Below are 144,179 nucleotides of genomic sequence, written 5' to 3'. Positions count from 1 at the left end.
ATAGTAAGGGTTATATAATAATTCTTCTCCGGACTTGTAAAACTCTTTATTATATCATCTGGCTTATGCCAAACATCCTTATAGAAATAAGGATTGTTTCTATAAGAAATTCTTCAAATTTTCCATATTCTTTTTGAAGTTGAAGTCTTTTTCTACGGTTCTTCTAGCTCATTCTTCATAACAACTATTTCAGTAAACTAGAAATATGCTATTAGCCTATGCTTATTTTATTTTTATTTATTTATTGAGATGGAGTCTTGCTCTGTCACCCAGGCTGGAGTGCAATGGTGCAATCTTGGCTCACTGCAACCTCTGCCTCTTGGGTTCAAGAGATTCTCCTGCCTCAGCCTCTCAAGTATCTGGGATTACAGGTACGTGCCACTATGCCCAGATAATTTTTCTATTTTTAGTAGAGACAGGGTTTCACCCTGTAGGTCAGGCTGGTCTCGAACAACTGACCACAAGTGATCCACCTGCCTCAGCCTCCCAAAGTGCTGGGATTACAGGCATGAGCCACCACATCCAGCCAGCCTATGCTCATTTTATTAGTGAGAACACTGAGGCCTACGAAGGTGACTAGAATGGCTCAGGGTCACATAGCCGGTGCATGGCCCAGCTGGGATACTGTAGATGTGCTGACTCATAGAGCAATGCTCTTTCTCTGATTCCACATTGACTGTCTTCTCTAGATTACAGGACACGATAATACAGAAAACTTCCAAAGCAATTTTATACTTAGCCATGTGTATGCCTTATACTTCCTTTATGTACTACTTAATTTTTCAAAACAAAAAATCTGGCTTAGAGTATAAGAAATATCATTTAATCCAACCAAGTAGCAATGTTGTGCTTCGAATTTATATCTATTTAAAGTAACCAAATGGTAAAAAAAAAAATATATATATATATATATACACATATTTGGAGACCGTTATATATGTAATTTAATTTACATGTTCATTTAGGAAAAGAAAAGATCACTAGAAATAAAGCACTGAGTGGACTACATTTACAAGGAAATGAGAATAGATATATTAATAATGTTAACATAATTCAGAGGCATTCCCCAGTGGAACATTGTTTTCAACTTGATTTTTTATTTTGTTTAATGTCCATTTTTCATTATACCAATAACTATGAGTGAAGAAAGTGATTTTCTCAAGAGCAATGAGATAGAGATCATGTACACCAGTAGATCACCCACCTTTGTAGAGCTTAGGATAAGAGCAAACAAACAGATTTAGTAATGACATCAGGAAAGCGAATATTGAGGGTCTGAAAGGCTATCATCATCTCTTAACTGAAATCAGGTAATCCAGACTCCCTAAGAAGGCACAGTAGTAAGAAGAAGAAAAACCTGGCTTACGTCAATTGGAGAGGGCAGGTTAAAACCCTCTTTTTTCAATCTGTTTATTGCTTGAGCACAGTAGCAACTCCAGAGGGACAATCTCCCTACCCATCTTAAATTGTTAAAGCAAGCATACTGAAAGGAAGGAAGCAACTTTGGATTCTTTCTTTTATCAACAGGAAATATACTCCTCGATCATAAAACTATGGACCACAAACACTTGCGTTCAGAGCAAAACTATGGGGGAAAAATCTGCTTCCATGCAAAAAAAGTCTATTTAACAGTTTAGGAATAAAAAACCCATAACAAATTTTAAAATGTGGGTAACAGATTGTTAAGGGTTAAAGGCTAATTCTAATATAGTGGACATTTGCTTTCTTGAGGGTAAGAAAGGAGATGGAATATAATGGACAACCTTGGGACATTCTAACCAATGGAGTGAAGGCTGGGTTACCAAGATAACATTACAATACATGTTCTAGCAAGCTGGATCAAACCAGTAGGGAAGAGGTAATTTAAAATGAAATATTGGAAAAATACCACTCAACATTGTCATAATTGTATATATGGAGCCCTTTCCCCTTTAAAATAAAATACTCCAAGAAGAAAATGTATAAAATCTAACAAAGAGCAAGAACATATGTACATCCCAGAATCATACATTAGGCTACGAGATAACAAATTCTTAAAAGTATACACTATCTCTATCTTAAAGATGGGGAAATGAAGTCTACTTGGAGTTAACTTTCTCAAGTTTATGCAATTAAAAAGCAGTAGAAATCATTTGACCCAGCTCTCTGATCCAGTGTCTGTACTCTTCCCACTGAGATGATTGCACCTAGACCTGGGGCTGGAAAATGGTTGAGGCCAAGTGGGCACCTGTGTGAATGGAAACCCCCCTATTTGTTTCAATGGCTGCTGCTCAGTCCCAACAATTGTGTTTTTAGCCATCTTTGCTGATGCTGCCATGGTTGGGTGTATAGACCGAGTAGCTCAAGAGGAGGATCTGAGCTCCAATAACAGACTTGGAAGTCATCTGCCTATAAATGGTGGGTTATGCTATGGGTTTGCAGTATGCTAGAGACCATTAGATCTCTAAAGATCGAATATGATCTCGGGAAATATGGATACTTAAGAGGTTTAAAAATAGAGAAATGCCAAGGGAAAAATGTCTTAGTTTCCAAGAAGAAAATATCTGAATGGCTGGAGGAAAACCAGGAGAAGTTAGTTTTATAGGAGTCCAGGGAAAAGACAACTTCAAGAAAAAGGGAGCTGTCAACTCTGTAAAATATTACAGAAAGGTCAAATATAGCTGTATAATATTTATAGGATAAAGCCCAAGCTTAGAAACAGTTCTAAACCTTATATAAAGGACTCTAGATTATATGACTTTAATAAATCCAGAAGTGGAAAGAAGCTCAAGAAAGGACTTTCTCATCCTAATTCTTATAAACTACCATATCCCTGGATCAGGCCCCAATTTCTGCAAACAGGAAATGAGACCACACAGGTCTATTGAGTTTCCATATATTATATAGTCGAACAATTCCAGTCCTCCTCAAACCTTTCCTCAATTGGTTTATGAAGCCCCTACAGGTTGTCTCACCTGAGCTGTCCAAAACTATCCTTCACCTGTGATGGCATGTCATTTTCCCCCTCCCTTCACCCACATTTCTATGGGAATATCTGATATTGAGCACTCACTGTGTGCCAACTACTTCACATGCCTTTTTTTTTTTTTTTGAGATGGAGTCTCGCTCTGTCCCCCAGGCTGGAGTGCTGTGGCGCGATCTCGGCTCACTGCAAGCTCCGCCTCCCGGGTTCACACCATTCTCCTGCCTCAGCCTCCCGAGTAGCTGGGACTACAGGCGCCCACCACCACACCCGGCTAATTTTGTTTTTTTGTATTTTTAGTAGATACGGGGTTTCACCGTGTTAGCCAGCATAGTCGCAATCTCCTGACCTGGTGATCCGCCTGCCTCGGCCTCCCAAAGTGCTGGGATTACAGGCGTGACACATGCCTTATTTTTAATCCTCAGAACAACTGAGGTTCGGAGAGGCAAAGGAAGTTGCCACATGGCCACTACATGAGAAAGCAGATCCAGAATTCCAGTCCAGCCTGAGCTCTTCACCACTGCACTGTACTTGGAAGCCTCCGTCACAACGCACCACTGCCACCTCTATTCCCAGTGAAGGGATGGCACAAATACTAGAAACATTGTGTGTGGCCTCCCTGCTGTAGTGAGGGAAATACTACTATATTCTTCTTCTCAGTGTAGATGTAGGCTAACAAGCATCCATTGTAAAGATATTGCTTCATTCATGAATCATAACTGTAAGAGGCACTCTCACGACCCATTAATGGGATTAATGCAGGTACAATTTTCAAAGACTCCCCTATCATATGATGAAATATGGCCCTGGCAAGCGAGTCAGCCCCACTGGGCCCATGGGCTTGTCTAGACATATCTGAATTCAAAAGAGAACACAATTTAGACCCAAACTAAAAATCTCTAAATATGTAAATCTGCTTGAAACTAGTTTGATGGTTTGAAAATGCGAGTTGCAAAGAAACCTGAACTTTAAGAAAGAGCAACAACAACTGTAAGTCAAACAGGAGGACTACGAACTACTACAGAGAATACAGGTCCTCCGCTTCAGACAGTCAGGCTGGGAAAAATGGAAAAAGATCTTTCTTTCAGAGAGAGGTTTGACAGCATTAAATACTCAAAGGACATTTTCCACAGGGAATTGGCTAAAGGGCTAATTTCAGGTGACCTTTAAGTAAAAGGAAAAGATAAGAAAAGCTTTCTCAGCATAAAGCTTCAGCTAATCAGAGTTTTCAACTTAGGTTACGAAGATTCCCTTGTTTTCTCTAAGAAGAAGAGTTAAGTAACTGACCTAGTCTTACTTTTACTTTAGCTGCTCAAAAGTTTGGTGCCAAATTTAAGGTTTAATTATGGCAACAAAAACTAACAATTTGGGTCTTAATTATTTACATATTTCTTTTTCCCCTTATAGAAAATGTATATTTACCCTATTCTGAAATTTTTATTTGTGTTAACATTTAACCATCTTTCTATATGTAAACTTTTAGGAAATTTTCTTTGTAGACAAATAATGGTGGAACACAGATGGATAGATGATAGATGATAGATAGATAACAGAGAGAGAGATGATAGCTAGATGATAGGTAGAAGACTGACAGGTCATTGACAGATATGAAAGAAGAAGAAATTTGTTGGGATTTAATAAATATGTGATTTTAAAAAGTTAAAGGAACCAAAGATGAGGTTCTCTAGCTTTGGTGGCTGGATTGAGATTTAAAATATAGTACATCTTTAAAAGCAGGGAAGAATGATGAGTTCAGTTTGCATATGTTGAGTCTGGGAGGCCTGGAGCTATTCAGGAGGTAGTTCAATATTGAGTCTAAAGCTTGGAGAAAAGTTTTGAGCTGGAGATACACATATTTTTTTTGCAGCAGCCATATAAAGAAAGTGTTTTAACATGACAATAAAGGCAGTCACTCAGGGAGAATATCCTCTCTTCCTGGATTTGGCCGTAATAAGAATAGAAACAATTCAAGGACGGAGTTTCCATAAACACCAGCACTGAAAGGAAAACAATATAGGAAACAGGCAAAAGGTTCTGAGTGGAACGAGGAAAGTGCAGCATTTAAAAAATAAAGGGACCAGGATGTCGAATGAAGCAGAGAGGCATAGTAAGAAAATACGGAAAAGCCTGAGCATTTAGAAGAATTCCTTGTGGCTTTATGAGGAGCAGTTTCAGTACCATGTTGGGAGCAGCAGCCTCTGTTTTGAGAAATACAGATGAGAAGAAAGGAAGATGCAGAAGGCAGAAAGCTGCACAGAAATCTTAGGGGATTTGAAGGGAAAGTTAAAAACAGAAAAGGCTTGTGTTTTACTTTCTGGTTGGAGGTGTGAGTGGAGATCTTGTGGACAAGGGATTAGAAGGGTCTGAGGAAGGTAACTAGCTGTTCGAGTCAAGGATAGTTCACACAGAGCACCACATACTCCATTACAGCACAGAGTAACCCAGAGCACCGCATACTCCAGCATGGCATAAAGTAATTGGCTGAGGGTTCCCTGTCTCTGAACCCCCAATGGGTACATAGAGGTGCTAAGAGAACCAGTGAACCAGAAATGGGTTTTAGGTAGGGATGAGAAGGCCACAGCATGCAAGGAATTTGTGGTGGCTGCCTCTAACTTATGTGAGTACCAGGACACACTCCCCAAAGCATCAAGCAGGATTAGCTACACCCCAGCCAATGCCAATGCCCAGGGTAAGATCAGCTTAGTCCACTGCATTCAAAACCAGCAATGGTCCAGGTAGATTCAGACCAGGAACCTCTGCCTCAGTGCTAAGAGGTCTATTAGCATCTCTTGTACTTTGATTCTCTTGAGAAAGAGGATAAAAGAGAACTCCTTTTAAGAAAGGGGAGAAATTACCCTGATAAAGAATACAACATTGACTTAAATGATCATTTATCCAAATGACGAACCTGAAACAACCTCAAAGATATGTTTTAAAGTTCAAAAAGACTGTATACTTCCAAAGGATAAGCTTAAGCTTTGGGTTTAGTTTTGGGTTTGTTTTTTTTTTTTTTTTGGTGTTATCATTATCTTTCCCACCATGAGGAAAATGGAGACTAAAGTGCAAGATGAGATGAATTATTTTTTAAACAGCATCCTACTTTATGCACAGATGAAGTATAATATACAAATTTCCACCCTTCTCTACTCACAAACAAAATATAGCTAATATAGCAAGAATAATGCTAGAATTTGTGTTGGACATGATGATGGTAAAACAGTTGCCCACATTTATAATTCACATAAGGAACTAACCAAGGGAAGTAGATGCTGGGGATGAGAGAGAAAGGACATCATCCTAGATGGCAGAATCTTCAGAATGGCAGAATGTTTTCTCATGAAGATGGAAGAATAATGAAATTACATTTTGTAGAGAAGGCAGAAGGTTGAGACCATCTTTTGACTTTATGGTCCCTGAATTTGAGGAGATCCAGTGGAAGTGACATACATTCATAAGGAAGTCATATTTTAGTTCTGGTAAAGAAATAACAAGAGCATTCTGTAAACAAAGTGAGAATATAGAGAAGCTGGTTTATCGTGGAATGAAATTTCATTCGGGGACCAGTGAATTTTGGGTCTTCTTTTAGATGGCAGGCACAACTCATGATGTCAAGCAAGAGATACCCATAGAAATGAATATGCCTGGCCCATAAAGGATAAGAAAACCCTGATGTTTCAAAAAGAATGCTGATGTGACTTCAGTACAAATATTAGCGGAGGTCCGAGCTGTAGTTGGAGACCTTGTGAAGCCAGCAATATTTGACCTAATTCAAAACCACTAATGTCAGAGCAAGCCAATTCCTTTCAGGGATGGAGCCTGGTTTGTGGTTTGCAGGCTGATTCTGGTAAAGACCCCAGTTAGGCATTGCTGTGTACCCTGAACAGAAATTGCAGGCCAGGGAGCTGTCTCTGCTACCCTGAACAGTGAGCACAAGATACCTTCAACTTTCACCACGTGGTGATTAAAATCTCCATCATTGACCCAAGCACAGACATTTTCTAAATCACCCACTCTTTCACCAAAGTCTCTTTTATTCTCTTTCACCATAAGACCCAGTTTTATAAGATATGATCTACTATTGACAGGCAAATATTGACCAGAGAGGGGAAATCAAGTATTTAAAAGATGGGAGGGACATCAAAGCATTAAATATCAAATTCTGGAGAAATTTCGCAGATCAGCCAGAACTACTTCGAGAGAGAGAGAGAGAGAGAGAGAGAGCCAAACCATGTGGAGAGAGAAGAATAAAACAAAAGCAAACTGGCAGAAATGTGAAGTGGCTTGCATTCTTTTAACCTCAAGAGTGGGAGCAGCCAAGAACACAGAGTTTTACCAAGTAGAGGCAAAAGTCTTAGTCAAACTCAGTTGTACCTATTCTACTCCTGGCTGCCCCTACCTGATCATAATGACATTATGCTAGGAAAAAATGCAAATTAACAATGAGATGATAACAAGAGGCAGAGTTACTCTTGATCTTGTTAGCTGGAACCTGGGAGAAAGCCTATTGCAGGGGTGGATATCTTTAGAGGGACATTGGAATTACCTGGGAGCTTTAAAAAAAAATGCTGAGTTTTGGCAGGGCATGCTGGCTCATGCCTGTAATCCCAGCACTTTGGGAGGCTGAGATGGGTGGATCACTTGAGGCCAGAGTTCAAGACCAGTCTGGCCAACATGGTGAAACCATGTCTCTACTGAAAATACAAAAATTAGCCAAGCGTGGTGGCATACACCTGTAATCCCAGCTACTCCGGAGGCTGAGGCAGGAGAATCACTTGAACCCAGGAGGCGGAGGTTGCAATGAGCCGAGATCATGCCACTGCACTCCAGCCTGGGTGACAGAGAGAGACTCTGTCTCAAAAATAAATAAATAAATAAAAATAAAACAAACAAAAAAATTTTTAAAACTGAGTTTTATAAACCCTTCAGGTGATTCTAATAGATATCTAATATTTTTAATTACTGGTTTGGGGGTCTTCTGAGAGAATTTTCTACCAGAGACAAACAGCATTGTCCTGAAGGGTAAGAAGATGACATAAGTAAAAGAGTTAAGCTTGTGCACCTCAAGAGTTTCTTTTTCTGCTACTGGTCCTAGTCAAGTAATAAATCGTGCTCTTGCCTATGACACTGATCCATCTGATGTACACAGCAGCGTCCCTGACAGGAAGGGATCGGGAGAACCCTGGAATGGGACACAGTAGAGGCTCAGTCTCCTAACATCTGGGGATGGGAAAGCTTGGCTGCTCTCTTGCCCATCCTGCCTGTCCAGAGGAACAGATCAACTCTAAGTGGAAAATGTGACAGGGAGTCCATACCATCTAGTGGGTAACCAATTTATTCATGTGTGTTGGTCTGAAGATATATTAATAGAATCTGTTCATGATAAAGTAACCAGCATCCCATTGGAAAGGGGATGAAGAACTGAGACTAGATGAACACATTGAAGTTTCTGGGTCTGACAAGGTTGTCAGAAATGATATGATGGTACAGTTGGAAAATGAAGGTAAGGGCAAAGATACAAAGTTTTACTGAGCTGGTGTAGCTTTGTCCCAGATGAGAAAGTGTAAAATGTTCTTTAAGTTCTTAAAATTTTGAAAATGATTCTCTAATCCCATTAATTCACTTGAGGGTCTTAAGAACCCAGAAAATCCAGGAAAAAAAAAAATCTGGGCTCAGAAAAGACAATGACCTGGATAACATAGCCAAAGGTCCACTTGGGCCTAATTTAATGCCGGATTCAGGCTTCTCCACAATAACAGTATTTGGTCACATTTTTAAAGCACTTTCATTTTATGACTCAGTTTCTTATTTGTTGGTTTATAGCTTGCTATTTATTCTTACTCTGGCAATGTGACTTGTTATATTATGTCAGATGTGTCCTTCTCTGCATGGGAGAAGAAAATTAACTGTGAAGACTTCCCCTGACACCATGTTTAAATCATACAGGACTAAATTTTCAAATATTCCAGATGAGACAAACTATTAAGTGAATATGGCACACAAGAGGATTTAGGAAATTTACACATGGTTTCTAAACTATGGCAGTGTAAGCTATTAAAATGAACTTCTGCCTTTTCTGAGATGACAATTTAATCCCTAAAAATAAGCCAGTGTTTGTGCAGTTGACCAGCCTGGAGCCTGGTGGATAGCTGACAGTCATGTTGATTAAATCTGAGTGATACTCTTAGAAGGAAGCACTGGGCATGATTCTAATCATTAGAATTGAAAATGAGGAGAACATTCGGGAGAAATTGACTGTGCATTTCAAAATTAGAAATGCCAAAAAAAAAAAAGTGGGGGGAGGGAGGGTAGCTTTTGTCTGATGTGGTTTGGCTGTTTCAGGCACAGCTTAAAAGGAATATGCCAGAAAGTGTTTAGGAGATTGGTTCTTGAACTGGCTTCAAACTACCGGCCTCATCTCAAACAGCCTTATTCTGACCTACTAGTTTTACCTTTGTTTATCTTACTTCCTCCCAATTTTACCTTCACTTTTCTGAGATCCCCAGTTCTAGACACTCCTATCTTATTCCCCAATTGCATTTTACATTTTCCCCATAACAGGTACTGACACCTTTGTAGTTCTGATATTTGATAATGTACCTTATTTGACTCAGCCTTGGAAAGCCCCATTATCTAAGAGTTGGCCTTGCAACTAATACTCCTAATACTAATATGATCACCTTCACAGTCCTGAGCCAAACAACTTCCATCAGACATTCTAGACTAAAAACAGCAATTTTTTTAAAGTTCTCAAAAGAGATAACTATGCATTATGTGAACTCTAAAACAAATAACAGGTCAACAGGGATGAGTGACTCTTTAAAATAAAATTGCATTACACATTTAAATGTTATTTTACCTCTTTCTCTACCTGAACTTGAAATGTTAGAATGCCTTGAGTTTTGTCTTTGGTCATTTCTTTTCTTTACTTGCACTCACTCTTTAAGCGATTTTATTGAATCTTCTGGCTATAAACATATTAATTCACTGTTGATTTTCAAATGTCTAACTATAGCTTAACCCCCTCTGGGGTCCTATCTCATATACTCTGTACCCTGACATCCTCACTTGGACATTTGCTAACATTTCAAATATAACATGTTTATGTCTGCACTTGAACTCTTGATTCCCCTTCTTTCTCTCAGTCTTGCCAATCTTAGTAAATAGCTCCACCACCCCCCATGGGTGGATGAATGGATGGATGGATGGATAGAAGGAAGGAAGGAAGGGGGCTTTCCAAGGCTGAGTCAAGTAAGGTACATGATCAAATATCAGGGATGGAGGGAGGGAGGGAAGGAGGGAAGGAAGGAAGGAGGGAAGGAAGGAAGGAAGGAGGGAAGGAAGGAAGGAAAGAAGGAAGGAAGGAAGGAAGGAAAGGTGGGTCAAGTAAGGTACATTGTCAAATATCAGGGAGGGAGGGAAAGAAAGGAAAGGAAAGGAAAGGAAAGGAAAGGGTCAAGTAAGGTACATTATCAAATATCAGGGAGGGAGGGAAGAAAAGAAAGAAGGAAAGGAAGGAATGAAAGAAGGAAGGAAGGAGAGGAAAGAGGAAGGAAGGAATGAAAGAAGGAAGGAAGGAAAGGAAAGAGGAAGGAAGGAAAGAAAGAGGGAGGGAGGGAAGGAGGGAGGGAGGGGGAAGGAAGGAAGGAAGGAAAACAGAAGGAAGATAAGGCTGTAGAAAATTAGGGAAGACAACTGGTTAATAGGATAATATGATACTGGAGAATATATAAACAGACATGAACATTTTAAAATAGAATTTTGGTGGACAAAATACTTTTAAAAACTGCCTCAGGGGTTGTTTAGGCTTTATTTGTTGATCCAAATTTTAAACTATTAATACATTTTAAGAATTGGAGACAGGCATCACAGAGGGTCAAAATTTATAAAACAAATTGGATGATATGGTCAGCAAATGCCATGTAAAATGTCTCTATGACTTCATGTGCAATCAAGCTCACCAATGTTCTCCTGAGGTCAAAAAATTCTACAGAAAACCATACCAGCTATTTTTGAAACACGATTGTTGAGATTTGAGAATGAGGTCCGGAACAATGGCATATGTTAAGGAAAGTAGGTTTAGGTTGCAACCGTTTGTAAAATATTGTCTAAATGCATGTTGAGTGATGTTTGTTTATTCTAAGGCAGGATTTGAAAGCAAATCTGATGAGTCAGAGCTCCAACTTTGGATAAAAAGATGTGCTAAGAAAGAAGAGCCAACTAGGAAGAAGCTCCAACACCTTTTATCTCTCCCTTCAAGTGTGTGTAATCATCTCTGAGTGCCTATTCCCACCCACAAACTTAGCCTCTTGGATGATCCCCAACATCTGGCTGTGGTTAGCACTTCTACTCCTGCTATGTCAAGACTACAACAGAACAGCCTCTAAATCCACTCATGAAGCATCAGTCAAGTCCACAAATGTTTACTGGGTACCCTCTGGTGTAACAGTTTATGCTATACCCTGCTAAACACTTCTTTCACTTCATCCTTTCCTGGAAGTTGAAACTCCATATTGCTTTTTATTAGTATTTGTTATTAACTTTTAACTAAAAATCTACACAGCATGAGCATTACCAAAACATACATTTTTGAAGGAGAGAATAAACGATTTTAGAGCATAATTAAGACACTAAAGTGGTGCTTCACTCACTTCCTCTGATTCTGGGGATTTTTTTTTTCTTCCTTCTTTTTTGCTCTGTCATGAAGTCAGAGGGCAAGCCAACTCCAGCAATTTCACCAGATACCACACACTAATGGCTGTGGGACTGCTGCCAGTTGCCCTGTAGACATGTGCTTCCCTTTGGCTTATCTCTACTCATTATTCTGTTCTTAATATAATTGTGCAAAGAATCTGAAGATTACGAAATAACAAGGTTTTCCAATATGTTGCTGTGTTTAAACGTGATAAATTAACAAGGGGATAGTGCAATGAAAGCATTTGCATTTAATTTCCATTCAAGGCACAGAGCTAACACAGTACCAGAGAGAGAAAGTGATTTAGTTTATTCTCAAGAGTTTGAGTGAGCACAAAACCAAATAAAGCTGAACCACAACATGGCAGGATTTATTAAATCTGTACAACTGAACAAAGTAGCACCCTAAACAGTGAACCAAGCTGCATTTTTCCTCCTTTCAAACTGTCAGAGGATAGATGCAAGACTTCCATAAACCTAGTGAAATATCACAGTGAAGAAGAATTTTCTACCTCAGTATCAAATTTTCAGATACAGCCAGGCACAGTGGCTCACACCTATAATCCTAGCACTTCGGGAGCCTGAGGTGGGCAGAGTGCCTGAGTTCAGGAGTTTGAGACCACCCTGGGCAACATGGTGAAACCCCATCTCTACTAAAATACAGAAAATTAACCGGGCATGGTGGTATGTGCCTGTAATCCCAGCTACTCGGAAGGCTGAGGTAGGAGAATCGCTTGAACTGGGGAGGCGGAGGTTGCGGTGAGCCACGATCACCCCAATAAACTGCAGCCTGGGTGATATGGGCAAGACTCCATCTCAAAATAAAAATAAAAATAATTCAGATACAAATACAGATACAAATTTTATTTAATAAAAATCTTCATTTCAAAAAAAGTTAATGCAAGTTACACAAGGAAAGAAGATGAGAAATGTTGGTCTGACACCAGTTTTTTCAGTCAGTTATCTTTCCAACTCATGTATACAGGGCTTTATTTGTCATTTGTAAAAGTCATAAAACCATCTTCCTATTTACTTCATGGTGAAAATAAGTTTTCTGAAGTGACAATTATTAGGCACATTTAGCTTTTTAAAGAACTTTTCAAAATATAAAGAAAATAAAGTAGTTTTTCAATAGTTCATTTGGAAAATCAGCATTTCTGTAGATATTCACTGCAGAAAGTTTGTATGGGATTTGTTGGATGGATATCACTGTTTTCATAGAACTAGGCACAGGTCCAAGAACAGAGATTTAAATCTTAAATATGAAACAGTCCTTTGTTTTGCTTTTCTCATTCTTTGCAAAGCTCATTTTGGGCTTTAAAAATATTTACTCAAGGGATATTACCGTCAGGAACTATAACCAAGAAGTTGCCAACTTGATATTATTTGAGGGGATGCCAAAAAGACCTTTGCAGAAACCATCTCCCCATTGCCTCGCTGATGCCTGAAATTTCAACAGCTGTAATTCACTCAGTTATGCTGATGCTTGACATTTCCCTATAGTAACCTTTTGACGTGGGGAGGAGAAGGAGGAGATAGCACCGCTCAAACAACCACAACATCACTGCACCATACTGTCATTCAGCCTTTCTCCGTATTATTCACAAAGATATTCTAATGTTTTTTCAAGTGGTTTGTGAAAGCTAGCTATAACATTGTTGTAGCATGTGCTCCCAAACTTACTGAGACGAGGAAAGGGAAAGGCAGCAATGCCACCCTCTGTACTCCCAGACACACTAGATATCCTGGGAACCCAGAGTGGAAAATCAGAGTGCCTTTTAGTGACCACTCCATTTGCTTCTAAATGCTGTGAATTATCTTTTGCAAAGTCACTTTGGAATTTAACCAGCCATTTCCTGTTTTGTTTTGTTTTGTTTTAAATAGGACATTTACCTTTCTTACACATTTTCTCATTGTCCAGGTGACAGCTTGGAATTTCAGAGTTCTAAAATGAACCTAAAAAGTTACCTCAGCGTCCTTAGAAATAAGTTGTTAAGGCATGAACATTTGAGTTCATCCAAAGTAGGTTGTTTTCTCTTTACACCTTAACCCATGTTAAACTGTAGTTTATCCTGTATGTTGCTTCATAAATGCTTTCCTGTTTTAAGAGTATCGTTTATGTTAGAGAAGAAGAAAACAAAACAGGAGTTAATTAGCTCCGCTTCTTTTGTCATTTGTTAAAATCTATTAACATAACCAGCATCCCCCAAATTGAGGAAGAAAACTGGGGTCTTCATACATCTTACAGGATTAATTGACCAATTCAACTATGTGTCCATGTAAATTTGGTTTTAAAATGCTATCCGATAAGGAAATAAAAAAAGATTTTAATGGCCCAATTTTATATCATTCTCAAGGCATAGATCCTATTCTTTAAAAATAAACACTTTATTTGAAATCTATAATTTTTTTTGAGTTTGTATTAATTTTGCTCTTGCACTGTTCACTAGCTTCTTGGTATCTGCAAATAATAGGGAGATGTCTAAAACTATCTTGATGTCTGTCCATTCCTAGGTGTTATCAAAAGGTCTCCTCAAATTATTTTATGTAAAAGAGCACCCAAATGTTATTTCTTGCTGTTCCTCTTCTTTTTCTTGAAAGAAAGAAGGATGAAAACTTAAAATGATGAAGTTGAAGAATGAAGTCAATGAGTGTTAAAAAGAGATTCATTTATCCTTGAAATAAGTGCAAATCCAATCGCATGTTTTCCTTATGACACAATAGTTACCCAAAGATTGCTAAACCATTTCTTTTTTGTTCAGCAGAAATGAAAAAGTAGAGTGCTGGTGGTGATCACGGCTTCCCTTCACCCATGGGGACCTTTCATTTATCACTGCCACTTCAGCATGCTCACTATTCTCTGTAGCATGAAAATCTGATAAAGCTCACGAGGGTAGAGAAAACTTAACTTCAATATTTTCCTGCTGAGCCTCAGAGTGCTTTGTAGACCCTAGCAAGATGAAAATTTTAGCTGCAGCATCAGGAAGAGGACACCTCACTTTATCCTACATTCCTATCTCAGTCAGGAAAGTAGCTCTAGAGAAGGAACTAAGAAGTCAAGGTAGGTGATTCCTTCATGCTTAAAGAGATTATCTCTGGAGATAAGTTCATTTGCTTCCTACCTCAGCTTTTTATAAATAATATGCCTTCCTTAGAGCTGGTTTTTCTTTAATCCTCTTAAGGTGGAGATCTTGAGGAATTTGATTCATTGACAACTTACCAATAAATGGACCATCGTGGAATATTATTAATTATTGCATGTGGAATAAATCCATTTCTGAACAATTGCCATATAGCTGGAGTTTCAGAGGAAGGCTTATCTTGTACATCTACTCCTCGGTCTGGGAGACAGGGAAGTAGAGAGGCAATAGAGCACTCTTTTTTTGTTGTTTGTTTGTTTGTTTATTTGTGAGATGGAGTCCACTCTGTCACCCAGGCTGGAGTGCAGTGGCACGATCTGGGCTCACTGCAACCTCCACCTCCTGGGTTCAAGTGATTCTTCTGCCTCAGCCTCCTGAGTAGCTGGAATTACAGGTGCCAGCCACCATGCCTGGCTAATTTTTGTATTTTTAGTGAAGACAGGGTTTCGCCAAGTTGGCCAGGCTGGTCTCGAACTCCTGACCTCAGGTGATCCACCCGCCTCGGCCTCCCAAAGTGCTGGGATTACAGGTGTGAGCCACTGTGCCCGGCCAACAGAGCACTCTTAAATATCTCTCAGATGACTGTTCCCTTCCCAGTTGTGCTACTGTCTTAGCTGTTTATCTGTAAGTGAATCCACCTCTCTGAGACTCAGTTTTTCATCTGCAAAGTGGGTTATACTGTAAATCTCATAGGTTGTTGTGAGAAATCAAATAGCATATGAACCTGCCACATAATAAGCATTCGATCGTTAGAACAAAACGTTTATAAAACCTTTAACATTCTTCTGCCAGAAACATTCACCACTTGGTTGCAGCTACCCTGCCTCCAGCTCCATATCTATGCCACTTTTTTGTTGTTGTTGTTGTTGTTGTTGTTGTTGAGACAAGGTCTCCTCTTCCTCTGTCACCCGGGCTGGAGTGCAGAGGCAGGATCATGACTCACTGCAGGCTTGACTTCTGGGGCTCAAGTGCGTCTCTTGCCTCAGTCTCCCAAGTAAGTAGGACCACACACACACCCCACCATGCCTGGCTAATTTCATGTATCTATTTTTTTTATTTTTTTGTAGAGATGGGATTTTGCCATGTTACCCAGGCTGTATGCCAACTTAATGGTCCACTGTGACACAGAATTCGTTAGGACTGACAAGGTCTCAAAATGAGAAGAAATCAAAGCCCCCGGAACACTCTGTAGTCAAATAAGTCACCCCGAACAGGAACGGGCTTGGGATTCTGAGAAGTGGTAGCAACTGAAAGAGAACTCCTGACCATAATAAATAAGGCTACTGACTCAGGAGGCTGAGACACAAGAATCACTTGAACCCAGGAGGCGGAGGTTGCAGTGAACTGAGATGGTGCCACTGCACTCCAGTCTATCCTCCAAGATGCTTATCACTGGATGTCAAAAAGCCTCTGGAGGTGCTTATCTTAAATCCTCTGGCAAAGGACTGTAAGAAAACTGTCAGAACAGGGCCACCATTCTTGAGAACCTGGGAAAAGAATTACAATGAAAAGGGAGACTTGGATGAAGACAGTAGGTAGCAGTGTGAGGCCAGAACCAGGCAGGAGTATAGCAATGGATGCAAGACTGCAGGATTATAGTGAGCTCACAAGGGCCATCTCAGGGAAGGGCATGGTAAGTGTGAAGGTTAATTTTATGTCAACTTGGTGGGGCCATGGTGCTTAGAAATTTGGTCAAACATTATTCTGAATGTTTCTGTGGTGTTTCGGATGATATTAACATTTGGATCAGTGGACTCTGAGTAAGATAGAGTTCTCTGCATCATGTGGCTGGGCCTCACCTAATCAGTTGAAGGCATGAATAGAATAATAGCAATAACACACTCTTGGACAGCTCACAGATGTCTGTTTGTTTGCCAGCTGTCCTGCTATATTAGTTGTTTACCCCACCTCCCTGAAGCAAGAGGAAATTTTGCCAGCAGACTGCCTTTTGTCTTGAACTGCAAAATCAGCTCTTCCCTAGGCCTGTTCCCAGGCTCTTCCTGACTGCTAGCAGACTGGAACTACAGATTTTGGACTTGTCAACCTCCATAATTGAATGAGCCACTTTTGCAAAATAAATCTCTATTTTTGTATGTACACGTCCCATTGATTCTGTTTTTTTTGTTTTTGTTTTTGTTTTTGTTTTCTGGAGAACACTGACCAAACAGGAGAGAAAAGGCCCTGCCGAGTAGAGGACTAGTTTTGTTGCTACCATCACCATTCTTAGTATCCATGCCTCTCGTTAGACTGGTTAAGCATCAATGATAGCTGTGAAGCAAACATCTGTATATTTCACTTTTTCCTATTTATTTCCATTAATCAATTCCTTTACTATTCTTTGACAATGACTCAGAAGCAGTTTACCTAAAGAAAAAAAGTATACAAACAATAAGGACATGAAAATAAGAAAGAATACCTAATATTGGAAGGAAGAAGGAAAAATGTCTGAAGGACATTTAGGAAAACTCTATACTACAATTAGTAGCTCTGAGCTTCTGTCATCAAAGGCAAAAAAAGAGAACTATAATAGCTTTCATAGCATTCAGATAATGGATTGAAGATGACTCTATAGAGGACATGGCTAGCGCTCACCACTTGTGATCTCCCCTCCTTCCTGAGTGTGTGGAAAACTACATTTCTCAGCCCCCTGACAATTCCACAGGGGCACGAGACTAGTTTGGGCCAATGAATTGTGAGGAGAAGCAATACAGTGTTCCTTCCAGACTGAGGCCACACAAGCCCCGCACCACCTCTGTGAGGCAGACATATTGATTCAGTGGCACCACCCCAACCAGGTAGCTTGGATCACAAAGGAAATAGTGGCTGTGGAGAGTTACCTGACCCATAGAGGACTTTGTGTAAGTGAGAGATTAACTTTGGGTGTTTAGTCAATGGGATTTCAGAGTTGCCTATGACCAAGCAAGAGCTTAGCTTGCTCTAAATAAAATACCAAGTGTGATGCCTGACATAGGAGCCACTCTATTACTTGTTTCCTTAATCAGAAAAACAAGGTGTATGTTTTTCTGGTTAAGGAAAAGTATAGACTTTTTTTCTGGAGCTAAATTCTGGAGAAAAATTTATTTTGTATATCTTTAAGGAAAGAATGACAATCTAGTAAAAAAAAAAAAAAAAAGTCTTCAAAAGTGCATTGCACAAATGGTAGGGATGTTTTCTTCCGCATCAACTTCTAATTTAATACAACCGAGGCATATTGTTATATTGTAATTCCTCCAGAGAGTCTAGGGTCATGTGGTCCAGGTGGTTCCTGGCCATCCAGGAGGATGCAATGACTGAGCTGAGAAGAGGTCACAAATTTGTGGCCTGTGACCCAAATCTAGATTGCAGCACTATTTTTCTTAGCCTACTGTGTTTTCATAGTTTTTGACTAGTTGATAATATTGAATAATCATGGCATCCACATAAAAATAGTGATGATTTCTGGCTTCTATTTTTTAAAAAAATCAGTCTTAGCACACTGGGTTCACATTTCCAAGTGGCAAAAAGTCAGCTTGAGCTCGGTAGCTGCAGCCCCTTCAACTGGGGCTTCTTCCACAAGTCCCCAAAGTCCCGTACCACTGCCCCCACTCCACTTGTTTTTGCTACCTGACTGGTCCTTGGGGGCATTTAAATTTATGCTTCTAGGCTTCAAGGATCCAGAAAACTAGAACCGCTATAGAGCCTCAAAGGCATTTGTTTTAAAAGTTTACGAAACTGGGCCCCAGACCATACCTCTTACCTTAAACCAATCATCAGCATTTTCATATGTTTTTACATACTGAGTTTGATAGCCCAAGCTTCCCAGCAGGAAACAGAAGGCTCACTGAAGGTGAGATGATTTGAGGAAGGTTTAATGTGTGGCGGCAGGGTGGGGGGAACCACAGGGATTAGGGCAGCATGCTGGGCCTGTAGGGGCAATGGAGGTAGTGGCCACAGAGAGTCATGTTGTATGGAGAGGACACCTGTGAGACCTAACAGGAACTGTGACCTTCAGCCAGAGAAAGAGAAGGAACCAGGGCAAAGAACACCTCAACCTCACTTTTCCATCTGTCTCTGCATCACTTGCTGCTTCCTCCCACTGGATGAACCCAAGTGAAATCCAGAGGGTGAGGGAGTCCATTGATTTTGTTCATAGAGACGCCTCCTAGAGCATAGAGCGGCAGGAAATGAGAGGACCAGGAGGAGCAAACAGAAGATAGCACAGCTGTCAGGAAGAAATTTGGGGAAGAAATCATTCTACTGTTGCTCAATAGTATTTAAATGAGAGAGAGTGCACGTGCAATAATGCAGAGAACTAGCCGACTCGCTGCATTGGTTTGCTAGGGCTGCCATAACAAAGTACTACACACTGAGTGTTACAAGCAACAGAAATTCATTGACTCACAGCTCTGGAGGATAGAAATCCAAGATCAAGGTGTTGGCAGGATTGATTCCTTCCGAGGACTGTGAGGGAGAATCTGTTCCCTGTCTCTCTCCTAGCTTCTGGTAGTTTGTGGCCACCTTTAGTGTTCTTTGGCTTGTAGTTGCATCATCCCAAACTTCAGATGGCATTCTCCCTCTGAATGTACCTGTCTCTGTGTCCAAATTTCCCCTTTTTGTAAGAACACCAGTCATGTTAGATTAGAGCCCACCTCAATGACCTCACTTTAATTTGATCATCTACAAAGACCCTATTTCCAAATAGGTCACATTCACAGGTACTGGGGGTCAGGACTTTGACATCTTTTAGGGAAACACAAGTTAACCCACAACAGTAACTTAATAATTCTTAGACTAGTGGTTCTCAGCTGATGGTACATTATCAATTGTGGAATGTGAAGTTTACTAATTAAATGAAAAATTTTCATAAAATTTATTTTCATTTGTGTTTTCTCCTATTTCCACCTTAACAATAAAATATATCCCCAATAATAGCACTGAAACTTACGTTTTTGTGTTTTCCAAGTTATCATAACATTTAAATGTATACTCCAAAGTATTATTTCAATTTTAAAAAACAGTAATAGAGTTATTATTTTGGTTTGTTTGTGCATTAAAGTTTAGCAGAAACTCCCAACAAGATAACTGCAATGGTATAAATTATATTCTTATAATTTATATCCTTACAATTATAACCTTACAATTTTTAACTTATAATTTTAAATTCTTTAAAAGGCATAAATTATATCTCCAATAGTAGAATGCCTATAAACATACAAATATCCTTCTAGAAAAAAAAGAGATTTGCTATCTGTCATGGTGGGATCCAGGTTCTCTGATAGAATCAATGGTGAGTTCCAATATTTGAAAAGTAATTTGTAAGGGCTTTACCTTAAGCATTGCCCACTTGATCCATAACTAGAACTGATGTTTCAGGACATGAGAAGCTGCTCTACATTACTTCCTTACTTCTGTTTTTCCTTTCTTTAAAGAAGCTAGAAATATCTGGGGACTATGCAAATACTGAACACCACGGGGATTTTGTTGTAATTGTTTTTTAATTACTTTTGAGAGATTTCACACGATTATGCATAAATAGCTCTGGGTGTTTTCTAAAGGCTTAGTTTCAATATTATGGCTGTTCATCCATCATCATATGGATAGCTCTGGTACTATCGGGCCCCAACTGGGATCAGTTTTACAGGAGATCTATGGCAATGTTCCATATAGTAAGACATTGGGTATAGAGGTCGAGTGAAGCAGACACGAGAATATAGGAGAGTCCTGGACTGTGAAGGAAGGAATTGCTGAGCAGTTCTTGAGGCAGAAGGAAACAGGCAGAAACTCGATGACCAAACCAAGGCATAAGAGATGACCTTGGGTTCAGAAATGAGACAGAAATTCAAGTGTAAGGGTATAAGATCAGGGTGGGCTGGTGTTAAGGAAACATCAAGTTGAGTCACCTGCTGATAAAATTCAGGCCCTTGAATCACTCTTATCTTAACTCAGGATTGGCTGTAGCTAACTAAGCCTATAGGAAAGACCAGAGTACAGGTGACACAACAGGCCCTGACTGCACTAAACTTTCATTCATCGATTATTGATCCCACAATTTCACAGGCACATCCACCTAAAGATTTAGTTTGAGTTCTGATTATCAGCGAGGCAAAAGAGAACTTCTTTTTAGGCTCAGAAAAATATATGTATAATATTTGCTCATAAATTTGACAGATGTATTGAGTGCCTACTCGTGAGCTTGGCACTCTGCTGTGGATAGACTGATGAACAAGTCAGAAAGCACTTGGGCTATTGCGAGAACAGGAGGAGACAGGGCCAGAGGGGAAAAGCAAATGACAGACCACACAGGCTGGGTTAAGAGTGTTGAGTTTTCTTCTAACTACAAAGGTTTTTAAATGGAGCAGTGTTTTGTTCTGAGTTTGTTTGTTTCAATAAGAAAAAATCGATGGTAGAAGGGAGAAAGTAATACCAATGGGCCATTGTGGAGGTTATGGCAGTGATCCCAGTGAGAAGTACTGGTGCCTCAGATGAGTTTGGGTGCAGCAGAATAGTGAAAAGTAATTTGGAGGTCAAACCAACAGGACTTGCCACAGGATGGATGGATGAAAGAAGTAGAATAAAAAATGAACCCAAGTTTGGGGGTTAATCAGTTGCATGACTGATGATACCACTGTCCTAAATGGAGAAGATAATGAAGAAACAGGTCTGGTAGAAATAAAGATGGGTTCTACTTGGGGCTTAAAGACATCTAAATGGAGTATAGAGCTGGAGAGAGGTTAGAGCTAAAGAGAACCTGAAAGTATTCCCCAATTTTCTTCCTAACTCTATTTTTGACCTTGAAATATCATTTAAATTTCTCTGATTTAATTTATTTTAAAATATATTTCTAAAAAACGTTTTTCATAAAGACCAGTTCTTGCTATATCGCTCAGGTTGGACTTGAACCACTGGGTTTAAGCCTTCCTCCACCTCAGCCTCCTGAATAGCTGGGACTACAGGCACACACCACCACACCCAGCCAAATATTTTTAAAATATGTAAAATATAACTTGTTACATATTTACCAGTGCTTTAAAATACTTTTTGAAATTTCTTCCCCCAAGACATCTAAAAACATGGCATGGGAAATCTTTGTTTTTGTAAAAATAAACAATTAAACAGATGGTACAATGAAAATGATAGCATAAACGTTTCATCTTTATCAAATTCTAGTTTAAAAAACAAGAAAGTTCTGAAAAATAAGTATACTACCTAATGAAAATACATATTTCTTATTATAAAATAATTGAAACGTATTACACATAATTTTTGCTTGACTTGAAGGCATATTTTCACTTTAAGACAAAAATAGTGACTGCCCAAATTAGACAATTATGGGTAGATAGCAGAAAATAAACATTTGGAAACAAGTTAGCATACGCCTATGTCCCAAATTTATACAAGCTCTGAATATTTCATACCTCCTTAAGAAAAATGCAGAGTCCATGTTGAATTATTCTTTCTGCACAAAGGTACCTCTATGTTTAAGCCCAGATCTGATAAAATATAAATGTCCCATGTGTAGCAATGAATATTCATAGAAATCCTGCCAGGAAGGGTATAGGGGAAATTACATCATTCTTTTTTCTTCTTCTTCGTTTCTCATGAGATATTCCTCTAATTGATCACATAGAGATAGGAGTAGCATGGCTGAGACAAGTTACCCGGTGGGACAAGGTTGATTTAACTGCTCTGGCTGAGAGGCAGCTGCTCTGTTTTTCCATCCTGCCTATTCATTGACACCTTGTAGAAAATGAGCACTCCCTGAAAAAAAGAAAATGAGTCCAGTGCCCTGGACAACTGAGACCAGCCTTCAAAACCCACATGTAGAAACTGGTACCATTTCTACAGGTTAGTATTTAATGAAATACAGCACTCCAGAAAACTAAAAAGCCCCATTATGCTAGTTTTTAAAAAGTTCTTCTTCAGTGTTTGAATAAATAAAAAGTATCAGCTCTAGGAAATGCCCACACTGAATAACATAGCAGCCATCATAGATAGCTTGAATGATTTAACTTAACACACGTTTGACATCAAAGGAATTCTCTATCACCTTCATCTATCACAAGATGAAGTCACTTAGTCCACGCATTATGATTAGACATTTATTATTCTCTTTTCCTGTGACTAAGAAGACTTTTTTTTCTTCTTGGTAAAGAAAACAGAGAATCTTTGGGGTAATGTGTCCATACTTACTTTTCTCTTGCGTAAAATGTATTATGTATTTGTTTATATGTTAATTTGGAAAAACAAATAATTTCTAGTGGAAATGTACTTCTATGCCTAGGAACAACATTTAGAGAATTCCTACCTTCAGAGAATTTAGACACTACTTCAATAATGTCCAAATTACTTAGGGAATCAACTTGTAATAATCAGAAATTTCCCAAAGCTCAAAGCCCTATTTTAATATTACTATATTTTATATTTTCTAAATATTGAATGATAATTGTACTGGTATTGTATGCAATAATATATAATAAAATTAGAGAGATTTCCCCATTGCGGTAGTCAGGATAAATCATCTGGCCGTTGATAAGATTGGCCACCTCATTGAGCCTTGGAGTAGCCCAGGCCTGAATAATACACATAACTTTTCTGTTTGCAGGCCTTTTGTCAACTTGCCCTGTTATCTCTGTGGCCCCAAAGACCAAAATGATGGAGAAAATGAAACCAGGATGATTTCTGACATCTACTTCCACTCCACCTTCTTTAACCACTTCATCCACATCTCTCTTCCCTTCTCCCATAAGTCTCACCTGGAATCATCTTATTTACACCAATAAATTTACCTACCACCTGCCTGTTGATTGCCAAATGTATACCTTCAGATATTTTTTCTATGCTCCAAGCTCATATATCTGACAATCTATTGCTCAATTCAGCCTGGATCCCCACAGACAAACCAAACTTAACCTTACCAAAGCAAAAATCATTGTTTCTCCCTCTCCAAACTCTTCTGTTCCTGTGTTCTCTCTGACAGTGCAGCATGTCCATCCAGGTAGAAGCCTGGGAGTCTTTTCAGACACCTCCAAATCCTTCCCTCACCGATATCCATTCCCTGACAGAATCCTGTCAGTTTGACTTTCTTAACATCTCTCATATCTGTCCCCACACAGAGTTACAGTAATAGGGGTGAAAACCTGCCTACTGGGTACTATGCTCACTACCTGGGTGGAAGGTTCAATCGTACTCCAAACCTCAGTATCACACAATATACCTTTGTAACAAACCTGTGTGTGTACTGTCTGATTCTAAAATAAAAGCTGAAAAAGAAAAAAACAAAAACAAAAAATAAAACTGGCCAAAATGTGAAGAAAAAAAAAGATCTGTACTCATGGATACAGTTGAAACAAAGAAAAATATGGTCAGATCCACTTGGGGGGCAAAGGAAGTCAGGAAAGACCTTCTGGAGAAGGTGACCGAGCAGAGGCTTAAACGGAGGTCGGTGTGGAGGCCTTGCCAGGCAGTGACAGCAACGAAACCAAGGGCTCAGCAAGACAAATTTCAAGCTCTTCAGGATAGGTAGAACATAAAGCTGTGTGCAAGTGTGATACAAGTGATGCAAGAATGGAAAGAAAAGCAGTAGGTAGGGTCTAGGAATTTTAGGTTTGTCCTCATAGGCAGTTTGGAGCCACTGCAGGGATTAAAATAGAGGAACAACAAAATCAAAACTACCTTTTAGAAAGCTCTCTAGTACAGTGTGGAGGGTAGATGAAATGGGACAAGACTGGAAGTAGGAAGCTGTTGCTATAATCCAGGCGACAGGAAATGCCAGTCTGAGCTACCAGGGTAGCTGCAGGGACGGCAACAGACAGAGGTGGTGAGGAGGAAGCGAGACTCTAACCCCCACTCTGGCCCTAACTAGAGCAGCTTTGCCCTTATCGGTCACGTATGTTAAGCTTTCACATAAGCTTTTCATTTGAGAAAGGGTCTTGTGGTCTACATGGTAAAACATGGCCCACAAGGCCCTCGGGGATAGGAACTCTGACAAGCTACTCCACCTCTTCTCTCTCCCTCCATGCGTGACCTTCCCCCTCCAGCTACAGTCCCTGCCTGTGGTTTACCCCACACACTATTTGCACTCTTTCCTGCTGCTGCACGTGTCGGCTTGCTTTGCCTGCTCCCTTATCCTAGTCTGTTGTCCTTCACTGCTTAGCCAAGGGCCCCTTCCAAGAAGCCCTCTCTGATCCCCTCAAATCCTCAACTTTCATCACTACCCAGCTTATTCTACATCCTACACCCTCTAAGATCACCATCTTCCCTGACCGTCTCACCCCGCCATGACACTCTGAACACTATACTTCCTGTCTAATCTGATTACTCAATGCTTAACACAAACTGCGCTTCCCTTTTTAATGTACAATTTGTTTGTATAGTTTTTAATCTCCCCCAGATAAATTCAGAACCCCTGAGGGCAGAGTGAATACCTTTTTGGTTTTTGTTTGTTGTAGAGGAAAAAAGATGTATCTTTCATTACATCTGGCTGTTCACTTTACTTACTTAAATTAGTTTAAAATCACGTGTTGATTTCATTCTGTGTGTCATATATCATCTGCACATATTTAACTGTCTCAATTATATTGGAAATTTGATGTCTTCATATATAGCCCATGTCACAAGAACATATTATAGGTGATATTATGTTACAAGGGTATATATAACATATATAGGTGACATCATGTTATAATGAAATTCTTTCCCATTCTTTCATTGACAGGTGTCCAAAACTTTTCTGAAAAAGGTCTGGAACAGACATATGTATTAGTCCATTTTCACACTGCTGATAAAGACATACCTGAGACTGGGAAGAAAAAGAGGTTTAATTGGACTTACAGTTCCACGTGGCTGGGGAGGCCTCAGAATCATGGCGGGAGGCGAAAGGCACTTCTTACATGGAGGAGGCAAGAGAAAATGAGGAAGAAGCAAAAGCAGAAACCCCTGATAAAACTATCAGACCTCATACGATTTATTCACTACCATGAGAACAATATGGGGGAAACCACCCCCATGATTCAGTTATCTTCCACAAGGTCCCTCCCACAAACGTGGGAATTATGGGAATACAATTTAAGATGAGATTTGGGTCGGGACACAGCCAAATCATATCATGCCATCCCTGGCCCCTCCAAATCTCATGTTCTCACATTTCAAACAGTCACACCTTCCCAACAGTCCCCCAAAGTCTTAACTCATTTCAGCATTAACCCAAAAGTCCATAGTCCAAAGTATCATCTGAGACAAGGCAAGTCCCTTCCACCTATGAGCCTATAAAATCAAAAACAAGCTAGTTTCTTCATAGATACAATGGGGGTACAGGTATTGGGTAAATACAGCGATTCCAAATGGGAGAAATTGGCCAAAACAACAGGTTTACAGGGCCCATGCAAGTCTGAAATCCAGCAGGGCAGTCAAGTTTTAAAGCCCCAAAATGATCTCCTTTGACTCTAGGTCTCACATCCAGGTCATGCTGATGCAAGAGGTGGGTTCCCATGGTCTTAGGCAGCTCTGACCCTGTGGTGTTGCAGGGTATAGCCTCCCTCCCAGCTGCTTTCATGAGCTGACATTGAGCATCTGTGGCTTTTCCAGGTAAACAGTGCAATCTATTGGTGGATCTACCATTCTGGGGTCTGGAGGACAGTAGCTGTCTTCTCACAGCTTCACTAGGCAGTGTCCCAGTAGGGACTCTGTGTGAGGGCTCTGAGCCCACATTTCCCTGTGCACTGCCCTAGCAGAGGTTCTCCATGAGCATCCTGCCCCTGCAACAAACTTCTGCCTAGGCATCCAGGCATTTCCATACATCTTCTGAAATCTAAGCGGAGCTTCCCAAACCCAATTCCTGACTTCTGTGCACTCACAGGCTCATCACTATGTGGAAGCTGCCAAGGCTTGAGGTTTGCACCCTCTGAAGCCATGGCCTGAGCTCTACATTGGCCCCTTTCAGCCACAGCTGGAGTGGCTGGGATGCAGGGCACCAAGTCTCTAGGCTGCACACAGCTTGGGAACCCTGGGCCCAGCCCACCAAACCATTTTCTCCTAGGCCTTGGGGCCTGAGATGGGAGGGGTTGCCACAATGGTCTCTGACATGCCCTTGAGACGTTTTCCCCATTGTCTTGGGGATTAACATTTGGCTCCTCTTTACTTATGCAAATTTCTGCAGCTGACTTGGATTTCTCCTTAGAAAATTGGTTTTTCTTTTCTATCACATTGTCAGGCTGCAAATTTTTTGAGCTTTTATGCTCCGCTTCCCTTATAAAACTGAATGCCTTTAACAGCACCCAAGTCACCTCTTGAATGCTTTGCTGCTTAGAAATTTCTGCTGCCAGATACCCTAAATCATCTCTCTCAAGTTCAAAGTTCCAGAAATCTCAAGTCAGGGGCAAAATGCCACCAGTCTCATTGCTAAAACATAACAAGAGTCACCTTTGCTACAGTTTCCAACAAGTTCCTCATCTCCATCTGAGACCACCTCAGCCTGGACCTTGTTGTCCATATCACTATCAGGCTTTTGGTCAAAGCCATTCAACAAGTCTCTAGGAAATTCCAAACTTTCCCACATTTTCCTGTCTTCTTCTGAGCCCTCCAACTGTTCCAACCTCTGCCTGTTACCCAGTTCCAAATGTGCTTCCACATTTTCAGGTATATTTTCAGCAACACCCCACCCTATTGGTACCAATTTACTGTATTAGTCCATTTTCACATTGCTGATAAAGACATACCTGAGACTGGGAAGACAAAGAGGTTTAATTGGACTTACAGTCCCACATGGCTAGGGAGGCCTCAGAATCACAGTGGGAGGCAAAAGGCACTTCTTACATAGCAGTGGCAAGAGAAAATGAGGAATAAGCAAAAGCGGAAACCCCTGATAAAACCATCAGATCTCATGAGACTTATTCACTACCATGAGAACAGTATGGGGCAAACCATCCCCATGATTCAAATTATCTCCCACCAGGTCCCTCCCACAATGCATGGGAATTATGGGAGTATAGTTCACCATGAGAATTGGGTGGGGACACAGCCAAACCATATCAACATATGTGATATTGCTAGGGACTGAATTGTGTCCTCCCCAAAATTCATACGTTGAAGTTCTAATCTCCAATGTGATTGTATTTAAAAATAGGGCTTTTAGGAGATAATTAAGGTTAAGTGAGATACTAGAGATGGGTTCCTAATCTGATAGGATTGCTCTTCTTATAAAAAGAAAGAGAGAGAGAAAGAGAGAGATTTCTCTAGGAATAGGACATGTGAGCACATAGCAGAAAGACAGGAAGCTAACCAGGAAGACAGCCCTCGTTAAAACTGCACCAAGCTGGCACCCCATAGGGAACTTCCAGCCTCCAGAATCATGAGAAAACAAATTCTGTTGTTTAAGCCACTCAGTCTATGGAATTCTGTTATGGCAGCCTGAGCTGAGTAATACATATACCAAATTTAGGGCTATAGGAAAGCTTCAGGATAATGGATTTCAGATTGTGCAAAGGCTTTGTTATGAGGAATCCATTTGGAAAATAGCCATAGATGCTAAATGCCATCACATTTACTTGACCTGGCAATTCACAACCCATACATTCAACATAAATAACAACAGACTAGATGAGAAAAGAATACTTTTATATATACACTCTCAAATTTTAGTTAATCAAAATACTTGGGACAAAAATTGAAGTACTTGATAAAAAGAGTTCATTCAGATGTACTCTTTCCCTGAAGGTAACACAATAGTTTCTCTCTTCCCAAATCAATTCCCAGTGAATAATAGGACACTTTGTCACTTTCTAGACTTTGGGGAAATGGTTGTAGTTTTCACGTAATAGCATCATAGATATCCAAGACCATACAGAAAGTAAATGATACTGGAAAGTTGGAACTCCATCTCAGCACTAATTAAAACCATTGCCTTGGTCATATGCATAGGAAAAAAGAAAACAAAAAGAAATACATCTCAAAGGTTTTCCTCCTATAGACCAACTAAATTCTCTTTAAACTTGTAGGATTTCTGATGCAAAGGCCTGATAGAAGTTATCTGGCCACAGAACAGAAAGGTCTTCTTTGATATACCTGACACATAATGTAAGTATGCTTTTACTGAATATTCCCAATGACAGCAAACTCACTATCTTATGAGTCAACAAATTCCATTGTGGAATAGCTAAATCTTACAATCTTAAATTAAACCAGAAGATGTGTTTTTTTGTTTAAAGACTTTTTCACAAATTCTCTTCTGAAGCAATGTGAAATATTTAGAGTATAAAAGCAGTCATCACCAAACTTTATGTAGCCTATTTTTTATTTTTGCCTTCCTGGTCTAACTCTTTTGTATATTCATTTATAATGTTAATTTTTTCAGTTGTATTACAGCACAGGAAAACTAAGCCTATGTATTATTATCACTTTCATAAATGAGACTATGAAAGTGATTAACAGCTTTTAAAATAGTTCACAGCAAAGCTCAGCCTTTAAAAAAAATTAATTTGCAATACAAGAAATGAGAAATGCATTGGATCCTCACCTTCTCTTCTTTATAGTTTTTCCCTTGATAATTAATTACTTAGACCTGCTACAGTTTGACATGGGAGAGAGGATGAGAGAAAGAACTGTCGATCCCCTTAAAAAAGAATACATGAGTTTATTGTCCCACCAAATTCTCAAAAGAGTCTGAGAATCAGAAAAGTTTAAGAATCACTGAAGGGAAGAGCCTTCAATAAAAATGAGACTTTAGAAACAAAGGGTTAAATGTAATCACAGCCACCAAATTGCTTTAGAGATAGAAATAAGGAAATTTCATTGGACTTTCAACCTCTGTAGACAATGGAAGGTGTTTTTTCAGTTAACTTTTCCGAAAAACGACTTCCTGCCAAGCAGTAGGCTGCAACACTTGCACACAATAGTCTGCACTTCCCACACAAGCCACTGAGAAAATCTTGATTTCCGTGGACTGTTTCTGAGGAGTGCCATTATATTAGAGTTGAGAAAAAAAGTGGGAGGGAGGAGGGAAACACTGCATTCAATTCTCTTGCAATCTATTTTTAACACGCCTGAGAAGGTTTTGAGCTATTAATGTAATGAGGCTAGACTCAAAAACAAAAAAAGACCAGCAGGGCAGCAAAGGCCCACCATGGAGAGAGGGGGGTTAATTCCTTAAGGATGTTGACAACTGTTTCAATATCACACGAGACGTTTACATTGCCCATCAATGTATGTTTAACTTGAGGAAATCCTGATTAAAAAGCAAATGTGTAACGTGAATGAATTAGCTTTTCCCCGGTACTGTTTTTCAGTCAAGGGGAGTGTTTCATAACTCTCTGCTGTCCATCCACTGAATTTTATGTCTTACATATTTATAAGGAGAAATTGCTGCAATCCTCCATCCTGGTGGTACTCTAGACTCTTTTAAAAAAAAATGAGGAAAATATATACATATAAAATTTACCTTCCTTACCATTTGTAAGTGTACAGTTCAGTGGTAATAAATATATTTATATTCTCTTTTTTCCTTCATTCTCTCCTCCCTTCCCAGCCTCTCATAACCACCACTCTACTATCTTCACAAGATTCACTTTTTTACCTTCCACATATGTATGAGAACATACAATATTTGATCTAAGTTTATTTTTCCCCATAAAAAATATGGTCCCAGCTACTTGGAAGGTTGAGACAGGAGGATCACTTGAGCCTATGAGTTCACAGGCTACATAATGAGACCCTGTCTCTAAAAAGAGATAGATAGATAGATAGATAGATAGATAGATAGATAGATAGATAGATTTGATCAACACAGCTGTGATTCAGGATAGGTATTGATTGCTAGAACACTCAAGAAACAACAGCTTGTGCCAGTGTAGCATCACTTAAGGTCAACATGTACCAAATTTTATGACACTGTGGAAGCTATATAGTAATGCCCTGCTGTTAAATTTCAAAAAAGATAATATAATCAACAGCCACCACTTAGTGCAAAGCTGAAAATCTTAGGAGTATTTTTTAAATGTATTTCTCTAGGATACAAAATTAACATACAAAAATCAGTAGCATTTTTATATGCCAACAGCAAACAATTTAAAAAAGAAATCAAGAACATAATCTCATTTACAATAGCTACAAATAAAATAAAATAGCTTTGAAATAAACTTAATCAAATAAGTGAAATAACTTTACAATGAAAACTATAAAACATTGATGCAAGAAATTGTTAAAGGACACAATAAAATGGAAACAGATTCCATGTTCATGAATTGGAACAATTAGTATTGTTAAAATCTCCATACTATCCAAAGCAATCTACAGATTCATTGCAACCCCTATCAAAATACCAGTGACATTCTTCATAAATAGAAAAAAGAATTATAAAATTTATATGGAACCACAAAAGACCCCAAATAGCCAAAGCCATTGTGAACAAAAGAACAAAACTGAAGGAATCACATTACTGGCTTCAAATTATACTACAGAGCTATAGTAATCAAAACAGCATGGCACTGGCATAAACACAGACACACAGATCAATGTAACAGAAAAGGAAACCCAGAAATAAATTCATACATCTATGGTGAACTCATTTTTGACAAAGGTGCAAAGAATATACACCAAGGAAAGGAGAGTCTCTTCAATAAATGGTGCTGGGAAAACTGGATATCCATATGCAGAAGAATGAACTGAGCCCACTCTCTCCTACCATATATAAAAATCAAATCAAAATGAATTAAAGACTTAAATCTAAGATCTCAACCTAAGAAACTACTAAAAGAAAACATCAGAGAAACTCTCCAGGACCTTGATCTTGGCAAAGATTTGAGTAATGCCCCACAAGCACAGGCAACCAAACCAAAAATGGACAAATGGGATCACATCAAGTTAAAGAGCTTCTGCACAGCAAAGGAAACAACAAAGTAAAGTAGCAACCCACAGAATGGGAGAAAATATTTGCAAATTATACATCTGACAAAGGATTAATAACCAGAATATATAAGGAGCTCAAATAATTCTATAGGCAAACTAAAAAACTGATTTTTAAATGGGCAAATGATCTGAATGGACATTTCTGAAAAGAAGAAATACAATTGGCAAACAAGTATGTGAAAAGGTGCCCAAGATCATTAATCATCAGAGAAATGCAAATCAAAACTACAATGAGATATCATATCACCCCAATTAAAATGGCTTTTATCAAAAAGACAAGCAATAACAAATGCTGGCATGGATGTGTAGAAAGGGGAACCCCTGTACATGGTTGGTAGAAATGTCAATTAGTACAACCACTATAGAGAACAGTATGGAGGTTTCTCAAAAAAACTAAAAACAGAACTACCACATGATCCAGCAATCCCACTGCTTGGTATATACCCCAAAGAAAGGACATCATATAATAAAGAGATATCTGCACTCCCATGTTTACTGCTACAATATTCACAATAGCCAAGATTTGGAAACAGCCTAAGTGTTCACAACAAATGAATGGATAAAGAAAATGTGGTACATATACACAATGGAGTACTATTCAGCCATGAAAAAGAAGGAGATCCTGTCATTTTCAACAACATGGATGGAACTAGAAGACATTATGTTAAGTGAAATAAGCCAGACATGAAAAGACAAACTTTGCATGTTCTCACTCATTTGACGGAGATAAAAATTAAAGCAAAAATTGAACTCATGGAAAGAGAGAATAGAATGATGGTTACCAGAGACTGAGAAGGCTAGTGGGGAAGAGGGGTGAAGTGAGGATGGTTAATGGGTACAAAAATATAGTTAGAATGAATAAGATCTAGTTTTGATAGCATAACAAGGCAACTACAGTTAACAATAATTTATTGTAAATTTTAAAATAGTGGAAAGAGTATAATTGAAATGTTTGTAACACAAAATGACAAATATTGAGGTGATGTATCTTTCACTTACCCTGATGTGATTATCACACACCATAGGCCTGTATCAATATATCTCATGTACCTTATCAATGTATATACCTACTATGTACCCATAAAAATTTTAAGCTTAAAAATTTTTTTAAACGTTTCTCACAAGTTCTTCCTCTCTTCATTTTGTGAAAGGCCAGCTTGCCAGCCTGCCTTCTAGCAAGTTAAGCAGGTATTAACTAAGAAAATTATAGTCATAGGAGTAGCAATAGTAGTAATAGCAACTAGAATTTATTAAGTGCTTGCTAGCGATTAAATACTGAGCACTTTACAAATTGCATCTTCTTTTCAACTGTATTTTTCCCAATTGCATGTGATAAAAGTGAGGTTCAGAAAAGTTAGTTACTTGCTGAGATAATACTGCTAGTAAGTGATGGAACTGAAGTTTAAACCAAATTCCATCATACTCCAAATTCCCATGCCCTTAACCCCGTGCTATACAGCCACACCTTGTTTTATTGTGCTTTGCTTAATTGCACTTCTCAGATATTGCATATTTTTACAAATTGAAGGTTTGTAGCAACTCTGTATCGAGCAAATCTAATCTATTGGTGCCATTCTTCCAACAGCATGTGCTCACATGGTGTCTCTGTGTCACATTTTGGTAATTCTTGTAATGTTTCAAAAATGTCAGTTATTATATCTGTTATGGTGATGTGTGATCAATGATCTTTAATATTGCTCTCATAATTGTTTTGAGGCTCCACAGACTGCACTCATATCAAATGGCAAACTTAATTGAGAAATGTGTGCGTTTTGACTGCTCCACCAGCCAGCCATTCCCCAGTCTCTCTTCCTCTCCATGTCTTTTTCTCTGCTTGGGCCTTCCTATTTCCTGGGACACAACAATATTGAAATGAGGCCATTTAATATCTCTACGGTGGCCTGTAAGCATTCCAGTAAAAGGAAAAGTCACATGTCTCTCACTTTCAATCGGAAGCTAGGAATGATTAAGCTTAGTAAGGAAGGCATGTAAAAAGCTGAGATATGCTGAAATCCAGGCCTCTTATACCAGACAGTTAGCCAAGTGATGAATGCAAAGGAAAAAGTTCTGCAATGACATTAAAAGTGATACTCCGGTGAATATCCAAATGACAAGCAAATGAAACAGCCTTACTGCTGATATAGAGAAACTTTCAGTGGTCTAGATAGATCAAACCAGCCATAATATTCCCTTAAGGCCTAATCCAGAGCAAGGCCTTAACTCTCTTCAATTCTATGAAACCTAAGAGAGGTGAGGAAGCTGCAGACAAAAACTTTGAAGCTAGCAGAGGTTGGTTCATGAGGTTTAAGAAAAGAAGCTGTCTCCGTAACATAAAAGTGCAAGATGAGGCAGCAAGTGCTGATGGAGAAGCTGCAGCAAGTTATCCCAAGACCTACTGAGGTTAATTGATAAAGGTGGCTATGCTAAACAACAAGTTTTCACTGTAGACAAAATAGCTTTATATTGGAAGAAGATGTCATGTAGGACTTTCATAGTTAGAGAGAGGAAGTCAAAGTCCAGCTTTAAAGCTTCAAAGGACACGCTGACTTTCTCGTTAAGGGCTAAATACAGCTGGTGACTTTAAGTTGAAGCCAATGTTCATTGATCATTCTGAAAATCCCGGGGCCTTTAAGAATTATGCTAAATCTATTCTGCCTATGCTGTGTAAATGGAATAACAAAGTCTGGATGATAGCGTATCTGTTTACAGCATGGTTTACTGAATAGATTAAGGCCATCGTTGAGACTAGTGCTCAGGAATAAAACATTTATTTCAAAATATTACTGCTCACTGACAATGCACCTGGTCCCCCAAGAGCTCTGATAGAGATGTACAAGGAGATGAACATTGTTCCCATGCCTACTAATACAACATCCATCTTCAGCCCATGGGTCAAGGAGTAATTTGGACTTTCAAGTCTTATTATTTAAGAAATATGTTTCATAAGGCTATAGCTATCATAGACAATGATTCAACTGATGCAGCTAAGAAAAGTAAATTGAAAACCTTCTGGAAAGAATTTATCAGAAGTCTAGATGTCATTAAAAAAATTTGTGATTCATAGGAGGGGGACAAAATATCAACATTTACCAGATTCTGAAAGAAGTTGATTCCAACCCTCATTGATGACTTTGAGGGCTTCAAGACTCCAATGGAAGAAGACATTGCAGATGTGGTATAAATAGCAAGAGAACTTGAATTAGAAATGGAGCCTGAAGATGTGACTGAATTGCTGCAATCTCATGATAAAACTTGAACAGATGAGGAGTGAACAAAAGTGAATGAGCAAAGAAAGTGGTTTCTTGAGACGGAATCTACCCCTGGTGAGGATGTGGTGAACGTTGTTCAACTGACAACAAAAGATTTAAAATATTATGTAAACATAGTTGATAAAGCTAGCAGTAGGCTTTGAGATAATTCATTCCAATTTTGAAAGTTCTACTGTGGGTAAAATGCTGTCAAACAGCAGTTCATACTGGAGAGAAATATTTCATGAAAGAGAGAGTCAATCAATGCAGCAAACTTCACTGTCTTATTTTAAGAAATTGCAACAGCCACCCCACCCCCCCACCCTTCAGCAACCATCAACCTGATCAGTCAGCAGCCATCAAAATTGAGACAAGACTTTCCACCAGCAAAAACATTGTGCCTTGCTGAAGGCCCAGATGATCATTAGCATTTATAGCAATAAAGTATTTTTACATTAATATACGTATTTTGTTTTTTAATACATAATGCTACTGAATACTTAATAAAATACAGTATAGTAAACATAAGTTTTATATACACTGAGAAACAAAAAATTTCATGTGACTTACTTTATTGAAATATTCTCTTTATTGCAGTGGTCTGGAACCAAACCCACAATCTATCTGAGATATGCCTGTGCTACTTTCATCCATAGTCCTGTTACAACTTGTGATGGTCATCTCAGACTTAAAGCTATCATTCAGTCTAGGAGAAGCAGCTTCTGAAATGACTCCAGCTCCTCTAACTGGAGTTTATTAATTTGGCAAATACTGGATGTCCTACTAGTATTATTCTGGCTACAATTGTCACTGCTGCTGTTTCAGTATCCTGACCAGTACCCTATGAAATAGGACAGCAACATTTTTTTAACTAGGAGCTTATTAATTAGATTCCTTAATGTGGTTTTATCATAAATCTATAGGTGCAGTAAAATAATTCATTAAAATGTCTAAAGAAGTAGTAGAAGTTGAACTCATCTTAAAACTCAAGAATAGCGAGAAATGGGAGTCCTTGGCAACACTTTAGCTTGAGAGAGGATGAAAAATAAAATTTGCCCAGATTCGTGCAGAGACGTATGGAACTGATTTCTAGGATGTGATTCCCATACCCAGTCTCCATTCTCAACTCTCAGCTTCTCAAATTCCTCTCCTTGGCCCACTTGTCTTCTGTTTTGACTCTCCCCTGCCCACATATCCTTATGCCACAAGATATACTAGGACACAAATTCTGCCTACTAAGAAATGGACAATCCCAATAATATTAAAATAAACAGAAAAAACCCTCTGACATTTCTATGCCTACTTGAAATAATTTTTTAAAGTTGTTTTGTGTTCATTAAACAAGTCATACATGTTGTAAATTATTTAGCAACTATAGAAAATATAAAGAAAGTGGAAATCACCCACATTCATAGAAAATGGAGATATCCATCATTGATATTTTCTATACTTCTTTCCGGTATTTTTTTCCTTATTTACGCTGATTAGTCTATTCATTTAGCAAAAATTTAGCACTTCCTATGTGCCAGGCAATGTGCTAGGTGTTGCAGATACAACAATAAAGAAAATAGACATAAATTTCTAACCAAATGGAACTTATATTTTAGATGGTGAGAACAGACCATAAACCCCCAAAATGAATAAGCTGTATAGTATATTAGAAGGTGGTAAGTGCTATGGAGAAAAATATAGCAGAGAAGATGGATGCAATGTGTTGGCCTGAGTGAAGGTTGTCATTTTAAATAGGATGAGTCAGTCACTGAGAAGGTAACATTTTAGCAGAAACATGAAATGGGTGAGGGACAAAGCCACATAGGTATGTCACGGAACAACTTCAAACTCATGTGAAGACAAAAGATTTATTTCTTGCTCATAATTTTGTGGGTGATCTGTGTAGCTTTGTTTCAGGTGGCAGTCACTGGGGTGGTTTTTCTCTATGTGTCCCTTATCTTTCACCTGAGACCAGTGGATTGCCAGGGGTTTGTACATCTCATGACAAAGACAGAAGCACAAAAAGGTAAGACTTACAACACAAGCATATTTCAAGCATTTGCTTGAACCAAGCCTGGCAATGTACCATTTGCCAAAGCAAGTCATATGGCCAGGGCCAAGTCATGTGGCCAAGGTAAAATGAAGAGAAGGGTCAGGGTGAAGGAAGGAAGTAAATATTTCTAAGCAACTGTCTAATATATCACAGTTCTCTATACTGTTTATAAATATTTATATTCTTTTCCTGTGCAAAATATACTCACCCCCATCTCAAGTATCCAAAAGTGTCTTGTCCATTGATAACATTTGGTTCAGAGTTCAAGACCTCATGGCCTACATAAAATCCTGTCGTGCTCCCTGTGTGATCCAGAGACCCATGATCTAAACAGATAAGTTACCGTCCCTCATTGCATTCAATATACAACAGTGGAACTGGGACAAGATACCCACAATAAACACTCACACTTGAAAAAAGAAAGAATAAGAGGCACATGGCAATTGCTCACTGGTCCTTAGCAATTCTGAAAGCCCATTGTCAATGTGTTGCCATTTTATTCTGAGGGAAGAATATGTTCTTTGATTTGACCCAAGATCTGATCCCTGGGAGTCTCTTGCCTAGTGCATTGTTTTCCAAAGGTGTTGACAAAGCCCTTCGTGGGTACAGGTGAAGAGCCTTCCTTTTACATTCTCTTCCTTGGTCACTTCTGAAAAGAGCAGTAGAGAACTGACCACTCTTGAATCCTCAATAGCTTTCTTAGCCTGTTTTCTACCTACAGAATCTTAAGGGGTTATTTTATTATCTCATAAAGTATCAATTTGTTTTAGTCTAGGCTGGGGTTGTTTTGCCAATACCATTTTCTCATAAACTCTGGAGGCTTTCCATGTATTTGATTATAATAAAGGCTCTTTGTCAAAAAAAAAACACATGCAGAATTTTTATTGTATATATTTAAGGTGTACATACACAGTAAAGTGATCACTACAGTCAAGGAAATTAGCATATCCGTCATCTCATATAGTTACTTTTTTCTTTTCTGGTGCTAAGAGTACCTAAAATCTACCCTCTGACAAATTTCCAATGTATAGTACAATATTATTAACTACAGTCCTCATGCTACATATTAGATTTCTAGATTTATTCAATCTTTATAATTGCAGCTTTGCACCTACAATTTCCCATTTCCTCCACCCCCTACCCCTGGTAACTACCATTCTACCCTCTGTTTCTATGTATTTAGTTTCTTTCTCTTTAGATTCCACATGTAAGTGAGATCATGGAGTACTTTTCTTTCTGTTCTGGATCAATACCCACACCACTCAAAAAAATAAATGAGATCATTTTGTAAAGATATCTGCCCTTCTTTGTTGATTATAGTATTATTAACAATAGCCAAGACATAAAAACAATTGAAATGTTCATCAATGTGTGAATGATAAAGAAAATGGAATATCATTCAGCCTTTAAGAAGAAGGAATTCCTGCCATTTTTGACAATATGGACATCCCTAGAGGACAAAATGCTAAGAGAAATAAAGCAGGCACAATTCTTTCTGAGACACATCTCTCTTTCCATACTCAATTACGTGTACTTTGCATATATCAGTTTGCACACTTAATGCAATACAACAATAATCATTTATATCTTAATCACAAGTTTGCAGGCCAATTGGGGTAGCTCTGCTTCAGTGTGCAGCTTCACATCATGGGGAGGCTGGGGTGGCTCTGCTCCATGTGTCTTTTATTCTCCTCCTGGGACCAGCAGGTTATCCAGATGTCATGTTTTCTCATGGCAATGGAAAAGTACAAGAGTGGCCTCTGAGTTAAATTGGAAATGAATGAAATGAATGAAAGTATGGGGGAAGCACATAGTTAAGCACATACTTAATCTCCTTGGCCCAGAAGTGGCACGTCACTTCAGTTCCTATTACACTTTACCAAAAGTGGTAACATCCCCCCCACATAGCTGCATAGGGGCTGGAAGATGCAGTTCTTGGCTGGGCAACTGCTTCCCAGCAACAGCTCCACACTGTGGAAGGGGAGCTCATATCTTTGTAACTCAACCAGCCATTTCTGCCACAATGGAGAATGTTTCAATTTCTAGCCTAGGTAGAAGAAAACACACAATAAAATATCTCCACTGTGATGTCACTTTTGTGATCTATAGAGAGAGCGAGGTGGGAAAGGGTATGTAGACATTAATGTAGATCTACATCTCAATCTAGATGAATAAAGAAAACCTGAAATAATATATTCACAGTGGTTATTGTTGCATAGTGAGGTTACAGGTAGTTTCATTTTTTTCACTTATATACAAATATGAACAATTTATACTTTTAAACAGTGAAGTATAATTTTTATAATGAGAAAATAATAAGGCACTGTTAAAAGTGCCAAAGAATTTCTCTTTTGTGGCACAGTGACATTTGCTGCTTTCTCTAAGAATCTATAGCAAGATACCATCATTCTTTTCTAACTTTTTCTTTAAAAGAGTTTAACGCTGGGTAAAAAAGTGTCATTTTTTTATTTCTGTTATATCTTGAGGAAAATGATCATGCTTTGATTTTTGGTCTGTCACTGTTTTGAGACTGCTTATAAAATACTACACTGCTCTGGATATATTGATAGTTAAAGAATTACCTCTCAGTACACAAAAAATGCAAGGATAATAGGCTTTCTTTCCCTATAATTTTAGCAGGGACTATTTCAGGTGGCATTGGTGTCAAGCTCCACATCAACAGATATGTTCCCAAGAGACAGAAGAACTCAGGTAACATGAAAATGAATGTTCTTTCTCCTCTTGACCTATATTTTGAATAGATTTGTATTGACAAATAGTCACTGTCATCTTACGTTGGGTCACTTCTACCCACAAAAGGAGGTTGAATGTGTGCCACTCACACCATTCACTTAACGTGCTTCTCAGGAGGGTAACTTGTAAACCATGGTTTCAGAATTTCCTTTATAAATGATTTCCTAGCAATAGTGAAACTGAAGGCTTCAATCACCGGAAACCTAAATACATCATGAGTTCTTAGGTATTATTTCACGTTCAATTTGTCTAAATCTAATTTTTAGGCCTAGTCTTATCTTTCTGTCACAGAAACCTTGCCAATTATCTCCTATAAGGAGAATGCTCTTCAGAGTATTATAAAGAAAATATGGTGTACAAAACAAATTAGCAACAGTCTATTTCCTCAAGGAGGTTAACATCTAATTGGAAAATCGTATGTAGAAAATTACCTAGAGACTACAATAATAATATTATTAATATGGTCACATTTGATGCAAAAGCAAGAAATATTTCTCATGGGGCTCTCATTCTCCCTCTGAATCATCCGAATTCCTGCAGATACATGCAGTGCAATAGGAGATTTTTCTGCCTTCTCCTGCCTATTGGAAAGATCATTTATGTCCACAGCATATGTAGTGGCTAGTCATAGAGTCTCCAGAGAGACTGCCTGGGTTTGAATTCTGGTTCTGTCACTTTTTCAGTTGGGTAATTTACTACCTCTTTTGGCTTCAGTTACCTCATCTATAAAATATGTAATGAGAATTAAATGAGTCTATTCACGAAAACAGAATAGAATGGTGCAGTATGTAGTAAATGCACAATAGATGTCAGCTATTAACATGTTGCTTCTATCTGCCACATGGTGTTATTGTTGAAAACTTCTCCTCCCAAGTCTGACAGATGAAGCTGCCCACTCTACAATGAAATGCCACCGGCTATTAACATGCAGGACACCTCAGTTCTTTAGTGTAGAACCACCCTACTTCTTCAGAGCTAAGGTTGGCAAAGAATGTCCTATACTTGGGCCCCCAGGGTTGCAGTTTTGCCTTATCAGCTCTTTAGGGGTCACTCTCTACCCTCTCACAGAGTAATGGCCAGCATTCACAGTGCTTGATTAGGTGTGGATCAGATGGTTACCCCTTCAAAGACCCTAAATACTGCCCCTTTTGCTTCCTACAGGAGATCCATGTAGCAGTCTAGACAATTTTTTTAAATCACAAGTTCATGACACATGAAAGATGTGATTGCATCTCTTTTCTTTGGAAAATGTGGATTCTCAATAATTCTGACAGATCACTCCCTTGTTCCAACGAGGGAGACTTCATAAAGGGGCTGCCTTCTGTGACTCAAAGGTGATTACTCTCTAATGAAGTCTTCCCTAAATATGCTCCCCTAAACATACCATGCCCACCCTTATGGGTTGAGGGGTGGGCAGATGAACTGTCTTTGGTTTTTCCACTATTCTATCCCCTCTCATGAGGAAAAACTCAAATGTAATCTCTGGTGAGGCATGCCACTACCATAAGAACAAAAATACATTTATTATGTACCTATAACTTTTTGAGCAATGTGTTAAGTACTCCATATGTGTCATCCGATTTAATCCACCAATGACCTTGTGAGGCAAGTATTATTATGATTATTCTCAGTTTAGAAAAGAAGAAACTGAGAAGATAAGTAACTTACATCTTATAGCTAGTCAATGGCTGAGCTGGTATTCAAACACAACAGTCTGTCTACTCATCTACCTGAGGCATTTACACAGTCAAGAAGTGAGCCGGAGCCTGGTCCATTGAGATTAATCAAAAATGGCTTTCTTTTTATTATTATAGGATGTACTTGGGGCATAAAAATGTAATGGTTTAGGGGAAGGTGGCCATATTTATGTCAAATGTAGGTATGATGTACATAGAAAACGATCCATGTTAATTTGTGAAGTTCAGGCTGAATTATAAAATTAATTTAATAATTTTCATAGACGTTAAATAATCTGCTGTTTCATCCTAAGCAAAGATTATTTGAAAAGGAAGAGTAAAAAAAATTAGTCTTGAACTGGAGACAGTAGTCATTGTCCAGCTGTTCATAGCTTTTTCCAAATAAGCTGCTTCTGCCCAAAGTCTCCAGAACCTTGTTTGAACCACATCACCTGCCTCCTTCCCCTTAGCCACAACTATGAGCACAGAGATAATCAACAATCCAAAAGAAACCAGTGCTAGGTTAAGCTGAATGAAGCAGATGTCCACTCTTAAAATGTAAAGAAATATGGTGACTAAGCCAATTGGTGGTTAAATCACATTAATGGCAGAGCACAAAAGTAAAAGTCCATGTATTACAATTGAAATACCTCTTCTCTCCACCCTTCTAGAAGAGGCCTAATCGTTTAGTTGTTGCAATAAACCGCCTTTATTCAATGCTGAAAAAGAAGTTTTTATTTTTGTAGCCAAGTAATCTTTGACCAAGAAAACATTAATAGGCACCTGTTACATGTTCTATACTACCCTAAAGAGAACTGTATTGCATAGGTACTTCTCTTTCCATTTTATAGATGAGAGAACTGGAGATTCAGACAAAAAAATGTATTTCCAAAGTCACATAGCAAGAATATGGCAGGCCTAAGATTCAAACCCAAGTCTATCTGATTCCAAAACTTATAATATTTATAATGCATGTTCAAGTATCGCTAATTATATGTATTGTATACTTATTGTATATTGTATCAGTTATTGTATATGATATTGTATCATATTGTATATGATATAAAAATAAACATATTGTATATGATATGATTAAATCAGTGATAACAAGAGATTTGTCTTATATGATAATAATTCAAAATAAACTGAATTTAGATTTCTCTTTTGAATTTAGAAATCTGGAAAGAGTGCTGCTCTCACTCTTTCTAAAAAAAAAGTAAAATAATCTACAAATTCATAACTTTTGCCAGACATTTACAATCTCAGGGCAACAAACAAACACAAAATCTAAAGAAAGACAGGAGATAAAGAGTGTAAGTCCTTACTTAGCTAGAGAATACACTGGACAGTATATAAGATGAGAAGAAAACAACCAAAATTTTAAACAAATTGCCAAAAGCCAAGTGTTACCTAATTTGAGAGAATAGAAACCTTGGGGATCACAAACACAAAGAGAATTTGCACCCACTCACAGGAACTCCTCTATGGACCTTACTTACTAACAAGAGAGATGTGGGGCAACTAAAGAGTTAGGAGGAAGCCTTTTTTTTTTTTTTTTTTTTTTTTTTTTTGAGGCATGGTCACTGCAGTCTTGACCTCCTGGGCTCAGGTATTCCTTCCACCTCAGCCTCTCAAGTAGCTGGGACTACAGGTAAGAAAGCCTTTCTTATAAAGTCAGCTGAGGGAGGAAAATATTATTCACTTGAGCAAAATTACAAAACTCCACCTGGATTCTTCTCTCCATCTTTCTTAGGCAACAAAAGCCTTACACCGCTGAGGGAAGATTCAGCAAACCCACTTATTATTGGGCAAAAAGCCAAGATCTATTGCAGCTAGAGAAAGAGAATAGATAAAATTCTTATGCTTTTCCAGGAAAGGCAAGAAGTCATCCTAAACTCAGATGATTAGTGCTCTCCTACACCTGGGAGAGTGAAACAATCATTGAAAATGTCTCATCCTCAGGAACATAAGTACTTTCCTATAATTGAGGCTGAACTAGTATAACAAAGCCTAAATGTCCTGCACCTCACACAGTACAACCAAGATAGCAAGCACTGCACAATAAGTAATAGCAGTCTATTGCTAGGAGAGGCCCAAAAGCTTGGAAAGGAACCAAGTCTGAGGCACAGGCATGCAGGGAAAGCCTAAAGCTGAAGGTGAAACAGATACTGATAAAATTCTCCATCAAACCAGCCACTAACCTAAGGACAAGGAATTTCAAGGCTGTGGCATGCTGAGGTTCACAGCTGCAACAAAACCACACCCAGCTCCACTCCTGATTAGATTGACTCAATTTCCCTCACATCTTGATTCTAAAACCTAGCAAAAGAAAAGGTGGACATTTACAAACATAAATAATATTATTCTCAGTCTCTCTTGTTCTACATAAAATGTCCAACCTTCAGATAAAATACACAGCATACAATAAGACAAGAAAACATAACACCTTTTCAAAACAGAAAGCAATTAACAGAACTAGACTCAGATATAACCTCAATCTCGCAATTATTAAAGAATTTAAAATATGATTAACGTGGTAAAGACTTTAGTGAAAAAAAGTGGACAGTGTTCATAAACAATTAGGAAATTTCAGCAGAAAGCTGAAAACTATGAAAATGAATCAAATATAAATGTTAAAAATAAAAAATATGGTAACAAAATGAATATGCCCTTGCAGAGTTGATCGGTATAATTGAGGCAGCTGAGAAAAGAATCAGTGAGAGACCAGCTGGCCAACATGGTGAAACCCCCTCTCTACTAAAAAACACAAAAATTAGCCAGGCATGGTGGTGCATGCCTGTAGTCTCAACCACTTGGGAGGCTGAGGCACAAGAATCACTTGAGCCTGGGAGGCAGAGGTTGCTTGAGTCGAGATCATGCCACTGCACTCCACCCTGAGTGATAGAGCAAGACTCTATCAAAAAAAAAAAAAAAAAAAAATCAATGAATTTGAAGATAGGTCAATAAAAACTACTCAAACTGGAGCACAAAGATTAAAAAAAAAAAGGAAAAACAAACAAAAAACAAAATAGAGAACCCAAGAGTTGTGGTACAATATTAAAAAGTCTAAAATTTATGTAATTGGTGTCTCAGAAGGAGAAGAGATAGAGTGATACAGAAAAAAAAAAATGCTGGAAGAAATAGTAAGCAAGATAACAAGCATTGAGTAGTAAGTAATAATAATGTAAGAAGTTATGATCCAGAATTTCCCAATTAAAGATATCAAGCATGGATATAAGAAGCTGAGAGGACATCAAGCAAAAGAAATATTTTTAAATGCCTAGATACATTATATTCAAACCACTGAAAACCAAAGATAAAGAGAAATTCCTGAGGACAGTCAGAGAAAACAAAAGTAAGAATTATAGCAGACTTCTTATCAGAAGCTATGCAAGTCAAAAAACCATAGAATAACAATTTTAAGGTGCTAATTACAAATTAACTGCCAATCCAAAATCTATATCCAGTGAAAATAACTTTCAAAAGTGAAGGAGAAAAATTTTCTGAGACAAACAAAAACTGAGAGGATTTATTTCCTACAGAAAAAAAAATGAAGAAAAATTTTTAAGCAGAAGAAAGAATGATACCAGGCAGAATCACGGATCTATATAAAGAAGTACAGTGCTATGGGAAACAAATACAGGAAAATATATAGCTCTTTTTCCCCAGTTTTTACTTACTCTAAAAGATAACTGACCATCTAAAGCAATAGTGGAATCAGTGTTGTATGTGTTTATTGCAGACATAAAAGTAGAATGCATGACAACAACAGCTCTAAGTGCTGAGAGCAGCAGGAATTGGGAGTACATTGCTATAAGATTCTTACACTTCACATGAAGTAATATAATATTATTTGAAGGCAAGCTGTGATTAAAGATACATATTTTTATAAAACCTAAAGAAATCAATACAAATTTTTAAGTGGTATAAAACACGAGCCAATAATGGAGATAAAACATAATTATAAAAATAATTTTTAAAGGGGCAGAAAATAGAAATGATACAAAAAATACAGAACAGAAAGAAAATATCTAGCAATATGATAGATATTTTTATCCAACCATATCAATAATTATAAAATTAAATATAAATTATCTAGACACAGCTATTCAAAGAAATAGATTGGATAAGAAAGCAAGATCCTATTATTAGATCCATTTTAAGTAAGAATACATACATAGGTTAAAAGTAAAAGGTGGCTAAAGATACACCATGAAAACACTCAAAATAAAGCTGGATATGGCTATATTAATATTAGACAACATATATGTTAAAAATAATATATATATATATATATATATATACTGATTTTTTATATTTTTAGTAGAGATGAGGTTTCACCACATTGGCCAGGTTGGTCTTGAACTACTAACCTCAAGTGATCCACCCACCGTGGCCTCCCAAAGTGCTGGGATTACAGGTGTGAAACACCATGCCTGGCCAGACAAAGTAGATTTTTAGAATGATAATATTATCAGGGATGAAGATAAGGGTTTTATAATAAAGGGATCAATTCACAAAACATCATAACGATCCTAAATGGAAATACACCTAACAACAATGCTTCAAAACACATCAAGAAAAAGCTGTTAAAAATGCAAGAAAAAAATAGATAATCCGTAATTATAGTTAAAGATTTCAACAATCCTTTCTCAGTGATCAATAGAACACGTAAACATAAAATGAGTAGAGATATATCTGACATCATACTTAGTGGAAAAAGACTGAACACTTTTCCTCTACAATTACAAAAAAGACAAGCACATCCACTTCTGCTGCTTCTATTCAACATCATACTGGAAGTGCTAGGCAGTGCAATAAGGCAAGAAAAACAGCTAAAAGTCATACAGATTGGAAAACAAGAAATAAAACTGTCTCAGTTCTCTATTTGCAGAAAACATGATTGTCTTTGTATAAAATCCCAAAGGATTCAAGATCCAAAAAAAAAAAAAAAAAAAAAGCTACTAGAACTCATGAGCTTAGCAATGACACAGGATACAATTTCAATATGTAAAAATCAACTAACTTTCAAAATACCACAATGAACAATTAGAGATTACAATAAACAAATTATTTGGAAAAATGAAGAATATCTTCTCCCAAGCGATCACTCGACTAAAGAGGCTGAAATAATACTTAATTCTTAGCATTTTAAATTTACAGGCAAAATAAAATCTTAATATTAGTAAATTTTGGAAAAAATTACTTTCTTCCTGCCTAATTCAATTTATTTTAGAAGTGTCCAACAAGTTATTCCCCAGAAAAAATGTTTCAAAACTAAGTTCCCTGTATCAACTGAAGAAATAGTGATTTGAACTTCATTGTGTCATGTTAAACAATATTTCTACTGACAAATATTGTTCATATCTTCGTTTTCTACAGTTGAAATACAAAATGTTTGCTGAAGGTTTTATATTTCAAGGTGACTTGGCTATTTAAAAAATCCACTGCTGTGTTTTCTACTGCATCCTAGACAATTATGTAGCAATTATGCCAAACCTGTCCCTCCTTCCCCTTGACAGATATTACTAATCTCAGGGTCCAGGTCCTTTAGCCTTTGACCAGGCTTAGAATCTTAGCACAGCCATCATGTAACAACCACTACCACTCAAACAGAGTTGACATGCAAATTGATACCTAGCTAACATCCTAGAGTTACAATATCAAATCCAAATTCCTTTGGGAATTATATCCTCCAAAATCAAACACACCCTTCCCTGCCCATCTGTCCGATAAGATTTTCTTTGCTCTTCTTTCTGCCTTTTCCAAATCTGCTTTTTCTTCCAGGCCCAGTTCAGTCTCTACCTCAACCATAAAGCCTTCCCTCAAATACCTGGGTTCACAATGAATATTCATTTTGGTGAGCTCCTATTTCACATGTAATTAATTCCACATTTTAATGTAGAATCAGTCTTCCTTATGGGTCATGAGTTATGGCTTTAACACCTGAAACCAAGAAGTATCCATCCTATGACTGTAATATAGTCCTCCCATCACAAAGCTGAAAGCAATGCAGGAACTCAAAAGCTGCTGTAGGCAATTTGCTTTGATTATCACTAACATTCACACTCAAAAGGAAACCTAAGCTGACATGCCATTCCAGGACACGCTGACCAGACAGCAGCATTCATCCTGAGTTACTCTTTTGAACTCATCAAAGTATTTCCCACAATGAAGTTCACATCTTTGTGTTGTGATGAAACCTCTCTGCAGAAAATCCACCATTCTATAACAATTATATCCTCAAGTCATGATGATTTTTCACCTAGAGATCTGAAAAACCATAAATACATGTTTTACAGAGCCCCAGACTGGGCCTATAATATTTTCAGTTCAGACTGGAGAATCACCATGAAAGGACCAGTCTTGATATAAATGGAGAAACACCAGGGCTAATTTTATTAAGATAAATATCAGGATTAAATTAGAACTCTGAAAGAAAAGATCAGCTCTATATGATACCTAAATCCTAAGGCCAAATAAATGAGGAATTGTAACTAGCCATTGTAGATGTTACCCAGAGGCACCCATGAGCAAACAAGGATGACTAGAACTGTGATAAATTTTGTATTAACATCTCCATCATTTGCGAAGTTAGAACTTGTTTTGGAACATCTCCTGTCATCAATTAAAAGTTCATAAGGCAACCTGTGGTGAAATGCTATTGCTTGAAACAGGCGATGTAAATTCAAAACTCACTTTTCAACACCTGCCATTTCTACTCTGGACACGTTTTGAACCTCTCTATGTAAATCCCAGGCCTTCTAAAGCAAAGAAATACCCATGCTATCAGTTAATTTCCTTTATTTATATAATAATTTTGAGATGATATTTTTTCCCTAACCACATAGCATATTCTACCCCCAATTTAAACTGTTTTAAAAACCAAATCCAGGCATTGGGACCCATAAAGAATCATCTAGTCTAGATGTGCAAACAAATAAAGAAGAAGGGAGTGCCTAGTAAAAATGACCCCGCTGATTGTGTGTAAATAAAGAGCTGCTGCTGTTTAATGTTCACTGAGTATTAAAGATACTCTGGAACTTGTTCACGTAGTTCTGTATCATGTAATATTTTTTTATTTTCTGAGCAATTTCCCATGGCTTCCAAGATTTTTCATGGACATCATCTTAATGGCTCTGCATCATTTTATGTATACTGGGCAGTGGGGAGATTGCAATGAAGTGAACCAAATGTTAATCATGATTAACTCTGAGTGGCAAATGTGCTATAACATTTATTTATTTATTTGATTCTACAAATTTTTCCATAATTAGAAAGTACTAGTTTTATACTTAAAAAATAAAGTTAATTAGAAAAATATTCTTACTCTTCATTGTTTGAGGCTAAGCTCTTTATAGGTAACACCATCCTGTCATGGATCATTTTAAGAATATTTAGGATTTGGAAAATTTCTATTACTCCTTGTAGTGAGAATAAAGAGAGAGATGATGCTGGTCAGTTCACTTAAAGAAAAAGAGCACCTAGTACTTTAACAATATACACGCACACACACACACATACCCTACACTATAGCTTCTTCTGTAAATCTAAAATTAGGATTTCTTTTTCGATGGAACAGTCAAGTATTTTGTAAACCCTCCTTTAACACATTATATATGTGGCCTCTTTCATTTTGCCTCTTGTCTTTCATTTTACAAATTTTTCATCACTTTTCGTCTTTGATAGGAGAGAAATATAATAATATCCTAGATTTACCTAGCCAATATATATTATTACAATATTTTTATAATCTCTGAAACTGAACAAAAGCAGATTTATTTTCCACTTTTAATAACATCATACAGTACCTGGAAGGAGAGAAAGATAAATAGATTGGTGGATAGATTTCCTGCATCAATTTGCAAGTTTCATCTGAGTCTAAAGAAAATGAATAAAATCAGTTTTACCTCAGGAATATATAAAACCAATACTCATAGATCTTATAATTGGTTGATAAATCTCAAAAATGATTATTCAAATTGTGGTGTGCAAATTCTAATTTTAAAAAGCTGTCGAGATACTTTAAAATATTTTCATAACTTTAGGTCATTCATAATTTGTGTCTATTTTACTATTATAGACATTTTGAACAGATAGTAATCTTACTTTTAAACAATCACAGAAAGCAAACCAAAAGACCTTAATTTTTACTACATTGACTTTGCTCCTTTATATTCAAGGACATAATATATGTCTAAGTCTAAGATACCTGAGAGTTAAAGTAAAAGGACGTTGATCTCATTTGCTCAAAGAACTCTTTCCAGTTCTGTCTCTGGTTGCTTGCTCCACAACTGAGTTTATAATTTAGTGGATAATTTCTCTGTTAACAGCAGAATGTGCAGCTTTTTGAATGACCACAGTAATCCCCTAGAGCCACTGTTTACAATAATTTTTTTAATTCAATACTGTCACTGCAGGGAGCTTTCTTCTCTAGTACACTAAAATTTTGACAGTCCATATGGTCTCAACGAATTTCCCAGGTGCTGAACAACAGCCAACCTGTATTTTTGGCAACCTGTAGAGGTTTTTAAGTCTTCCTTTGCCATTCTTCCTAATGCTGCTTACAATGTTTTTTAGAGGTAAAAGTTTAAAGTAGTTGGTGGAAAAAAGTTTCAAATGTCTTGTATTATCAGGGCAAACGAACTGCCAAGGAGAATTCCCTTCTGAAAGAAGGAAACAAAAGCCATTCGTTGGGGAACATCACACACCGGGGTCAGTTGTGGGGTGGGGGGAGGGGGGAGGGATAGCATTAGGAGATATACCTAATGTTAAATGACGAGTTAATGGGTGCAGCACACCAACATGGCACATGTATACATATGTAACAAACCTGCACCTTGTGCACATGTACCCTAAAACTTAAAGTATAATAAAAAAAAAGATATCATAAAAAAAAATTTAAAAAAAGAATATCTTTGGAGAACTATTATGGGAATACGAGTTTGAGATGTTATTGTTGGAACTTCTCAGTTTTAGGGACAATTTTGCTGTCTTTAATCAATTGTGAAATACAGTATACAGATTGGACACAGAAGCTCATACCTGTAATCCCAGCACTTTCGGAGGCTGAGACAGGAGAATCACTTGAGGCCAGGAGTTCAAGACCAGACTGGGCAACATAGTGAGACCCTGTTTCTAAAAAAAAAAAAAAAAAAATTAATTAGCTGAGAGTAGTGGCATGTACCTGTAGTGCTAGCTACTCAGGAGGCTGAGGTGGGAGGATCACTTTGACTCCAAGAGTTTGAGGTTACAGTGAGCTATGATTGTATCACTGCACTCCAGCCTGAGTGACAAAGAAAGAACCTATCTCAAAAATAAATAAATAAATAAAATGGTAGTATACGATGTTTTCTTCACCTAGCTTATAAATCTGGCTAACTTTAGGATGAGTACCAAATCACCCCAATTGTTAATCTGGTTTATTACAGATCTCAAGTTAATTTTAGAATATCAGCATATATTTGTTAACTGAGTTGAAATATGGCTACTAAGTTAATGATATGGATGAAACTATAATATTAGGACTGTCTAGATAGGAAGAAAGCATTTTGCAAATCTGAAGATATTTTTAAAGATTAAGATATTTTCCTCTTTCCCGAATTTATTAAGCATGTACTTTATATTATCCACAAAACTCTAGGAATTAGGCATTATTAATACCCCCATTTTATAGAGCAATGATTACAACCCAGATTTTTTCTAATTCCAAAACCATGCACTTAAGGACTTACACTACTTTTGCCCTATTTGAAAAATATTTTGGTCACTATAATGTACATTTTGGCATTTTAAAAAAATGGCTTCTCAGAAAATGAACCCCTTTCCATGCTTTAGGTTCACCACTGAACAGGTCAGTCTTTGTGCAAGACAGAATTTCACCTGTCACTGCCAATACTTTTGTTCCTAGCCCCTGGCAGCTAGGATACAGACTCATGTGCTAAACTCAACAAATCTGGTGTCTTATCTAGGATTTTGAGTCTGGCATGAATATTCAAAGGAGAAACAGTTTATAATTTGGTTCCAGCTTTGGCAATGGCCAGTAGCTAGTTTCCAGTGATGGTGTTGGCAACAAAATCAAGCCAAGAATCTAGAGGTGGTGTCATCAGTACTACTGGTTATAAGCAGACCATTCCATGCTGTGATTTGGATGTCTGTCTTGAGCCTAGTTCTATGCCTAGTTAGTTCTCCAACGTTTTCATCAATTCTATGATTTACCTGATGTCCATCTAGTACATAGGTTTTCAACTTTAAATAACTGTAATTGGTATCTGTATCTTATACACCTACAGGTTGCCAGAACTAAAGGATAATCATCTGCTTACCCTTGCACCACATTATTTCTCTGTGATTTCTTTTTACTGGCAGTGATTGTAGCATTATCAATTATTTTCCAAAATCCATTCTTCCCTTTTTCCTTGAATTGCAAAACCTCTGATTTTAATTAGGCCACTCAATCAAAGATTATATTTCCCAACTTTCCTGGCAGCTAGGTTAGCTCATACAACTAATGGGATGTAAGTGAAATGATGGGTGCAATTTCCTTGCCATGATACTGATGGAAAAAAGCATTGTCTCCACTTCACCAACTCCCCTTACTGTTGGCTAGAAGGCAGACGTGATGGTGGGAGCTGAAGCAGCTATTTTAGACCATTAAGATGCAAGCCACAGGTTGAGAATAGCAGAGCAACAATGCGGGAATTTGGGTCCTGGATGAAGGGTAGCCTTCAGCCCTGTCTGCTTACCCTTGGACTATTTCTTGTAAAATAAATGAACTTCTTTTTTTTTTTTTTTTTTTAGATATTTATTTTTTTTCTTTTTTTTTTGAATTTTCTTTTTTTAATTATTATTATTATTATTATTATTATTATTATTATACTTTAGGTTTTATGGTACATGTGCACAATGTGCAGGTAAATTACATATGTATACATGTGCCATGCTAGTGCGCTGCACCCACCAACTCGTCATCCAGCACTAGGTATATCTCTCAATGCTATCCCTCCCCCCTCCCCCCACCCCACAACAGTCCCCGAAGTGTGATGTTCCCCTTCCTGTGTCCATGTGTTCTCATTGTTCAATTCCCACCTATGAGTGAGAATATGCGGTGTTTGGTTTTTTGTTCTTGTGATAGTTTACTGAGAATGATGATTTCCAATTTCATCCATGTCCCTACAAAGGACATGAACTCATCATTTTTTATGGCTGCATAGTATTCCATGGTGTATATGTGTCACATTTTCTTAATCCAGTCTATCATTGTTGGACATTTGGGTTGGTTCCAAGTCTTTGCTATTGTGAATAATGCGGCAATAAACATACGTGTGCATGTGTCTTTATAGCAACATGATTTATAGTCCTTTGGGTATATACCCAGTAATGAGATGGCTGGGTCGAATGGAATTTCTAGTTCTAGATCCCTGAGGAATCGCCACACTGACTTCCACAAGGGTTGAACTAGTTTACAATCCCACCAACAGTGTAAAAGTGTTCCTATTTCTCAAATGAACTTCTGTCTTTTGAAAGCCATTGTTATGTTGGAATTCACTGCAGAGCAATCCTGCATTCTAACATGGCTATCAGCGTTTTGGACTACGTCACACAACTGCTTACCAGGCGTCCTTACTGTTGAATTCTCTTGAAGCTTTCTTATGAGAAAAGAAGCATTGCTTCATGTGACTCCCACCTTGAGCTTTTTGAAATTCATTTTTTCAGCCAAATATGATAGCTGTACAGTGGTAACAGAAGTGAGGAAAAACTACAGGGGGATTGCTTGGCCATTTGGGCCACAATGGCAGAAATGGAAGCCCCAGTGTTGCATGAAGAGACACAGCAAATTCAAATGAGCATGAAAAGGTCAGGCCTTAGTTTTATATGCTACTTGAAAAGTGATATGAGGCCTTTTAGCAGTACTTAAATAATATGATCATGCTGGTTTTCATTCTGAAATTCATGCCACCCTAACTAAATAGAAGAATAAATGAAAGAACACAACTGTGTTGTGACTTATGACACACTTTTATAATCGACAAAAGTGCAGTTGAGGTTTTTTTATTAATCTCACTGAACAAATGTTCCAAAACTGATCTCTTTTTCCAATTAAACATAATCTCTATTTCATAAATTAAAGTTAACAAAGTCAAATGCAATTTAGTTATGAAAATCTTTCTTTTCTCAGCTCACAGTTGACCAATCCCATGTGCATAAGATAAAAGGACAGGGAAACAAGTGGCTTTGCTAAACATTTTGGTATGCAGAGAAACCATTACGCCATTGATGCTATGGGACTGCAATCACATTCACATAGAATGAAACATGCTGCCTGCAATAAATTACTGGGTATGTTGGAGCCTTCGTTTAACCCAAAGTGCTTCATAATGGGTGTTTTCTGTGCTAAAATCTCTGCTTTCTTTGGAGTAAAAAGAAAATCCTGAAATCTTTCCCCATCTGTGGCTCATGATCTATAGCTAAGGAAAAAAAAATCCTATTTCTGCATTGTTGCAAGAATGTAAAACTTTACTGTTCCCAGGAAGTGGGAATGAGTCAGGAATTATAAGCACTAAAATTACTATCACTGTTAATTTTCTTTACCTACCCAAAATACTAGAGAACGTTAAGTACAGTGGAAATTGTTTTTTAAAAAAATACATACATATGACATATCGTAGAGTCATCTTCTTGAACCATATCAATTTCCTCTCATATGTATTAGAAAGCCAAGAGATCTGATAACTTCTTCCCTCTGTTCTGATACTCATCAAGCCAAGTACTTCTTAATAGTATGATGATTACCAGCTAAGAGCTCATCTGCCAAAGATGATTGCTTTAAAGCCCTTGTAACATCAGCCTAAGGCGGCCTAAGAGATGAGCAAGGAGACTAATCACAGACCTTTGAACACGACTAAGCAAACCACAGCCAAATGGATAATGTTTCACAAAGAACTTGTGATTTTCGGATGCTGGGTTTTTTTCTACCACATGCATTCCATAATGGTTATAAATTCCATTAGCACTAAATACCCACTGAGCTCTAAGCCAAAAAGAGAAATGAAATTCTGTCTATACAATATCAAGACAGCCAATTGATTCAATTTGTTTAAACAACTATTTACAGAGTACTTTCTATATGCCAGACATTCATGTAGGTGATAAGGATATAGCAGTAAATAAAACAGTTCCTTAAGTCTGCAAGCTTACAGTCTAGTGGTGACTACAACCCCTAAGATTGTGTAAAAAGCACAGTGGTTAGCAGACAGGTAGGTAGTAAAAGTCTGAAAGTCTGAGTTGAAATTCTAACTCCATCATGTAATTTTATGTTACTTAAATTCCAACTTCCTCAGTTTCTTCATCTGTAAAATAGAAATGATAATTGTACTTGACTAACAGGTCTGTTGTGAAGATTAAGTGAGAAGATATATTTAAATCACCTAGAATGACCCCTGGTGTAGAGTTAATAATCAATAACTATGAGTTATGATGATTTTTTTAATTGCATAGAGTTTTTGAACAGACAAAAGTGAGAAATTTTGCCATACATGAATGTTATAGGAACAATCCCAGGGAGAAAATGCCAGGCAAAGGAGGGAGGTTCCTGGCAGTGGAAATAGTAATAAAAGACATGGGAATATGAAACCACATGGTGAGCACACCCTTAGTATTGCCAAAATGTAAATTCAGAGGATGTTCCTCAAAACCTCAATCTATTTACTGGTTATGTATATTAAAATCTGAATGAAAGATATTTTCATGATATTTCAAGATAGTTACCTAGATTTTCTGACACCACAGAGAGGGCAGGACCAGGAACAAATCCAGATCATGCAGGACCCATACCCAGTGAGAATCCAGAGAAGCAATTTGTGCAAGTAAGTTGCAGGATCTGATTTGTCTTCTTAAAAGATCATACTTCGTTTATGAGGACAATATAGGAAGGGGGAAAAAGAACTTAAATTCAAGGTAGAGAATACAGAACTAGAAAACACAAGATGGATTCAAAATATATTTTAGATGCAAAGTCCTTAAGACTTGATGTTTGTGTGGAGTAACAGAGGAGATGTTGAAAATTAATCCAAAGTTTTATATTTGAGAAATTGATTTCAGCAAAAAACCTGAAGGAAGAATAGATTTCAAGGGGAAGATCATGCATTCAGTTTTGAACGATTTCATCTGAGATGCCTATATGACATTCAAATAGAGATGCAAAGTGAGTACTTCAACATTTATGAGAAGTTCTCAGGAGAGAAGTCTGGGATAGAGTCTTAAAAACATACATGATATGTATGGTCCTTGGGGCGGAATGGAATTTCCCAGGGATGCAAGAGAAGAGGGTCCTAGGATGTGGCCATAAGAAGCATCAGCACCTAAAGATTAGGAAGGAGAAATCACTTTTGGAAAATGAAGAAAAGTAGCCAAAGCGATAGAAAAATCAGAAAATGTTAATTTCATGGAAGGCAAGGAAGAAGCATGTTTATCAAGAAGGAAGAGCTGATAAAACATACGAAGAGAGTTCAAGTAAGGTGGGAACTGAATATTGTCCTTTGAAGTCTTTAGGTTCTTGGTGGTCTTGACAAGAACCAATCAGGGAAGTGGTATGGGTGGAAGCAAATTGTGCTGAAATGAAGAGTCAGTGGAAGCAGAGGAAGCCTGGCTTTGAAGTGAAGGAGCCTGCTGGGGCAACAGCTGTAAAGTCTTAGAGGACCCTGGGAGGACTTGGGTGGTTTCTCTTAAGATAGAAAAGACTAGAGTATGTTCAAATGCTTGAGGTTCGTGAGTGGGTGGCAAATGATGGAATCCTGAACATAGCCTTCTCAACTTTCAAGACAGAGCTCAAATACCCCTGCTTCTGTGGAATCTTTCCAAATAATCAAAACTAAGATAAGGCAATATGCCCATAAAAAACTATACAGACCTCTATTAAACTACTAATCACACTGCAATTGTTCATTTACTTGTTGTTTCACTCATTAAAACAGAATCCACTGAAGTGTAGGGATTACTTGTCTAGTACAACTGAATAAAATCAGTTCTATTTATTAAATGCAAAATCCAATTCTATTTTTTTCAAACACTGTTGGCTTTTTTTTCCTTTTAGAGATGGGGGTCTTGCTCTGTCCCTGAGGCTGGAGTGCAGTGGTGCCATCATGGCTCACTGCCACCTCTATTTCCTGGGCTCAAACAAGCCTCTCACCTCAGCCTCCCAAGTAGCTGGGACTGTAGAGTGGCTGGGACTATAGGCATGTGCCACCACACCCACCTATTTCTTTTATTTATTTATTTATTTATTTACTTATTTATTCATTATTTATTTATTTATTTTGCAGAGATGGGGTCTCACTATGTTGCTCAGGCTGGTGTTCAACCTCTGGGCTCAAGCAGCAATCCTCCCTGCTTTGGGCTCCCAAAGTGCTGGGATTATAGGCATGAGCCATCATGCCCAACCCTAACTATGGGTTTTTTAAAAGGCCAACATAAAAGGAATTCCAACAAACACTTGAACTTAACTTATTAAGATGTGTTAGAACATATAAGGCTACATAGATTTCTTCTATGAATGATTTTGTCTCAAACTTTCCTATAAGGAACTATTTTATGTATATTTTTATCCTCTGCTGAGTCTAGCAAGGCACTGAACATAACCTAGGAGGTTCAATAAATATTTGTTAATTGATCTTTATCTGCATGAAACTTTGTGTATACAAAGAACAAAGATTGCCTCTGAATATTATGTTAAAATAGTAATATCTGTTGTGTTAGCTGAGCATTTTGTGTCACCCATCACTTTGACAAAGACTGTTCACACGAAACAGCAGGTAAGTGAATCATGGCGAGTGAGACCATCCACTTGCCACATAAAATAGATCTATTGCTCTCTCTGCAATATGCAATCTTCTTTAGCTGTCAAGTAATTAAATTGCCAAGCTTAAGTTCTAATTGTTTAAATTTGTTGGTGCTAGAAACTGATAATAAAGTGCATTTCATGGACACTACTCATGAGCAGAGCAGTGGTGTAGCAGCCCAGAACCAGAACCCTTTCTAGCTAAAAGCATTTACAAGGCAACCCATCTATTGTGCTCTATGATGAAGCTGTGCAGGGCATTTTCCTTCTTTGCAAAGCACAGTCATTTTATTTTGTTGCTGCTACTCCTACTGCATTAAGCACAGATGTACTAAGAGAGCCAAAAAGTCAAAAAAAAAAAAAACCAGCAAGAACTCCAACATACTGACATTCAATCTTTCTTGACTGAAGAAACCTAGCAAAGGATGATGCTATTTCTTTTCTCAGTATATCAGACAAATGTCACTAAATGTACGTGTCTGTGGCATAGGTCACTGATTTATCTATATCTGTGTTTTCAGATTTAAAATAATAGTTTGTGGAAGAAGAAAAACATTTGGTAGGGGACATTTCAAACTATGAGCTCAGACAATACTTGGTTGAAAACATAGGCCCTATCATTTGGAGAGTAATACTTTTAGGTCTGGAACAGAGGAAACCTCTCAATTATTCTGGAACAGCTGGGGACACAAAGGAAGTTGAAACTGGACATTCATTTCAAGCTATTAAATGATATGTTGTACTACAGTAGGGCATTTAGAGTCTGAGTGACTTCTGCAAAAGGTAGCTACCATGAGCATATTTGTCTAGCTTTCTTCCCAAATTCCTACTGAAGTGACCAATGGAACATTCAAATGGAAAACACTGCCTTAGCATCAGACACTAGAAGGGTGCTCCAGCTCTCCACACCAGAAATTGGTAAGGATGGAAAGGTCCTGTGGGGATCAAAACATTAGGCAATAAGTAAAAGGATACTTCAACCAATCCTTATTCACTACAGGGACATCCAGAACCAGAGGCAGGAAACATGATCATGGGTAGATTCCTGCTTTCCTGTCTTTCCAGACTGATAGCACAGGACCTGGCAGCCAACATTGGAAGGCTTCATGGTTTTCTTCTAGCACAGACAGAACCAATGCAGGCAAGAAGTGGGAATATGGGATAAAATTAATCCACAATGTAGTGCAGTGACATATCTCCCGGCCACAATGATCTGCACCTGCTCCCTCCCTGATCCTCTTATATTGGTGACATACTGTGAGATTTTTGTCGATTTGGTTGTTTGCTCTTCTGTACTTCCCTCTGTCTAGACTTGAAGGACCTCTGTGGAACATTCAGGGAGAACAAGAAGCATACCAGTTTCTAACAGAACCCACTCAACTCCTACAAAGGTTGGCAAGCATAGGCAACCTTCTGGAAGAAAAAGAACACTGAAAAATCATGATACACTTAAAAATTGGGGGAGTATAAATAAAGGGAGGCACTTAGAAAAATTGCACTTATCCTGTGACTCAACAGGAACTTTTTGAGTAACTACCATGTGTCAGGCACTGTGTTAGGTTAAAAAGAGAAAATAAAGCAACCCTGACTTCTTCCTTCTTTTGATTTGCTACCAGAATCAAATAATCTTTAAAAATAACTAATCCGTGTGTCAGAAAGATTCCAGGGAACACTGAGTTGATTTATATTTGAAAAATATAAATAAATAAGTAAGAGGGGAAAATCTAAGATTAAGAATTAGTTGAAAATAAAAAATAAATTAAAGCCACAATAGAAGCAATTAAAAATACAGAAAATGAAATCAGTAAACTAAAAAATAAATTTGAGAAAGACACCCAGAACTCTCATGAAAGCCCTAAATAATTTAAACTATGAACAGAAAAGGAGAGAGACAGAGATAGATCCTGGTACTTCAACCCCTGATTAACAGGAAATTCCAGAAAGAAAAAATATCAATATTCAAAGCGATAAAGGAAAAATTTGCTGATTAAGAAAGGTCTGACTGTTTTGTGGCAATTGACAAGCTATTTCTAATATTTATATGACTAGTCCAAGGACTTAAAAGGCTCGAACAATGAGAAAAATAACAAATTTGGAGTATTAATACTATCTAAGTACAAGATTTTCTATAAAGCCACAATATCAAGACAGCATGCTATTGGTGTAAGAACAGAAAAATAATGCATTAGGACAGAATGAAAGTCCAGAATGGACTCGCCCTTATATGTTCAAAAGACTTCTGACAAAGGCAAAAATCAATTCAATGGAAGAAATAAAAGCATTTTCAACAAATAGAGCTGAAATAACTGCATATTCATAGGAAAAAAAACAATGAATCTTGGTCATTATGTTCAAGATTATCATTTGTATTATTATATAAAAATAATAATTTAAAATAGATAATAGGCCTGAACTTTTCAGCTAAAATTATAAAGCTTCCACAAGAAAACATAGAATATTTCCACAACATCAAGGCAAACAAATATTTTTTTACAAAGCATTAATCATGAAATTAAAAATTAGAAAATTGGTCTTTACCAAAACTTAAAACTACTGTTCATCAAAAGATCTCATTTAAGTAAATGAATAAATAAGCCACAGACTAGGAAAAAATATGCACAATACTTACATATAATGAAGTATATATATCCAGAACATATTAGAGACTCCTACAATTCAAGAAGACCCAAATAATACAATAAAAATGATCAAAAGACTTAGACACCTCACAAATAGGATATAAAAATGACAATTAGAAAGAGAATTTTGTTCAATACCATTAGATGTTAGGGAAATGCAAAATAAGTCAAATAGGTACATGCTACACATGAGAATGTCTAAAATAGAAAATACTGACAACACCAAAGGTTACTGATGATGTGGAGCAACTATAACACTCGTATATTGCTGGTAAGGTTATAAAATGGTATAACTCTTTTGGAAAGTAGTTTGGCAGTTTCTTACAATGTTAAAAATATGTCTACTCCATTGCCCAAGTATTTTTCCAGGAGAAATAAAAATGTATATCCAATGTCCACAAAAAGACTTGTATAAGAATGTTCATATCAGTTTGTTTCATAGTAGCCCTGATATGGTTTGACTGTGTCACCACTCAAATCTCATCTTGAATTTCCCATGTGTTGTGGGAGGGACCCAGTGGGAGGTAACTGAATCATGGGGGCGGGTCTTTCCTGTGCTGTTCTCATGATAGTGAATAAGTCTCATGAGATCTGATGATTATATAACAAGGAGTTTCCCTGCACAACCTCTCTTCTCCTGTCTGCTGCCATGTGAGGCATGACTTTCACTCTCCACCATGATTGTGAGGCCTCCCCAGCCAAATGGAATTGTAAGTCCATTAAACCTCTTTCTTTTGTAAATTGCCCAGTATCAGATATGTCTTTATCAGCAGTGTGAAAGCAGACTAATACACATATCACCCCAGTTAAAATGGCTTTTATCAAAAACACAAGCAATAACAAATGCTGGCAAGGATGTGGAGAAAGGGGAACCCTTGTATATGGTTGGTAGGAATGTCAATTAGTACAGCCAGTATGGAGAACAGTTTGGAGGTTTCTCAAAAAACTAAAAACAGAACTACGATATGATCCAGTAATCCCACTGCTTAGTATACACCCCAAAGAAAGAAAATCGGTATATTGACGAGGTATCTGCACTCCCACGTTTATTGCAGCACTGTTCACAACAGCCAAGATTTAGAAGCAACCTAAGTGTTCATCAACAAATGAATAGATAAAGAAAATGTCAATTGTGTTTCTAACTGTAACTACCCTGGACATTTTGTTATTCACAGAAAATTGTTGTCTTGTTTTAATTCTTTTCAAAAGATGGTTTATAATAAGCTATGGAAGTTTAACAGGTACTCTCAAATACAGGCTTCTGATAACTTTGGAGATTGTAATATTAGAATAAAGGAAAATATACAAGATTCATGAAGAGCTGAAATGTTTACAAACATCAAGCAAAACCAGAGTTAACCAAATGGACTGAACTCAGAAAGCTGAAGCAACCTTTTGACTTTGGCTTAGAATATTGCTTATCCTTGTTTTCAGAGTCAATGAAACTTATTTTGAATTATTTACGTCCTTTAATAATTAAGTAGGGTATACTCCTGGGATCAAAATTTGGAGTATGTTTGTTTCTTTCTTCCTAGTTCCTCTAGAATTTGGAAACTATCTGTGAGTATTCTTTTTTTTTTTTTTTTTGAGACAGAGTCTGGCTCTGTCGGCCAGGCTGGAGTGCAGTGGCGCAATCTCAGTGGCTCACTACAAGCTCCGCCTCCTGGGTTCATGCCATTCTCCTGCCTCAGCCTCCTGAGTAGCTGGGACTACAGGCGCCCGCCACCACGCCTGGCTAATTTTTTGTATTTTTAGTAGAGACAGAGTTTCACCACGTTAGCCAGGATGGTCTCCATCTCCTGACCTTGTGATCCATCCGCCTCAGTCTCCCAAAGTGCTGGGATTACAGGCGTAAGCCACCGCGCCTGGCCGAGTATTCTTAACTTATGGTAATATAGTTGTTTGCATCAGTTCAATAAGAATCCATTTTTTCTTTTGCAACAGGATGCAACTGGAAAAACTGGGTATTTTACCAAGGCTTTGACTGGAAGGGTATGCTTCCCTTTAAGGAGTCAAGCTCAACTTGCAGAGCCAATACAAGCCCAGTGAGGAAACTGGACTCATTCCCTTGTCTATGCAGTCCCTGTACAAGGTTTCTGACCTGTGGTCAGTAAAGAATGTCACTTTCTAACAGGTGCAGGAGCTCCAAGTTTATATTGGGACCTTAAGAGGAAAGAACCACCCAACTCACAGGCATTTGAGGATGCAAACCCATGGCTGGGCTGGGCCTTAAAAGGTCTTATCTGTGATTCCTTGTGGAACACACGCCCATCAAAGCCAATCCAAAAGGCCTATGTAGAAATAATTATTTCTGCTGCATTTTATGCAAATAATCAGGCCACATATAAGACTAAAGTCTATTTTGCAAACCACTCAGTCCTATGATAATTTGTTTTTTAACATACATGAAGACTGGAGAGAGATAAGTCATATTCCAAAGCTTATCATATATTTGTCATTAAGTTCCAAACTCACTAGTTTTTTTTTTAGTTTTTGCCTACATTTTAGACTAACTCTGCTTGTTCCTGTAAACCAACCAGCAATCCCTGGCTGCAGCTCAGAAAGAACGAGAGGGATGGGTAATATAAAATTCTGGATCAATATTCTAGTTCTGAGCAATTATCCTGCAAATCCTGCCAGGTGATGAGAATAAATAAAATGCCCACGACTTGGAAGTTTTCTTTTGAGAAAGTAAGACTAAGGGGGTTAACCAAAGCCAAGCACCATGCACCCAAATCCTAGCAAGCATAACTACCAGTTATCCTGGTGTGTCACAAGACATCCTTTTCTCTCCCTTGTTGGAGGAGGGATTAATTCCACAGCTTCACCTTAGCCTTTGGCTTATTATAAGGAGTCCATGCTTACCTGTGATGTGCCTTTTAACCTCTGTTGCCATCTGCCTCTGAATTCCTCAGATTGGGTTTTCTTTCCTAGGGCTTTGACCCAAAGCTTGGAATTGAGTTTGGGACAAAAATGTGTCTCAAGGGGGTTCCAAGTCCAATTTCTTCTTTCATAAAACTAAGGCAATACACCTTTCAGGAAGGCATTGTGAAAATTAAATGTGATATCTGAATATCATGCTTCAAATATGGTAGTTAATGAGAAAATTTAAATTAAAAATGTTTTGAGAAATTAACTTTCCCTGAGTCATTTGCTTTATAACTAAAAAGTTTTTACGTGAATCAGGAAGTATATTAAGGAATTTCACATAAATTAAATGATTTAATTACTCAAAAAAGAATAAATTTCTACAGGTAACACTTCAGTTTGTGTGTCCAGAAACTTGGGCCACTTTATGACATTCCTGTGTCCCTTGATAACTAAATATCAAGAACCCACAAATAAGAATTTAGGTTTCAGTTCCTTGAAAACTTGTATTTTTTGTAAAACCATATCACATGGAATTTGGTCATTGATGGTTGTCCAGAGAGTGTCATTTCTAAGTAGAAAGTGAGTGGAAAAGAATAAGTAGGTAGAATTTAGCTGCTTCTAAGAAAAAAAAGACCTGGAGGTTTTCTTTACTTTTGACCTCTGCCTCCATTATAACTTCCATACCAATCTTTAGCAGAATGATACAGCCTAGGTATAATCTAGTGAGCGGTTTTATTTCAAGTGTTTTATTCACACAGCTCAAGAGAGGCGACTGTAAAGAAAAATATTACAGTTAGAAATAAAGTGGATTGGCCAAAGGACCTTGAAATCCCACAATATCCTCCACACTAACTAGACTTCAAGAAGCTCCTTTATTTGGACTTACACTCTCACTTTAGTATTGAAAGACAGTATTTAGAAAAAAAAAAAAAAAAAACATTAAATTGCCTATTGCCTCAATTCCCAAAAGTTATTTAAATAAGGCTCAATGAGTTTGCATGGGGCAAAGCATTAAAAAACATTAATTTACCTCCCTTTGATGATACTAACATCTCTCTTCACTTGCATGCTTTTCAAAACAGATTTGAGCTCATGCCACTTACAGAATGTGTGACCCATTGAAAATCTCTATCGCTGGTCTCAGTTTGCGCCTATGTAAAAGGGGAATGATAATACCTGTACTACTTATTTCACTGTGTTATTTGGGAGGATCATAAAGGATACTGTGTATGAGAGCACTTGACAGTGTGTAACATGCTATGGTAAATTGCAAAAATAACCACAGTTTTCTCCTTCCCTGTATCCATGCTTCTTTCCAATTTGAATTTTCAGCTTCTCTTGTCAAGACAAATATTTCTTCACTCCTAGAATCTGGGCTGATCTTGTGGCTTCCTCTGACCAACAAAACGTGTCAGACATAATGCTGTGACAGTTCTGACCTAGGCCTCAAGAGACCCTTGCATGAGTCTACCCCTCTTGGAAACCATGAGAAAGTTCATGGAGCAGGAAGGAGCTGTCCCCAGCTGAAGCCATCCTGGGCCAGCTGGCCCACAGTCAATGGGGCAACAGCTCACAGTCCCACCACCCAGCCCTGCTGGGAAGAGCTGAGCCTAGCCCATCTGCAGAGCCTCCCAGGCAACTCTCAGATCCATGGGCTGAATAAATGGTTATTGTCTTAGGTGAACACATTTTGGGATGATATTTTCAAAGAGCAAAAGATAACTGATATACATGTCACAGATATTAAAATGTCAGGACAGTATTTTCATTTCATTAACTTTCAGAAGAAAGAGGACTACTTGAAAAATCATGGAGAAAAGCTAACCTAAAATTCTTTTCAAAATTAGACAAGTCACTTTTTTTTTCCTTTTTTGAGACCGACTCTCGCTCTGTCACTCAGGCTGGAGTGCAGTGGCATGATCTCGGCTCACTGCAAGCTTCGCCTCCCATGTTCACACCATTCTCCTGCCTCAGCCTCCTGAGTAGCTGGGACTACAGGCGTCTGCCACCATGCCTGGCTAATTTTTTGTATTTTTAGTAGAGATGGGGTTTCACCATGTTAGCCAGGATGGTCTTGATCTCCTGACCTCATGATCCTCCCACCTCGGCCTCCCAAAGTGCTGGGATTACAGGCGTGAGCCACCATGCCCAGCCGACAAGTCACTTTTATGGAGAATTCAGTTTTTGTCTTCCATGGAAAACCTAAATAGTATGATTTTGTTGTCTAATTACTTGTAGAGCACACACCTATGTTTCTGGGGGTAAATTCATATTCACAATGGTCCTTTCATACAGCAAATTTTTTCAGTTTATAGACATTCTCATAAGAAATATACCTATTGTGTTGAAAAGTAGCACTTCCTCCATCCACATGACTAAATGTCACCCAGAAAACCTGAAATTAAAAAAGAAATCTCTTAGAGATCACCTTTAGAGTCCCATTTAATTCAAGAACCCACTCTCTGAGAGTACTCAGCTATCTTCTATTTGAACCATTCCTGTGATTTTAAAAAAAAAAAAAAAAACTTTTGTCGGGCTTCCATTTCTGGGATCTGGAGTAACTACAAGCTCAGATCTTGTTTATGTTTAATTAATTAGTTAATTAATTATGGCTGTTCACTAGAATGCTAGTGTGGGTATCATGAACAATAGGTTATGATTAATCCAATTCTCTTCACCTCTTCACTAATCCAAAATAAAATGCAAGAATAAAAGAAACACGATTTTTAAGGCAGCCTTTTTTCATACCAGGATAGACCTAGTCATCAGAACAACTTTCTCATCCAAACTAGTGACACTAACTCTCTTGTTAGGCTAAACAGAGTAAGTCTGCAGTTCATACATCCTAAGCCACACTAGCCTGTCTCCAAACCAGTTTTTCTTTGACTCTAGCTGCATCCCACAGCAAATCTAAAATCCTCAGATTCCTCCTGGATTCCCCAGACAGACATCAAACAGACTCCATGGACCAGTCCTCTTTGCCACTTTGTGGCACATGGCATTTTCTTCCTTTCATGCTTCAATTGACTATAATTACATCCCTTAATACTGCCCAAAAGCAGCAGCCCTGTTTAGGGTCCACAATAACAGTGACATCACTGCTTAGATGCAACAGAGCCAAGGTTACCTCAGCAATTGCCGACTGGTGTCAGTGCCAGGTCGTTCATATGTGACAGCCAACACTGTGGTGTCTGTTCTGAGGGTCTTACACTCGCCTCTATCAAAGCTCTCAGCACCTCCTCGCCTCATGTAGAAGCCTCTTACACCAAAGATGTTGACAGTATAACTCGAGTAGTTTTCTAGTCTTTCTCTAGTAGTTCATGCTTATGGTTTCCATCCCTAAGAGATTGAGTATGAAGATTATAAACCTGCAGAGGTTGAGTCACAGAACAATCCATACAGAATCTCAGCTAATTCATTAAATTATGGGCCTTACAAGTCGTCTTGTTAAGCCTCCCGTATAATTCTTTCCAGCCATATCCTGTTACCCTTAAGAAAATGTCACTAACTCAATTATCTTCTCTGGGGATGAATTTTTCCCCAAAGCACCCGAACTCCTCATGTGGGAGGCAGAGTTACAGATAAAGACTTAGCTTCTATTTTGTTTTCCCTGCTTAGTAGTAAATCATCAGAAATTTCTTGCAACCATGAGAAACCTATAAGATGTTCCCCCAACAAGGGAAGAGTAAGTAAGGCTTTGTGTGGTTTCTGATCTCTGTACTTTTTCTGATAAACAGCACAATTGTTAGAGAAGAGGAATGGGATGAGTTAGTGTCACTCAGCAGTGGCAAGGTTCTACCCAGGGAAGAAGATGGGAAGAAGCAGAAGGAGTGGTGCTCTTGATCTGAGAGGCAGCAGACAATGTGAGACCAGTTCTGGGATTCACCCAGGGCATGGGAAGTGTGCAGACATGAACAATGGGAAGGACTGCAACTGCCACAAATAAGATGATTCTGTAGTGACCCCCTGCTGAGGACAGCCCAGAGGACCCTCCCTGTACCCTGGTTTAGAAAAAGGGACTCAGCCTTCTGCTCTGCCACTCACATGAATTCTCTAGTCACCTCCTGCAGCACACCCCATCAATATCTCTCCTGGAGAATATGCTGCTTCCCATCAACACCTAACAGGGAGGGAGGGAGGTGTACATCAGAGCTGTAGCTCTACCTGTCAAAGGATGAGGAAGAAAGTCCAGGACTTTGGGGCCAAACTCAGGACATTTGTGTACCCCAAACCAAGGGCAGAGAGGAGTGAAAACCATGATTATACACTTACAAATGAACATTGAACAGTATCCTCCACTTCCCCCTCCATAAAGTCCTCCAGGCATCCTGAAAAATGCTGAATCCTATGATGCACACAACTTACTCTCAGTCTGGTATCCCTACCTCATATTCAATCCTTCTTCCATATGACAAGTTTTCAAATACTTGATAGCAGCTATCATGCCCCCTCTGTCTTCTGTCCTCTAGGCTAAGTTTCCCTTGATCCTTCAATTAGAAAATAAGTATGCCTGAATGAAGCCATTTGAACAAAATTCCCAGCAGCCTCATTGAAGCAGAGAACCCCATCTGCAATCATCAGTGTAAACATTAAATAAGGAAATCCCTTTGATACCGTTTACAAGACAGCCATCAACACAGTGGGCCCTGTTAAACAAAGTCACCAGCATTGGTATAATGAGAATTATGCAATGTAAAAAGCTATACCCAAATGAAAAAACTATGGTTTTATTTTGCAAGTAAACTGTTTTGCATTGTACCTTGGTATAGGGCTTATCATTCATGAGATTTGTAAGCTCTTTAAGGGCAAAGGTAGCATTTCATATCACTTCCCATTGAACATCCTGCCCAGACATGGGCACACAGTTTACACTTAGTAAGTACATCTTTAATAGTATGCTTGTTGATTGAATGTATGATTGGTCTTCCTTCCATCATCTTTTTTTTTTTTTTTTTTGAGACAGGGTCTCACTCTGTCACCCAAGCTACAGTACACTGGCACTAACATGGCTCACTGCAGCCTCAACCTTCTGGGCTCAAGCAATCCTCCTGCCTCAGCCTCCTGAGTAGCTAGGACTACAGGCATGTGCCACCACACCCAGTTAATTTTTTTTTTTTGTAGAGATGGAGTCTTGCCATGTTGTTCAGGCTGGTCTCAAACTCCTGGGCTCAAGTGAAACTACCAATTTGGCCTCCCAAAGTGCTGGGATTATGAGTAGGAGCCACTGCATCTGGCATTCTATCATCTTTAAGCCAGAATATAGAGGTATCTACCAAAGTCAGGACTGGGGTATACAGTTTGTGGTAGGAAACAAGCATACTGAGTGGCAGAACTTCAAGATGAGGAGTTTTATGTGGAACAACTCAATTCACATGCTTCTCTGCACAGCCCCTAATGAAGCTACACCCCTTATATAATTGACCCTGGAATTGCAGACCTGAAAATGTGAACTTTCATTCAAGAAAGTCTTAGAATTCCCATTTTCCAAAGGATCAATATGATCCACAGGGTAACATTTTTAGAGAAATCTGACATGGCCTCATTCAAGAGCAAATCGGAAGAAACAGTTCAAATAAGTTCAAATGTAGTCACCTATCATAAAATTGGTTTTACCAAGTGTATTTTTATTTACTCAAAAAATATTTATTTAATACCTTGTATGCCAATGTACTATCCTGAAACTCTGAATAAGATTATTCAACTGTTGCTAATTATTATTACTAATGATAATTATTTAACTATTACTGCAATAATTCTGCATAAGAAAAAACTTCGAAATCTCAGTGACTTAAAACAGCAGATACTTCTTTTTCCTGCTCACAGGTCTGCAGATTTCCAAGACTTCAGCTGGAGTGCAATTGGGCCTGAGTCCAGGTTGTGTTGGGTTCTGGTGTGCACCAAATGTTTTCATTCAAAGACCAGAAGCTACCTATCACACAATCTTCACACAGAGGACCACAAGACCGGCAAGTGGAAATACACCATGTCTCTCACGGCACATTATGGAAACACTCACCTCCACCCACTTCACATTGGCCAGAGGAAGGCATATGGCCAAGCTCAACATCAGTACAACAAGGAAATATGATGTTCCTACTCCAGTGGGAGGAGCTGAAAAGTCACATGGCAGAAGACATGGATGTATAATTCTTACACAGGAGGAAGAGAAGTGTTTGGGAAAATAATATAATCTACTACAAAGACATGACTGTGCTCATGAGGCTTAAGTGAGGGGGCACAGAAAGTAAACAGATAATTATTAAGCTCGATGGAAATTCACTCAATAATTTTTAATGAAGTTAGATATACTGAATATATTTTAAAATCATATTCACTGGGTGGGCGTGGTGGCTCATGCCTGTAATCCCAGCACTTTGGGAGGCTGAGGCAGGCGATGAGTCCAGGAGTTTGAGACCAGCCTGGGCAACATGGCAAAACCTTGACTCTTCAAAAAATACAAAAATTAACAGGATGTTGTGGCACACGCATGTAGTCCCAGCCACTTGGGAGGCTGAGGTAGGAGGATCACATGAGCTAAGGAGGCAGAGGTTGCAGTGTGATCGCGTCACTGCACTCTAGCCTGGGTGACAGAGTGAAACCCTGTCTCAAAATAAAATAAATTAATAAAAATAAAATCATGTTGGTTGCTATTGGGAGAATAAGGGGCAAGAATATAAGCAGGGATACCAGTTAGGAAACTCTTAACAATTGTCTGAGCTAGAGATAATAGTGACCTGGACTATTGTGATGACTAAGGCGATCAAGAGAGATAAAGAGAGTTAAAGTATATTTTAGTAGACTTGGTCACTATCAGATGTTATAAGTGGGAAAGAGGCATATGTGTAGGATGCCACTTGAGGTTCTGACTTGCATAACAAAGACGATGATGCTGAAATGGGAAAACAGACCCATGGGGAAGAGTATCATTGTCTTTGTGATTAATTCCCTCAATTCATTCCTTTGACATGACCAATTGAAGCCAGTTGTCCTCAACAGGGCATGCTCCCTCCCTCTTGGAAGTTATTGCAAAATGCTGGGCAGGGGAGTTTTCAGTTGCTGAGAGGTATTACTGGTATTTTTCACTCAGTATGATACACATCCAGAGATGGATGGGACAGTCTCACATAAACAAAGATCGGAGTCATCCTACCTGAAACATTAATACATCCCTGTTGAGAATTACAGTTTTTAGTGACTGAGAGGTCACTACTGGTCTTCCTTCCATCATCTTTTTTTTTCACCAAAGTTATCAGTTTTTGGTGATCGAGAGGTATTACTGGTATTTTTCACTCACTATGATACACATCCTGAGATGTATGAAACAGTCACACAAAACAAAGATTGGAATCATCCTACCTGATGCACTAGTCCATCCCTGTTGAGAATTACTGGCCTGAGCCTTTTATGATAATCTCGTTCCACTCACTAATGTTTAGCTTAGGAATAGATTTGTGATTCCATCCTGACCACTAAGACTTGTGGCAAAATATTTCAAAGAGCTCCCATGAGAGGTTTCCTCACTCATAAGACAGAGACACAGAAGGAAAAGCCCCTTTCTTCCTCTGAACACAGTTTGGATATGATGTCCAGAAGGGCACACGCCTTTCAGCAGACACCTCATGAAAACGAGGGAGGCCAGTATGAGAGCAAAGCCAATGAGGATGAAAAAACAAAAGAGTAGGAAAAAATAGGACTTTGGCAACATCACTGATCTGCTGAATCAAACAACCTCTGTTCTCCCCCGTATCACCCCCAGTGAGGATGTTATGTAATAAGTGTCCTTATAGTTGAAGCCAGCTCAGGTTGAACTTTTCATTACTTGAGCAAGAAAGCATCCTAAATAATAGAGGAAGAAGACAGGTTTAGGAGACAAAACCTCTGAAGTCTCATTTTGTGAGAGAGCTGAATACGAGTCTAGACCTCTTGATTTATGGGTCTGAAACATAGAAACTAGAAAGGACCAACCCTTGGTATCCAGACTGGGTACTGAGTGTACACACATATTGTAGAGAGTACAGCGAGTTAGACCTTCACAGTTTATGCCTCTAAATACGGCATCCATAAAATCACTGAGCATTTAGCGAATCATTCTCTCCTTTTTCTAAAGTGTAGGCAACATGATTACTCATCTCAAAGTCGTGAAGCATTTTTGTCTTCTGGTTGTTTTGTGAATACTTGGGTTCTTCTGTCTAGCCAAATTATAATCTTTGGGAAGACATAAGTGAAATTATTTCTTCCATATCCACCACAGCATCAAATAAAACTGCAAGTCACCCAGAAACTACTCAACAACTATTCATTGAATGATAACTTTTTTAACTTTTATTTTAGGTTCAGGGGTATATGTGAGGGTTTGTTATATAGGTGAATTATGTGTCATGGGAGTATGGTGTACAGATTACTTCGTTAGCACATAATAAGCATAATGCTCAACAGGTAGTTTTTTAATCCTCTTCTTTCTCCCACCCTTCACCCTCAAGTAGGCCTTGGTGTCTGTTGTTCTCTTCTTTGTGTCCATGTGTTCTCATTGTTTAGGTCCCACTTAAAAGTGAGAACACGCAGTATTTGGCTTTCTGTTCCTGCATGAGTTCACTTAGAATAATAGCCTCCAGCTCCATCCACATTACTGTGAAAGACATAATCTTGTTTTTTTATGGCTGCATTATACCATGGGGTATACATAGCACATTTTCTTTATCCGGTCTACCATTAATGGGCATTTAGGTTGATTCTATATGTTTGCTATTGTGAACAGGACTGTGATGAACATATGTGTGCATGTGTTTTTATGGTAGGATAATTTATATTTCCTTGGGTATATACCCAATAGTGGGATCTCTGAGTCAAATGGTAATTGTTTTAAGTCATTTGAGAAATGGCCAAACTGCTTTCCACAATGGCTGAACTAACTTACATTCCCACCAGCAGTGTATAAGTGTTCCCTTTTCTCTGCAACTTCACCAGCATCTGTTAATTTTGGACTTGTTATTAATAGCTATTCTGACTGGTGTGAGATGGTATCTCATTGTGGTTTTGATTTGCATTTCTCCAATGATTGGTGATGCTGAACCTTTTTTCCTATGCTTTTTGGCCACACATGTGTCTTCTTTCAAAAAGCGTTCACATCTTTTGCCCACTTTTTACTGGGGTTGTTTGCTTTTTGCTTGTTAAGTTGTTTAAGTTCCTTGTAAGTGCTAGATATTAGACCTTTGTCAGATGCATAGTTTGCAAATATTTTCTCCCATTCTGTAGGTTTTCTGTTTACTCTGTTGATAGTTTATTTTGCTGTGCAGAAGCTCTTTAGTTTAATTAGTCCCATTTGTCGATTTTTTTTTGTTGCAATTGCATTGGGTGTCATCATGAAATCTTTGCCAGGGCCTATGTCAAGAATGGTATTCCCTACCTTACATTTCAGGGTTTTTATAGTTTTAGGTTTCATTTTTAAGTCTTTAATCCATCTTGAATTGATTTTTGTGTATGGTGTAGGAAAGGGGTCCAGTTTCAATCTTCTGCATATTGCTAACCGTTTATCCCAGTACCATTTATTGAATAGGGAGTCATTTCCCCATTGCTTGTTATTGCTGATTTTGTTGAAGATCAGATGATTGTAGGTGTGTGGCGTTATTCCTTGGGTCTCTATTCTGTTCCATTGATGTATGTGTCTGTTTTTGTAGCCATCCCATGCTATGTTGGTTACTGTAGTTATAATTTTGTAAAACTCTTATTTTATGTTTATAGTTATTAAAGAAGAATTTTATGGACTATGTCACATGTTTTCACCCAAAAGTTACAAGCTTGAGACCCACAGACATATTGTATGACTTAATGTTTCAAAATTTTTGAATTATGTACTTGCCAATATTTTAAAATTGGAAAATTTTACATTAACATCTAGATTTATGCCTTCCCTTGAAGACTGGTAGTACTGGTCCCATTTTGCTTCCTACCAGCAACAAGCTGGACCCCAGAAGAGGGCAGTGCCCTACATCCCCCAGCCTCCAACGGCCAGCCCATTTACATTTGAGTGGGTGCCCCTTCATCTCTCTGGGATCAGGGTTTACTTCTATACAATCAGTGGGTTGAACTAAGTAACCTTGTTCTAACACCATATGATCCTAAAAGCCTGTCTTTCACAATTATACCACCAATTAGTGAATTTTCAGATTGTTCTTCCCATGTTGTCCACTCCTCTTCAGTATTTAGCCATTATACTGGCTGTCCCTACTTTTAGCCTAAATGTACTGCCTGGTAAAAATAAATTAGTCAAAGTTGCCCTATGGTTTGATTAAAGATAAATCTACAGTATACTTTTGGTTTTTAATTAAGTTTACAGTTTACTCTGCTTACCACAAGGGAGCATCTTCCATCAGTAAGAGGAAGACCTAACAAAACAGGTAAAAACCAAAGCAAGGATGTCCTTCAGGTAAAATGACCCACCCAGCAAGAAGAAGAGCAGTGGCTCATCTCTTCTTTTATTATTATTTTTAAATTTTTATTTTAGGTTTGATCTCTTTAATAAAGAAGAAAAAGGAATAGCTTTAAATGTTTCACCTGTTTGGTGATCTATTTACAAATTTTACATTTTAAGATATTAAAGAATAATAATAGATAACTCTAAGTGGATATCATGAACTTTATGATGTCCTATTTTCTTTTTTGATAAAAGAGTAGTACCTATTTTCAACCCCACTGAGATGCTATGAGAACATTTTTTCAGCTTCTGTGCTATCCTGCTGTTCTATTCACTCTGCTGCAGTAACCAACAGACCTCCCTCATTGAAGCCATTTTTCAAACACACAAAGAAGCTAGATGTCAGCTTATTTTACCTTCATATCTAAAGTTTACCAAAATAGAAAATCATGATCAATACCTGTGTTAAGAAACAAATGTAAATTTTTGAACTGCATACATAGGGTTATCCTCTTCTAAACTCTAGAAACCCTGAATCTAAATCCCTCTTCTGCAAAGCCCTATATTTAAAGGCTTTGTATTGACACCTAGTAGATGATATTAATGTATAAAAACAGGATTTGGTGTTTCTAACTGAACAGAAAATAAGAAGCCAGCTCTCCCGAGAACAATGAATTGGACAAATACCCATTATGTCATTCAACCAGGGCAAGAAATGTAGTAAAGGAGAAATGTAAATCAGTTGCTCAGACAGTCATAGTCACACCATGACTGTTATGCTTAGCCTATAATAAGGATGAAAAATGAGATCACCATTCCATTTGTCTTCAAAAATTTTTTCTTCTCCCTTGAACATATAATATTCTGATGACTTTACTGCACAAAAAAAAACAATGCATGCTTTTTTATCCTCACTCAATAATGTGCTCAGAGAGGGTGTGCAATTAGAGACAGACAGGCAGCAATAAGTAGTAATAAGGGGAGTGAGCTTTTATTCATTCAAGATGTTAAAGAAAAGATTGACTAGGTTTTAAGACTATGTTGACTTGGAAATTTTTTTTCAATGATGCAGGAATCTATTTAAAGTAGTGGAGTACATCTGAGAATTTTCTATTGTAACTGTACCAAGAAGTGATTGCACAAAACAAATTCCACTTTTGTATATAAGAAGAGATATCTTTTACTGAGATATCTTGAGAAGATGCTTTATGTTCTGCATGTCTAAGCAGTGCAGGTATTAGGTGGCGTGATTCATGAGTACAACATTATCTTGAATAAAGCTTCACTGTTCTGTATTCCACTTATGCCTTCCCTAGAAGAGACAATAGAATGCCCAATAAAGCTTGAATCAATAGAGTAAAGCAAATTAGCACTGGCAAAATGCCTGCTTGTCATTGTTTCAGAAGTAGATTTAAAGCTTTAGGATACTTACTGTGTCTACATTTTGATAAACTCCATTCACAATCATATATTTTACTAGTTTGGGCCAGCTCCAGTGTTATCTTTAAGCTTCAAGAATAGAATTTGAATTGCACTATTCAACATAAGAAATAAGTATATAAGAACATCAGTATCTAGATCCTTTTGTGGTTCATAAGCTTGATGATTGGGTTTCCACATTTTTGTGAGATGGGCCTCCCTCAAACCTTGTTATGATGTCAGCACATTACCCTTGATGTGTGAAAAGAAAAAAGAATGTAAGTATCTACTCTGAGTATAAATAAAGTATATTTTGTTATACATCACTGGCATAATATAGGATATAAGAATAGAGTCTATAACTTTACTCAGGAACAAAATTTTATATATCATATATAAAAGGTATACAAATTAAAACTATCCTATGAATTCTTTGGTTTAAAAATTTCTAAATGTAAAAGTGAATGATTTAATAATATCAAATATAGATAAGAGATAATAATTTAAAAGTTCTTAGAGAGCGGGTTCAAAACTAAAGTTATATAATTATAAAAAGAAGCTAGAGAATGAGTTCACAGTCTTCAGTTCTTTGATTGGATTTAAAACATATAAGTCAAATACTTAGCTTTCAATCTTATTTTAAACACAAAATATGGGGAAATATTTAAACTTACAAAATTTCCTGTACTGGCTATGTAATACTTTTATCTCTTCACATTTTCAAGTATTCATTGAAAATGAATCCTTATTATATGCTAGAACCTGATAGAAGTTTTAAAAATGCTAATTAAATAACAATTTCCATTATCTCTCTCTATATATTTTTATATATTATACACATATATATATACAAACACACATGCTTATATGCCTGTCTATTCATCAAAATATAAACCATATATTGATCTAATTAGCCAGCTGGGGAAGTAAGCATGATAATAGTGTCTGGCTTTGCACTTTCCCTACCTAGGAGAAAAAGCTTTGGAGCTGCATTCTCCCAGGGGGAGACGCTGTCGCTTATGCCTTTCTGGGAGGGATTAAGAAAGCCAGAGCAGCTGGGACCCATTTTCAAATAAAAAACCAGCATGACAGGCTTTATATGAATGACTAAAACTCTAAGTTCAGATAAGCTGGAAGAGCCTAAGAAGGGGATGCCTTAGTCTTGGTGTTAAACCAAAGAAAATTGATTAGATCACAAAATGGGTAGGTTTGACTTCTGATTCTGTAAGCCTAGGAAAATAAAAAACAAAAATCTGCATCATTATTTATCAGTCCTCTTGCATATCATAGTCAGAAGATGATAAGGGTTAAAGGTTATATAAGAAATGCCACAAGCTGAAATAATCAAGACTGTGGTTTGTATTAAAATTTTTTACTTTCCAAAATTTTAGGCAATTTTGATAAATTCCATTCTTGACATTTAAAAGATCCATAGCTTTTTTTCCTAAGACAAGACAGTATTTGCCACTTTCTGCTCCTTTATCACCTCTTAATAGAAATGCCCTTTCATTACGTAAGCATAAAAGGGCATTTCTTGAGCATCTTTATACACAAGCAGAATTTATTGTCAACTTAGAAGAGGCTCTAACATTTATTCTTAGATATCAAAGTACGTTGGCCCATTGTTTAAATCTGAATTTCAGTCAGATGAGATTGTTAGAGTCCTAGGAGCTTAGAGTGGAGTCAAATTAAAATGAAAATTTTAAAAAATTCTATTCTACTTTCCATATCCCTTTAAAGAATATCAAATTATTGTAGTGACAATTATTAAGTTTCTACACATGTGCAAACATAGCACCTATAAAATAGCACTTTGGTGTTTATGAAGTGTCAATTTCTAAGACAAATATAGAAACCCAGCAATTACCACAAGTACTCTTCACCATTTCATTGCAGAAGTGTACAGAATTAGTGAAAATAAAGGAAAACAGTATACTGCTTAATAATTGACAACCAGAAATGTTTACTTGTTAATGCTTTGCTGATTCTAGCCAAATGCAGAGTATTACTCAGCTGGGCTCCAGATTCACATGGCAGGAATACCACAGAGCCACAGGAATCATTTAACTGCCACAACTTCAGGTTCTGAATAAAAGTCATTTCTAAATCCTACATTTTTACTTTACTTAAAAAACGCATTATTCCCATGTTGTTCTTTGATGATAATAACATGGAATTTTCTCATATTCTCTAAATTTTTCTTCACCTAGAAAACCAAAGAAGCTTTCTCATTTGTAGAAGGAAGTGGGAATTACGGTGTTGGAGGTTCTAGAAAGCCCACTGTCTTATTCTTTTCCCTACGAATTCCAATGAGTTGAAAAATCAACAAAGGAAACCAGATAGGGATCAAAATAAACCATCAAATGTATTTAGCCCTCTCTGGTATTAGCTGTATTTAAGCAGTAGTAAAGCTCCCCAGTACTAGACCTTGGGGCCTATCTTGGGAAAATCTGAATCTGCAAAGATCTCTTACTCAACCAACTGTGTGGAGCATCATGGACTGTATAACAGCCCCTGTGAAATGCCAGAGAGAGACTGCGTGGTACCTCTACCTATTGTTAAATCATGAGCCAGTGAATAATTTCCTGACCCTATCTCACCATTAAATTATGTCATTCTCCCTCATGTAGAGGGAGTTCAGTGAAGGGTACAGAAAAAATCAAAATGTTTTCCCCCAAATACTGCCCTCCTTTCAGAGTTTAAGACACAATCCCACTCAAGAAAAAAATCAAAGAAAAGTCGACTAACATTTCCCTGAGAAACAAATTTTGTCAAAATTTATTTTGTGTTTATATTACTCTTATGTTCTGTTCTTAAAAAAATTAAAATTCTATTGTTTTGTCACAGTACTTTCCAAATTAATAGGTTATACAAAATCACTTGGCCAGTTTCTCTCATTCCCAATGAAAGCCACTAATAGTTACGATGATAGAATTAGCCATCTATTCTATTGACTTGATGAAAAGTCAACATAGGATGCGCAAATTTTATCAAGTGTATCACCACACATGGGCAACTGAATATTTGTCTAATGAGAATTTTTGTTTGTTTAAGGAACTGAAATGATCCTGAGAAATACTGGCCCATGTAATAATACTAAGGAAGCTGTCTTATAAGGTTACTTTACGCATGTATTCACCCAACCCATACCAGGGAGTGTTAAAAGTACTAGGGCAACAGGCAAGGCCCTGTTCTCATAGACTTTTATTCTGGAAGACAGTTACAGTCAATGAGTAAAAGAAATACAAAAGCAAGATCATTTTATATAGTGACAAATAGACACTAAAACTACTCCATGTGATAGTTACTTCAAATCACCAATTGAAGACTGCAGAAGGGAGGACTTTGGGTTAAGTGGTCAAGAAAATCCTTAAGAGAAACCGTTGAAGCTGAGACCTTAGTAAGTGAATTCCGTATCATTTCAGGATACAAAATTAACCTACAAAAATCAGTACCATTCCTACACACCAGTAATGATCAAGTTGAGAACCAAATCAAGATATAGTTAACCAAGAAGGCAAAAGAGCTCTACATGGAAAACTACAAAACACTGATGAAAGAAATTGTAGATGACACGAACAAATGAAAAACATCACAGGCACATGCTCATGGATCAGAAGGATCAATATCATTAAAATGACCCTAATACCCAAAGCAATCTATAGATTCAATGCAATCCTTATGAAAACACCAATATCATTTTTCACAGAATTAGAAAAAAAAATTCTTAAATTCATATGGAACAAAAAAAGAGCCCCAATAGCCAAAGCAATCCTACATGAAAAGAACAAAGCTGCAGATGTCACATTACTTGACCTCAAATTATACTATAAGGCTATAACAAGCTTGTTCAACCCATGGCCCACAGGCTGCATGCAGCCCAGGATGGCTTTGAATGCAGCCCAAAACAAATTCGTAAACTTTCTTAAAACATTATGAGATTTTTTTGTGTGATTTTTTGTTAGCTCATCAATTATCATTAGTGTATTTTATGTGTGGCCCAAGACAATTCTTATTCTTCCAATGTGGTCCAGGGAAGACAAAAGATTGGACATCTCTGGATAGTAACCAAAACAGCATGGTACTGGAATAAAATAGACACATAGAATAAAGAACCCAGAAACAAAGTCACACATTTAAAGTCCACGGATATTTGAGAAAGTCAACAAAAACATACACTGGGGAAAGGATACCCTTTTCAATAAATGGTGCTGGGAAAATTGGATTGCCATATGCAGAAGAATGAAATGGGACCCCTGTCTCCCACCATATACAAAAATCAACTCAAAATGGGTTGAAGACTTAAAAGTAAGACCTAAAGCTATAAAAAATACTATGAAATCCTAGGGGAAATTCTTGTGGACACTGGTCTAGACAAAGAATTCATGACTAAAACCTCAAAAGCAAAAGCAACAAAAACAAAAATAGACAAATGGGACTTTATTAAACTAAAATGCTCTGCATAGCAAAAGAAATAACCAACAGTGAACAGACAACCTGCAGAATGGGAAAGTACACATCCAACAGGGGACTGATATCCAGAATTTACAAGGAGTTCAACAACTCAACAACAACAAAAAACAAATAGCCCCATTAAAAAGTGAGGAAAGGACATGAATAGATATTTTTCAAAAGAAGATATACAAATGGCCAAGAAGCATATTTTTAAAATGCTCAATATTATTAATCATCAGAGAAATACAAATTAAAACTACAATGAGATATCATCTTACCCTAGCCAGAATGGCTATTATTTAAATTCAAAACACAACAGATCTTGGTGAATGGGCACGGAAAAAAGGATGCTTATGCACTTTTAGTGTGAATGTAAATTAGTATAGCCCCCATGAAAAACGGTATATAGCGTTCTCAAATAACCAAAAATAGAACTATCATTCGATCCAGCAATCCCACTACTGATATCTACTCAAAGGAAAAGAAAAAAAAATGCTATCATAAAGATACCTGCATTCATATGTTTGTCACAGCACTATTCACAATAGCAAAGATACGTAATCAATCTAAGTGTCTATCAATGAATGATTGGATTTTTTAAATTATATATTTTATATATGTGGGTGTGTGCATATATATAATATATAATGGATATATATATTATATATATAATGAAATACTATTCAGCCATTTAAAAATGAAATCATGTCTTTTGCAACAACATGAAAGGAACTAGAGACCATTATTTTAAGTGAAACAACTCAGGAACAGAAAATGAAATACCACATGTAGTCACTTATAAGTGAGAGCTAAGTCATGTGTATACATGGACAAAAAGTGTGGAATAAACAGACATTGCAGATTTGGAAGAATAAAAGGGTGGGAGGGAGGTGAGACCTGAGAAATTACTTAATAGGTACAATTTATACTTTTTGAGTGATAGACCCTATCTCACCATTAAATTATGCTATTGATGTTACACTAAAAGCCCAGACTTTATCACTATGCAATATATCCATGGAACAAAATTGCATTTGTACCCCTTAGATTTATAGGAATAAAAAAAGAACAGAACAAAAGAATTTAAAAAAGAATAAGGAGCCAGCCAAGCCTGAAAGGGAAAGCATTAAGTCATAAGACTATGCAAAAGCCTTGAGATCAGAAACTACAGTTTCAGTTTTCATGGAATCTAGCTTGTCTTAGTCCAAGAAAATCACTCTATAGGATGTTACCATACAACTAAACAGCTTACTTCTTTGTAAATAACACATGGTAAACCAGTGGGAAATGGCATACAACTAATGATGGATCCTGCGGTATTGATCCATGATGAGGGATGAATGAATGAACATATACCCAGTGCCTACTAAATGCCTTGCACTGATAGAGGTTCTTTATATTCTACTCACTTTGAACAAATGCATCCATTATTTATTTAACAAATTTGTATTGAGCTCCTCTACGTACCTGGTATGGTACTTGGCATTAAATTCAATTATGACTCCATTCAGTACTTCTTGCAGGGTGCGTATGCTCAATTAAGGGTGCACATGCTCAATTAAGACAAACATGCTATTGTGATATAGCTTGATCAGTGTCATCAAATGAGTGAAACTCAGGTGCCGTAGGTGCACGTAGAGTTGCTACTTGGGAAAAGGGGTCAAGAAAAGCTTCCTAGATGAAGTGACACTTAAATGAGGCTTTATAGGTGTGTAGGAAATAGTCAGGCCACATTACCTAGAGAGGAAAGAGTTTCAGGGAATTACAAGTTCTTCTCCATGACTGAAACTACAGAAGTTGAGGAAACTCTCAAGAGATTAAGTCTGCAGGATCATCAGTGGCAGATCAGACACAGCCTTTATGGTGAGTTAAAGAATTTGGACTTTATATGGAGGTAAGGGGAAAACCACTTTAAGCATGGAATGACATAACAGTTTTGTGGGTTTAAAAAAAAATCTCTGTAACTTCAATGTAGAGATTCCAAAGTGGGGAGGAGAAAAGCAGGTTGAAAACAAAGTGAACGTAATCTATTCAAATAGTCTTCTGTGAAAACTTGAAAGCCACCATTGAGCTAGATTTCTGCCCAAATCACACAGTGCATTGCTTTAAGTGAGCTTAAACCTTACTCATAAACTTCACTCACATTTTTAATACTCACATGAATTTAATCACATAAAGTTATATTGTATAACTTACTTCATGTATTTTGAAATACAAGTTTTTCACTGAGCCAGCATTGCGTATATTGCTTAGCTCAGGAAAATACGTCAATCCTTATGCCCCTCAAAACTGCCATTAACACGCATGGCATCAGATTTTTTCTAGGTGATGTAAAATTAAATCATGATTCTTTGCAATGTATTCTAATCAGCTATTCCATTAACTGTTTTCAAATGGTAATCAACTCGGCTCCAAATGAACAGTTACATATTCAGCTTGCTCCATGAATTCTATGAATGCATTTACCGTTACAAGTTATAATTATATTACTTTCAGAAGTCATTTACAGCAATTGAACAAACTACGAAAAATTCTAAGATTCTTATGTGACAGAGCAATTAAACAATATGAACTGCAAGGCTCTACTTTATATTATAAAATTTAGTTATGATGTTATATTTTCAGAGAAATGATTTTTTGGAGCAAATAAGTATTGTTCAGTTAAGGCTTTATAACTTTAAATCACAGACCACCAAGTAAAATTATTAGACAATATACTATGTTGTGTTACATATGAAATTAAATATATACCTAACAGAGAGGAATCCTCTCCTTTTTACTGGAGTAGTAGGAGGTAATCTCTGCATCAAAAAGATTGTCTGGGAAAAAGTAACTAATATCTCAGAGGACTTGCTATATGCCACTCCCTGTGCTAAGGACTTTACATATTTTGACCTCTGTCATCAATTTAATCCTGAATATGTGATAGAAGAACCTATATTACTCTAAGCAGAATTCTTTAATTTCTAGTAGTTAGCTCACTTACAAAACAGGCTACAGTGTTAAGTATTCATTGTATAACACACTACTCCCAAAATTTAGGAGCTTAAAATAACAACAAACATGTATTATCTCTCATGGTTCTGTGTGTTAACTAGACATTTTGGCTTCTGTGCTGATGACTGGGGCAACGAGCTAGCGGGAAGGTCTACAGTGCTGTCACTTACATAGTAGGCACTAGTGTTGGCTGCTGGTAGGGAGCTCAGTTGGGTGTGTTGGCCAGAGGACTTGGTTCTGCTCTATAGAGGGCACTGTATATTGTTAATTAAATTCTCACAGAACAGCAATTTGGTTCCAAGAAAGAGCACTGTAATAGTGAGTATTTCAACAGTATTAACCCAACACGCAAACACTTACTGTGGTAAGCAGAATAAAATAAAATAAAGGCCCCCCCGAAGACATCTATGCTCTAAAACTTCCAAACATGTGAATATGTTACCTTAAATAGCAAAAGGCACTTTGCAGTGTGATTAAGTTAAGGCGAGATGGGGAGAGTGTCTGGGATTATCCAGGTGGACCCAATAATGCAATCAAAAAAATATTTTATAAGAGGAGGTAGGAGTAAGACATTTGTCCACATTATGCTGCTGATTTTGAAAATGAAAGTGGAAGGGCCACAAGCCAAGGAATACAGGCATTCTCTAGAGGCTGAACAAGACAATGAAATTCTCCCCTACAGCCTCCAGAAAGAATGCAGCCCTGCTGACACCTTGATTTTAGCCCAATGACACTTCTGATCTACAGAACTATAAAATAATGCTTTTGTTTTGTTTTGGGCCAGTAAGTTTGTGTAATTTGTTAAAACAGAAATAGGAAACTAACACATTTGTCAAGTCTTGGTTTTTATCCCATTTGTTAATATTGTTAATATCCCATTTGTTAATATTGCATGGCTAAAGCCTAGAGTCATTGAACTGAATTCACGAAGCCATGGTTTATCATAATAGTCTAGAGCAAAGTAGTAATGCAATATAAGCATCATTTCCCTCAAAATATTTCCCATGTTTTAGTTTTCTACTGCTACTGTAACAAAATACCCAAATTTAGTGACTTAAAACAACACAAATTTATTATCACAGTTTCTGTAGGGTATCCATCTAAAATGAGTACTAGCAGGCTAAAATCAAGATGTTGGCAGGGCTACATTCTTTACTGGGGGCACTGAGGGAAAATTTAATCCAAGCTAATTCATGTTGTTGGCTGAATTCAGTTCTGTGGGGATGTAAGACTGAGGTCCTTGTTTCCTTGTGGGCCGTCAATCAGTGGCCATCATTAGCTCTGGAAGCTTCTCTCCATCCTCGCATGTGACTCCTTAGATCTCAAAATCAGAAAGAGGGCATCAAATACTTGTCACTCTCTGAATTCTCTGACCCTTCTTTCCACTACATCTTCCTCCATCTGGAGAACATTCTCTGCTTTTAAAAATTATGTGATTAAATTGAGTCCCCCCCGGATAATCTCTCCATTTTAATACCACACCTTAATTACCTCTGCAAAACTCCTTTTGCCATGTAATGTAACATATTCATAAGTTGCAGGGATTTGGCACAGACATCCTTGGGGAACATTATTCTGCCTTCCATAGTTTTCCAAAACCAGAATCTTCATGCCAATCAGAGGTTTAAAGTACAGCACCAATCCGTTCTGTACCCTGCCTATGAACAAATCCTCAAAGGCACAATTAGCACAGATAAACTCATCATCATTCTGCTGTTCACTGACTCCATCAGCATCTCCAGAAGACAGTTTATTTGAGATGTTACTCCTCCAAAATTAGTAACAGTTGGCTATTTCATAACCACCTCTGCTCTGTTGTTAAAGGGCAAGGGTTTTCAGAAGAGCAACAATGCTGTTTTTGCAATAAACACACAAATTGCCTTTCTTGACTATGAAGGACAACAACAGGAAGATTAATTGATTGAAAATGATCTCGTGACATATTATGGTGGACAATATGCCTGCAGTGATGAGTGCATCTTCACATCCCTCTTTACTCTCCAAAGATTTGGGAGTTTTTGTTCAACATTCTGAATCTCCTGGTATCCTCTTCATTGGAAAATGCAATGTAATTAGAGCATTTGGAGTGAATTGTGATTATCCTATGTTACAAACACGAGAAGTGTTTCTTATAGATACATAGAGACTAACACAAATAGGCAAGTAGCAGCCACAACTGTATGTTTTTTAAAATCCAACTGCTTTGATTCATTCCAAAAAATTAATTTTTAAAATATTGTATTAGAGATTCAAGCATAAGTTTGAAAAAAACAACACTGTAGCAACAAAGTTAAGGAATAATGTGATATTCAAAGTTAGTGAGGAGAATTTCATTTTTTAATTGATATATAATATTTGCACATATTTATAGGGTACACGTGATATTTTGTTAAATGCACAGAATGCATATTGATCAAGTCAGGGTATTTAGAATGTCCATCACCTCAAGCATTTATCATTTCTATGTGTTGGGAACATTTCAAGTCCTCTCAGCTAGCTGTTTTGAAATATACAATACATTATTCTTCACTGTAGTTACCCTAGTCTATCCAAAATTAGAACTTTATCTAACTGTATGTTTGTGCCAATTAACCAACCTTTCTTCATCCCTTCTCCCTCCCCCATACACTGTTTCCAGTCTCTAGTAAGTATCATTCTACTTCCATAGTTATTCAACCAAGAGAGAAAATTATGTGAAGGAGCTGGTAGAAGGAAGTGTACTTTGCAATTGCTGAAGCCTTCTTACCAGTGATGCATCTCTAAATTCTGTTCCTCCAGGGAAAATTTCAGGGTACCCCCTCCTACCACCACCAATGACAGATACAGCTTGGGAAAAACTAGAGCTGCCTGGGAAGATGTAAGTTTAGAAGCTTTTGTTCTAACTTTACACAGTGAGGTGGAAGGGAGCCTCCTTCTGGTCAATCACATAGAAGCGAATTTTGTTTTTCACTGAAAGTTCTACTTTGCCTATTTTATTGCTGGACTTGCAACCAGCTTCTCTTACTAAAAAAAAAAAAATTCTGCAGTAATCATGTAAGAGCAAAGGGGGAAAAAAATCGCTCTAAACTACGACAGCAGAAATGTGCCCAGACATATACATACTTCAAAGCAAAGGAAGTTCTGTACTGTTTCAATTACTAATCATTTAACACAACAAATTCCAAAGAAAACACAACCTACACATTGAATATATTCTTTAGTTATGGGAAGATTTAGGACAAACTCTGTAAGCTAAATAACTTGAAAGTGAACTATTTATATGACCTTTTCTTTAAAATATTTATTATTTTAATGTAGTCTATATGTAGACTCCTAATATTTATTTATAATAAATGTACTATAGGAGCATAAATCCTGATTTATTTATTTTAATTTACAAATACATCAATCTGATTAATGGAGTCATTTTTCTGTCCTATCACGTTAAATTACATCCATAGTCAAACCCCTAAAGTAAATTATAGGCTTATTCAGGGAACATCCTGTCAAGAAACTATTTGGCACACTGTAAACAGCCAATAAATATTGAAAATAGTAAACATGTATTCTATCAAGGCATATATAGTGTAGATTTTCACATACTTGTAAATTCTTCAGCTGAAACGTTAACAGTCCAGTTCGTCCCTCATCCAATACACTTCAGAGTTTCTTCTCCTTCCATTAATTGAAATGCATTCTGGAGAGAGAAGCTGATTAATATTAGTTAAGCTTACTATGAAAGCAAAGCCGTGCTATTGCCATATAATAATTTTAGAATCAAGAATCAATGCATTCCTTGTTTCCTCAATTCATGCTGACTTTTTTTAATTTATCTATTTTTTTATTTTTTTTTATTTTATTATTATTATACTTTAAGTTTTAGGGTACATGTGCACATTTAATTGCATGTCCTAATGCAGAAATATTCACTTGTCGAGAAGAATCAGGGAGACTGGGGCTGAAGTGCCTCCTTTACATATTCTGGGAAGGCTTCCTAAATGCTACTTCATATTGAATGGGAGGAAGAGGATTCCCCTCTAGTAGGCACTGGGTCTATTCAGCGGAGAAAAGAGGTACAGTTCCTGTCCTCAAGAAGTTTATAATCTATTAGAAAGAAGGCTAAAATCAGAATATACAGCAGAGAAAAGAGGTATAGTTCCTGTCCTCAAGAAGTGTATAATCTATTAGAAAGATTAAGATCAGAAGTGCAAGGATTATAAATGCTGAGATAGAAAAAATGAAAAAAAAGAAAGAACTTGTCATTTCAAAGTTAGTTCTAAGGGTGAACAGCTGGGAAATGTTCTACTCTTGTGCTTGAGCACATCAGCTCCCTGCTGTAAAAGGCACCTGAAAGTCTTATCTTTCTGTGCAAGATGTAGGAAATGTTATGAAAAACTGAATGAAGAAAAAGGCCTCAGGACAACTTGAGGCTGATTCATGATCAAAGCATTGTTTGCCGTAGGCTAGTCCCTAACCATCAGGTATAGACTCAAATGCCAGATAGCAAATGCCAGAATGTAGCTTCCTGCTGGGTGCCATCCATGGGCACACCTACATACACAGGATATGCTGCCTCACACTAGAGATATTTCTTTCACTTTGGTGTTCATTCACCAGCCTTAGAAATACTCAAGGGCTTAGAACCCTGACTCACCAGTACCAGAGTCCCCTTTTCCCCACCCAGTTCTCCAAAGAGATATGTGTGTTCTGCATAAATAGGATTCTTGGAGATATGTCCCAAAATCCCAAATTATCTGAGTTCAAGGAGCTAATGAGCTCCCTTCTCACTATCATCTTCCTGCAGCCTCCCCGCCCCCCAGTCAGCAATGACCATTCCTAGGTGAGGATGGGATCTCTGGTAGGGATTATGTCTCCTATTTCTTTTTGGGGATCCTCCACAGTTCCTGCCATAACACCTTACAGGTTAGCTCATTAAATGATTGATAATGATGACGGTGGTAACAACAAATGCAAAAACTCCTCAAAAGTGACTAGAATGGTAGAATCCCAAGATTTTACCATGAGCCAAAAGTTCTGTGAAAAATCTGGTTGGATAGCACAATTAAATACATTCTGTGCATTTATATTCTCATTCTCTCTTCCCCCAGTATCCTAACAGAGTGTTGACTGACATCTGTGTTCTTTACTAGTGCACCCAGGAAGAAATACAGAGGCTCCTGTTGGTGCTAAATAAGGCATCTTATTTGCTTAACACAGTCACCATATGGAGCGAGTTCTACCTGAGGCCTGCCTGGGTGAAGTCCAAATTATCGTGAGACCTTATGTCCAACTGATTCTGAGCTCTGGCTTACTAAGTAATGTCCTGAGGTGCTGCCACAGATGCTGGGCCTGTGTTAGTAGAACCAGGCATGGGGGCCCTAACCTGTGTCCAGTAAACAGAGGGAGGTCTTTGATCTCACTGGGAGGGTGCAGTTTTGTTGCTTGCACCCCATTCTGGACCCATAAAGCTTATATTTGTTACAAGAGCATTTATTTGGAAAATTAATAGACAAAGTGCTCATTTGCTTTAAGAAAAGCAAAGAACAAGCTCAACAATTTATGGAAAGTTTTATTTGACTACTGGGTCACTGGTTTAATTTTGCATATGTTCTCATAAATGTAACCAGCAGGGTTTTACGCAAGAATCATCTTGTAAACTAAATGTGCTGGCAGAGGAAAATCAGTTTGCAGCACCCAAGACATTAGGGAAATTGGCAACCATGGAAAACACCTGTAATGCTCTCCTCCCCAGTCTCACAGCCAACCACCAGAGGAGGAATACCCTTGCTCAAACACTTCTCTCGGGTGATTAGCTCTTCTGTCAACCAATTAACTTCTGAGTGAATTTCAATATTAAAGAGAAGCTGAAAGTAACAATAGCACTTATCCCAGTGTTATTTTGTAACAAAAAAATATTATCTGGCCAGGCGGGGTGGCTCACTCCTGTAATCCTAGCACTTTGGGAGGCTGAGGCAGGTAGATCACTTGAGGTCAGGAGTTCGAGACCAGCCTGCCCAACATGGTGAAACCCTGTCTCTACTAAAAATACAAAAATTAGCCAGGTGTCGTGGCACATACCTACAATCCCAGCTACTCGGGAGGCTGAGGCAGGAGAATCGCTTGAACCTGGGAGGTGGAGGTTGCAGTGAGCCAAGATTGCACTACTGCACTCCAGCCTGGGAAAGACAGAGGGAGACTCCATCTCAAATACACACACACACACACACACACACACATATATAATCTGACTTAGTAATCAGACTGTCACACCTTGTGTACTCCCAAACAATGGCAAATTAACGTAAAACATATTAAATAGAGAAATTCTCTGGGGTGTGTGTTGAGGGAGGGAGGATTGCATGCTTTGCATTTAAATGGCAAAGACTGACCTGAGAAAATGTGCTTATGGGAACTTTAGAGCCTTGTACATTTACCTCAGCGCTACTAGAGATCTGAAATCCACCAGTGCAGATGAACAATCCCCGTGTGAAGTTGCTGCTGTTAGGATGCAAGTTGATGTTGTAATTAAATTCACTCTAGACAGACATTTTGCTTTCTGAGCAGCCCTACATACTGTTGTCCCTTAAAGTGGTTATTAAAGGGTTATGATAGGACTTAACGATGGTGGCTACCATTTGTGATTAGGACCTACCAGATCAAGACACTATGCTGGGCAAATGAACTCTAACCCCTTCCAGTATTGACACAATCTTGCAGGATATGTATTCTTGTCCCTATTTTACAGATCAGGAAATGGAACCTCAGAGAAGATAAAACGTGGGAAAAAAATGATATGTGAACTTAGTCTAACTCCAAGTCAAGCTCATGATATGTGAACTTAGTCTAACTCCAAAGTCAAGCTCTTTCCACAATCATTTCAAGATCTTTTCACATATATTTTCCCCTAGAGGGAAAAGGATCCCCAAATAGAAAGTTATAATTTGCAGTTCTTTGTCATGGAAGTAGAGTCTCAGGGAGCTAGAACACTGCTGACCTGACCCAACTCAGGAGCCGAAACAGTAAACCTGTAAGGTTTGTCACTCATGTATTCCTCATTTCACCCTAAAGACAGATTGTGGTGTTTTTACCCTTGGTAGTAATGTGATTCTGTAACAATCTTCTGAATACTCATGAGAGGATTGAGGAGACCAAAGAGGAGTCATTCATTCATTCATTGGTCCTTTCACTTGTTCAGTCATTCATTTAATCCAAGCAATACAAGAATAATGGTTTCAAGCAGCGGTTGGCAATCTACTACTTTATTACAATCATAAATAAAGTTTCATAAACTTTATTAATGAAATCAGGTGGTGGGTCACATGTGGGTCCAATATGACTCACAACTGGCTTTCATAAATAAAGTTTTACTGGAACACAGCTTTGTGTTCATTTACATATTGTCTGTGACTGCTTTGCACACTACAAGAGCAAATGTGAGTTATAGCAATAGAGGCAGAATGCACCACACAGCTGAAAATATTTATCAATGGACCCTTTACAAAAAATGTTTGCTAATTTCTGATTATTCCATTCAAACACTGACTCTGCCATTGGACTTGAACCTCTCTGAGCCTCGATTTCCTCTTATGTAAATCAGAGATGAAAATAATGTTACCTAATTGATTTGCTGTGAGGATTAAATATTTTTATATGAAAAGTACCCAGAACAAAGTAAGCACTGAATATTAATTGTTATTATTATTATTCATTCCTTCATCAGTATTGCCAGAGTGGTTGGAAAATAGGGCACAGGCTGCAATTAGTACTGTGTCCAGTCCCCTGCCTTCTGGGCTGTTTGAGATGCCTGTTACATGGGCACATAGGCAGTAGGGCATCCATGTGTGGGCCAGGTGTATACACTTGGGAGTTAATCATGAGTGATATTGTAAAGCTACAAAGCTGGATGAAATCACTTAGAAAGTGATTCCGATGGAATTACTGGAGAAAATGTATGCATAGAGTAGAGAAGGGACAGACACAAATCCTGGAGTACCCCAAAATTTGAGGTGAAGTAGAGCAGGGGAAGTCAGGAAAGGCAGTTGAGAAGGAAAGGATCGATGAAACAGGAAGAAAAGTAGGAGACTGTGGTGGCTGAGAAGTTTAAAAATAAATTGTTCCAAGGAGAGTGTGGTCAGATGTGCTAACTACACATGATCGTTCAAGAACATGTAGACTAAGAGTGGATCATTTTATTGGCAACATGCAGGTCATTGCTGACTTCATAAGAAAGATTTTGCTGGCTGGTATGTTTTCAAGAGTGTGAAGGTAGAAACTGTACATACAGGCAACTATTTGGAGGACTTTTGCTATAAAAGGGAGTGGAGAAATGTGGCAGAATCTAAAAGACGTGGGATCAAGGGAGGAATTTGTAAGACAGGATTACAGCATGTGGGTCTGCTGGTGGAAATGACTCAGGAGAGGGGAAAGTATGGAGATGGCTGCAGCAGTAGCTGAGCAAAGATGGAATTCAGGGCTAAATGGGCAAGCTACACTCCTTATTCAAAATTTCTGCATAAATGAATTACATTTGTCTACCCAACTCCCGGCTCTTGGCAACTTCAATATCCTAGTTCCCCACTTGGTCCCATATTTAGCTCTTATTTTCTGTGTATCCTGTAATAATACTGAGACTCAAGTTCTGGCTTTCCATCTTGTCTTTGCCCTTTGACACATCTAAAGGATACAACTCTACTCCTCTTAATCCTCATGACTCCAAAGAAATTGACCCAGGTAGGCTGCTCCATTTTCTGTTTGCTGTCATTGTACTTTTAAAGGATAATTGGATACAATTGCGCAATGTGCACTGTGTAACCCTAGAGGCCATCATTCACATAGTTGGCTCAGTTATTAATATAATGTTCTAGCAGACGGCAACAAGTGTTTTTGCTCTATCAAGACAATATTCCATCAGATAAAAGTTGCATCTTAATGAAGAAGCCCTATTTTCTTTTTTTTTTTTTGTATTTTAACTTTTTTTTTATATACTTTAAGTTTTAGGGTACATGCACACAACGTGCAGGTTTGTTACATATGTATACATGTGCCATGTTGGTGTGTTGCACCCATTAACTCGTCATTTAACATTAGGTATATCTCCTAATGCTATCCCTTCCTCCTCCCCCCACCCCACAACAGGCCCCAGTGTGTGCTGTTCCCCTTCCTGTGTCCATGTGTTCTCATTGTTCAATTACCACCTATGAGTGAGAACATGCAGTGTTTGGTTTTTTGTCCTTGCGATAGTTTGCCGAGAATGATGGTTTCCAGCTTCATCCATGTCCCTACAAAGGACATGAACTCATCATTTTTTATGGCTGCATAGTATTCCATGGTGTATATGTGCCACATTTTCTTTTTTTTTTATTTATTATTATTATACTTTAAGTTTTAGGGTATATGTGCACAATGTGCAGGTTACTTACATATGTATACATGTGCCATGCTGGTGTGCTGCACCCACTAACTCGTCATCTAGCATTAGCTATATCTCCCAATGCTATCCCTCCCCCCTCCCCCCACCCCACAACAGTCCCCAGAGCATGATGTTCCCCTTCCTGTGTCCATGTGTTCTCATTGTTCAATTCCCATCTATGAGTGAGAACATGCGGTGTTTGGTTTTTTGTTCTTGCAATAGTTTACTGAGAATGATGATTTCCAGTTTCATCCATGTCCCTACAAAGGACATAAACTCATCATTTTTTATGGCTGCATAGTATTCCATGGTGTATATGTGCCACATTTTCTTAATCCAGTCTATCATTGTTGGACATTTGGGTTGGTTCCAAGTCTTTGCTATTGTGAATAATGCCGCAATAAACATACATGTGCATGTGTCTTTATAGCAGCATGATTTATAGTCCTTTGGGTATATACCCAGTAATGGGATGGCTGGGTCAAATGGTATTTCTAGTTCTAGATCCCTGAGGAATCGCCACACTGACTTCCACAAGGGTTGAACTAGTTTACAGTCCCACCAACAGTGTAAAAGTCTTCCTATTTCTCCACATCCTCTCCAGCACCTGTTGTTTCCTGACTTTTTAATGATCGCCATTCTAACTGGTGTGAGATGGTATCTCATTGTGGTTTTGATTTGCATTTCTCTGATGGCCAGTGACGGTGAGCATTTTTTCATGTGTTTTTTGGCTGCATAAATGTCTTCTTTTGAGAAGTGTCTGTTTATGTCCTTTGCCCACTTTTTGATGGGGTTGTTTGTTTTTTTCTTGTAAATTTGTTTGAGTTCATTGTAGATTCTGGATATTAGCCCTTTGTCAGATGAATAGGTTGTGAAAATTTTCACCCATTTTGTAGGTTGCCTGTTCACTGTGATGGTAGTTTCTTTTGCTGTGCAGAGCTCTTTAGTTTAATTAGATCCCATTTGTCAATTTTGGCTTTTGTTGCCATTGCTTTTGGTGTTTTAGACATGAAGTCCTTGCCCATGCCTATGTCCTGAATGGTAATGCCTAGGTTTTCTTCTAGGGTTTTTATGGTTTTAGGTCTAATGTTTAAGTCTTTAATCCATCTTGAATTGATTTTTGTATAAGGTGTAAGGAAGGGATCCAGTTTCAGCTTTCTACATATGGCTAGCCAGTTTTCCCAGCACCATTTATTAAATAGGGAATCCTTTCCTCATTTCTTGTTTTTGTCAGGTTTCTCAAAGATCAGATAGTTGTAGATATGCAGCATTATTTCTGAGGGCTCTGTTCTGTTCCATTGATCTATATCTCTGTTTTGGTACCAGTACCATGCTGTTTTGGTTACTGTAGCCTTGTAGTATAGTCTGAAGTCAGGTAGTGTGATGCCTCCAGCTTTGTTCTTTTGGCTTAGGATTGACTTGGTGATGTGGGCTCTTTTTCGGATCCATATGAACTTTAAAGTAGTTTTTTCCAGTTCTGTGAAGAAAGTCATTGGTAGCTTGATGGGGATGGCATTGAATCTGTAAATTACCTTGGGCAGTATGGCCATTTTCATGATATTGATTCTTCCTACCCATGAGCATGGAATGTTCTTCCATTTGTTTGTATCCTCTTTTATTTTATTGAGCAGTGGTTTGTAGTTCTCCTTGAAGAGGTCCTTCACATCCCTTGTAAGTTGGATTCCTAGGTATTTTATTCTCTTTGGAGCAATTGTGAATGGGAGTTCACTCATGATTTGGCTCTCTGTTTGTCTGTTGTTGGTGTCTAAGAATGCTTGTGATTTTTGCACATTAATTTTGTATCCTGAGACTTTGCTGAAGTTGTTTATCAGCTTAAGGAGATTTTGGGCTGAGACGATGGGGTTTTCTAAATATACAATCATGTCGTCTGCAAACAGGGACAATCTGACTTCCTCTTTTCCTAATTGAATACCCATTATTTCCTTCTCCTGCCTAATTGCCCTGGCCAGAACTTCCAACACTATGTTGAATAGGAGTGGTGAGAGAGGGCATCCCTGTCTTGTGCCAGTTTTCAAAGGGAATGCTTCCAGTTTTTGCCCATTCAGTATGATATTGGCTGTGGGTTTGTCATAGATAGCTCTTATTATTTTGAGATACGTCCCATCAATACCTAATTTATTGAGAGTTTTTAGCATGAAGGGTTGTTGAATTTTGTCAAAGGCCTTTTCTGCATCTATTGAGATAATCATGTGGTTTTTGTCTTTGGTTCTGTTTATATGCTGGATTACATTTATTGATTTGCGCATATTGAACCAGCCTTGCATCCCAGGGATGAAGCCCACTTGATCATGGTGAATAAGCTTTTTGATGTGCTGCTGGATTCGATTTGCCAGTATTTTATTGAGGATTTTTGCATCAATGTTCATCAAGCATATTGGTCTAAATTTCTCTTTTTTGATTGTGTCTCTGCCCGGCTTTGGTATTAGGATGATGCTGGCCTCATAAAATGAGTTAGGGAGGATTCCCTCTTTTTCTATTGATTGGAATAGTTTCAGAAGGAATGGTACCAGTTCCTCCTTGTACCTCTGGTAGAATTCGGCTGTGAATCCATCTGGTCCTGGACTCTTTTTGGTTGGTAAGCTATTGATTATTGCCACAATTTCAGCTCCTGTTATTGGTCTATTCAGAGATTTAACTTCTTCCTGGTTTGGTCTTGGGAGGGTGTATGTGTCGAGGAATTTATCCATTTCTTCTAGATTTTCTAGTTTATTTGTGTAGAGGTGTTTATAGTATTCTCTGATGGTAGTTAGTATTTCTGTGGGATCGGTGGTGATATCCCCTTTATCATTTTTTATTGCATCTATTTGATTCTTCTCTTTTTCTTTATTAGTCGTGCTAGCGGTCTATCAATTTTGTTGATCCTTTCAAAAAACCAGCTCCTGGATTCATTAATTTTTTGAAGGGTTTTTTGTGTCTCTATTTCCTTCAGTGCTGCTCTGATTTTAGTTATTTCTTGCCTTCTGCTAGCTTTTGAATGTGTTTGCTCTTGCTTTTCTAGTTGTGATGTTAGGGTGTCAATTTTGGATCTTTTCTGCTTTCTCTTGTGGGCATTTAGTGCTATAAATTTCCCTCTACACACTGCTTTGAATGCATCCCAGAGATTCTGGTATATTGTGTCTTTGTTCTTGTTGGTTTCAAAGAACATCTTTATTTCTGCCTTCATTTCGTTGTGTACCCAGTAGTCATTCAGAAGCAGGTTGTTCAGTTTCCATGTAGTTGAGTGGTTTTGAGTGAGACTCTTAATCCTGAGTTCTAGCTTGATTGCACTGTGATCTGAGAGACAGTTTGTTATAATTTCTGTTCTTTTACATTTGCTGAGGAGAGCTTTACTTCCAAGTATGTGGTCAATTTTGGAATAGGTGTGGTGTGGTGCTGAAAAAAATGTATATTCTGTTGATTTGGGGTGGAGAGTTCTGTAGATGTCTATTAGGTCTGCTTGGTGCAGAGCTGAGTTCAATTCCTGGGTATCCTTGTTGACTTTCTGTCTCGTTGATCTGTCTAATGTTGACAGTGGGGTGTTAAAGTCTCCCATTATTAATGTGTGGGAGTCTAAGTCTCTTTGTAAGTCACTCAGGACTTGCTTTATGAATCTGGGTGCTCCTGTATTGGGTGCATATATATTTAGGATAGTTAGCTCTTCTTGTTGAATGATCCCTTTACCATTATGTAATGGCCTTCTTTGTCTCTTTTGATCTTCATTGGTTTAAAGTCTGTTTTATCAGAGAGTAGGATTGCAACCCCTGCCTTGTTTTGTTTTCCATTTGCTTGGTAGATCTTCCTCCATCCTTTTATTTTGAGCCTATGTGTGTCTCTGCACGTGAGATGGGTTTCCTGAATACAGCACACTGATGGGTCTTGACTCTTTATCCAATTTGCCAGTCTGTGTCTTTTAATTGGAGCATTTAGTCCATTTAATTGGAGCATTTAAAGTTAATATTGTTATGTGTGAATTTGATCCTGTCATTATGATGTTAGCTGGTTATTTTGCTCATTAGTTGATGCAGTTTCTTCCTAGTCTCGATGGTCTTTACATTTTGGCATGATTTTGCAGCGGCTGGTACCAGTTGTTCCTTTCCATGTTTAGCGCTTCCCTCAGGAGCTCTTTTAGGGCAGGCCTGGTGGTGACAAAATCTCTCAGCATTTGCTTGTCTCTAAAGGATTTTATTTCTCCTTCACTTATGAAGCTTAGTTTGGCTGGATATGAAATTCTGGGTTGAAAATTCTTTTCTTTAAGAATGTTGAATATTGGCCCCCACCCTCTTCTGGCTTGTAGAGTTTCTGCCGAGAGATCCGTTGTTAGTCTGATGGGCTTCCCTTTGAGGGTAATCCGACCTTTCTCTCTGGCTGCCCTTAACATTTTTTCCTTCATTTCAACTTTGGTGAATCTTACAGTTATGTGTCTTGGAGTTGCTCTTCTCAAGGAGTATCTTTGTGGCATTCTCTGTATTTCCTGAATCTGAATGTTGGCCTGCCTTGCTAGATTGGGGAAGTTCTCCTGGATAATATCCTGCAGAGTGTTTTCCAACTTGGTTCCATTCTCCCTGTCACTTTCAGGTACACCAGTCAGACGTAGATTTGGTCTTTTCACATAGTCCCATATTTTTTGGAGGCTTTGCTCGTTTCTTTTTATTCTTTTTTCTCTAAACTTCCCTTCTCACTTCATTTCATTCATTTCATTTTCCATTGCTGATACCCTTTCTTCCAGTTGATCACATCGGCTCCTGAGGCTCCTGCATTCTTCACATAGTTCTTGAGCCTTGGCTTTCAGCTCCATCAGCTCCTTTAAGCACTTCTCTGTATTGGTTATTCTAGTTATACATTCTTCTAAATTTTTTTCAAAGTTTTCAACTTCTTTGCCTTTGGTTTGAATATCCTCCCGTAGCTCAGTGTAATTTGATCCTCTGAAGCCTTCTTCTCTCAACTTGTCAAAGTCATTCTCCGTCCAGCTTTGTTCCTTTGCTGGTGAGGAACTGCGTTCCTTTGGAGGAGGAGAGGCACTCTGCTTTTTAGAGTTTCCAGTTTTTCTGCTCTGTTTTTTCCCCATCTTTGTGGTTTTATCTGCTTTTGGTCTTTGATGATGGTGATGTACAGATGGGTTTTTGGTGTGGATGTCCTTTCTGTTTGTTAGTTTTCCTTCTAACAGACAGGACCCTCAGCTGCAGGTCAGTTGGAGTACCTGGCCTATGAGGTGTCAGTCTGCCCCTGCTGGGGGGTGCCTCCCAGTTAGGCTGCTCGGGGGTCAGGGGTCAGGGACCCACTTGAGGAGGCAGTCTGCCCGTTCTCAGATCTCCAGCTGCGTGCTGGGAGAACGACTGCTCTCTTCAAAGCTGTCAGACAGGGACATTTAAGTCTGCAGAGGTTACTGCTGTCTTTTTGTTTGTCTGTGCCCTGCCCCTAGAGGTGGAGCCTACAGAGGCAGGGAGGTCTCCTTGAGCTGTGGTGGGCTCCATCCAGTTCCAGCTTCCCGGCTGCTTTGTTTACCTAAGCAAGCCTGGGCAATGGCGGGCGCCCCTCCCCCAGCCTCGCTGCCACCTTGCAGTTTGATCTCAGACTGCTGTGCTAGCAATCAGCGAGACTCTGTGGGCGTAGGACCCTCTGAGCCACAGAATCTCCTTGTGTGCCATTTTTTAAGCCTGTCAGAAAAGCGCAGTATTCGGGTGGGAGTGACCCGATTTTCCAGGTGCCATCTGTCACCCCTTTCTTTGACTAGGAAAGGGAACTCCCTGACCCCTTGTGCTTCCCGAGTGAGGCAATGCCTTGCCCTTCTTTGGCTCGCACACAGTGCGTGCACCCACTGACCTGCGCCCACTGTCTGGCACTCCCTAGTGAGATGAACCCGGTACCTCAGATGGAAATGCAGAAATCACCCATCTTCTGTGTCGCTCACGCTGGGAGCTGTAGACTGGAGCTGTTCCTATTCAGCCACCTTGGCTCCCGACACATGCCACACTTTCTTAATCCAGTCTATCATTGTTGGACATTTGGGTTGGTTCCAAGTCTTTGCTATTGTGAATAGTGCCACAATAAACATACGTGTGCATGTGTCTTTATAGCAGCATGATTTATAGTCCTTTGGGTATATACCCAGTAATGGGATGGCTGGGTCAAATGGTATTTCTAGTTCTAGATCCCTGAGGAATTGCCACTCTGACTTCCACAAGGGTTGAACTAGTTTACAGTCCCACCAACAGTGTAAAAGTCTTCCTATTTCTCCACATCCTCTCCAGCACCTGTTGTTTCCTGACTTTTTAATGATCGCCATTCTAACTGGTGTGAGTTGGCATTTCATTGTGGTTTTTATTTGTATTTCTCTGATGGCCACTGATGATGAGTATTTTTTCATGTGTCTTTTGGCTGCATAAATGTCTTCTTTTGAGAAGTGTCTGTTCATGTCCTTCGCCCACTTGTTGATGGGGTTGTTTGTTTTTTCTTGTAAATTTGTTTGAATTCATTGTAGATTCTGGATATTAGCCCTTTGTCAGATGAGTAGGTTGCAAAAATTTTCTCCCATTCTGTAGGTTGCCTGTTCACTCTGATGGTAGTTTCTTTTGCTGTGTAGAAGCTCTTTCATTTAATTAGATCCCATTTGTCAATTTTGGCTTTTGTTGCCATTGCTTTTGGAGTTTTAGACATGAAGTCCTTGCCCATGCCTAGGTCCTGAATGGTATTGCCTAGGTTTTCTTCTAGGCGTTTTATGGTTTTAGTTCTAACATGTAAGTCTTTAATCCATCTTGAATTAATTTTTGTATAAGGTTTAAGGAAGGGATCCAGTTTCAGCTTTCTACATATGGCTAGCCAGTTTTCCCAGCACCGTTTATTAAATAGGGAATCCTTTCCCCATTTCTTGTTTTTGTCCGGTTTCTCAAAGATCAGATAGTTGTAGATATGCGGCATTATTTCTGAGGGCTCTGTTCTGTTCCATTAGTCTATATCTCTGTTTTGGTACCAGTACCATGCTGTTTTGGTTACTGTAGCCTTGTAGTATAGTTTGAAGTCAAGTATCATGATGCTACCAGCTTTGTTCTTTTGGCTTAGGATTGACTTGGCAATGCGGGCTCTTTTCTGGTTCCATATGAACTTTAAAGTAGTTTTTTCCAATTCTGTGGAGAAAGTCATTGGTAGCTTGATGGGGATGGCATTGAATCTATAAATGACCTTGGGCAGTATGGCCATTTTCACAATATTGATTCTTCCTACCCATGAGCATGGAATGTTCTTCCATTTGTTTGTATCCTCTTTGATTTCATTGAGCAGTGGTTTGTAGTTCTCCTTGAAGAGGTCCTTCATGACCCTTGTAAGTTGGATTCCTAGGTATTTTATTTGGCTCTCTGTTTGTCTGTTATTGGTGTATAAGAATGCTTGTGATTTTTGCACATTGATTTTGTATCCTGAGACTTTGCTGAAGTTGCCTATCAGCTTAAGGAGATTTTGGACTGAGATGATGGGGTTTTCTAGAAATACAATCATGTCATCTGCAAACAGGGACAATTTGACTTCCTCTTTTCCTAATTGAATACCCTTTATTTCTTTCTCCTGCCTGATTGCCCTGGCCAGAACTTCCAACGCTATGTTGAATAGGAGTAGTGAGAGAGGGCATCCCTGTCTTGTGCCAGTTTTCAAAGGGAATGAAGAAGCCCTATTTTCTAATTCACACTAAGGCACCATATCAACTTCTGATAGTCCCACATGTGAGGTCTATTTCTGCTGTAACATGAAGGGAAATCACATAAGCGGTTCAGTAGGATTGACCACAAAACTCAAGGAGAAGATATTGTGCCTAAAAGAACCATAACAATGTCAAAGCCTTGTCTCTTGCAAATCATAAATAAAAATATTTACCAATTCCTAATGACGTGGAATTGATGATTAAATGAGCAATGCAACAGTAAAACACCTGATGAAATTTGTTATACATGTACCTGCATTCATTATTACATAAGCCTGTATGTAGATTGCTTATAGTAATGCTTTTTTTCTTTAAAACAATAGAACAAAACCTGCTATTTCAAAGCCAAATCAAAATACTCCATTCTGTAACAGTTAATGTTTAAATATAAGAAACCCAAGTATCCAAGCTTTTTGGCCCTAGGCAGGTACTTTTTTGCCCTCTAGACCATGATTTACACTAATGAGCCTTAGATATAACTAAGTTATATCTATATAACTTAGATATAACTAAGTTATATCTATATAACTTAGATATAAATGATGATTCTCCCAGAATTAAGAACTTCCAGGTAAAGTCAGATACAGGCAGACACAGTGAACAGCAGCCAAAATATGCACAACTTAAGAGAAATTTGCCCTGAGGAAAATGAATAAGAAGCGTTATTCTTGGGCTCCTACCTCTCTCAGCACATGTTAGGGAAACATACCTTTTCATACTGTCTTAATTTACTTACCTTATTTAGCTTCTATTATCTCTGCCTGTTTAGTCCCACCTGACTTTAAAGACCTAGCTCAAAATCTACCTTCCTCTTAAAAAGGCAAATCCTACATATATGAGGTAGCTAAAGTAGTCAAATTCAAAGCAACAGAAAGCAAAATGGTGGTTACCAGGGATGAGAAAGAGTGAAGGCAACCTATAGATTGCGAGAAAATCTTTGCAAACCATATATCTGATAAGGGGTTAAAATATCTAAAATATGTCAGGAACTCCTACAATGCAATAGCAAAAAACTAACAACCTGATTTTAAAATGCTTTCTAACTGTTATTTTTAACTGTTGACTTTTATCACAAAAGAAAATCTCTGACTTTAACACTATTCCTTCCCCCTACATTTTGACTTTTTGATATCTCAATTTACATCTTCTACATTTTGTATATCTTAGCCAACTGTTGTAGTGATACTCTTTAATGGTTTTGTCTTGTAATCTTCATACTCAAGATATAAGTGTATAAAGATATCCATACCACAATTATAGTATTAGAATAGTCTGAATTTGTTGGCGTATTTACTTTCACCAGTGAGTTTTATACCTTCAGATGTGTTCTTGGTACACATTTGTGTTCTTTTCTCTCAGATTGAAAAAAAGATCCATTTAGCTTATCTCTTTTTTTTTTTTTTTTTTTCAAGACAGAGTTTCGCTCTCATTGCTCAGGCTGCAGTGCAATGTCACAATCTCAGCTCACCACAACCTCTGCCTCCTGGGTTTGGGTGATTCTCCTGCCTCAGCCTCCCAAGTAGCTGGGATTACAGACATGCACCACCACGCCCAACTAATTTGGTATTTTTAGTAGAGATGGGGTTTCTCCATGTTGGTCAAGCTGGTCTTGAACTCCTGACCTAAGGTGATCCACCTGCCTCGGCCTCCCAAAATGCTGGGATTACAGGCATGAGCCACTGTGCCCAGCTCATTTAGCTTTTCTTATAAGATAAGTTGGGTGTTGATGAATTCCTTTAGTTTTTGTTTGTCTGGGAAAGTCTATTTCTCTTTCATACTTGAAGGATAGTTTTGCTGGGTACTGTATTGCGAGGAAAAGGAAAGAAGAGAATGAGGAGGGGCTAGTCAATGGGTACAAAGTTTTAGTTAGAAAAGAAGAATAAATTCTGGCATCTTTTTGCATAGTAGGGTAACTATAGCAAATAACAATGTATCATATATTTCAAGATAGCTAAAAAAAGAGGATCCTAAAAGTTATCACCACAAAGAAAAGATAAAGGTTTGAGATGATGAATATGTTAATTACCCTGATTTGATCATTATACAATGTATACATATGCTGAAACATCACAATGTACCCCATAAACATGTGCATTTATTGTGTGTCAATTATAAAAAATTTTTTAATTTTTTTAATTTCTCACTGTTGGTGAGAATGTAAAACCTGCTATTTTAACTCAGCTTTCTAATAGCAGGATCTTCAAGATTTGGAGACCTGAGGCTGAATCTGAGTTAAACATAAAGATAACACAGGAAATAGGTTAAGAGTGAAACTCCTCAGAGAAGTTTCAACTGGCAGTCAAGGAAGACTATGCAGATGGTGGCCTCTTTCATTTGCTCATTCTTTCATTCAACAAAAGATTATTGAGCTTCTAAGTACAAAACACCATCCTTATTGTGTGGGAAACAAGGCTGACACAATCCCTGCCTTTAGAAATGTGTAATCTAGCAGATTCTTACTCTTTCTCCCAAGAAAAGATGAGGAGGAAGTGCCAGCCATGTGGGCCCATGTCAGCCCAGGATCTGTGGGCTAGAGCCAGATATAACAGCAACTTAAGAAGGGCTGAAATGTCTAAAAATGTGCCCAAGGAAAAGAAGAAAAAGTATGAGAAATTAAATTTGTCAATAGGTACAAGAAGCAAATACAAATGCCAAAATATGAGACAAAGACAAAGGTAAGGTAAATGCAGCCACGGAGCAAGAGTTAAGGACCAAGGTGAGACTACGACAAAAATTACAAGGACTTTGGCCATCATCAGAACAGGATATCAGAGTTCTCTCATAATAAATGCATTTCCAATTACTACAAGTGAATTCACCAAGGTAAAAGGCCTGGGATCAGAAAAAGCAGACAAGTAGGGTAAACCTACAAGCAACCAAATGAGAAATATTAAGTTTCATAAGAAAGAAGACTGCAGAAGAGATAGCATAACATAGCATTTAGCAACACAAATACTGATGTCAATGTGTCTCGGTTAGACAACTGTACCAGTTATTTGCTGTGTAGCCTTGGGTGATATGACTTGGTTTTCCCATCTGTAAATTAGAAACAATTATATCTGACTCATAGGAGGCATTGTGAGGGTGAAATGAGTTAATTTATGTAAAGGGTTGAGGATAGTGCCGAGCACATAGTAAGCTGTCTATTAAGTGTTTGCTATTATGGGTTAAAGGCAAGAGTAATCAATTCCAGGTGTGAGAGCCAGAGAAGCAACTAGCATTTGAGTTCATTCTTAAATAATAGGTACAACTTAGACATAAGTGAAGGGACTGTGTGGATAGGTGAGAGTGGCATGAGTGGTCAAGCTGTGTTTTGAGAAGAGAGAAGGAAAACAGAATGGTTGAGAATGGTTGAAATATAGGGCACTGGTCATAATAATCAGAGATGGGACTTGAAAGGCAAGTTGCAGTGGGGTAAGTTGAATGCCAAGCTAAGAAGTCCAAACCTTATTTAGAAAGCAATGGCGAATCCTTGCAGGAGTTTGAAATGGGATGATCAGAGCAGTAAGTGAATCTGGCAGCCCTTTGGCAAAGTACCAAGGTACGAAGCACATGTACCCAGGCAAAGAAGAAGGATTAGGTACAAAAGGCATCATTAAAGCCTTGCAAACTGTGCAGTTATAAGAAAGTATCTTAGACAAGAGACATAAATAAAACCTATGAAACATATAACCTATCAACATACGAAATCAATACTGTATTTCCACTGTAACAACTAAGAATTTGAATCTCTTTTCATTCTATTTTTTATCTAGATATCCATTTCTATGTAAATTTCTTTAAAAAGCATTCACATTTCTTCAAAATATGATCCTAAACTGATCTCCAACCTTATCTATCTCCAGCCTGTATCTATCTCCACTCCATGCTATAGCAAAATTGCATTCATTATTGTTCCCAATCAGTGAAAATACATTGTAAATCATAAAGAACCATATAAACTTCCATGGTTTGTTTATTATTTAAATATTTTGTATTTTCTTTACTTTAGGCCTTGGCTCACACAGTTTTCTCTACTGGAAGAGTCTTTCTATCTGCAACTGCCAAATTCCTATCTAAACTTCAAGGGCCAGCTGAAACACTAACTTTTCCATGAAGCCTTCCTTGCCTCTTCGACAGGAAATGATCTCTCAAAGCACTTGTTATGTAACTCTCATATAGCTATAATTTCATGCAAAATGCAATAAATGTTACTTGTGAATGTCATAGCTATGCCATTACTAATATGTTTTTTAATTTGAATAGTGCTTGAGAGTTTACAAAGGCATATCTCACCTATATACAGAATAAAGTAATCCTTTTAAATACTTTGATACACAAGACAAGAAAATTATTATTACCCTCATTCTTTACTGCTGATGAAAGATTACATGAATTGCTCAATGTCACACAGTTGGAAGGTAGCAGCACCAAGACTTGAGCCCAGATCCAGGGAATTTCCTGTCACATCTTCTCCCACCCAAGAAGATCCCCTGATCCCAAACCTTTCAGACTGTGCCCATCATGAGCTTATGCTGGTCCAAGAAGTAGTATCTCCATGGTGTGCTGTCCTCCAGGGCAGAGGTACTGTGATTTTTACCTTTCAGTTTACAGATCACCATTACCCCATCTGCCTTTGCCAGACATCACCACAATCACAACACTCTGTCTACTTTCAGCCCATTAGTTACAGTGTCCCCGCAAGCAGCCAAGACCAAGTGATCAGAGTTGCAACCAAAATAAAGACTGTTGGCCATCCCGGATACAGGGATCATGGAGGTATCACAGTGTCCATCTCAGAACAGCAAAGGCTGGATCAGGCTGCACTGGACCTGACTACTTCAGGCTTAGTACAATTATCTTAATACACTGCTCAGCAGGACATTGGGCATTCTGTCCCAATTCTGTCCAGTGCAGGAAGGACAAAAGAGGAAAGGAAAGGAGGATGGAGAAAAGTCACTAGAACTTTGCATGATTTTATAATATTCTGTGACTTTACTTAAGTGTCTTGCTTTTACCATCATTTATGTATGATGAATAGTTTGTCATTTTCCGTGTTTCATTTTCTAGCTGCAGAGCTAGACCAAAAGGGACAACCTAGCAAAGGAAAAACAAATGATTGAGTGGTACAAGGCACTAGTTCGTGAAGTGTAACATTACTTTCTGCCAAATCCTTTCCCTTGTCAAATTTTTGCCAGAATCAATTGGTTATTTTTGGAATTATTAAACATAGTACTGAATCAAGCAAATTATGCTACAAATAATACTATGCAGAGAAAGAAAATAATAGATGATTAATGCTTCAATGCAGTCTTCTTAGAATAGTGTTTTCTAATGAATTACATGATCTAGATATTTAGAAAACTGTCTTCCTACCAAGGAATGCTCCTTTATGAACTTAAAAAAATCAGAATGATGCCTTACACAAATAGTATTAATTCTTGGTTTTTAAATAAGCATTTTTCATTTAAGTAACAAATGCACAGGAAGAATATTCAGTCATCTAATTTCATATTTTCAGGACTTTACTTCCTCTGATTTTCTTAAATCATTACAGAAAATTCAATGTTTTTCATCACATCTTTATTTTAATCTTCATTGCTTTTCTGATTATAATACTATACTGATTATAAGAATAATGTTATACTGTACTACTATAAAAATTCATATATTTCAGAAAAGCATTATACAGAAAGCAAAGAATCCTGCAATTAGACAGAATTGCTACTCTTCTAGCAATCTCTGAGCACATCTTCAAATTTTCTCAATCTATTAACCTTCTTTTGACCTCTCTTTCTTCAAAATCAGCCCAGCCCCAGTTCCTTCTGCCACAATACAGCCCTGACTTTCCAGCCTACGTGCAGTGAAACACCCATAATTTTTTAAATGTACTTTGGTCCTTCAGTCTCTTTAAGCCCTGCCATTTTTCTCTTTTCTTTCTTATCTAAACATCTCAAGAATAAGGTGTATTCATTTCTCAGATCACTGAATTCTGGCTTCTTTCCCTTCCACTCAACAGAAACCATGAGGTTCTAATGTCCAAATGTAATGAACACATTTTTCTGTCTAAGAAATCTTTTCTCCAACTTTAACACTGCTGTGTCTCCTTCCTCAAAATACTTATCTCGTTGGTTTGATTACGGTTCTCTGTCCTGCTTTTCTTCCTACGTCTCTGATAATAGTTTGCTGAGTTCCTTTATTATTCCCTCTCCCTTTGTTTGTCCTTTATATGTTGATGCCTTGTCTTTGGCCCACTCTCCTCCCCACTCTACATGCACTATCTCCTCTGAGTTAGCTATTGATTTCATGGTTTCTACAACCACCTATTTCAGACTGATAACTTATAAATCTTATTCATCTCCAGCCCTTAATGGTATCATTAGGCTCCATACTCATGCATGTACCTGTATTTCCCAAAGACATCTCAAAATCAACATTGTCCAGAGTGAATTTGTCATGTCCTCCTCTTTTCCTAACCCAAGAGACCCCCTCCTGCTGTATTGACATCACCCATCTCACTACCCAAGTGAGAAACCAGGCAGTCATGTGTTACTTTTTCTTCTTCTTCATTCTTCTTACAAACGTAACCATCAACGCACATCTTGAATCTGTCCCTTTTTTTTTTTATTTAGGCCCCATTTCTCTTTGCAACTTATAAGAATAATTTTCTTGAGTCCCATCTATCAAAGTCCAGATACTGATTTTCTTTGTAGAGAAAGGAGGAAATAAAATTAATTGGATTCTGGTAATATTCTAATTCTTAATCTGAATAGTGCTTAACTAGGGGCATTCACTTTATGATCATTTGTCCAGCTGTATATTTACAATTTGTACAAACTTTGACATATGTGTTATACGTCAATAAAAATCCCTTTAAAAAAACAGGACATCTATAACTAAATAGAAAATAGTATTATGTACAATTGAAAAAGGGATATAACTATAAAGCAATATTTTAAAGAAACAATTTCGAGAAACTAGGTGTCTCAGCATAGATGCCTTAAAAAGCTATTACAACTAAATTACTGGAGAACTACCAACCACAAATAAGTATCCAATACAAACATATTATTACTATCTCAAAGAATTCATGCAGAAATTTTACTTAGATACAATCGAAAAGCTACCTGTTCCATAAAATATGCTCTAGCTTTCAAAGAAAGCTGAAAACAAAGATGATTCTCAGTTGTTTTTTCCAGCTGACATCACCAGAAAGTTCCTTTTCAATTTCATTTGTTTTAGAGGTAGCTGCAGGCTTTTCCTGGACCATGCATTAGCTAACTGTCCCTTTACAAACTTTTTCACTGTCTATGCGTACCTAGAAGACCTTCAAGTTTTTTTATCCTTATGTTCTGATGCAGAGTAGGACTACACAGACAAATATGTGCCTTTCAAAAAGGCCGGAAAATATTTCAACAGCTTCCAGGTGTCTTTCCAGGTCAGGAAAGAGTTTATATTAAGAGGTTTTTATCTTTAAAAATAGGAAACAGGTTAACTATCAACTTTAGGTCAATGTTAGATGATCTGAGAGGTTAAAATGGTATCTAAATGTCCTTGCGATAGTTTGCTGAGAATGATGGTTTCCAGCTTCATCCATGTCTCTACAAAGGACCCTAAAATTTAAAGTATAATAAAAAAAAAATGGTATCCAAATGGGCCACCTTCAGCTTGTGGTCCAGCAGGAATAGCAGAAGGAATATGAGTTGAGCAGATGAAGTTTGGTATCCACCTCATGGTCATCTATTGCCTCCATCTGTAGTTAAAAAGTGCAGCAGCCAACAGCACCCATACCTCACCACCATGCTTCCTCACATACAGGTACCGCATGGGTTCTTTTCACAGCTATTGTAGGGTGGCCTCAGCCAGTGACAATAAGCAGAGAGCCCATAGGTGCTTTTCCTCCCAGAGAGGGGCAAGTTCTCCACTCTGTCAACTCCTACAATCAACATTTAACATATTAAGTGATATATTCCAAGACACATTATCTCTGGCCTCACAGAATTCTTAGCCTGGATGGAAACTCTGATATTTTTAAACTCCATTATTCTACAATTCTAGCAAATGGGCCTTTGCTTTGTTCCCCTAGTTGTGAGCTTCCACTTCAGTAAACCACTCAGACCCACAGTTCCTGTAGAAATGGGGTTTCTCTGGCTTGCTCTTGTCAGCTACCTTTCAGGAACCACAATCTGCCCCTTAATCCCTGTCAGGCTTTGCTGAAACATTTCAAGCCAATTTCTTGTCTATTAGTCTGACTTTCTGGCTGCCTATTTGTCTACCCACCTGGAATTTCAGATGATTCATTTTTTCCTCAATGATGCATTTAGAATTGTTTATCATCTTGGATTGAACTCCCACCCTCACCTTTATGTCACATGCTTCCTGACACAGAGACTGATCTGAAAGAGGGGACTTCTCCAAAGCTCCAGCAATTTTGTCTAATGTTTCTGTAATGAAAAAATACTGAGAGAGCCCCAAATTGTTCCCACCTTCTGGTAATCATACCTATGTATAATTCCTCCTCTTGAGTATGAGTGAAAACTAGTACTTGCTTCTAATCAATAGAATATGACAAAAGTGATGGGATCCATTTCTGTGATTAGGTTACATAGGATCTTAACTTCCATCTTGCTAGCAGACTCTTATCATTGACTCTGTCTCTTGCTAGCTTTGATGTAGTGAAATTGCATATGGAGAGATCCATATGGCAAGAAACTAAAAGTGACCTCTGGCAAATAACCTGATAGAAACCAAAACTCACAGTCCAACATCCCACAAAGAACCAATCTTGCCAATAATCACGTGAGCTCAGAAGAGGATGCTTCCTCAGTTAAGCCCCAAATGAGACCCCAGGCCTGGTTGACACTTTGACTGTAGTCCTACAAGAAACCCGATGATAGAAGACCCAGCCAAACCATGCCTAGACTCCTGAGTCACAGAAACTGTGAGCTAATAAATGTGTGTTATTTTAAGCCACTAAGTCTATGGTAATATGTTATACAGCAGATCATTAATATAGTTTCCAATGTCTGCCCCACTCCCAAACGGTAACTGAAGTTAAGTGGGTTAGTTCCAGACCAGTCCCAAATTGTCACATTTTTAATAACAAGCCTCTAACTTGATAGGTATTTGAAGGCAAAGAAAGAGCAATATATTTACAGAGATCAATTTCTAGTGCTATTAATTTCAGCCATTTTTGAGTGTCTGAGGAGAGTTGGTAAAGTTAGTAAATGTCTAACAATATCTTTTATTTTATTTGGCAGAAGCATTGTTCATTTTCCTATCCTGTGACAGACTGTATTTTCAGAAGATGGCTACACCAATATCCTTTGTCCTACATACTCTCATGCAATGTGACCTTGCCACTATTCCATCAAAAGTCGGGTTTAATTCCCCTTCTCTTGGATTTGGGCCAGGTTTGATGACATGTTTATAACCAATAAAATGTGTAGAAGTGATGCTGCATTTTTGAGGCTAGATCAGAAAAGGCTGCCCAGCTCCCACTTACTCCTTCTCAGAATCCAGTTATCACACTGTGAGAAGCTGAAGCCAGATGGAGAAGCCAGTTGCAGGAGCTCCAGATGACAGGTGTAGCTGAGCCCAGCCTTTAGGTCAGGTACCAAATTCATGCATGAAGAAGCCCCCCAGTGGTTCCCCAGCAGTTTGGATCACCCCAACAATTTGAGCTTTCCCAAGTGAAACTGCAAGCATCATGGAGCAGAGACAAGGGGTGTGTGTGTGTGTGTGTGTGTGTGTGTGTGTGTGTGTGCATCAAACTGGGCTAGAATCTGGTACCCAGTTCAATTAAACGCTAATTTAGATGTTGCTGTGAAGGTAACTTTATAGATCGGATTAACACCACATCTACAATCAGGTGACTATATGTAAAGATTGTCTGGATAACCTAGGCTAGCCTTATTCAATTGGTTAAAAGGCTTTACAAACAGAGCTGAGGCTTTCCTACGAAAGAAGAAATTCTACCTGCAGATGGAAGTGTCAGCTGCTAACCTCATTTCCAGTCTACTCTTTCTGTTGGCCTGCCATAAAATATCATAAACAATAAACAAATGGTTATTTTTTATACCACTAAGTTTGAATTGTTTGTTATACAGCAATAGATAACAAGAACATTTCCTGTTACTTGGCCATTTTCTAAGGAATTCTCTAAATCACTGGAAAATACTGCTTGTATGTATTTTGCATCCCTCTCATACTTAAGGCAAAATAAAGGAAGATGTAGCGTACTGTTTCTGAATCCAAATACACTTTCATTCATTATACCATTGGGCCCTAAATCAAAGACTCCTCTGTGTCTTTAGTCAAGACTATATTAAAAATATACACAACAAAAGGCTTCCTAACCTATTCTTAGAGAAGGGAACTACATTTGTAACCTGGATTTTCCCTTGCTGCATCAACGTACCAGACTCACACAAATAATAACAATGATATCAAATTAATGATAATAAACAGTACCTCTCCAGATGCAGCCCCACCATTTTTTAGAGCCTCCATTCTCTAAAAGCTCTCCTTCTCTATCTTCAAATTTTTCTGTGTGCCCTTTTGAGGTTTCTCTTAAATGAGTAGGCAAAAAACCATCTTCTCTACTTCTGCTTGGTGCCCCCTCATTCTTTCTCAACGCTTCTTCAGCCCCCATTTGGAGTGTCCAGTGTTGAACCTGCCACTGACTTGTGAAGTCTTGTAAGGGAGGTACCCTAGTACACTATCAGCATCTGCTGTCCGTGGTGCTGATATCTGTGCCAAGGGCACTATAACCTAATGACAAAAAGCACTGCCTCATACTACTGATAAAAACCACTGGCCCCAGACATCAGAGCCAGAGCTTCATTCTGGATTTTGCCAGATGCTCCCATAAAAGATATTGACTATTCTCATGGTTCTGGGGACAGGGTTTTGTTGAAGCTGCAAGTGTTATTAATATGTTGGTACCCTAAATATACCAAAGTTCCATATTCTCTGTACTCACCTTTTTAATCCCTTCATTTTTTTTTGTACCATGCTTCTTTAACCAGAACGAATACAGTTTGCTTACTGCTCTTGCTGTGTTACTAAGTTTTTGGTGAAAATGGGTTCTTCCCATTTTCATCTTTAGCCCTCAGTTTCCTAGAGATAAATTCATGAGCATTATGCTGAAAATCAAATCTCAATAGCAGACAATATGTTGTATTTAAAATTGGCTCCCACTTCTAATTATCCAGCTTGCCTGTTAATTGTCTGTTCTCTTGAAATAAGCTCATTCTGGAGAGTTTTCTCAGGCCTTCTTCCTAACAGACCATGAGTGAACCTGCCCTGATGTCTCTCATTCTAAGATAAGCAAGACTCAGGCTGTATTTGGAAATCCCCACTATACTACATTTCTTTAAAAACCTAGTTTAGTTGAGAGAATGAGTTCTTGTTTCATCCTGACAAGCAAAGAATCCAGGTCCTCAATTTTAATTAAAACATCTTATTGTGGCCAAGCATGGTGGCTCACACCTGTAATCCCAGCACTTTGGGAGGCTGAGGCAGGTGGATTGCTTGAGCTTAGGAGTTTGAGACCAGCCTGGGCAACCTGGTGAAACCCCGTCTCTACAAAAAAATACAATAAAAATTAGCCGGGTGTGGTGGCACATTCCTGTAGTCCCAGCTACTCAGGAGGCTGAGGTGGGAAGATCGCTTGAGCCCAGGAGGTGGAGGCTGTGGTGAGCCCAGATTGTGCCACTGCACTCCATCCTAGGCAACAGAGGGAGACCCCTGTCTCAAAAAAAATCTTATTTTGGTTTGTTTGCTTATTTGGATTTGCTAATTCTAATCTTGTAAAGAGTATAGTAGTTAAATGATAGTCTTTGGAACAAGTCTATCTGGGTTCATCCTAGTTCCACCAATTATTAGCTGTGAGACTTTGGAAAAGATACTTATCACTCTGTGCTTCCCTGTTTCTAGCTATAAGATGAATTTAGTGATAGTATATATAGCCTAGGATTTGAGTAAAGATTAGTTCACATTAATAAGCAGCATAGGCATATAAACTCATCAACACAGTGATTGGTATAAAGTAAGCATTGCATATGGATTTGCTAATATTATTAAACAACTGTTTAGTTGCTGTAACCTTATCAGTTATCACCCATGCAAAGAGCTTCTCATTTAGTGGCACTAGATGAGTAATAATTGATGTGGTCTGGGCATGTGCCAAGTATTATATTTACTTAACACTTCTGTGAAATCTGAATTGGAGAAATAGGATATATAAAGGAAACTGTGCAAATATTTGTACTTATTTGTAATATGGCATTAAATTCCAGCACATGCTACAATCGTAAGAGTATGTTGCTTGGGAGCTAGTTTGCAAGCAAATGTGTTTTATTGGCATATAGACATCTTTCCTCTGTAAATGCAGCCATGCATTTTAACCAGCAGCTGGCACAGATACATGATATTTATAAATTAGATATATATGTAGCTCATATACAAGGTCCTGTGTGTCAAGCAATATAATTTAATTATATTCTATCAACAAAATGGCAAATTTATACCTATTTCAACCAAAAAAATTCTACAAACAAATATAGAATATTCACTGCTAATTTGTGTATTTTCCTTATTCATTAGCTAAAAATACTGGGCACCACTAAATAATGAATTAACCAAAAAAAAATAAGGTACAAGTAAAAATTTAGATTCATACACACACAAAAATCTATGCATGGATATTCACAGCAGTTTTACTCCCAATAGCCAGAAATTAACTCCTAGTAGCCAAATGCTCTTCAACAAGTGAAGAGATAAACAAACTATGGTACTTAGTACTATATTTGGTCTTTCCAAATCATGAAATACTACTCAGCAATAAAAAGAAATGAACTGTTGATAAATGCAACAACTTGGATGAATCTCAAGGGAATTGTTCTGAATGAAAAACAGTCCATCTCAAATTATATACCATATGATTCCATTTATATAACATTTTTCAAATGACAAAATTATAGAAAGGAAATTGATTGGTGGTTGCTAGAGGCTGAGGGAAGGAGAGAAATGGATATGACTATAAAAGAGTAGCATAAGGAACCCTTGTGGTGGTACTGCTCTGTATCTTGGCTCTCGAGCTTTATAATCCACACATATAAAAAATTCATAGAACTAGATAATAAATGAGTGCATGTAAACTTGATAAAATCTGAATAAGGTTGATGGATTTTATCAATAGCAATTTCCCAGCTGTGATACTATGCTATAGTTATATAAGATGTTGCCATTAAAAGAAACTAGGTAAAAGGTATATGGAAACTCTCTGTATTATTTCTTAAGACTGCATATGAATCAACAATTATTTCAAGACAAAAATTTTGTGAAAAAGTGTACCTAAGAACTTTCATTAAGGTATTATATAAAATATCAACTTAAAAATTAGAAATCTAAAAGTGGTTTTATTTCATTACCTTTCAACTCACAATATCTGCTATTTTAAAAGCAGCAATTCCATCATTCTGATTCTATAAATGTTCACTCACTGCCTACTGAGCTCTAGGCACAACAGAAGACATTTCAGCAAAGAAAATATTATATGACCTATAAAGATATTCTTTTGGTAGGTACTATGATCCCTACTTTACAAATGAAAAAGCAGATTTAGTGACATTAAGGAACTTGCCCAAAACCTCATATCCATTACATAGCAGGTCTGGCATTTGCTTCCAGCCCAGTGTTTTTTCCAGTCCTTTATCAGTGTAGCCTCTGTACTTCATAAACCAAAATACCAGCTATTTAGAATAAATTTGGGAACTTAAATGATGGGTTTTGTGTTTACTTTTTCAACACAATAAGGGGTTCACCAATTCCTTGTAAATAACCAGTGAAAGAGAAGTTCTTGCTTCTGCATGAACCCTAAGGGACAGGGGCCAATGAAGATCAGGCCCCGCTCTGGTGGACAGGAATTTGAGCGAGGCTAGTGATGGTGGTAGGTGAGTGCAGTGGAAACACTATTGGAAAACTGAGCTTTGGTCAGGAGGTGAGACTGCTCTTTTTGTCACAAGCTTCTCAGTTGAAAGATGCCCTAATAACCTAACTCAGCCCCATCTGCTTTTCCCAGACAGAGCCATTGGCAGAAATCCAATCCAAGCACATCACATCGTACTTTGGGGACTTACTAACATTTCATCTCTTGAGGGAGAATGCCTCAACTGTGAGGCCACCTGGGGAAAACCTTACATAGGCTATCTAGAATGGGGAGTTGGGTAGTTAGTTTAACTTCCTTCATTGTCCATAATACTAAACACTTGGATTCTTAAACATCTTTAGTTCCCAGGAGCAAGCACTGCTCTTTCACTGGTCATTTACCTCTAAGATTCAGCCAGAGAAGTGAGAGCCTAACCATCATTGAATGAATTGATCCAAAATGAAAACCTGGAGGCCAATAAGCTAAGAAAAATCATGAAAATTTGCTGATAATGTTTTTAAAGTTCAAATGCCTGTATTATCTTGAAAAAGGTGCACACAGCCAGAACGGGCAAGAGCTAAGTGGCAGATGCCCCCTTGCAGAAAGTCAGTCACTCTTTAGTTCTTAATTCCAGCAGGGCCTGCTTGACCCAGGTGAGTTACTGGCTGGCTCCAGAAGGCCTTCCAGTTTGCAAACTTTGACTTGGGGAGGTAAGTCTGCTCATTCTTTATAAATGACACCTGTGAAAATAACCTGTGTCTCAGAGACTTTCCAGAGGCATCAAGCTCACTATTCAACAGTGTACAGAATGCACTTCCTCAGCCTTTGTGAAAATTCATATTATACCCTAGACTTTAGGGGCAGGGAAGGTAGCATAATAGCAAAAAGCTCTAATAAGAAAATTTGATTGAAGGAGTTAGAAATTTTTTAAAAATAAGCTACGTATATTTACTGACCACTTACTATGGGCAGTAGTGGCTGTGGTTAAAAAAAAAAAAAAAAAGTAAAGTACAAGCATAGTAAAGCACAAGTGCATTTTTTTGTTGTTGTTGTTGTTGCTTCTCAGGCTTTTCTAGTGTTTGTTTAGCTTCCCAGACCCCTTGTCCTCCTGGGTCTACAAACTTATTTTAACAAGCACTCTGCGGAATTTTTATCCTGAGGGAGTTTGGTAAATATTGCATTATCTTATTTTATCTTACCACATTCCTATAAAGACAGATACTATTCCTGAAAGGAAAACACAATTTAGATTAGCTTATTTGCCAAGGTCTCTGTCTTAGTTCTTTTGTGCTGCTATAACAGAATACCTGTGACTGTGTAATTTATAAAGAACAGAAATTTACTTCTTACAGTTCTGGAGGCTGGAAGTCCAAGACCAAGGTGCCAGTATTTGGTGTGATGAGGACCTTCTTGTTGTGTCCGTAGAAGGCAGAAGACAGAAGGGCAAGCTAGCCAAATACTGGCTGGCTATGTAATGCCTCCAGGGCCTTAATCCCATTAATGATGGAGGAGCCCTCAGGGCTGAATCACCTCTTACAGGCTGCACTTCTTAATGCCATCACATTGGCAACACCTGAATTTTGGAGGGAACACATTCAAACCATGGCAGGCACACTGCTATTGAATTGGTGTAAATCAAGAGTACACCTAGATCAGGTATTCACAAACTATGGCTCATGGACCTAATCCAGCCCACTGCCTATTTTTTGTTTGTTTGTTTGTTTGTTTGTTTTCTGAGATGGAGTCTCGCTCTGTCTTTCCCAGGCTGGAGTGCATTGGCATGACCTCAGCTCACTGCAGCCTCTGCCTCCCAGGTTTCAGCGATTCTCCTGTCTCAGCCTCCTGAGTAGCTGGGACTACAGGCATGTGCCACCATACCTGGCTAATTTTTGTATTTTTAGTAGAGACAGGGTTTCACCATGTTCTCCAAGCTTGTCTCAAACTTCTGACCTCAGGTGATCCACCTGCCTCGGCCATCCAAAGTGCTGGGATTACAGGCATGAGCCACCATGCCCAGCCTATTTCTGTTTTGTATTTAGATAAAATATACAGAACATAAAATTTACCACTTTAGCCATTTTTAAGTTGTAATTCAGTGGCATTTAGTACATTCACACTGTTGTGCCATCATCACCACCAGTCACCTCCAGAATTTTTTCACCATTTCAAACTGAAACTCCAAAACTATTAAACAATGACTCTCCATTCTCTCTTTCACCCAATTTCTGAAACCTACCATTCTATTTTCTTTCCTTTTTTTTTTTTTTTTTTTTTGTGATGGAGTTTTGCTCTTGTTGCCCAGGCTGGAGTGCAATGGTGTAATCTCGGCTCACCACAACCCCTGCCTCCCAGGTTCAAGCAATTCTCCTGCCTCAGCCTCTCAAGTAGCTGAGATTACAGGCATGTGCCTCCACGCCTGTATTTTTAGTAGTGACGGGGTTTCTCCATGTTGGTCAGGCTGGTCTCGAACTCCTAACCTCAGGTGATCCACCGCCTCGGCCTCCCAAAGTGCTGGGATTACAGGCATAAGCCACCGTGCCCGGCCTATATTTTCTGTCTCTATGATTTTTGACTAATCTAGGTACCTTATATAAATGGAATAATACAATATTCATCTTATAGTGACTGGCTTATTTCACTTAGCATAATGTCTCCCAGATCTATGCATGTTATAGCATGTGTCAGAATTTGCTGCCTTTTTAAGGCTAATAATATTCCATTGTATGTAGTATATGCTATTATTTTTTATCCATTCATCTGTCACTAGACACTTTTATTGCTTCCATCTTTTGGCTATTGTGAACAATGCTGTTATAAATATGGGTGTACAAAAATCCATTCAAGTCCCTGCTTTCAATACACAGAAGTAGGATGCCTGGATCATATGGTAATTGTATTTTTAATTTTTTGAGGAACTGCCATATTATTTTCCATAGCAGCTTCACCATTTTACATTCCCACTACAAATGCACAAGGGTTCCAATTTTTCCATATCCTTGTCAACACTTGTTATTCTCTGGTTTTTTAATCATCCTAATCATATGAGGTGGTATCTCATTGTGGTTTTGGTTTGCAGTTCCCTGCTTTTAGTGATATTGAGCATTTTTCATGTGCTTATTGTTCATTTGTATATCTTCTTTGGAGAAATATCTACTCAAGCCCTTTGTTTATTTTTTAATTGGGTTGTTTGTTTCTTGTTGTTAAATTGTAGGAATTCTTTATTTATTCTGGATATTAATCCCTTATCAGATATATGATTTGCAAATATTTTCTCTGTGACTTTTCACTCTGTTGAGAATGTTACTTAATGCACAGAAGTTTTTACTTTGATGAAATCTATGTGGTTTTTTTTTCTTTCATTGTCTGTGCTTTTGGTGTCATATCCAAGACACCACTGTAAAGTTCAATGTCATGAAGCGTTTCCCTTATGTATTCTTCTAAAGGTTTTAGAGTTTTAGCTCTCAGGTTTAGGTCTTTTATTCTCTTTGAGTGAATTTTTTGTGTATAGTATAGGCAAAAATTTATTGCTGCCCAGGGAACACTGATTTTTAAATTAAAAATGTGAGTCTTTAGCATTGCCCCTCTTTCAGCTGCCATAGCTGGCTCTTCTGTGATTTTCTCCCCCTCTAAGTATGTGTGTTTAACAGAACTTACATTTTCAACCTTTTTGCTGACGTATTCTCTCTGACATTATTTCAACTTTGACTTTTTTCCAAAGAATTTTTATTGCTAGTAGCCCCAGAGTTTACACCAAATCAATCAACCCATTAAAACTCTGCAAAATTAACACCTATAATTCTACTTGGCCTTTATTGAAATAAAAATGGGGCTGGTTTTGTCCTCTATCTTCAATCCCTTCTTGGGGAATCAGCCCTGCCTCCTCTTGTCAGATTAAGGTACTGGAAACCAAGATAGGATGTTAGTGAAGACATATTTATTTTGGAGGAAGTGGGGAAGTTATGATTCACATACCACACAATTCAACGATTTAAAGAGTATAATTCAATAACTTTTAATATATTCACAAAGTTGTGCATCTGTCAGCACAACTAATTTCAGAACATTTCTGTCACCCCCCAAAAAAATAACAAACCCCATAGCCCTTGTCTCTGACCCTTCCACACCCCCTAAGCCCTGGGAAGCCACTAATCTACTTTCTTTTTTCTTTTTTTTTTTTTTTTAAGACAGGGTCTTACTCTTTTACCCAGGCTGGAGTGCAATGGCACAATCATTGCTCACTGCAGCCTCAAACTCCTGGGCTCAAGCAGTTCTCCCACCTCAGCCTCCCAAGTAGCTGAGACTACAGGAAAGTCCCACCATGTCCAGCTTTTTTTTTTTAGTGGTAGGACTCTTGCTTTTTGCCCAGGCTGGTCTTGAACTATTGGCTTCAAGGGATCCTCCCACCACAGCCTCCCAAAGTGCTGGGATCACAGGTGTGAGCCACTGTGCCTGGCCTACTTTCTATCTTTATAGATTTACCTATTCTGCACATTTCATGTAAATGGAATCATATGATATGTATTCCTTTGTGACCGGCTTCTTTCACTTAGCACAGTGTTTTCAAGGTTCATCTATGTTGTACCACGTAGAAGTAAATTTCTTGTAATCACCAAATAATGTTTCATTGTATCGATATACCACATTTTATTTATCCATTAATCAGTTGATAGACTTTTGGGCCATTATGAATGTGCTGCTATAAATACTTGAATATAGATTTTATGCAGACTTATGTTTTCATTTCTCTTTGTTATATACGTAAGAGTAGAAATTCTGGATCATATGGTAAGTATGTTTAACCATTTGAGGAACTGCCAGCCTGTTTTCCAAAGTGGCTGTATTATTTTGCATTCCCACCAGTGATCTAAGAGGGTTTCAATTTTTCAACATTCTTGAAAATACTTACTGTCTTTTTTATTCTAGCCATCCTAGTGGGTGTGAAGTGGTAATTTATTGTGAGCTGAGTCACATTTTTGATAGCATCAACTAAGTCTTGTGGGATACTCAAGCCCTCTGCACACCTGATTCTCAGTGAGTTCAAGTCTAAGTCCCCAGGCTCCCTCCTGCTCCCCAGACTTCATTGCTCTTTCTCTACAATGACTGCTGTACTCCAATCCCTCCCAGCCCCTGGTCCTGCTTGAAGAAGGCCCTTATCTACATGACTCCAAAGATCTACATCTGAGTGTCAGACCCTCCTACAATAAGCTTGCAGATTTTGTGTCAGCTTCCAGGAGCTTACTGAAATCTCTGAAATTCTATGTGCCCCTGGAGCATTTGTTGATGCTCATTCCATTTCATTGAACTATATTTATCAGGTAATAGTTAAAATTAAGAAATCTGAGCTTTTTTTGCTTTTTGCTTTCCCACTTTAGGTTGCCTTCTGGGCCTTCACTTACCAATGGTCCTTGGGCACCAAAGGAGGTTGCCATGTTGCCATGGATCCATCTACTTCAAATGCTATTTATTAGAATTCTGTCTCTCTCTCTATGACAAAGATAATGCCCCATGTGGGTGTTTTTACTAAGATCCTTTCTCTAACACAAGAGTTATTTCTAGTTCTCACTGATTTGCACAGCAAGGATGACTGATGTTTCCAGAATTGAATATATGACCAAGTCCTTTCTGACTCAGAATAACCATCTCTTTGTTCATCCCTGAATTCTCTCTAGTAACCCACACTGTTGCCTTATCCCCATAGGGACTTTTTTCTGGAAGGGCGATTAACCTCAAATATTATAGTGTTTCCAAACCAAAGTGTCTTTAAGACTGGTAATTTTTCTAAGGAAAGAGCAGGATGGTCCCTAAAAAAGATTCTTAGGCCAATTTATTTATACTTTTAAGTCCTTTTGGCTGATTTTCTTGGTCTAAAATTGTAATTTAGGTATCAAATTATTTCAGTGTTTGCTACTTCTGGATTAAAGGTTTGTCTCTAAATTCATGGTTTCTCTTACAATTTAGTAGCATGTATTGTTTAACATTCAAATTTTTTCAAGATGTTTCTTCCAAGTGGAAAAAGAAATGAATTCATTATCTGAATTTTTTGATGTTGGGAAATGCAAATAAAAACAACAATCAACAAACAAGCAGTTGTTTTCTTTACAATTACTACAAGCTATTACAATGGCTAAAATCCAAAACCTTAACACCACCAAATGCTGGCAAGAATATGGAGAAACAGGAACTTTCATTCACTGCTGGTGAGAATGCAAATGGCACAGACACTTTGGAAGACAGTTTGGTGGTTTCTTACAAAACTAAGTATACTCTTGCCATATGATCCAGTAATCACATTCCTTGGTATTTACCCAAAGAAATTGGAACCATGTCCCTACAAATACCTACACATGGATGTTTATAACAGCTTTATTTATAATTGCCAAAACTTAGAAACAACTGAGGCATCCTTAAGTAGGTGCATCGGTAGATAAACTGTGATTTTTCCAGACAATGGAATATTATTCAGTGCCAAAAGCAGTTAGCTGTCATGCCATGAAAAGACATGAAGGAAACTTAAATGCATATTACTAAGTAAGAGAAACCAATCTGAAAAGGCTACATACTGTATAATTCCCATTAAATGACATTCTGGGAAAGGCAAAACTATGAAGACAGTAAAAAGAGCACTGGTTTACAGTGGGTAGCAGTAAGAAAAGAATAAGTGGGCAGAGCACAGAAAATTTTGAGGGCAATGAAACTACTGTGTATGATATTATATTAGTGAGTACATGTCAATATAAATTGGTCTGAAACTATAGAATGTATAACACCAAGAGTGAACCGTGTAAACTGTGGGCCATGTAAACTATGGAGTCTGGATGAAATGATGCATCATGCAGGTTTATCAGTTATAACACAGGTCCCACTCTTGTGGCAGAGGTTAATATGGGGAGAGGCTACATATGTGTGAGGGCAGAAAGTATTGGGGAATCTCTGTACCTTGCACCCAATGTCGCTGTGAAATTAAAACTACTCAAAAAATAAAGTCTAATTAAAAAGTTATTACCTTTATAATATTGGTAGCAATGCCCTTGATGTTTAGTATATTATTGTAAGCCAGAATATAATTTTTATAAATAGCTCCTCTCATTTTTTACACCTCTCCTTATCCCACATTTGATTTATTAATGAGTTTTATTCATTCTGCTTCCATAATACATCCTGGGATTTTCCCCTTCTGTTCATTTAGACTGTCATCCCTGTGGGAAAGTCTACTACCATCATCTATCAACTAGGCAATGTATTAAGGTTCTTTCTCTTCATTGTTCTCCCTGATTCCTTTTGTCTCCCTTCAATCCACCCTCCATACAACAGCCTGAGGCTCCTGTCATTCCTCAACTAAAACTCAATGGTGTCCCCTGTCCCTACAATAAAAATCCAATGCCCTTAACATGACTAAGGTGTAAGAAGCCCTGTGCTGATCTAGCTTCTCAAAACTTATTCTAACCCATGACCACTCTCCTCTTTATTTCCAAAGCTACACTCATATCAGCCTCCTCTAGGTTCCTCATATTAATACTTGCCACATCCTTTCACTAGGGTCTCTGTAAGTGTTGTTTCCTGGGCCTGGCATGGCCTTCTCATTTTCTTCTCTTGAAATCGCCAGCTCAAGTCCCTGCTCAAATGTCACTACCTCAGAGAGACTTTCCTAACCAGACAACCTAAAACTGGTTCACTGCCAGCCCCTGGTTCTCTCTCATAGCATCTTACTTTTTTTTCAAAGATATTTCACAATCTGAAATTTCATCTTTATCAGTATTTACTTCTTTTCCCTCCATTATATAAGTTCTAATAAGGCAAGGACTAGTTTTGTTTTGATCCACTTTATAACAGTACCTAGCACATTGTAGACCCTCATAAAAACATGAATGAATGAAAGGACAAATGAAAAAAAATCAGTGCTCAAAGATGTAGTAGTCCCTCCTTACCTGTGGTTTCACTTTTTCCAGTCTCAGTTACCCGCAGTCAACTGCAGTACAAAAATATTACATAGAAAATTCTAGAAAGAAACAATTCATGAGTTTAAAATTGTATGCTATTCTGAGTAGTATGATGAAATCTCAGGCCATCCTGCTCTGTCTCATGTAGGGATGTGAATCATCCCTTTGTCCAGCATATCCTTGCTGCCTAATCAACCAGACTGTTAGTCACTGAGCAGCCGCCTCAGTTATTAGGTTAACTGTTGTGGTATGTCAGTGCTTGTGTTCAAATAATCTTTATTTGACTTCATAATGGTCCCAAAGCACAAGAGTAGTGATACTGGCAATTCGGATATGCCGAAGAGAAGCTGCAAAGTGCTTCCTTTAAGTGAAAAGGTGAAAGCCCTTGACTTAATAAGTAAAGAAAAAAATCATACACTGAGGTTGCTGAGATCTACAGTAAGAACAAATCTATTTGTCAAACTGTGAAGAAGGAAACAGAAATTCATGCTAGTTTTGCTGTCCTACCTCAAACAGCAAAAATTACATCCACAGTGCATAAGTGCTTAGGCAAAATAGAAAAGGCATTAAATCTGTAGGTAGAAGACATAAGCAGAAATTTGTTCCAATTGACAGCAATCTGGTTCACTACTATCCACAATTTCAGGCATCTTGGAACATATCCCCTGCAGATAACAAGGGACTACTTTATACAACATTTGTTCAAAGTAGGAGCTAATCCTGTTCTAAATCAGAAACAAAACCATAATTCCTTCTGTTTTCATCCAGCTCTTGAGCCATTGTATTATACTTTTCCTCAACGAGCATAAAGGATTGTTTTTCTGGTTATACATAGAGTAGAATGGCAGAAACTAAGGACTTTCAGAATTCAAACCCCTAATTCCAAAGCTGCCACATTCCATGACTAATGTGAACCATAGGCTATCACTAATATAGATTAAACTATTGTGAATATAACTATTAATTCTTAATCAATAATTATTGACAGCTATATTCAAAACTGGAAGACCCAGAGAATAGTTACTACTTCAATGGATTTTTCACTGAATCATAACATCAATATAATACCTTATTTTACTGTTAAATCTAAAATAATGAATGTTATCATGAATTAATAGGAGCAACTTTTATCATAATATCATATATATTTGTTTTAATGACTCTGTGTACTGTTTCATTTGTACCCACTAGCCTTCCAGTTATCTTCTGTTTAAATCTGAGCAACTTTGAAAATGAATGAAGTTTATAAGCTCTACTGAGAATGTAAAACATTGCATGCTAAATTGGTTTGAAGTTTTTCTACTTCATATCACTTATTAGTCACAGACTGTACAACTTGGAAAGATTAAAAGTCTAAAAAGTATTTGAATTCTACAGACTTCTTTGGTTTCTAATTTTATAAAATTTCTTTCAAATTTTTCTCAGAATTGACTACTTCATCATATTCAGTCTATGAGAAGCACTCCTGCTTAACTCTGGCCATTTTTGTAGTCCCTAGACATGTATCTATCACTGTTATAGTCATCATTGTTTTCTAGTAACGCATACATGATCTCATGTCATAGAGATGTAGTTATATATGTGCTCATGTTCTCCCCTATTTTATATATTTTGTCCATCTTTTTTATTAGATCATAACTCTCTTGTGATGGAAATCATGTCTACAGCTGCATCTTTTGAAACTTTCCACAGATCCTGGCAAAGCACTCTGCCCATTGTAGCTACTTCATAAACATTGGCTCATTGCCTAAAGAAAGCAATTGACAACTCAGTCATAAAGAATTCACAATGGCACATAAATTTATCAGTTTAATTTTTTATGTTCCTGTGAGAGGTGATGTACAAAACTATTTTCTAATCTTAGGTGAGATCAACTCTTACAATCAGTCTAATAAGTATAAGAAAAAAACTAAATAACATTTACATTTGTGGTTGCCTAATTTTGTAATATAGGCTTTTCAGTATGTAAAAGTTAAACTTGCATGAACAAAATTGGAAAGGAATGTATTCCGTTTATCTGAATTTCCTTAATTTGCTTCTTTCCTTAATGTACAAATTTGAGATGTGTGATATCAACTTGGGAGACATATATCAACAATAATATTTTATAAGAGCATTTTCTAAAATAATACAAAAATGCAAAATAATAGGATGGATTTGTTGGAGAAATAATGGGCTTTGAATCTGGATATTTCTGGGTTCAGATCTCGGCCCTGCCACTTACTCATTACATGACCTTGCATGTGTCACTTCCCCTCTCAAAGTCCTGGTTATTTCAACGGTAAAATGGAATAAATAATCTACCACACAGTGTTGTTATGGGGATTGAATGAGTCAGAATCCATAAAATGCTGACTACAGATAGTGCAAACAAATGCCTAGATAATATTTTTATTACATTTTCTTCCATAATAGCTTCCCTTTTGTTACAGATATTGGCTGCTGGAATGGGATATAGTGGGAGGAAGAAATTATGCAAATCTCTTGGGTGATCAGGTAGCTGCTGCAACAGGTAGCAACGTTTCTCACCCCAGTTTCTCCCCTCCTCCTCACAATAAACAAGGCTTTTCAGCCTTGTTTATTTGTGTTGTGTAGTGTTCCTCTCTTTTTACATAATATTTTTATTCTCCTCTCTGTTTACATAATACTTTCATTTTAAAACAAAAGATAAGGTTATGGCAACATCTGGGCATTGCCCCCCCAAAATCTTCCATAATCCTTAAGAGACTCAGCAGTCTCAAGTCCAGTTAATCTCACCTCCCCTTCCCACACACACACCAGTCTCTCCTCACTATGATCCACCCCCACCCACATTTGTCACCAGAATTCTTCTCTTACAGTTTAGCCTTGGGCCTGTCTTTCCACATTCAAGAACATTCTGGCACACCCCATTTCCTAAAGTTAAACTTTTTGCTTTGGCTCCCACGGCCTTCCATAATCTAAAACCCATCTTGCTTTCTACTCTAAACTCTCACTACACTCTGACGGGGTCAAAGCGAGTTATTGATCAATCTTGAATATGCCCTAAACCACATGCCTTAATTATGGCTCTTCTCTCTACCTAATACACCAAATTTCCATGTATAACTATTAAAACCCTATCTTTTCTTTAAAATCCAATTAACATATCTTACTTTCTTTGGCTTAATCTACCTAAAACTCACTCTTATCTCCTCTTCATTACCTGAGCGCTTGCTCACCATTTAAATTCCAAATGTGAGTTATATCCTCTTTGGAGTCCCCCAAGATAAATTTCCCCATGTCTCTAACTTCAGGTAGAATCAATCACTGCACTAAACTATTTGTTATCCATTTCCCTTGTAGTCTTTCCCTATAATACTTTGCTGGTCTCACTTGCTCATCTCTCCCCCATTAGACTCCCTGTCCTTTAAGAGCAGGTTCTATATGCCCAATACACACCACTTATTCCTCTGTGTAATGTCCCTAAATGCATTTGCTGAATAAATGAAACACTTCATGAAGACTGCACTGTTCTTTCCCAGATTTCATCCAAATACACTTTTTCTCTCTGTGGCACAACATCTCTCTGTACTTCTATTATTGGACATAACCACATTATTCCCTGATGTATGATTACACGTGTCCTTGTCTTTTCCTTCTTACTAGATAACAAAATCCCTGAGAGCAACAACAGGGTGTTTCTCAAGGAGACACTCATGCCTACCACAGTTTTTCAAATGAGAGGTGTTTACCGAGTATGAACAGCTTTGTAAGTCTTTAAACTACATCAGAAAGGCCATCAGAAGAGCATGACTCATGCTTGCTCTTTGAAGAGACAGTACTATCATTTGCAAAAGTTGATGTAATTTAAATCAAATTTATTAATCCCTAAAGTAACAGGACAGGTCCACCAAAATTATTCAGACCAGGAGGTGGAAACAGACTGGTAGTGAAAGAATAATGCACCCTTGGTATAAAGTAATAGACAGAGCAGTGACTAGGATTAACTTTATAGAGTTCTTGACCACTATCAATTAGTATTACCACATTTTCAAGTGTTTCGAAAGAAAACTAAAATATGTATTTTATATAATATCCCCCCAGTTTGTTAATGTTGGTAACCAATTCACCTTAAAAGAATAAAAAACACAGTACAATCAAAACTTAATACATCTCTGGGTCAGGTAAGAACTATAAGCTGTAAAATTTCCTGATGTCTCTTCTCTGGATTGATTGTAATGCCTCCTAGTCATTGAAAGTTCATTTTGAGTAACGCCCTGTGCTAGGAATTCTGCATTAATCATACAATTAACTTTGCCTTCCTATAATCTGGGTATCATTGATCTGGATTACATTAAAATATCCACTTTACAAATGAAGAAACTGAGACACTGGGAGATTTAAGTTATACACATCAGATGATGTTATCAAACATGTCACCCTCCCTTGAGAAAACTCAGATTTTTGACCAACTGCAATGTAAAAATGACTTTGAGTCATGCATGCTTCCAAGCGTGCTATTATTTTACTTCTCCCTGGTATTTTGATCTCCAAAATACCTGATCAAAACAAAACCAAGGTTGAGAACTTCTTCTCTAGAAAACAAAAGTAAGTGGAGATATACCTAATGTAAATGACGAGTTAATGGATGCAGCACACAAACATGGCACATGTATACATATGTAACAAACCTGCACATTGTGCACATGTACCCTAGAACTTAAAGTATAATAAAAATATATATAATAGAAAAGAAAATAAAAGTAAGTAAAATTGCTAAAATTTGTTATATACATATATATATAAATCTTACCTTAAGGCTATCACTGTTGGTCTTTCAAAAGACAGCCCACTATAAACATTGCATAGAAAAACATCTCAAATATCTTTATCCAAATGTGAGATTAAAGCCAGGAAGAATAGAAAAAGCAGGGGTGAAGCCAAGAATGATGGCACAGACATTTGGGAAAGATTAAAACTAATAAGCACTGCATTCAGAAAACTTTTTAAAGTACAGACTATATTCAAAGGTGTGTGTTCAAGGAGTTATTTTAACAGCCTAGAGGAGAGATGATGATGTCAGATTTGTGAGACAGTTCAGAACTAGAATTCATAGGAATTGGTGACTAATTTGAAGTGGAGGGTACTTGAGAGGGAGTAATCAGGGATGATGACTTAGAGAGCAGGAGGAGGATGGTGTTGTCATTAACTAAGATAAGGAAACATACAGAAAAGAGCAAAACTTGGTGTGGAGTAGATAATGGAGTATATTGACAATGAAAGAGGGTTCCAGAGGGCACGGCGAAGTGGACAGATGGCACTCAATAAAACAAGAGCCAGGCAGAAGAGGGTGAGTTGGATGAAGATGAGATGGCATTGAGAGCCTAGGAGAGGGCAGGAGTCCAGGTATCCTTGTCTCCTAGGTCATTTTCAAGAGTCACAAGAGAGTCTGACAATTACCAAATGGCCTGGAGAAACATGGTAATGATGGAATAGGGCAGTGCACTAAAGTTCAGTTCGAATATTCCAAATGGTACTATGCTGTCACAGTTCAGTGGTTCCAACTCCACGGAATCATTGCTTGTTATTTACAATGTAAGCAAGGCCATTGAGTTTCAAATTGTGCTGTGCAAAGCCCAAAGGATTTTATTGAGGAGCTTTAGGGTTCACAGAACACTGAAGGAATCAAGTTCTGGACCCCATCCTAATCCAATCAGTGAAATTTTCTCAGTTTTTTTATATGTTGGGCTTCTTATTTAAAGGCCCCTGATAAAAAGAATTCCTTTGCTTTAAAAAAAAAAGCTTAAAAAATAACTGAAGTATCTTATCCAATTTTGAAGTACATCTGAAGTATTATTTTGTATTATAAAGTAATGATGTTTATAAATCACAGTCAATTTAAAGATATCCTACTAATAATGCCATTCTTGCTGACACTTCTACTAGTTGCATTCTTGAGTTGGAGAAAAAGACTAAAGATATTTCTAGTGTGGTAGGAGTTTTACAAAACCCAGCTACACCAGTGGCAATGTGTTGTTTATGTGAAAGTCATCCTTCCTAAGTGTTAATAGAAATAAATGTTGAGAGCTGGCCATCCTGATGATAGCCAAAGTCCTTAAAAGTTGGAGCATATCCAACTCCCCAACTTCCAACGCAGGACCAAGGAAGGATGGATGGATCACTGAAGGGTCAAAGGGAGAGGTCCCTCCTAAAGACCACAAGTCAAAGCTGTGGACAATGGAGTTGCATTTAAGGGCCACATGGAGATAAAGGGACAAATCAAGCTGAAACCTATTCAGAAAAGCCAAACCAAAGCAACACCAAATCTAGCATGAAAAAAACAGTAAGTAATGTAAGTAGAAGTAAGCATGACAGTGATGAAAAAGGAGATATCATCAAAGCAAATTTAGTTCTATATGTGTGTGCATGGGAATGCTGAGTTATCTTAAACAGTTGGAGCAGGCAAATAGATGCCCCAGTTCTGCCTCAAAGAGCATTAATTCTTCAAGCCTCAGCAACCATGGCTTCCTGAAACTATGTCTCAACTTAGATGATAATTCATGGGAAGTTTTGAATGAGCAAAAATAAGAGAAATACATTTTATAAGATTTGATTAACAGTATAATTTTACTATACCCTTTGTGTCTACATTGGGGGTTGTTTCCGTGTGCCTTGTCTCAGCCGTATCCTGTAGGTATATGAGATTTGCAAAGTAAATAAAGACTTGATGCAAGAAACAATCCAGGAAAAATAATAGGGTGCCTGGCCATCAGGAGCTGAAACTGAATTGGCTGTCAGGACAAAAATATAAAAATCAGAAGCAGCATGTTTGGGGAGCAAATCATTGCCTACGCTATAAAGACAGTCCCCTAGAAATGCAGTTGTAAGAGAGCATGACACAGTAATAGAGCAAAGATACAGTGAGCAGATAGTTTCAACACAGGCAGTGACCACAGAGGAGGAGTTCTCTGGAGAGTTAAAGGGATACGATTTAGTACAGCAAACAGACTAATACTCATTCAATTCTAGATTTGTACTAGATGTTTATTAAGCCTGTTGGTAAGAACCAATGTAGAAACACCAGAACCTGCTTCTACCTCTTACTTCAAGACATTCTTGCTCTTCCTAGTCATAACTCCTTCATTCATTTGCTTGATAATAAAACTATTATAACAATTTAATAATATCATTAATAATGTATAGGACACTTTATTGTTCATCGTTATATTAAACTTTTTAAATATATGATTTAATTTAGCCTTCATAAGAAACCAGTGTTGTTATTATGAATGGTGGTACCAATGGGCGTCTTTAACATACACATAACACACACCAACAATCACCATTACCCATTCCTGACTCTTTGATATGGACAATTGACATTTTTGAAAAGTGCTATGCAAGCTCAGTGTAAAGCTCCCCTTTCAGCCAGATTGCCAGCACAAGCCTCTTCTAAAAAGAAATTCTGGAACTATCTTTGATTATTATCCCTGCAGATGAGGAAATATAGCTCAGACAAGCTCAGGCCACACAAGTAGGATTCAAATCCACAGAGCACTCCTCACAGAGTACACACTCTTAGTGTCTATATTCCTTACAGGCACCCAGAGAAAATGGGAATTTTGTGAAACTGTTAGCCAAAAATCTATAGCCTGCAGATTTTAACCTTTATATTAATTATTTCTTCTGATTTGACTTTGTATCATTTGTGTGTGCTAAGGCCTTTGTGATGGTTAATACTGAGGGTCAACTTGATTGGATTGAAGGATACAAAGTATTGATCCTGGGTGTGTCTGTGAGGGTGTTGCCAAAGAAGATTAACATTTGAGTCAGTGGGCTGGGAAAGGCAGACCCACTCTTAATCTGGGTGGGCACCATCTAATCAGCTGCCAGCACGGCTAGAATATAAAGCAGGCAGAAAAATGTGAAAAGACTAAACTGGCCCAGCCTCCCAGCCTACATCTTTCTCCCATACTGGATGCTTCCTGCCCTTGAACATCAGACTCCAAGTTCTTCACTTTGGGAAGTGGAACTGGCTCTCCTTGTTCGTCAGCTTGCAAATGGCCTATTGTGGGACCTTGTGATTACGTGAGTTAATACTTAATAAACTCCTCTTTATACGTATATATCTATCCTACTAATTCTGTCTCTCTAGAGAACCCTAAAGGGGTTCCTTCAGGATACATACAGTTCTAATACAATCCTTTAGGTTACAAGACACAAGCACTATCAGTTTAACCGTGTAGTAGGAATTGGTTGCAAGGATGTACAAGGAAATGGACAACCCAGAAACTTATTTCAGTAGTCATTCAGTTCGCCTTCATGGACCTGGTAAGTTATTCATCCGCATTCAGAAAACAATAGACATCCACAGTCCCAGAGACCCCATAGCATCTGTTTGTCATCCCCTGAGATGGTCATGAGCTGTTGACTCATTCTTGTGACTCAGCTTCCCTTTGTCCCAGCCTCTCTTCAATGTGGTTGTTCTACTGCTGCCTAATTGTTCTGCTGTGTGCCTTACCTTATAAACTCCAAAAGAGAAAGGATTCAATTTGGTTGGTAGGTCAATATCTAAACTGGAATCCCTTATGGTATGCCATGAAACATTGAGGAAAGTCTCTTAGGAGACTAAGATTTAAAAATAGAACTATCATATGATCCAGCAATTCTACTCTTGGGTATATATCAAAAGGAAATGAAATCAGGATATTGAAGAGATATCTGTACTCCTGTGTTCATTGCAGTGTTATTCATGATACCCAAGATACAGAATCAAACTCAGTGTCTATCAACAGATAAATTAATAAAGAAAATATAATATATAATTGTCTCTCAAATACCTCAAGGATATCAAATCCTCAGATTATCAAGTTCCTTATATAAAATAGCATAGTATTTGCATATAACCTACACATAACCTTCCATATACTTTAAATCATCTCTCGGTCAGGCACGGTGGCTCACGCCTGTAATCCTAGCACTTTGGGAGGCCGAGGCGGGCAGATCACGAGGTCAGGAAATCTAGACTATTCTGGCTAACACGGTGAAACCCCGTCTCTACTAAAAAATACAAAAAATTAGCCGGGCATGGTGGTGAGTGCCTGTAGTCCCAGCTACTCTGGAGGCTGAGGCAGGAGAATGGTGTGAACCCGGGAGGCGGAGCTTGCAGTAAGCGGAGATCATGCCACTGCACTCCAGCCTGGGCAACAGAGCGAGACTCCGTTTCAAAAAAAAAAAGAAAAAAAAACTCTCTAGATTACCTGTAATACCTAATACAATGTAAATGCTATGTAAATAGCAGTTATATAGTATCGTTTTTTGTTTCTGTTTTCTACTGTTGTCATTTTTAAAAATCTTTTTATTCCAAAGTTGGTTGAATTTGCAGATGCAGAACTTGTGGATATAGAGAATTGGCTGCACATACACACTAGAATACTATTCAGCCTTAAAAAATAAAATCTTGTAACATTTTATCTTGTAACAAAAAATATTTGTAACAACATGAATGAACCTGGAGGACATTATGTTCAGTTAAATAAGCCAAGCACAGAAAGACAAATACTGCATGATCTTACTTATATATGAAATCTATAAAAGTCAAACTCATGGAAGAGGTAGGAAGTAACAAGAGGGGAAAAGGGGTTATGTAAGTTAAAGGATATAAAATTTCAGTTAGACAGGAGGAATAAGTTCAAGAGATCTATTGTATGATGGTGACTATAGTTAATAATAATGTATACTTGAAAATTGCTTAAAAAGTAGATTTTAAATATTCTTGCCACAAATAGCTGATACTTTTGTGAGGTAATGCATATATTGATTAGCTTGATTTAGCCATTCCACAATGTACACATATTTCAAAACATCATGTTGTATACCACAAATGTTTACAAAAATTTTTTAAGGAAGACAAAATAGACAGAGGCGAGAAACTTGGAAAGACTGTGCAATGGAAAGAAAACCTCAAAAATGTATTAATATTTTTTATGAAAAATGTACCTATGAGACAAAAATACAATGGCATAAAAAAGAATACTCAGAAATGAAAAAGAATCTCTTGAAAGAAATTAAAAAATGGTAGTAAAATTATAGTGAATAAGCCAAGAGTAAAAACAAAATTGAACAGGAAAAAAATATTCAATTAATCCAAAAGAAGGTAGAAAAATAGGAAAAATGAACAATTATTAGATGTACAAATAGAAAACCAATGGCATAATGGATGGTCTATTTAAATCCAACCAGATAAATAATTACATTAAATGAAATGATCTAAACATGCCAATTAAAAGGCAGAGGTTGTCAGTCTGTATAAAGAATAAAAACACAACTATATGCTATGTACAAGGAGCCACTTTAAATATAAAAATAGATAGGTTAAAAGTAAACTGATAAAAAAGATGTAAAATAAAACCCTGCAAAGGAACATGAGGAAACATTCTGGTGTAATTGAAATGTCCATGTATTGATTGAGTATACATGGTCAAACCTTATTAAGCTGTACCCTTAAATAAGTGTGTTTTGTTTGTATAAATTATACCTCTATAAAATTGATGTTTAAAAATTTAAAAGATGATTGTAGAAATTTAAAATAACAGAAAGACTAAAAGAAATAATTGGCAGGCACAGCGGCTCAAGCTTGTAATCCCAACACTTTGGGAGGCCCAGGCAGGAGGATTGCTTGAGCCTAGAAGTTTGAGGCCAGCCTGAGCAATATGTCAAGACCCTCTGTCTACCAAAAAAAAAAAAATTAAAAATTAGCCAGGCATGGCGGTGCACTACTGTGGTCCCAGCTACTCAGGAAGCTAAGGCAGGAGGATCATTTAAGTCCAGGAAGTCAAGGCTGTAGTGAGCCATGTTGGCACCACTGCACTCCAGCCTGGGTGACAGAGCAAGATGCTGTCTCAAAACACACACACACACACACAGAGGAAATAATAAGGAAGCCCCTCAGAAAGTAGGAAAAGGACCGAAGTAGTAAGTAGTAGAACGAAAATAGGAAAATCAGATGATTAACTTAGGAAATCCAATTGTGGTGCAATAGGCATGTTTCAAAAGATCATGTTGAGGGATAAAATTAAAACCACGTTTGAAAAATGTGAACATAACTGAAGACAGGTTTCCAGAGTGAATGCCGAGCACAATGGATGAAAACAGCCCCACATTACTGCACATTATTGTAACACTTCAGGACATTAGAAAGAAGAGCAGATACAAAAAAAAAATTCCAGAAAGAATAGGTTTTACACACAATCCAAAATAATGATGGCATTTTGGTTTCTTATCAACAACAGTTGAAGCTACAAAATAACAACAGAGCAATATCTTTAAACTTGTGAGGGAAAATGATTTTCCACCTAGAATTTCGTATCCAGCAAAACTATCAATTAAATGTGAAGATGGGATAAATACACTTAAAGGTATACAAGTGTCAAAAAATTTACCTCCCATCTTTCATTCTCCAGAGGCTCCTGAAGAATGTGATCCACTAAAATGGGGAAGTAAATGAAGAGAAAGACTCAGAACTGAAGAAACAAAGATTCTAACACAAGAAAGAAAGAGAAGAAACTCCCAGGTTGAGAACCTAGGGGATAGCTCTGCAGCAGGTCTTGAAAGTTACCATGTAAATTGAGTGAATTAGAAGTTTTCAGGAAAGTTACCTCCAAAAGATGAAACTGATAGAATATTTCTCGTGTTAATAAAAGGTTTAGACAATGGGGGTGGGGGGATGGTTGGCATTGAATTTGTAGTAAATACATAAAAATAATTATCATCAAGGAAGATCATTGTTAATCCCCAAAAAACAAAGTATTGCCAGGTGTCTTAGTCCATTTTCATACTGCTATGAAGAAATACCTTAGATGGGGTAACTTATAAAGAAAAAGATGTTTAATGGACTCACAGTTCCACATGACTGAGGAGGCCTCACAAGGTGAGGAGGAGGTGAAGGAGGAGCAGAGGCACATCTTACATGGCAGCAGACAAGAAAGTGTGTGCAGGGGAACTGCCCTTTATAAAACCATCAGATATCATGAGATTTATTCACTTTCATGAGAACAGCACGGGAAAACCCACACCTACGATTCAATTACCTCCCACTGAGTCCCTCTCATGACACGTGGGGATTACGGGAGCTACAATTCAAGATGAGATTTGGGTGGGGACACAGCCAAACCATATCACCAAGTAAAGAAAAAAATAATCATAGAGTATATATAACACATTATTCGAGTCTAACCAGCATTTGTATAGGGATACTTACTTAAATGCTAAATATAGATCCAAACAAATGTTTAAATATCATAAAACTGTATTGACAGGATGACAGAATGGATGGATGGGGAGTACATGCATGCATTTGGGGCGGACAGGGAGGTGAGTGAAAGAGCTAAACTCTTGACTTTCATTGTAGGAAAGCAGTAAATAAGGGCTAAAACTGAAAAAGCAAGAAATAGCAATACATTAAAGTTATTTAAAGATATCCAGATATCAAGCATCAATGAAAATATCTAAATATAGACAAAAGTGCTTATCTCTGGGTAATGAGCAATGTGGGAGGCATTAGTGGCTGGTGTTTATTTTAATGACCCTCATAGAACTGTTTGACTCTCTGAACAACGTGAATGTAGTACTTTTACATGAAGAAAATGTTAGGCCAGGTGCGATGGCTCACGCCTGTAATCCCAACATTCTGGGAGGCCGAGTTGGGTGGATCACTTGAGGCCAGGAGTTCAAGACCAGCCTGGCCAACATGGTGAAACCCCATCTCTACTGAATATACAAAAAATTAGCCAGGCATGGTGGCGCATGCCTGTAATCTCAGCTACTCAGGAGTCTGAGGTAGGAGAATCACTTGAACCCAAGGTGTGGAGGTTGCACTAAGCCGAGATCGCACCACTGCTCTCCAGACTGGGCAGCAGAGCACCACTCCGTCTCAAAAAAAAAAAAAAAAAAAAAAAAAGAAAGAAAATTTTAATTTAACAAATACAAAGAAAGCCTAAAAGTTATTTTTTTAACAAAGCTAAAGCAAACTGAGCGAGCAGTATTTGGACAGAGTTATAGAAGTGGATTCCACTTTGCTTCTCTCTGAACCCCTCCCTCATTCCTTTCCCTGAGTAGAGGTAGCACATAAAAATATGACTAGCTCCAGTAACGCGGGTCCCCTCTTAAGTAGCTACAGTACTTGTAAGATTGATATAGGACTTCCTCTGAAGAGCTCAGCTGCTGAACTGAGAACATTAAGCATGGAATATTTGATTGATACAGGACTTCCTCTGAAGAGCTCAGCTGCCAAAATGAAAACACTAAGCATGGAATATTTTAACACTCTGAAATTAAAAAACAAGGCAAAGGTATGGAAAGAAAAATAAGAATAAGAGATTACAAAGAGCAAATTAAATCAAATCTTCATTAGAAGATAATTAAGACCAAGTCTTGAATAATTCTGTAGCTTCCCCAGGATGCTAATGACAGAAATTAGTAGTGTTATTAGTTTTTTCATGAACCATTTCCACCATATGTCAATGTTTCTCACTTCTGCCATTTGTTTTGCTAAAAGCACCCAAATAAACTTTGACCATCTGAAGTGATAAAAAACCAGCCTATATCACTTCATTCTACTAAGATTACTCAAGTCTAGTTAGGGAAATATGACATCAGGACCACCTGTGGCTTGATCTCTTTTACTTGTGGTTTGCCCTGCCCCTTGGAAGGTCAAATATTAACTTAAAATAATCTGGTTTAGTCCTGGATTCCCGGAACTTTTCTTTCTAATTCAGTCTCTACTGGACATTCAGATATGGACTTGTGGAAAACTGAGAACCTGTTTATAGTATTAGTTCTTTGGGCTAGAAATTTGGGTATTATTTAATAGAAGTGACTTAAATATATTAGCCAGAGGAAAGAACTCTGTCAGCTCATTTTCATGATGAGCTGCTCTGATGATCTGCTTCAGAACTCCCTTTTCTATAGATTTTTTTTAAAGTAGCGTGTTGAAAAGGAAAAGTGATGATTAATTTTATTCTGACTTTAAGATATGAGCATAGAAAAGAGTTTAGTCAGAAAGTATACGACATTAATTCCCTTTCATTGGGTACTTTCTCTGTGTTGGCCACTGTGTTAGACCCTTTATATAATATGATCTCTAATTCTCAAGATAACTCCTCAAGATAGCTATTATATCTGCAATTTACAGATGAGCACACCAAGGCTCTAAGTAATGCAGTCTTCCCTAGATCTCCAAAGGAGCCACAGAAGCAGTGTGGCCTGCTCAACTCCCATCTTCCCTGAGTTGATATGTAAGATTTTCCACTGCCTTGGAAGGAGACATGTCCTGGTAATGGTGAATTATATCTACCTTATGGAGTTGTTTCAAGGATTAAATAAATAAAAGAAAATAATAAACTAAAGCACTGAGACCAGCGCCTCAACATATGAGTGTTCAGTACATGTTAGCTCTTGATGTGATTGTTACTGTCAGTAGATACTCAATAAGCTAGAAACATCGACTTCTTTTTATTTTCTCTTCTCCCATGGTGGAAAGGAAGAGAGAGATCAATATGCCTTTAAGTGGAAAGAAATGGTTTCGTGATTCAAGAGATTTCAGCAAAAGCTTTTTCTCCAAGAGATCTTCTCTGCTAATCAGCGTACAGTTCCCCTAAGACAGAGCTTGTTGTGTAAGTCACAGCCTGAGTATGTAACAGGAGTTAATACCTAATATGAAATCTATTTTCCTGACTAGCTCAGTCCTTTGGTAAGATGCAGTACTGAAGGGTGTGCACTGCTACCTCTGAGTTGCCAGGACCAGCATCATAAATAAAGTGATGTTTATTGAAACAATTTACTCTAGCTCATTCCCTCCTCTCACATGGGAACTGAGAAAGAGGGCTCCCCATCAATGAGGTTTGCATACATTTCTGACATCCTTCTAGTAGCCTACTCATGGCACTGTTCTACTTGGTTGTAAACAAAACAGCGACCCTACTTCTAGCAGATGATGTGTTGTAGCTATCAAGTGCTTTAACACAATTACTCCCTTCAAGAGCCTCTCATAATGCTGCTTTATACCCTCCACCAATTACCGTTTCACATACTGTACTTACCTTGCCATTTTCCCTACAGCTTCCTTCACATATTCCCACACAATATTCCTAAGATTCATATAAATTCCTTCCCTTCCTCCTCTCCCAACAAATGCCACCCCATCAGAGGTGAATTTCTCTCCACCTGAGCATCTCCACACCTGGGTCTTTAGTTAAACCTTGACTGCTTTTCTGAGTATTCCTATCTCCCACCGCCGGGGCTGTTGGCTGCCACACAGCCGCTGTAAGGCTGCTCGCTCATCTCCTTCTCCTTCTCCTTCTTTATAGGCCTCTCTTGAAGTTTTTGTTTTGTTTTTTGTTTTTGTTTTTGTTTTGTTTTTTTGAATGTCATATTTTATTTTATTTTTAATTCACAAAATTTTATATACTTATGGTGTACAACATTGAGTTTTGAAATATGTATACACTAGAATAGTGGACTCAAGCTAACATATGTATTACCTCAAATACTTATTTTTTTGTTGTGAGAACAATTAAAATCTGTCCTTGCAATTTTCAAGTATAAAATACATTGTTATTAACTATAGTCATTATATTGTACAATGGATTTCTTGAACCTATTGTTCCATCTAACTGAAATTTTGTACCCTTTGGTCAAACATCTCTCTAATCCCACCCCACTACCCCACCTCAGCACCTGGTAACCACTGTTCTACTCTCTCCTTCTATGAGTTTGTTGTTTTTCAGATTTCATACATAAATGAGGTCATGCAGTATTTGTCTTCCTGAGCCTGGCTTATTTTACTTAACATAATATCCTCAAGATTCGTCCATGTTGTTACAAATTAGGAGATTTTTATCTTTTTAAAGGCTCAATAATATTGGTTGTGTACATATACCATATTTTCTTTTTCCATTTCCATTTATGTGTCAATGAACACTTAGGTTGATTCTGTATGTTTAGCCAAGGTGAGTAATGTTGCAGTGAATGTTGGAGTGCAGATATCTCTTTGTCATTCTGAATTATTTTCCTTTGGATATATACCCTGTAGCGGGATCACCGGATCATATGGTAATTCTATTTTAATTTTTTGAGGAACTTCCATACTATTTTTCATAATAGCTAGATGATATATCCCCAACAGCAGTATACCAGGGTTCCCTTTTCTCTACTTCCTTGCTAATACTTATCTATCATCTTTATGATAATAACTAATCTATGATAATAGCTAATCTATAGCTAGGTATAAGGTGATATTTTGTTGTAGTTTTAATTTGCATTTCCCTAATAATCAGTGATGTTGAACATTTTTTAATGTACTTGTTAGCCATCTGTATGTCTTCCTGTAGGAAATGTCTATTTAGGTCCTTTGCTTATTTTTTAATTGGGTTATTTGTTTACTTGCTATGAAGTTGTTTGAGTTCTTTATATATTTTAGATATTAACCCCTTATCATAGAATGACACATTTTAAGAAAAGGAATGAATCTTCTTGTGGAAGCTTAATTCCCTGTCCCAACATGGCACATGTATACATATGTAACAAACCTGCACGTTGTGCACAGGTACCCTAGAACTTAAAGTATAATAAAAATATATGTATTTTTTATACATATATAAATATATATTAAAAAACAGTAGAAGTATAGAGTTTGTAAATGAGTGTGTCTAGTGCAAGGAGTGTAAGGGCTGAGGAATTAGGACAGGGAATTAATCTTCCATAAGAAGAATGTTTTTGTTTTTTGAGACAGGATCTCACTCTGTCACCCAGGCTGGAGTGCAGTGGCACAATCTTAGCTCACTGCAACCTCTACCTTTCAGGCTCAAGCAATTCTCATGCCTCAGCCTCCTGAGTAGCTGGGACTACAGGCACCCACCACCATGCATGGCTAATTTTTGTATTTTCAGTAGAGACAGTTTCTGTATGTTGGCCAGGCTGGTCTTGAACCCCCAACCTCAGGTGATCCTCCCACCTTGGCCTTCCAAAGTGCTGGGATTACTGGCATGAGCCACCATGCCCAGCCTCTTGAAGTCTCTTCTAACAACAATATCAGAGGGGAGTTTTCTGTTCTCCTCAGTTGTTTGCCCACATGAAAGATAAAAAGAAGGCTCTAAATCTGGGAAACAACACTTTGTTACTTACCACTCTGCACAACTATTTGCCGTAATCCTGACAGCATAGGAATGCACAGAGGAACAATTCTAATATTACAAAGCAGCATTATATTAGTGCCCCTCATAAGACCCACATGTGTGTACAGTCGTTCATTCATCCATGAATCCATCTGATAAAAGTACTTTTCTTGACTAAGTGCTGGCCACTGTAGTAAACACGAGATACAAAGGTGAACCACATAGTAACTGGATCAGAGGAGGAAGGGACAGGCTTTGACCAAAGAAGCCGGTTAAGACAATGAAACAGTACCTTCAGGCAAGAAAGGATAAGATCCGGAATGAACTAAAACAGGGAGTGGAGCTAGAAAGCAGGGACAGACTCAAGATATAAGGAGGCTATATCAAAAGGACTTGGGTATTGATTAGCTGTGAGGAATGAAGGCAACAAATGACTAAAGCAAAAGATTTCTCGGTAACACTGAGTGCATGATGATGTTATTTCCTGTCAGAGGACTAGGAGAAATCGGTTTGGAGAGAAAGAATGAATCCAGTTTTGGAAAGTGAAATAAATGCGGGATATCAAGGTACAGATAACTACTAAATATTTAGAATAAAGCTAGAAATATAAGTATATGAGATTAAATACTTGTCACAGAGTAGAATCTCATGCTCAATGTCCTCAAGAGGTATCAAAAGTTGTTTTAAAGAATATTTAGGGAGAATAGCTTGCAAGAAAATAAAGCTGTCATCACTTCAAGACATCCTAAGTTAAGTAAAATAAAAAACATATTCTACAACATTCCCGTAGGAACAGAGACCATGTTATATTGGCCTCTAACTGAATTGTTTTAACTAAATTTAATCTTATTCATATCTATATCCTAAATGGAAGATGTTTATAAGATACAGACCCTGAGAACTCATGAGCGCATCTTCTGGAAGGATGGCATGGAGGATGTGATTCATATCATGTGGAGGTCTCCTCACCTCACCCTGAGAGAAACCTTTGCTCATCTCAGTAGCAAGAATGGTTATATTTCTAGACAATTGGATTGTGTAACCATGATGAAATGTCACCCTCTTCTCATTGGCTTCTCAAAAGCTTAGAATTTTCAAATTTAGTACTCACATTTAGCTTCACTCTACTTGGGTTATATTTTGTCTTCACCCTTATTTTTTTTCTTTTACCTCATACTAATTTTGTACTACTCAGTAGATGTTTGTATCCTTCTTAGCCATTTTAAATCATTCTTAAGACAAGATGTATTATTTTAAAAGTAATTATTCATTTATTCACCTCTTTTGAGTTGACAGATTTTCAGCCTATAGACAGAAGTCATAGGAGAGGATGAGATGTCCAGGCTGAGCACTTACAAAAAGAAGAGAAGAATAGATTATTTACATCTTAGGGTGGGAACAAGAAGAGGAACTGGCAATGGAGACTGAAAAGAAATCATGAGAGGATTCTGACAGAATTGTGCCACAGAAACCAGGGAAGAAAAGTTGATTGTAGGCCAAATGCTGCAGAGAGATTAACTATAATGAAGTCTGAAAACAGAAAATTGGAGAATGGTTAGGAGATGATGGCCAGGGCAATCTCATTGACATGATGGAATCAGTTGCCTGACTCCCACAGAACGAGTCAAGGCAGAAAATACAGATAATTCTTGTGAGGCATTTGATGGAGAAGCGAATGGAAGACACAAGGAGACAGCTAGAGGCTCACTTGTGATCAGGGAAGAAGTTATTTTTACGTAAAAGAGACTAGAATTGTTAAGACCACAGGGAAGAACTGAATTAAGAGGATAGAATAAAACAACAGAAAAGGCAGATATGAAGCAATGCAGTGGGTTTAGGGTGACTGAATTAGGGACAAAGACTGAGTTAAAGATTTCAGAGGTTGCATTGATTGGACCCAGCAGGTAGCCATATAGGTAGCTGAAATACAGGAAATTCAAGATCCTCTGAGAGTAAAGTGTTCAATTTATCATCCATGGTGATAGTAAAGTCAATTAGGATAATGGCGTGACTTGGAAGATGGTGATACATATGCCAACATCCTCAACAAATGAGAACGAGTGACCTAGATTGAACGACAGTCAGAAAGTGTTTAGATGGTAGTATGGACAGGAGGCAGAGTCCAAAAGGGAAAGGGACATTGCTTGAAGGTGAAAGAGAGACGATTGGCCATGGTTAATGGCAATATTGAAAAGTCTCATGCTGCCTCATAGTGCACCCGCACTGAAGAAAGCTGAAATTCATTAGGGCAAAAAGATGGGAGGTTAATTGCCCATTCTGATGGTTATTGTTTGGAGAAAGTTTAGAGATGTGACTTACAAGAGAAGAGTTCATGCTCATTTATTGCCCCGCCCCCACCTTTTTTTTTTTTTTTTTTTGAGAAGTGGAGATTACCGCAGTGCACACAGCCTCTGAATAAATACCTGGATGCCACTTCAAGGGTGTTGAGCCTGAGAAGCAGATTTGATATGCTGAAGAAATGGAAGCTTCTCCCAACACAAAAACAGTAACAACTGCCACAATGTTTATCATGATGTGACTCATTCTGCAAAACTTCATATTCATTTGGAAGAGGAAGAAGGCAAGAGAGGGATGAATAAGATGATCACATCACTAGTAAGTGTCTAATTTGTCTGGGTGTGAGTTTAGGAAAGCAATGCTCTCAGAAGTGCATTAATACATTAGCAGCTCTAATTAGCAACACAGGACACCTAATTCTTTCCCTTTGGAACTCACAGGGAATGAATTATATGAAGAACTCATCTGATGGGGTGGGGAGACTGAACTTATTTGGATCCATTCATAAACCAGAGGATATCAAATATACAAAATGGTCTTGCTTACAACTTTTATTTCAAAAAAACAAATCAGCTTTTTTTCAAGTTCCACAGCTAAAGAAAATACCTACTAGTAGCTACAGTCACTTTGATGTTCTGATAATCCTCAGAGAGCATTTTTAGGTGAAAATAGAAGTCCATTAATGTTTCACGTAGGATTTAAACTCTTGGGCATTTGAGAGGAAAAAAACCCAAGTGGTCTGATTTTTCTATAATGATGATTTTATGTTGTATGTCATCACTTGCTCATCTTATAGAGTTTTAATTCAGAGCTTTAAATATTGCACAATATGGGTGGCAGCCAGATTGACACAATAAATCTTAATGTTTCTAAATTTAAAAGTCAGTAGCTATTTGCCAAATAAATCTTCAACCTGCTATATCAATTTTTGCATGAAAACTATACCTTGTAGAGTCTACATTTTTATAGCTCTCATCATAATGAATGGCGTGTAGTCAATGCAATATCAAGCTGTGTCCTTTTTGCTATAATTTTTTATATTTAGGTAATTTTCTAAGTATATCATTTACCATAAAGCTAAAAAAGGAGAGTTGCAATGGTTATTTCCATCACAAACGTGCGTTATAAAAACAATTATGATGTAAAAAACGATATTTTCCTCTTTCTTTCATGAAACAACCCACTTCCAATTTAGAATCTGGAACAGCCAAGGTGCTCTAATATTGCTATCTTACACATTTGATTTATAATGGCTATGTTTTCCCCATCATTATCATCTAATTTTTAAAGCTGTAAGCATCTCCTGAATACACAGTTCAAAGAACAAGCAATCATTTAACACTTACTTGCATAAGTAAATATTCTTGAAAATTAAAAAGTAAAAGCTATTATGTTCATTGGCATTTTCTGCTACCAAAGGGCCACATTTCAAAATGAAAATCTAAACCATATATGCGGCACAGTGTATTAAAAAAATTAAGACATAAAAGATGTTTATTGCTTTTAAACAAACTTGTTCTGATGCACCATTTCTCATCTGCCTAACCACTGCCTCATACCCCCACCACTCTACCCTTCATCCTATCTCAGTGTCCTTTTTGATTGAAAGTAACAACTGCCAATGTTTTCTTTTCTGGCTTGTTGCATTGGTATCATGCTAAAAATAGGAATAATATATGAAAAGACTTTACAGGCACAGAGAATACTTTTTATATTCTTCTTCACCTTCCCAGTACTTTTATAATGATTTTTATAATTAAGAATTTAATCTATACTCTTTAATTTATAACGAATGTGAGTCAGATTTCTAATTTCTTCCTTTCTTTTTTCTTTCTTTCTTTCCTTTCTTCTTTCTTCCTTTATTCTCTTCTTTTCTTTCTTTCTCTCCAAATGGCAAGCCAATTGCCCCAACACTATGCATTATATAGTACCTTCATGCTGCACTGATTTTAATGGCATGTTTATTATATATTAAATTCTAGCATTAACATTAGCTAACACTTTTTTGGTGTTTACAAGAGGCCAGGCAATGTTCTAAATGCTTTACATTTATTGTCCCTACAGCAAGTGTAAATGGTTTGGACCACTTTATCCCTAATTTTTAGATGAGAAATTTGAAATATGGAGGGCTTAATAATTTGTCCAGGATCACAAGCCGTTAAGTTGCAAAGCTGTGCTTTGTACCTTGACAGTGTGGTTCCAGAATCTGTGCACTCCACCACACACTACCTTGCTCTCATCTGCCACATATACCTTGTCCTGGACTCTAGTTTTTCCCCTTATCAATCTCTCAGCTGCTATCACACTTTTTTTAATAAAAAATTGAGACAAGGTCTCAATATGTTGCCTAGGCTGGTCTCGAATTCCTGGGTTCAAGTGATCCTCCCACCTTGGTGTTACACTTTTAATTACCATAGTTTTATAGTACATTTTGACATCTACCGGGGCACATACCCTTCATTGTTCATTTTCAGTTTTCTTGCAATTCTAACACAGTCAATCATTAACATAAATTTCACCATTAACTTATCAACTTAAAAAATACATTTTGAATGGAATTATATGAAATTTACAGATTTGGGGAGAACTAATGTCTTTACAACACTAAATCATCCCATCCAGGAACTTGCCATGATTCTTCATTTACCTCAATTTTCTTTTTATGCCTTTCAATAAAATGTTATAGTTTTCATCACATGAGTTACAGTCATTTCTTATTTATCTATAGGAATTACATTTTTATTTCCATATGTTTTCATTCTATTTCTAGTCTCTCGTGGGTTAAAACATCATTGAAAACCTCTTGATTTTTGTATCTTATTTCCCACATCTTACTGAGTTATCTTATTCGTTTCCAATAGATTTTCAGTTAACTCAATTGGAATTTGGAACATTTAATTATATCTTCTGAAAAGAAACATAATTGCATCTGTTTCTTTCCAATATTTGTACTTCTTTGTTCTTCTATTTTATTGTTTTGATTAAGACTTCCAGAACAATATTAAATAAGGTGGTAAGGCAGAAAGTATTAGCTGTTCCCCAGTATCCATTCTTTACTCATAGAAAACCCTAGTTTTTAGATAAGCACATGGCTAACCAGTTTAAAGCTACACTTTCCAACATTCTTTGCAACAAAGTGTGGCCATGTGACCAATTACTGGCTAATGCCAGCAAAACTATCATGCTGTAACTTCCACAAGCATTATATACAAAACAGCAGATATGACTTAGGCCTCCTTTGTTCTTTGTCCTCATATTTTTCCCCACCCTTCTGAATTAAATAAGGATATGCTGAACTTGAATTGTTCCTTGCAATATGAGAATGAAGACCACACCCTAGCAGTAATAGAATGAATCTGGGTCCCCAGATAGGCAATGGATTAGACCCACTTTGCCACCCTTTACTGCCTTTCTTCATGTTCTTGAAAAGAGAGAGAAATAAAATTGTTTTAAACAAAACCAAACCTAATTCTAATGGACATAGTTGTGATAGTAATGGTCATCCTCTGTCCTGAATATAAAGGAATGCCACTTGTATTTTACTACTTATTATATTTACCATTGGTTTTTATGTATACTGTTTCTCCTATTAAGAAAGTTTCCTTCTAACCCTAATTTACTATAAGTTTTTTGTTTGATTTTTGTTTTTTGTTGTTGTTGTTGTGTTGTTTGTTTTATTGAGATAGAGCCTTGCTTTGTCACCCAGGCTGGAGTGCGGTGGCGCAATCTTGGCTCACTGCAATCTCCACCTCCCGGGTTCAAGCAATTCTCTTGCCGCAGCCTCCCAAGTAGCTGGGACTACAGGCGC

General features: G+C 37.7%; 1 long non-coding RNA gene and 1 other non-coding gene across 3 annotated transcripts; one reads left to right on the top strand and one right to left on the bottom strand.

The window, feature by feature from the left end:
• Positions 1-74,115: 74,115 nt before the first annotated feature.
• On the bottom strand, positions 74,116-126,401 carry LOC129049171 (uncharacterized). Of its 2 annotated transcripts, none has more exons than XR_008512006.2 (4): positions 125,716-126,401; positions 85,600-85,693; positions 74,579-74,817; positions 74,116-74,458 (listed from the first exon to the last, which is right to left on the bottom strand). It is a non-coding gene; the product is annotated as an uncharacterized LOC129049171 (long non-coding RNA). The 2 variants fall into 2 exon arrangements; XR_008512005.2 differs by having other exon boundaries at positions 74,579-74,680; positions 125,716-126,383.
• LOC112136003 (small nucleolar RNA U13) lies at positions 74,725-74,824 on the top strand. Its single transcript, XR_002917216.1, has one exon. It is a non-coding gene; the product is annotated as a small nucleolar RNA U13 (small nucleolar RNA).
• Positions 126,402-144,179: the final 17,778 nt, after the last annotated feature.

The sequence above is a fragment of the Pongo abelii genome, chromosome 10 (assembly GCF_028885655.2).
Source record: "Pongo abelii isolate AG06213 chromosome 10, NHGRI_mPonAbe1-v2.0_pri, whole genome shotgun sequence".
NCBI lineage: Eukaryota > Metazoa > Chordata > Mammalia > Primates > Hominidae > Pongo > Pongo abelii.
This window is presented reverse-complemented; position numbering and strand designations above follow the sequence as displayed.